The 141,133-nt window shown below is 36.0% G+C and overlaps 5 protein-coding genes across 13 annotated transcripts in view; 2 read left to right on the forward strand and 3 right to left on the reverse strand.

Annotated features, from left to right (window-relative positions):
- LOC110440519 (pleckstrin homology domain-containing family G member 5-like) overlaps window positions 1-8,010 on the forward strand; it is a 172,046-nt gene extending 164,036 nt beyond the window's left edge. For all 7 annotated transcript variants that reach the window (XM_021483649.1, XM_021483648.1, XM_021483650.1 and 4 more), the window contains 3 exons: window positions 828-940; window positions 1,253-2,217; window positions 3,056-8,010. In XM_021483649.1, the coding sequence (XP_021339324.1) occupies window positions 828-940; window positions 1,253-2,217; window positions 3,056-3,065 (1,088 nt within the window). In that variant the 3' untranslated portion in view covers window positions 3,066-8,010. The remainder of the gene's footprint in view (window positions 1-827; window positions 941-1,252; window positions 2,218-3,055) is intronic.
- Window positions 8,011-13,346: 5,336 nt separating this feature from the next.
- LOC110440537 lies at window positions 13,347-24,336 on the reverse strand. The gene is made up of 7 exons (XM_021483674.1): window positions 24,326-24,336; window positions 20,275-20,461; window positions 17,845-17,988; window positions 16,253-16,418; window positions 15,821-16,069; window positions 14,863-14,954; window positions 13,347-13,718 (listed from the first exon to the last, which is right to left on the reverse strand). Exons 2-7 carry the CDS (start codon window positions 20,459-20,461, stop codon window positions 13,648-13,650), a joined length of 909 nt encoding a protein of 302 aa, XP_021339349.1. The 5' UTR covers window positions 24,326-24,336; the 3' UTR covers window positions 13,347-13,647.
- Window positions 24,337-30,346: 6,010 nt separating this feature from the next.
- Window positions 30,347-35,167, reverse strand: LOC110440486. 2 transcript variants are annotated; one of them, XM_021483596.1, is made up of 4 exons: window positions 35,075-35,167; window positions 32,946-34,172; window positions 32,517-32,654; window positions 30,347-32,049 (listed from the first exon to the last, which is right to left on the reverse strand). In XM_021483596.1, the coding sequence occupies exons 2-4, from the start codon at window positions 34,131-34,133 to the stop codon at window positions 31,849-31,851; spliced, it is 1,527 nt and encodes a 508-aa protein (XP_021339271.1). In that variant the 5' UTR covers window positions 34,134-34,172; window positions 35,075-35,167; the 3' UTR covers window positions 30,347-31,848. The 2 variants fall into 2 exon arrangements, with proteins under 2 accessions (XP_021339271.1, XP_021339269.1); XM_021483594.1 differs by having other exon boundaries at window positions 35,050-35,148.
- Window position 35,168: 1 nt separating this feature from the next.
- On the forward strand, window positions 35,169-42,786 carry LOC110440487 (succinate dehydrogenase [ubiquinone] iron-sulfur subunit, mitochondrial-like). Its single transcript, XM_021483597.1, has 9 exons — window positions 35,169-35,275; window positions 37,328-37,405; window positions 37,725-37,783; window positions 38,197-38,340; window positions 39,358-39,436; window positions 40,195-40,323; window positions 40,739-40,848; window positions 41,608-41,722; window positions 42,217-42,786. The coding sequence occupies exons 1-9, from the start codon at window positions 35,213-35,215 to the stop codon at window positions 42,283-42,285; spliced, it is 846 nt and encodes a 281-aa protein (XP_021339272.1). The 5' UTR covers window positions 35,169-35,212; the 3' UTR covers window positions 42,286-42,786.
- Window positions 42,787-51,296: 8,510 nt separating this feature from the next.
- Window positions 51,297-121,302, reverse strand: LOC110440457 (high affinity cGMP-specific 3',5'-cyclic phosphodiesterase 9A-like). Of its 2 annotated transcripts, none has more exons than XM_021483557.1 (13): window positions 120,876-121,302; window positions 96,459-96,608; window positions 93,328-93,391; window positions 86,368-86,470; window positions 83,892-84,034; window positions 71,664-71,805; window positions 69,216-69,311; window positions 68,317-68,439; window positions 67,183-67,343; window positions 66,500-66,608; window positions 60,128-60,232; window positions 54,574-54,720; window positions 51,297-53,559 (listed from the first exon to the last, which is right to left on the reverse strand). In XM_021483557.1, the coding sequence occupies exons 1-13, from the start codon at window positions 120,961-120,963 to the stop codon at window positions 53,407-53,409; spliced, it is 1,584 nt and encodes a 527-aa protein (XP_021339232.1). In that variant the 5' UTR covers window positions 120,964-121,302; the 3' UTR covers window positions 51,297-53,406. The 2 variants fall into 2 exon arrangements, with proteins under 2 accessions (XP_021339232.1, XP_021339233.1); XM_021483558.1 differs by having other exon boundaries at window positions 93,328-93,379; window positions 120,876-121,301.
- Window positions 121,303-141,133: the final 19,831 nt, after the last annotated feature.

Below are 141,133 nucleotides of genomic sequence, written 5' to 3' on the forward strand. Positions count from 1 at the left end.
TGGGTATATTTTGACAACTTTCTGTAGGAAATTATTTTTACTTGGTGAGAATTATCCTTGGAGGTAGATGGTTTCAAATTGTAAAATTGAGATTCCTACCCCGACCCCTGGGGCCAGGGCGGGGCCCCAAAGGGAAAATTAATCAATATTTCAAAAATCTTCTTCTCCAGACTCAGAGGTACTACAGTGATTTTCTTTACGTGGAAAGAAAGATCATCAGGGGCTTTATTTAAATTGAAAATATCAGGACCCCGAGCTATCCGTTCTCCCTTGGGGAGGGGTTAACGTTTAATATAGTTTATATAGGGAAATAACACTTTTCGGTATATATTTTATCCATTTTCAGCAGAAAATTGCTCAAACTTAGTCAGAATCATCTTGGGTAAATGAGAGTTTTACTTTGTAAAATTAGGATTCCTGCCCCATCCCCAGGGGCTAGGGCGGGGCCCCAAAGGGAACATTTACCAATATTTTCAAATTCTTATCCATTGATGACATGACAAGTATTGTATTTCACTTAGTTTACATGCTGATTTCCACATCACATCTTAACAATAAAATAAAGCTACCAGTATCTATGATATAACTCAGGTGACCGCTAAGGCCCTTGGGCCTCTTGTTATTATTTTACATGATTTATGTGAGTTACAAGAAAGTCAAGTTGAGCAGAAAATCTGTGTTTGAGCATGAGAACGGTTTCATGAATACAGGCCCTGAATCTGTACATGTCGTGAGTTTCCCCAATGTTTAACTTAATGTGTTGTATTTTACACATTCAGAGTTTTCTCATGGTTTTAACTTTATCTGTTGTTTTTTGTACACAAAAGGGAGTTTTCTGATGATTTACCTGAACGAGTACCACGTACCTGTGTCAGCATTTACATTCCACGGCGATCAAGCTGCTGTCAGAGTGTGGCTGGAACATATACGAAAAGCCCAGGTCAGGGGAGACAACCCTACTTTTTCTTAATCTTAACCTCCATTGATATGTGTTGTGAACTGTACTATCAACTGAAATAAATCTGTTAATGTGAAAAATAGTTTTTGATTTGTATAAATGTACCGGTACTTATAATTTTATCAGTAAAATTATTTTTGAAGTAGAAATTTTAAGGGATTTTGACGAATTTCCCTCGGCTCATTTCAAAACATATATTTATAAACTTATCACATCTAGATTATGTGACATCATTTCAAACTTTCAAATTGATTACTTGAATAAGAAATAATTACCTGTATTTTGTGTTCACAGGCACTATATCGTGAAATTCGTAACCCGACACAGGGTTCCAATAGTTACTCTTACCTGTCTGGGGAACTGGTGGAGGAGCAAGTGATCAATGTAACGCCCATCTCACCCCTCCCCTTGGACCAACCTGATGTCGTCATGTCGCGCTCGGCTGGCAATGATCCTGCAGGTCAACACTTCCTGTTTCCTAACAATGCCGCTGGTCAATCTAGCCCTGGGCGCATATCACCTATGAGCAACGAACCGCAATCTCCCACACCTTATGTCAGTCATCCACGCCCCGCAAAGTCTCACAGTTACCATGGTGATGAACAGCATCACAAACATGTGCAATCCTCAAACTCTGTGCCAAGTTTCGTTGACAGTATACCTGACGATGACCGATTACATATTCCGCACTCGACAGGGTCATCTGCCAATAGCGATTCTTCCCTACCAGATATTGTCGACGAGAATCAAAAGGTGAAACTTAGTCAACGAAGGTCATCACGCAATGGAAGTCGCTACATCACTGCAGATCATATACAGGACTTGAATAAAGACGATAAAGATACCAGCATTCATAAACGTCTCTCATGGAACTACGGTACTTCAGACAATGATGAGAGACAAGGTGTTCTGAAAACCAAAACTCAAAGTTCGGACTCTCTCAGGAGTATACATAGCTCTAGTGGTGTAAGTTCGACAGGATCTCTACACCTCAGTCCGGAGGAGATGGAGTATAGTTCCAATAACCACGGTGATATTTGTACAATTCATGAGTGTAGGCATGACGATTGTGATGTTAATGAATTGCACCGGAATTCTGAGCAAAACGACATATCCACGTTGTTTCAGGCCATGTCGACGAGCGAAATCAATCAGGGTATTGTGTCTGTAGACCTGCCTTCTTTCGAGAAAAAACTCACGCATGCGCAACTGATGAAAATGAAGAAACAACTCCTTCTTTCTTCCAATGTAGAGGCCAGGTAAGTTGTACAAAAACAGTATGTCGTCAAACTAACACAGGTCTTTGTCTTCTACAGTTTTGTGGTGGCAAACACCTGCAGTCTTTTGTCTATAACAGTTGATTAAGGTCAAACTTCCACACTTTTGTATCCCAAACAGTGTCATGTAGTCAGACTTTCTGCGCTCTCGTGTCTCAAACAATATTTTTGGGTCAAACTTTGGCACTTTTGTCTTAAACAATTTCATAGGATCAAACTTCCACACTTTGTGTATCTAGTAGTTTATTCAGGTTTGATTAGTAGCGGTATCAAATAAAGTAAAACACTAATGGTCAGATGATGCAGCGGGTTACACACATGTCTTTTACTAAGGGGGCCTGGCGTTGATTCCCTGATTGGATGTGAAAAAGTATGGGGTCACCTGCCCGGCCTCGTGTTTATTTTTAAGTCCTTACACTTAAATCTTCATCTCTTGTCAAGAGCCTGTGATCTCTGTTAGAGTCAAGGGTATATGTGCTACCTTACACAAAATACCTGTGATTTGTGTTAGAGTTAAGGTTATGTACTACCTCACACATTCCATTGATTTTTGTTAGAGTCAAGGGTAAATGCTAGCTACCTTACACATTATACCTGTGATTTTTGTCAGAGTTAAGGGTAATTGCTAGCTACCTTACACATTATACCTGTGATTTTGCTGCACTTGTCATCTCAATGGACTTGTATTCACTAGGATATTATCAATAAATTATCAAATTCTCATTTTGAAACTCTTATGGAAATACAATAGGTCGCACTAATTAAGTCAGCTGTTTATCTCTAAACGATGTCTAATACTTTGTACCGTTTTCTATTTCAGTGAAGTATGATTGCAATATGGAGAACCTGTCAACGCCGTCTGTGATTAATTCCTCAATTCCTGTGCTTTCCTTTTTGGTTTGGTGAACGAGTGCTTTACACATTGTGATGTACCAAAGGTTGTGAATGGCTGCATTATTATTCTTGGTAATGAAACAAAGGGTGTGATTGGTCAAAATGTTTGAGAACACAATCACATGTCAAACTGACATAAGGAAGAGTATGATCGGCTGAAGAGTTGAGCCGTATTAATTCAGCCCGTGTCGTTCACAGCTTAAAGTGGCTGGATTACACTTTGTGATACGAAAAACGGAAATCCGTCCCCAAATATCTGGCAGGATCCTGGGACAACCGGACAGGAAGTGTATGGATTAGGGAGGTCCGAATTACTGGCATGTGATTATATAATGTACCAAAGGATCTGATTGGCTGTATGCTTTACCCTAAGGAGATAGGGTGTTGAATGTGATTTCCTATACATGACAATTATGTAAACCCAAATGTGATTGGATGTCTTGTGTACAGCAAGATGTTATGTGACTTGTGATTGGTTGATGAGATGTTAGTGATGTTTGGAAGGTTCTGAAGACTGTGTGGAAGTAAAAAAAGTCGACATTCCATTTGTGGGGATCAGGTGTCCAGAGTATATGTTGATATCAGGCCCGTGGATAAAAGGCTGTAAAGATCTGAAAGTGAACTATAAAGTCAAATTCCATATGGTGAACACCTGGCTATCATGTTGTTTACCTGTGTCACACCCGAGTTAACCTGTATCACATGCAATTTGCAATATGACACCTGTGTTTGTACCTATTGTGGCTTAACTATCATAAAGTCACATCCTCTGTTGGCCTATATCAAGTGCTGAATCAAGGGTCTATACTCAATTTTTTGTACCAATATATGTTAATAAAGGTACAATTTCCCACATTTCTGTTAAATCCGGCAATGTATGGAGGCTATGCTGATATTATGAATCTTCTGGTGGCTACCCGGATCGTTCCATAAATTAAGGGGACATAACTCAAATAGTTTCTGATGGTTCTTCTGATCTGGATGCTACTTTGACGTTTCCATTAATCAAGGAAGATTTTTATCAGAGGACATAACTCTGATATTTCCCTGTTATTCAGAGGGGAAATAACTCTGTGATGTTTATAAAACCAGATGGTTTACCTTTGTTATTCTCATATCAATATACGCGAGTCTTTCACGCACGCCCCCAGATGGTACGTAATGTCCATGACTCGATCACATGGTGACGTAGATTGTTCACTCTTGTTGGGCTGAAAATACCTCCGTACCTCATATGTCTCACCACTGTTATCTACTCTGTGATTGGTTGGTTATATTTATCCATTATCTTATAGGTGTAAATTTTGTACTTTCTCTAAACAAATTAATAACTTACCCGAGTACCCGGATGTAACATTGTTAGTTATGTAAAATGTATATGCAGATCTACTTATTATAACGTAAGCACTTTGTAGATCTGTAATTATATACACTGGTACCACGATGTGGATCTATACGTCTCAGTAGTTAAACAATACATAATAATTAAGGATGTGTGCTATACTTAAGATTAAGGGTGTATGCTACCTAATACATATTTTACCTGTGATGAGTTCATCTTATCTCCCTTTGAAAAACCAATAGATCCTCAGAATTATTTCCCTGTTATCAGTGAACAGTTACATGCATTTATGTGTACATTTAAGAAACAGTAAAACGTAAAACTCTTTATTTCATCTGGTCGGACTTTCATGATATTTTCAGTGGAACTAATTCAGGGAAGTTCAATTTATTTATTTTCCAATTACCGGTACACTGTCAATAGTCATAAATAACTGTCATAAGTATGTGAAACAAATTTGTTAATCTCTTTTTCAAACTCTTAATCAATGAATGTAACAAAAATTAAACCACAGTTTTTCATAAGAAAATATATTACCACTTTCTAAATGGAGAGCTCTTTTGTAAAGAAGTTACATATTGTCATCACTGTCAGGTGGTATACATCCTTAAACTTGCCAATACAATGTGTAACATATTAGGTCTAACCTGACTGCAGATTTTTGAAAAAAATGAATTCAGATTGTCATTTAAGGATTCTTACATATGAACTGGTCACACACAGCATTTGCATTCATTTCACTCCAGAATAAAATGTTTACGATCGATTCAAATTATTTCAATCTGAAGTTATTGGAAAAAAAAAATTATGACAAGGATTCACTGAATTTAATGAACTTTTTACATGTCTCCCAGAATGTATGAGTACTGGTAACTGAATTATATCACTCCAGTATAAGATATTGAAGTTTCTGTTTGAACTTAATGGCAAAATCACAACCAAGAGATGCTTAACATATTAAACTGTTTACATGTCTCTGAATTTCTCGGTAACGGAATCTCTTGGAAGTGACCTGGTGTGCGTAATCTGTCTCAGTGTTGGAGTTGACCACCATTCTTACCACCACGATGTTGTCTGGGAGCCCATTATAACATACGGTACATTGCATGGTAATTGTCTCCGATATCGTAGATTTAAACTCATAATTAAAAGATTTCACAATGCTTTTTCTCTGAATTGTGTATGACAGGAAATGAACGGTGAATTTATATTAACCAGTAGTGTATTTGGGTTAGAAGCATGGAATTCTGAGTCGCTGGTACCGTGAGTGATTATAAATATTCAACTAAGTCGAATTTTGCATAAAATCACTAATCCAAAATCTGATTGTATCAACGAAATGGTCTGTATCAGACGGATAGTGATGTCAGATTGTCATAGAAAGTGTAGATCAACTCATGCAGTACCATAAAACCTTGTTATACTGCCACTATTTGCCTAGAGAAATATGGCATTATTTTTGGCAATGAATTAAGGCAAAGTTATAAAGGCATTCTTAGAGAGGAAAAAAAGAGAAAAAATGGCATTATAAAGAGTTTGATGATAACCTTATAAAGGCATTCTTAGGGGAAAAGAAAAATGGCACTATGAAGGTGTTTCGCAATATTTTGAAACTTAGAAAGGCATTCTGAAGAAAAACGAGACAGAAAAATGGCACTTTAAAGGGGTTTGGCGATAATTGAGGGAAATGAATAAAGAAAATCTTCAGAAATAAAAGAGTGGAAAAATGGATCCTGAAATATCTTGGCAGTAACAAGCAAGGTCACAAATGGAACAACGGGCATTATAACAAGGTTTTACTGTATTTTCTGAAATGGAATATCTGTTAGACACCTGAAAGTAGAATTTTGTAAACCGAGGATACAGATTTTAACTGAATATCAGTAAGGTATTAAAACCTTGCGCAAAGTATATGTTACATTACAGTAGTGTTAATATAAAACACAAGTGCTTTCAGGATTTGTATAGATCTGACGAATTTGTAGCGTATCGTCTTCCTCGTCGTACATAACGCAGGAACAAAGATCTGATTTATATAAGATGGTGTATGATCTGATGTTTTATTCCAATCAAACAGATTTGGTGAAGTTAGGAGGCGGACAACAAAGAGCCGATTGCAGACCAGAAATTGTATCTGTGATATCAACTCATGTTATATCGATATTAACTTCAGGGCAATGAATATATCAATTGATATAGATACAGGCCACAGTTCTGTTTTTAGATTGATTAACCAACCCTGCCAGGGGTTTTAACAAAAACGAATGGAAGTTTGTATTTTCAAGATCTGCATGTTTTTTTCTCTCACAAAATGTTTTGTTTGCAGAACTCCCTCATTTGTCTTCATTAAAATTGTTGTTTTTACCTCCTGTTAATTGTCTTAAAAATTCTTTAATAACTGAACCAGAAAATTCAAATAGAAAGGTATTTTTCCTCCCTCCAACTTTTTTCCACCTTTTCTTCCTATACATCTAGTATCCCTCTATTAGAAAAAATATTTAAAAGTGGGCCTTATTTTCTAATTACACATATCAACTTGTTGTATGCAAATTATAATTTTAAAATTTGTTAAACTGTCAAATGTGAACATTTGTTATTTCTGCATGTGGATCAGATCAAGCCATGCAACAACTACCTATTTATGAAGAAACTAAATGCAATTTTAAATTTCCATCAAGATCTGGATTGCTCTTTTGCGTATGTCTACCTTTTTCACTTAGCAAAATGCTGGGACTATGCAAATGGTCAAAATAATATCTTGATTTGGTTTAAATATTTTTCAATTTATTTTTGGATAAAAATATAATTTCAAAAGATTTATCATCACAATTATTTATATATATATTACCACAGAATTAGATTATCGAAGTCCCTGATATTACCAATACTTCTAATTATTTGTTTCAATATTACCAAATGAAAATGCCTCTTCACCTCAATAACTTGCTAAAAAGATTGTTTTTTTCAAATGCCTCTTTGTTCACTAAATGCGAATCTCGCATTCTAATCTGGTAAGGTAATTGCATTCCTGGGTTCGGTCACACATGCAGACAGAATTTAGACTTTTCCTGGGTATATCTTGGAACCTTGTTAATCTGGACACTGTTAATCTTGAAAATTCACCTTCCGGTCTTCAAGGATTCAACAATGTTTGTTTCATTATTCGGAATTTTTATATTCTGATAAAAAAAGTGTTCAGACTAGCAGTTTCCACTGTATACAGGGAGGACTTCACCCTTTCACCCCTATGTAACTTTAGTAGACTTGACCATGCATTGATATGGATGAGTCCATTATTGCGTACAGTGGTGAAAGACGGCGAATCTTTACACCACATTTATAGTCTCACACCTTAACCCTACTCGCGTGTTTCATACGTTTATATGATACCTTTATTTTTCTATAAGTCATTTGTATATATATAATATATATTGTGATTATAAATATTATGATAACTTACTGCATTAATTATGATATTATATATTGTCAGATTGTTCATTGAAAATATTGCAAAATTAAACACCAGGTGTATTATGATATCCTGAATATGACGTCTCTGTGTTTTCTCTTAATATCAACCACATATTACACCGAATCCTAGACGTCCAAGTTTCCATACAAAAAACTTGCATGTTTTTTTTCACATTTTTTTAAAGACGTTTTTTTTTTATAGAATTCTCAAAGACAAAACTAGCAACACATATAACACAGAAAGCAAAATGCTTACCTGGTTGAAACATAAGTCCAATGGCGAAAGTCTTTTTTAAAATATTCAAATGACTTTTGAAAAGTATAAACGAAACATCTTGTACTGGAAGTCTGGGTACAGAAATTACCAAATACTGAAACCGAAGTACCCCTATTACACCTGACAGGCCATACCTAATTACCGCACGGGAGTTGAGAAAGATGTTGGCTGGTTGCAAAGGCCTTATAACCACAGATAATAAATTGTGAACCGCTTTGAGACGACTTACGAAATAGGTTGTGATAAAGCGGTATATAAGAACCTCGAATTATTATTGTTATTATTGAATTAAATAAACAAAACTTATTATAAGTAACTGGCCAAAGCTAAGGTAGCGTGAAGCGATGTAGGTATACGTACGAACTACATGTAGGTTGAGATAAAGCTGTATATAAGAACCTTGAATTATTTAAGCACACATACAAGCTGAACTACATGTAGGTTGTGATAAAGCTGTATATAAGAACCTTGAATTATTTAAGCACTGTGTGCACATACAAGCTGAATGTTTCAAGCACACAGCAGCATTTTTTGAAATCACAATGAGAATACTTTAAACAAGGAAAATTTGCCTTTCTCTCCCTCCCCGATAGGGGCGAATTTAAAATGACAGGTAATATAAGTACGAAATATACAATATATAGCTATTAAATATATGGGCAAAATTTACACAGGGAGAATATGGATTTTAACGATAAAGGGCAAATATTTGAGCAAGAGTTTCCTGGTATACCCCACCATTGGGTGTTCTGGTAGCACAGTGGATAGCACACTTGTCTTTCACCAAGGCGGCCTGGGTTCAATTCCCCTATCGCATGTGAAAAGGTATGATCTCACCTGCCCAACCACGTAGGTTTTCTCCGGGTACTCCGATTTCCTTTCACATAAGACCCCCAGCGCACTAACCTCCGGGCCAACAAGAGTGATTAATATAAGTTGAAATTACTTGTTTCATAGTGTAAAATGAATTTTATTTTCATAGTTGGAGGGTCATTTGTCTGACTTCAAAAACACTGACATAGTAGAGTATGGCTTCGAAAAATTCTGAAATTCTGAAAAAATACCAAAGTGAGGAATGCTAAATCCATTACATATTTCACATTTGAATTTTCGCAGAAAATTAGACACACTGGAGTAAAACTGGACCCATTACATATTTCACAGATGAATTTATGTTGAAAATTATAAAGACAGAAATGAGAAATGCTTAATCCACCCAGAGACGTATAATGTATTATACGTCTCTAATCCACCACCTACCCAGTATTTCCGAGATTAATGCCTCCAAAAAGTTAGAGACTGCAATGACAAAATACTGGATTCAACACATATCCCATGAAAACCAAAGACTGCAATGAGGAATGCCCGATACGCCACATACTTCAGCGATTCCTGGATGTTCAAAGTTTCAGAAGTCATGCCAGGATTAAAGTTTATGTATCAATCCCAAGGGAAAGTCATGACTTATGCATCACTTTGACACAACTAAATCATTCGTCAAATGTTTCTGTGATTCAAATTTGAGAGCCCTATGGATAGTTTTCCGCAAAAAGGCAACAGAAACATAAAGGAAGGGAGATAACTCACTTTCGTTATATGAATTGTAAGCCATATTTTACATATATATATATATATATAATTCAACCATTGCCAATAGGTTGTAGTGATTTGGTTTGTTTGTGAATTACGTCGTATTAACAGCTATGGTCATTTAAGAACAGTGCCAGGTTTTGGTGGTGGAGGAAATCTGGAGTTCCCAGAGAAAAACCATCCACCTATAATGGCCAGTACCTGGCGACTGCCCCACGTAGGTCTCAAACCCGCGGCCCAGTGATGGAGGGCTAGTGGTAGCAGAACGACAGATGTCTAAACCACTTGGCCACCGCGGCCCCTATTTTGTAGTGAATATTTTATAGATTTACATGGAACATGTTTCCATTCATAAAAGAAATTATACATCTTTCATTTGGATAACATTTGTTTTTGGTGCATTTCAGATATTAATTGGGATATATTATGTTGCAAACTGAAACTAAACTAGCTGTTCCAAGACACCAGCCAGAGCCAATTCTGGAAGCATACATAAATCTCTAGTATTAAAATTATGCTCGACAATCAAATATGTTGTTGAAGGGTGGGTATCACCATTGTTTCTATCCTGGGATCCAGGAACTAAAGATCCTATAGAAACAGATTGACGACGGACAAAACATTATGACATAAGCTCACCTTGGTCCTTGGGATCAAGAGAGCTTAAACATAAAACACAATTCCACTTTACAAAGATAAATTTATTCATCAACTCTTGGAATGTACATGTATAGCATCTTGGAATGTTAAGTTACACAACAATAAAAATTATTTATCACAGTTTTACAGATCAACCAACTTTATGTACAGTTTTTGATATTTATTTTAAAGGGGTTATTTAATGTTTTCCCATTGAATACCATATATATATTTAACTTGAATGGCAGAATATACCGATATTTTCACTCGTGCAAAATATCAATGTTCTGCCATACTTGTGAAATATATTTGGTATTCAATGAGAAAACATTAAATAACTCCTTTAAAATAAATATCAAAAACTGTCACAAGTCCTTACACAATATCTTCGAGCCCAAGGCTTGTGGAGTAGTTCAACCTGTCCTTTTATGAGCATATTACAAATATTACTGTGCATGCAAGTCAACAAAGTACAAACTTACCAAATAACATCATGTTTTCCCATTGAATACCATATATATTTAACTTGAATGGCAGAATATACTGATATTTTCACTCGTGCAAAATATCAATGTTCTGCCATACTTGTGAAATATTTGGTATTCAATGGGAAAACATTAAATAACCTCTTTATAATGAATATCAAAAACTGTCACAAGTCCTTACACAATATCTTCTAGCCCTATGCATGCTTGTTACAAATATAACTGTGCATGCAAGTCAACAAAGTACAAACTTACAAAATAACATCATTAATATCATATACAATATGATATAGCACCTTGTGAAGCGAGAATAAGGCACGCTTTGGTGCTTTGATACAACATTAACATATAAAGTTTATTTATTTCTGATCACAACCAATGAATTTACTTGAGGATTTCACATGAGCCGTCCTGTTAAGCTTCGTTGTATTTTTTTGCCACCTGATTAACACTTCCACCTATTATGTGCATACCTTCATGTGTGTTTGTGGTGTCCCACTAAAATAATACACTACAAAAAAATAAAAATTGAATCTTATTTTTTCCCGTAAATAATACTACTAATATTCTTTTCATAAATCACATATTTTTAAGTGGAATTTTTCGCTATTTCTAAGTCTAATCTGTTCCTTAAGAAAATATTGAAAGTTACAACCAAAAAACTAAAGTGAACATAAAGCACCTGTACATAAACACAAGCACAGGATTCAACACCTGTACATAAACACAGACACAGGATTCAACACCTGTACATAAACACAAGCACAGGATGCAACACCTGTACATAAACAATAAACACAAGTACAGGATTCAACACCTGTACATAAACACAAGCACAGGATTCAACACCTGTACATAAACACAAGCACAGGATTCAACACACATAAACACAAGCACAGGATTCAACACCTGTACATAAACACAAGCACAGGATTCGGAAAAAGATGATATCACCATGCAAACAATAGATAGAGAATAATTTATTCTGTTTATTACATACTTGCTAATAAAAACTAATATTTTAGGATTTATTTTCATTTTTGAAATATTGAAAAATGATTTTTTTTCCAAATGGGGTGTGATATGGGTTTTGCGGGCTGATATGGGTTTTGGGGTGTGATACGGCGGGGGCTGATACGGGTTTTGGGGTGTGATACGGCGAGGGCCAATATGGGTTAGAGCAATTGTGTCGTATCGCATATACAAAAAACCCGTATTTATTAGTAAGTATGTAATAAAGTGTAATAAATAAGTATGCTATTCTTATTACTTCAAATCCAATATTTATAGATTTTAAATGATTTGTTTTAATATTTCATCATTTAAGAATCACGTTGGGTCTAATGTACAGGATTTCAATGGTGTTCGACGTTTAACATTCGTGAGTCAAAGTCCCATTGTTTCGAATATTTCCTGATGGAGCTATCTGCACACTATATAATAGTATAACTTACTAAAATTTGTTGTGCATTTATATAAATAACAATTTGATAAATGAGTAAAACACCTATCACAGTTTTACAGTTCAACAAACATTAACATCACATTGTTAAAATTTTCACTTTAAACATTAAATCTCATAAATATATATTTACATCAGCTCTATATCCTTCAGTTGCAATGCAAGGCATTGTTATGAGACTATAACAACATTTGCTATTGTAACGTCATCAATCTCTATTGTGATGTCATCAATTTCATTGTTGTCGAGACTTAAATTTGCTGTTCAAGAACTGTTCAAAATAACTAGATAAAGCATAATTACCCTAAAATGTAAATATGAATAATAAATGTGTTAGCAAATATTGTTATGGTCCTATAACACACATTTCTATTGGTGACAAAGTTCCATAAAGCCCTGCAAGGCTTTATTATGTTTGTCATCAATAGCAATGTGTGTTATAGGACCATAGCGACATTTGCTTAAACGTTCATTGCTTAAATGAGCAAAAACTCTTGTGACGTAACACATGGTTTACTTATGACGTCATAGATTAACCTTGTTTAATGAGTCTTGTCACTTCACTTCAAATAACATGGAGAATGCCCCTGTGTCAAACGCTCAAATGACTATGGTTTATTATTGGCGTCAATTTAATTAAAATAGGGCTGTTCCTCCAATGTTGTTTAAAGGACTAGCATATACAAAACGCAGTAAATAAATAAATAGTCTAAGAACAAATAAATAACATCAAACAATAGTTCTATGAAAAATGTAAATATAAGGATTGAACGGCATATTCTTGAGGAAAAAAAACAAATATCAAACATACAATGCTCATACCCTAATTAACATTTAAAACCCAGCCCCAATGCTTTGATTAATAGAAAATAATGGCACATTATTGTAAAAATTTGTTTTCTTTGGTGGAGAGGGGAGGGAGCCTGTTTTTTTATTTTTTGGGGGGGGGGGGGGGGGGCCTTTTTTTTTTTTTTTTGGGGGGGGGGGGGGTCCCATTGAGATATGAAAAAACACCAACATCACCAATGGGATTTAAGTAAAATGAGAAATGAGAAAAATCAATTATATGTACATCACTAATTTGTTCATATACATGCAGTAGCTTTAAATCCATATTGTTAATTAAGGTATTTCAAGTCAATTACAATTACATTCAAAACATATGCAATTTACACAAAATAATGCTTGTTGCTTATAACTCCTAGGTGAGCGTGGTCCAGGGTTATACCGCACCATTGGAAAAGCTACTTTGCTAAGGGCTCATTATCTCACTGGTTGGGGTCGCTGTGTACTCTCCGCATGGACATTTTCCTAAGATCTTGCCTGGAAAATAGCAAACGCTTTAAATTATTTAGACTAAATATTTGTTAAAACTGCATATGGTAGCCATATAATTTATATAGATCTCAGACAGATTTTGGCACCCACCATTGTACCATCACCATAGCAACATGTACATGTATAGCTTCTATGTAAGATTGGTCTTTTTTCTTTTCTCTTACATTCTCTGTTGGTCGAGTCATGTAAACAGTAAATGCACCTTGGGGTATTACTTAGCCAGAGTTTCCTCTGGCCCTGACACCAGACTTAGATAGTTTGACAGATAGATGTTTCCAACACCAGACATCTATCTGTCAAAATGTCTAAGTCTGGTGTCGGGGCCAGAAGAAACTTGGGCTAGGTATTACTTTGATCAAAGCTTCATACTGCTGTGTTTGACATTGTTTTCTCAAAGTGAGGAAGACGTGAGGACCTATTCACTAGCACAATACTCAATGTGAAAGATCTGTCTAGTATTGTCAAAATGCAATATGGCTGCCTATAGTGACCATTTTGTTTTCTGATCAACCTCAAAATAAAATATACACAATTACGGACTAATGAAAATCAATATATGGAATAGTTAATTAATGGCTGTCTGGTGGCCATCCTGTCTTCCAATCAGTCGCAAAATGAAACATAGAAAATGAGGTACCAATGGGAACCTACACATGTGCAATTTGAGAATAACTCTCTATTACTTTCTGAAAAATAGCACTAACAGATCTTAAATCTCAAAATTCAAGTTGACTACCTGTTGGTTTTCTGATCAGGTCAAAACTTGAAACGTATTCCCCCCCCACCCACCTCCGCCCAAACTTTGTTTGCAGAGGGTTTAATTAAATGCATAACTAATGACCATGGGAAACCTTTGTGTGAAATTCAACAACCAACACTCCAGTAATATCTGAGAAATAGTGCTAATTAGTACAAACTTAAACTCAAAATTAAAGATGGCCACCTGTCGGCCATCTTGTTTTTTTATCAGTCACAAAATCTACAATGCGTAACTAGACACCATGGAGAATCTTAGTATGAAATTTGAGAAAGATCCCTTCCAAGAAAGCACTTGTTAAGGACGGACATAGGATAGATAGACAGACCATTGATGTGTAGTTGGTTAAGTATCATTATCACATTTACTTACCTATAAATTCTTTTATTTCTTTTTTGTAAATAAATCCTACAACTGCAGAACCTGCTACTAGGAAAAGTGCAAAAACCACTCCTATGGTTTTCCTGAAATTACAAACAAATAGATGATACTTAAGTTTTTTTGTACTGCAAGTATGGAATAAACATTAACATGGATTAATTTCTTTTTAAATTGTTTAACTAAAATGAATATGATACAGAAAATGTTCATGTAAAAAAAATCTTATTTTACCTGTTAAATGAATTTATTTATTTTCTTATCATGTATATATCCACGGAGCAAACTTGTTCCCCAATATCTTATCACTACAAGAATTTTTACATACAGCAAAATTAAATCTCCCGCGAATATTACCAACTATATGGTAATGCTCTCTCTAACTTTGTTGCAGGGAACTTAACAAATACATGTCGGTACTGTAACCGTGTGTAATAATCTGTAAACGTATTTACCAGTACAGTTTAACTTCAATAAATCGAACTTCGAAGATTTGAATATCTCAATGTGTTCAAATTACACGGTCCAAAAACTACTGATGTTCCATTTATGAATCAAACTTTCTTAGTCAAATTTCTCGCTGTTTTGAACCATAATCAAGGCCAGATCGTTAGGAAAACAATGAACATTATAACTAATAAATCAAAGTAAAACGATAACTGTATGAAAACATTGGAAAGTTAACTACTGAACATGCAAAATTCAGTGCAATAATTAATCAAACATATTTTGTGAATTTCATAAAATCCAATATTGATAGATTTCAAACTTAATTCTTTGTAACTATCACATTCCATTTTATATAGATTTCAAAGATGTTCGAAGTTCACCATTTCTTAAACAAAGTCTCAATGTTTTGAATTTTCTCGGTGGTCTTGGGGAAGTTTGAAACATCGAAGTTTAACTGTATATGCATTTTTCTGTGACAAGATATTAAGAGAAAAATACTCACCAACTAACTCTATCTTCAGATTCTGGTGAAGCATTGTTTCCCCGTACAGGGTCAGGTTGAGCTGTTGGTGAACTGTGAGGCTTTCCGTCAGTGGTAATGGTCTTGGAATTCTGGGATGTCGATGGCTGAATAGTTGGTGGATCTGAGGTCCGACTACTTGTCTGATCTGTAGGTGATGGATCTTTGGTAGAAATGCTTGGAGTTGAACTGATCGTTGTGTGTTTGGTTGGTTGAATTTGGCTAGACTCCCTGAAACAATATACAATCTCTATAAGTAAACATTCTGTGTCTCAGCTAAACTGTTACCTCTGATCTCTAGCAATGAACTAACAGCAGTCCTAGTGAACAAGTTTATAACTTCATATTCATTGATGATAGTTATACATCAATTCTGTTACATTTGAACCTGATTATGATGACTAAGTGACTTACGGGACACAAGAACAGTCGTGCTGAAGCTTTTGTCCTGGCTCACAGCTAACTGGAGGTGGTTTACAGTTGCAGGGTTCTCCACACCAGTTATTTTTTGCATCACATTCACAGGGCATTCGAACTGTACCATGATTACAGAAGTTTTCCTTAGTGGAACTTATGGCATCTGCAAAATACAAATAAGATATAAGGTTAAATTTGTTTTTCAAATTGATTTTCTCAACAGTTATGTAGAATGTAAATTTAGGAGGCACGGTAGTCTAGTGGTAGGACGCCGGGCTCGTGACCGAAGGGTTGCGTGTTAGAGTCACGGCACGGCACTGTGTTGTATCTTTGAGCAAGATACTTTACTTCCCTTGTTCCAGTCTACTTAGCTGTAAATGAGTATGTGGTTGGGCAGTACTAGAATTGTTGAATGCTAGCTGTTAGCGCCGGAATGGCAGCTCCAGCTGTATACTCCCCAGGGAGTTGAGAAAGGTATTGACTGGTTGCAAAGGCCCTATAACCACGGATAATAATTTGTGAACCGCTTTGAAACAACCTACGAACTAGGTTGTGATAAAGCGGTATGTAAGAACCTCAAATTATTATTATTATTATTATTAATGTCTATTTGTCAAATTTGATATTAAGCATAAGGTTTATTTGAAATCTTATCAAACAATACTTAAAAGATAGTCATTGCTAGGTGTGCAAAATGTGCATGACTGTTTTTCAAAACATGCTTTGTTCCCTAGATATTTTGTTTTTTACGTAATGCTGTGATGCTGCAATCTTTAAAAGATTTGACCCCTGTGACCTTACATACTCACAATAAAAATCAAGGTAATCTATTTAAATATATTTATAGCCTTTCATCTTAACCATCTATAGGTCAAATATCATAAGTTGTATGTTATGAAAACCTTTGATAGCCCTCCATCAACTCACAGATAGCTACTGGTCAAATATCATGACCCTAGGTCTTCTTTAACTAAGTCAATTAAAATACTTTTAAATACTTGACCCCATGGGACTATGAATATAGGTCATCCATTTAAGTAAGTTTGACAGCCCTCTACCCCAGTCGCATGCTAGTTACATACAGCATTATGACTCAAGGCCTTCTAGAATTTTAGATGTCGGTTGAAGCTTTTGATATATCTAACCCCTGCGACCTTGAATGAGGGTCAGGATCATATATTTATACATCCTTCATATCTCTTTAACCCAGCTATATACTATATACATATCATGACCCTAGGCCTTCAACAACTTGAAAAGAAGCTGTTTAAATCTTTTTGAAACGTGAGAAGACATTTAAAATTGTCAATATAATTGTTAAAATTGTTAATTCATTTGAACCTTTTAATGAAGGTCAAGGTTATTATTTGACAAACGTTGACAGCGCTCAATCCTAGCAACATGTACATACTAGTGAAATACCATGATATTAGATCGTCTCAAGACAGACACAAGTAGAGGAGGAGGAGGAGGAGGATACAGTTTGACTTTCATTTCACCATTTACCCCTGAAATTTTATAATGAACTATTCCAACCTTTGAATTGGAAGAGTTCAAATGTGTCCTCGGGGTTGAATGAGTTAACTTACATGCATAGTCGGAGCAATTCTTCTCCTTAAAACATGACAGTACATCCCGGCCAGAGGTTGTATTATCCAGCATTTCGAAGCCTTTCGGACAATCTTCACAGGTGTCCATAGTGTAGTTTTCCACACATGGCTTGACCTGTGTCCCTGAAAAAATGTAAATTACGTAATTATATTGTGTACATTTATGGTACAAGTCCCAAGGCGCTTTATCAAAATTGTGAATTTAATTATGAGAGTCACTTATTCACCCTTGTCGTGATAAATATGCCCTCATTAATATTATGCAAGGTGAAAAAAGCGAAAAAAATAAACTGCGACGATAATTTTCAAGTAGACAGCATATTACATTTATATATTTTTTTAACTGTTTTTGTTTTAGCAGCTATATATGGTTTGCCCTTTGTCTGAACCGGACTCGGCTGTCAAATCAAATTTTAGATTAGCTTACCAAAGATTTCAGTCCAATAACAAGAAAGGCTGCAACGATACACATACCTCGACAATGATACGTATCTCTGTGCGATGCTTAATGTACGATGCTCAATACAATATGATACGTATCTCCGTAGGATGTCTAATACAATATGATACGTATCTCCGTAGGATGCCTAATACAATATGATACGTATCTCCGTACGATGCCTAATACAATATGATACGTATCTCTGTACGATGCTTAATACAATATGATACGTATCTCCGTGCGATGCTTAGTGTACGATGCTTAATACAATATGATACGTATCTCTGAGCGATGCTTAATGTACGATGCTTAATACAATATGATACGTATCTCCGTGCGATGCTTAGTTTACGATGCTTAATACAATATGATACGTATCTCCGTACGATGCTAATACAATATGATACGTATCTCTGTACGATGCTTAATACAATATGATACGTATCTCTGTACGAAGCTTAATACAATATGATACGTATCTCTGTACGATGCTTAATACAATATGATACGTATCTCTGTACGAGGCTTAATACAATATGATACGTATCTCTGTACGATGCTTAATACAATATGATACGTATCTCCGTGCGATGCTTAATGTACGATGCTTAATACAATATGATACATATCTCCGTACGATGCTTAATACAATATGATACGTATCTCTGTACGATGCTTAATGTAGGATGCTGAATACAATATGATACGTATATCTGTACGATGCTTAGTACAAGATGATACGTATCTCTGTACTATGCTTAGTACAATATGATACGTATCTCCGTGCGAAGCTTAATACAATATGATATGTATCTCTATACGATGCTTAATACAATATGATACATATCTCCGTACGATGCTTAGTACAATATGATACGTATCTATGTACGATGCTTAATACATTATTATTCATATCTCCGTACGATGCTTAGTACAATATGATACGCATCTCTGTACGATGCTTAATACAACATGATACATATCTCCGTACGATGCTTAGTACAATATGATACGCATCTCTGTACGATGCTTAATACAATATGATTCGTATCTCTGTACGATGCTTGGTACAATATGATACGTATCTCTGTACGAGGCTTAATACAATATGATACATACCTCCGTACGATGCTTAATACAATATGATGCGTATCTCTGTACGATGCTTAGTACAAGATGATACGTATCTCTGTACCATGCTTAGTGTACGATGCTTAATACAATATGATACGTATCTCTGTACGATGCTTAATACAATATGATATGTATCTCCCTACGATGCTTAATACAATATGATACGTATCTCCGTACGATGCTTAGTACAATATGATACGTATCTCTGTACGATGCTTAATACAATATGATACGTATCTCTGTACGATGCTTAATACAATATGATACGTATCTCTGTACGATGCTTAATACAATATGATACGTATCTCTGTACGAAGCTTAATACAATATGATACGTATCACAATACAAATATAGGCTTAAAAGGTCAATTTCATACAAAACAATTTTATATGATAAGAATGACAAGAAAGTATCGTGATACGATGTATCGTTGCAGCCCTAGTAGCAAGTGCAATCTACAATCTAAATCTCTCTGTTAACCAAACAAATATTATGGTGTATGTGACACGGTTTTGACAGAATACACTGTATATATGTTGTATGTGACATGGTTTTGACAGAATACACTGTATATATGTTGTATGTGACACGGTTTTGACAGAAAACACTGTATATATGTTGTATGTGACACGGTATTGACAGAATACACTGTATTGACAGAATACACTGTATATATGTTGATCACTCTAAAAGGGTTCAAGGGTCAAAAAACCATATTTGCATTATATGTACCAATTTCATTTTGTCAAATCACAACAACAAATTATAATTGTATTACATCTGGTGTAACTGTAAAGTTCAGGGGCCTCCTCAAGTTCCATTAAATCCTTACCTGCCAAACAAGTCGTAATTCCACACACTGTTACAACCCCAGTAAAGTAGTTGAGGCGGTTGATGTAACCTTTATCCGCATGCTTGGCCGTGGTGTCTCCTGGACGACCTAATACTACTCCATCCGTTGTAGCTATGGCCAGCAATAACAATGAAATGGTTAGCTTTGTCGCCATTAAAATTTCCATCTGAAATTAAAAGTAACATTAAGTATATATATCAGTTTTAAATTTGAAGTGGATCAAATTGCTATAATGACTATATTCCTTATTGAAAGAAATGCATATTTATTCAGCAGTATCTTTATCTATTTTATATACCGGTGTAGCATGGTATTGTGAAGCATGGTGAAAGGAACCGCGGTTCATATTACCATTAAGGTAATATAATTACATTTGCATGGCATTGTCACTATATAGCCTCTTTGAGGGCTGTGTCGTTGATGGGACTTTAATTACCATGCCGCACGAGACACAATTCTTAGCGTATTAATTACAACACTGACTGACCGGAACTACAATATCCAATGTAAATAAACATGACGGCTGCTGAAATATCGCTGGGCATTGTGAGATTTGATAATGTCCTTGTAAATTGATCTCCAAAATTGTCTCCCATGTCATACAACACCTAACATTATACTGGTGGGACCAAATCAAATATTCACCTCACTACATATCTCATATCCTAATATTTAACCATCCCATATAATGGAATGACCTATGAAATATACTGTTAGTGTACGTATTTAATCGTGATTCTAATTTAAGCGCTTTCCGCGTTTTAAATCTTTCGCTAAATAATGAGTGTGCTAGCGCTAATTGAAATTCCTAAATATAATTTACAATCCTTCCACAGACAGCTCTGATTATTTGCATTCATATGAATGTGCAGAAAATTTGTTGTGGGCTCATCATAAATTTCCTCAAAATATCAAATGGTGGAAGTAGATTTATTATCCAGTTTAGAGAATATTAATAAAAAAAAATGACCATGGAAAACGTGATACAGTTTGATAGAAATGTTGTTTTTGGCTGAAAATTAAAGGTGACATTTGATTTTTTTTTATCACAGGAATTTTTATTAACATGCACAGGCTTATTTATATTACAAACAAAATCAGATTACCTGTATGCATGTATCTCCTAAGGTATCCCTTTTAACGAGAACAATTGTAAGAAAAAGCTTCAAAAATACAAAAGTATCAAGAATGTCGGAAAAAAAGGTTGAGCTCATTACACATTTTACACAACGTAAATGATTCTGACACCAGACTGGACAGATAGTTGTTTTCCCCACACCAGGCTTCTACTATCTGTTAAAATGTCGAAGTTTGGTGTCAGGATCAGAGGAAACTCAGGTTATTAAAAGAGTGAAATCTTATGTTCACTGAAATGTATGTGATCATGGGTGTAATAGAATGAATAAATAAATAAATTTGTAGTTGTTATTTATTCATTTATATGACTGCATGTATTAAATTGAGATACATGTTATATAAACAATAAGGGTATTACTATGGTAAAACATTTAATTTTATGACATGCATCTCAAATTACAGTCAGAATTTCAAACACCTGTGATTACAGCACGAAATTAGATTAGAGGTCCAGCGAGTACGGGTGCAGTATTGTTGTTTAAAATATAATGCGAATTTCTCAATTATCAGTCAGAATTTCAAACACCTGTAACTATGTATACACTGTATGTAGTACCTACCTTCCTGGTGACCTGCAGTATGCTAAATTAAATGAAGAACTGTCTGAAATAATTCAAGTTCACTTGCCTGCGTTAAAGTAGGAAACCACCTTCTCTAAAAATATCAACAGCACTCCTTAGCTATTTTTAGCACCAACTGTTCATGTAGCTAGGTGCACCCACAGGGACCTGAGAATTTGTTACAGCTAAATTTGGACCTTAACTAAGGTGTTTAGAGTAATTTTAGACGTTTGGGGGGTTCAGATAAACTTTCAGTAAAATTGCCAACCCCCAATGATCAAATATAGCTCCTATATATATATATATATATATATATATATGATCATTTGCATTCATGATTGTGTAGAAAATTTGTTGGGGGTTCATTATAAATTTCCTCAAAATATCAAATGGTGGAAGTAGATTTATTATCGAGTTTAGAGAATATTAATAAAAAAAATGACCATGGAAAATGTGATACAGTTTGATAGAAATGTTGTTTTTGGCTGAAAATTAAAGGTGACATTTGATTTTTTTTTATCACAGGAATTTTTATTAACATGCACAGGCTTATTTATATTACAAACAAAATCAGATTACCTGTATGCATGTATCTCCTAAGGTATCCCTTTTAACGAGAACAATTGTAAGAAAAAGCTTCAAAAATACAAAAGTATCAAGAATGTCGGAAAAAAAGGTTGAGCTCATAACACATTTTACACAACGTAAATGATCCTGACACCAGACTGGACAGATAGTTGTTTTCCCCACACCAGGCTTCTACTATCTGTTAAAATGTCGAAGTTTGGTGTCAGGATCAGAGGAAACTCAGGTTATTAAAAGAGTGAAATCTTATGTTCACTGAAATGTATGTGATCACGGGTGAAATAGAATAAATAAATAAATAAATTTGTAGTTGTTATTTATTCATTTATATGACTGCATGTATATATAAATAAATTGAGATACATGTTATATAAACAATATGGTATAAAACACTTAATTTTATGACATGCATCTCAAATTACAGTCAGAATTTCAAACATCTGTGATTACAGCACGAAATTAGATTAGAGGTCCAGCGAGTACGGGTGCAGTATTGTTGTTTAAAATATAATGCGAATTTCTCAATTATCAGTCAGAATTTCAAACACCTGTAACTATGTATACACTGTATGCAGTACCTACCTTCCTGGTGACCTGCAGTATGCTAAATTAAATGAAGAACTGTCTGAAATAATTCAAGTTCACTTGCCTGCGTTAAAGTAGGAAACCACCTTCTCTAAAAATATCAACAGCACTCCTTAGCTATTTTTAGCACCAACTGTACATGTAGCTAGGTGCACCCACAGGGACCTGAGAATTTGTTACAGCTAAATTTGGACCTTAACTAAGGTGTTTAGAGTAATTTTAGACGTTTGGGGGGTTCAGATAAACTTTCAGTAAAATTGCCAACCCCCAATGATCAAATATAGCTCCTATATATATATATATATATATATATATATGATCATTTGCATTCATGATTGTGTAGAAAATTTGTTGGAGGTTCATTATAAATTTCCTCAAAATATCAAATGGTGGAAGTAGATTTGTTATCAAGTTTTAAGAATATTGATTTGAAAATGACCATGAAAAACGTGATACAGTCTTGATAGAAATGTTGTTTTTGGCTGAAAATTAAAGGTGACATTTGATTTTTTTTTTATCACAGGAATTTTTATTAACATGCACAGGCTTATTTATATTACAAACAAAATCAGATTACCTGTATGCATGTATCTCCTAAGGTATCCCTTTTAACGAGAACAATTGTAAGAAAAAGCTTCAAAAATACAAAAGTATCAAGAATGTCGGAAAAAAAGGTTGAGCTCATAACACATTTTACACAACGTAAATGATCCTGACACCAGACTGGACAGATAGTTGTTTTCCCCACACCAGGCTTCTACTATCTGTTAAAATGTCGAAGTTTGGTGTCAGGATCAGAGGAAACTCAGGTTATTAAAAGAGTGAAATCTTATGTTCACTGAAATGTATGTGATCACGGGTGAAATAGAATAAATAAAAAAAAAAAATTGTAGTTGTTATTTATTCATTTATATGACTGCATGTATATATAAATAAATTGAGATACATGTTATATAAACAATATGGTAAAACACTTAATTTTATGACATACATCTCAAATTACAGTCAGAATTTCAAACACCTGTGATTACAGCACGAAATTAGATTAGAGGTCCAGCGAGTACGGGTGCAGTATTGTTGTTTAAAATATAATGCTAATTTCTCAATTATCAGTCAGAATTTCAAACACCTGTAACTATGTATACACTGTATGTAGAACCTACCTTCCTGGTGACCTGCAGTATGCTAAATTAAATGAAGAACTGTCTGAAATAATTCAAGTTCACTTGCCTGCGTTAAAGTAGGAAACCACCTTCTCTAAAAATATCAACAGCACTCCTTAGCTATTTTTAGCACCAACTGTACATGTAGCTAGGTGCACCCACAGGGACCTGAGAATTTGTTACAGCTAAATTTGGACCTAAACTAAGGTGTTTAGAGTAATTTTAGACGTCTGGGGGGTTCAGATCAACTTTTAGTAAAAATGCCAACCCCCAATGATCAAATATAGCTCCTATATATATATATATATGATCATTTGCATTCATATGATTGTGTAGAAAATTTGTTGGGGGCTCATTATAAATTTCCTCAAAATATAAACTGGTGGAAGTAGATTTGTTATCGAGTTTTAAGAATATTGATTTGAAAATGACCATGAAAAACGTGATACAGTTTGACAGAAATATTGTTTTTGGCTGAAAGTTAAGTGACATTTGAAATGTTTAACACAGGAATGTTTGTACACATACAGGCTTATAAATATCACAAACAATAAAAAGTCAGATTACCTGTATGCATGTTAATCTCCTGAGGTATCCCTTTTAACGAGAACAATTGTAAGAAAAAGCTTCAAAAATCCAAAAGGATCCAGAAGGTCGGAAAAAAAGGTTGAGCTCATAACACATTTTACACAACGTAAATGATCGAGTCTGGATGACATTTAAAATAGTAGCCCGAGTTTCCTCAGGCCCTGACACCAGACTTCGACATTTGGACAGATAGATGTCTGCCCACACCAGACATCTATCTGTTAAAATGTCTTAGTCTGGTGTCAGGGCCAGAGGAAACTCGGTTTATTAGTAAAAGAGTGAAATCTTACGTTCACTGAAATGTATGTGTTCATGGGTGTTATAAAATAAATAAATAAATAAATAGATAAATTTTTAGTTGTTATTTAATTATTTATTTATTTACATGACTGTAAATAAATTGAGATACATGTTATATAAAAAAAGGGTATTACTATGGTAAAACACTTATTTTTATCAGAGACGTATAATACATGTATTATACGTCTCTGTTTTTATGACATGCATCTCAATTTACAGTCAGGATGTCAAACACCTGTGATTAGTTACAGCACGGACTGAGATTAGAAGACCGTGGTTAATTACAGCGAGTATGGGTGCAGTCTTGTTGTTTAAAATATAATGTTAATTTCTCGATTAACTGCCAGAACTTCTAACATTTATACATTGTTTTTAGAACCTACCTTCTTTGGTACTTCAGTATGCTAAATTAAATGAAAAACTCACTAAATAGGCCTGGGCGAAAGGAAACTAGGAACCACAGTAGTGCAGCTTGCTAGTTAGCTACGTACTACGTAAATCTATTTTTAGTAAAGGGTATTTCCTTTCACCACGAGATATATTTTTAGCACCAACTGCAGGTGCGCCTATATCTATTAATTTAAATCATTTAAAGCATTACTCTCAAAAGAATATAATTATCCGACTTATTGTAAGTAAAATACTACTCTTTATCAGCAAGGATCTGGTATCACGAACTTTTGATCTAATAATTAGGCCTAACCAGAGACGTATCCTTTGAGGTCCTAGTATACATAGTGCAATTGGGAATCATGCATGTTTCATTTGCCTCAGAAATTAAGTCTGAATAGCCGGAGACGAAACTGTATTTAACACGTCCAAACACTGTGTTATATACGTCTCTGGCCTAACATTCCGTGGTTAAAACTGCGCGTAACAGTAGGCAAAATCATAGCAAAATAGAAAAATGGCCGACCAGCGGCCTCTTATGTTATAACGTGCACCTGTAATCATAGTTGTACAAATAGGACTTACCATCAGTGTTTCTTGTCTCTGTATCTAAGTTGATAATAAGTTGTTTTCAATTCTGAAGATAGCACTCGGGGAGCTTGTACCGTATTCGGAAATAAAAAGTAAATTTATTTACTTAAACCGCTAATCAATGACACACTGGTCGCCGAGAAACCGAACTGTTCACTGATAAATCTAGGTAGGTATATAAAGGACAGCCCGTCCTTTATATACCTAGCTGTGTTGGATGACGCAATATATATAGGCCGCCTAGATCTCGATTTTTCTAGAAGGTACCCGAATGAGCTGAATTACAGACGTTTCGACCCAAACCCGTTACGCCCCAGACCATTTCGACCTACTTATTTTCACATCGCCCCAATTTTCAGCTCATTTCGCCCCAAATATGACAACCATATCGCCCCAAAATTTATTTTTTGAATAACCAGATACCATTTTGAATAACAATTTTATTACTGAAATGGGGAATAAAGTGAAATTAAAACACATAAAATTGTTACTAAAAAAACGGTAAACGGAACAGTACATATAACAAACATTATAAGCACCGGCAAATTTTAGACCAAAAGTACAATTTACTAACAACACATGACTTGACTATTAAATAGATGTACATTTAAATATAATTATAATAAAATTTAACAGTAAAATATAATCCATTGAAACACCTGCTCGGATAGTTATATTTGAACGGTAGATAATCATGCTGACCATATCACTTTTGATTTTTATCATAGAATTAGATAGCAATCTAATTCCGTGATTTCATTGAGGAAAAAAAGTCTTTAAGAACAAATTAATTCAACAGAATGCCGTACAACTTACTTGATGAGGGAATGCGATAATCCATAATTTTCTTAAATATGAATATTGATGGAATGGAAATCAAATATGCAGTTGATTCAGGAATAATTCAATAGATCATAATTAACACACAATGGTCATGAGTTACTTGCAGGTAAAATTAATCCAATAGACATTAATTTCCTGATGTTTCACGAATATGTAGTTGTTATTTCCTGGAAGCAAGATATAGCTGTAACAAATTACCAGGTCCCTGTGCTAGAGGCCTAAGCAGCCCCCAGACCATCGCCTGAAAGTTTGAGTCAATACATCAATACTCAACACATCAAATTAAAGGTGACCAGCTACGCCCCTCCTGTGCACTGAATGAAGGTTAATCAGTAACAAGAGGCCCAGAGGGCCTGTGTTGCTCACCTTGATATTTAAGCAGTCATAGCAAAATATTAAATAAATGTTATACTGTACTACAAATATTGGCTCTGTCTCTTGGCAACACCCTTACCTTCTCCTGGTCCCATTGGGATGGGGGCATGGTTTCTACAACATTGAATCATGTTGGGCCAAGGATACTCTATTCCAAATAAGATTAGGATAAAGCTATATAGCATAAAGAAGGTAAAGGTCATTTTCATTCGCAAACTATGTTGGGCTCCATCTAATGAAGCTACTTGTTAAATATCACGACTCCAAGCCTTTCATTTCTGCTATATTTGACCCCTGTGACCTTGAACGTAGGTTGAGTTAATTTTCATTAGCAAACTTTGTCATGCTCCATCTGTGTCAGTTACCAGCCAAATATTATAATTCTATACCTTTAAGGCTCACACAAATAAATAATTTACTATATGTTATAACTAAGCTTTTGAGCTAATAGCTTTAATATTTGAAGTTCAACACTAGTGACAGCTGTCTAGATTCAAAGATACATACCTGACAAAGGCTTCAAAAGGCATTGTTGGTGATTTTAGTGGCATATAAGAGCACTATAGGTGTCTGATTTTGTCAACCGGAAATTTACAAGCCAAACCGACGAAGTGGGACGGGAACACCACCTGACATTTGACCCCATATCAATCCGCCATCACATTTTAAAATCTACTAAAACTATATTCCCCCACATAGGTTGTAGCAAGGATCCTCCGTCAATCCCCACTGATGCAGGTTAACAGGAGATGGTAGCGTGCACGTGTCATACATGGATCGTAGCAGGAATGATATCCAGAAGGTCTCCATCCTCCATATTTCTGCCGTCCATCTGGTCCACGTTTCCTGTTTGCCGAGTTCCACAGATTTCCCTCTCCTCTTTTCCTCCTCAATCTTTCTGATTTCTTTCTGCACCATTTGCCATCTTTCATGAGTGTTTGCTTTCTCCCACTGCTGGAAATGAGAGAAACCAACCCCTTGTCTTCTGACGCAGGTGTTCCCGATGATATCTTTCCACTCTAGCATATTCTCTGCTTCACCATGAAGTCCTGGCTGATTACTTTCTCCCTATTCTTGTCTGTATCCCTGCCTTGCTGATTCTATACCTTTCAGTCCTTTGTCCCAGTATTTGAGACTTTTGACCCCTGTAACCTTGAAAGAAGTTCAAGGTCATTTTCGTTCCCAAACTTCGTTAGGTTCTTACCAATAAAGCTATCACCCAAATATCATGACTCTAGGCCTGTCCATTCTTCAGAAGTTGTTCAAAGGAAAAATTGACAGACGACGACTGATGGATGACAGTCGCCGCACCATGGCATAGCTCACTAGCCCTTCGGGCAGATGAGCTAACAAATCAACATTGTTACAGTGTAAGATTGGTAAAATTGGATGGAAATGGCTGAACATTTCATATTCTTCAGGAAAGGGATATTAACTAACTAGTTCTTGCTTACCAAACGTTGCATTCAAAGAGGGGACACCAGTGTGTTTGCATATTTTGTATTAGCTGTCCAATCATCTGTGTTTACCAGAAGTTTACCTGCCCTTCCCCCATTTCCTCATGATGTAACATGCACAACTAAACCTGGTGAAATCTGGAGAGACCCTCTCATATCTCATCTGATTAAAAGATTTTGAAGATGTATGAAGTTCAGTGTCTTGTCTTTAAAAGTCTGTGTTTTTAACAATCCGTATCAAATCCATATATTAAATATATATACATACATGTTTAGTCAATGACTTTCAATCCATTAGTACTAATATTAACTCATTCACCCCTGAAATTTCATAATGGACTATTCCAGCCTTTGAATTGGAAGAGTTCAAATGTGTCATCAGGGGTGAATGAGTTAAAACCCGGTCTCCTCTGATGATGCAATATATATCAAAAATGTCTCGTCGTCAGAAGCTATGTTATCACAGCTATCCTTCCATGTGCCTGATATTTGGTCACTAACACTTCAGCATTGACCTTTTATTGACATATATATCAATTATCCTCTTTCAGACTGGAGGCAAACATTTGTAAGAATGTGTGCGTTTCAACTTTGCAACGCTAACACCAGGATATTTCTATGTCAGAAGATAGACATCCAAAGGGAGATAACTCTATACACAGCTGCATGCTAGTATGACAATTCAATAAGAGGATGCATTAATTGATAATTGTAGGACAAGTTAGCTAAATAATTTTGGCGAATGTGTTAGCTGCTTGATAGAAATGTGGAAACTTTGCCAAAACGCAAACCTAACTTGATTAAATTTCGTTTTAGCCCGCAATCAGAAGGGCCTTCTCTGGGGAAAGGTACCTTAATTATAGGATGGACTTGCTGGCAGCACCACTGGGAATGTAATGATGGACATCCAAGGTTCCAAGGTACAATTTGCCTTGGGCAAAGATGAAATAGCACATGTGTCACATGATTTTGTCTTGTGATAATTAGTAGTTATCATATACTGCTCTATGACATCAAAAGTGTTAAACTTACAGAAAATTGTTATTTCATGAGAATAGAACACCATGAACAGAACAGCATATAAAGACAGATATACAGTGTGTAGACTACCAGTTTGAGGTGAGATTTAAAAAAAAAAAAGGTTCAACGAGAAATTAAACAGAGAAGTCCAAGGCGTGTGCCTTGAGGATAATCAGGATATGGATTAATCCGGGATATGGCCTATGTACGACTAGCAGTATCACACATGCCAAACAGCCAAAATCACATACAAGTATATGATAATATATGGATATGTTATATCCCACATGGTCTTTCATACAAAGGTGGAGAAAAAAAATGAACTTTCTAGAAGAATGTATCGCGTCAATGTGTTGCAGTAGGGGACATATATAATTTGTCTCTATTGCTGCAGTGTGTTTGTTTTACTTGTTTTTCAAGCTCAAAATAAAACTATAAAAACAAAGTACAAATATAATTTTAATAATATCATTTAAACACAATCACAAGTATGGATGCATTTTAAATATTTTCTTCCTCTGTCTACTCATAACTTAAGTTGTTAGCCTACTTTAAATACATACAGTTATAAAATGGATACATATAAATTTAACTATTTAGAGAAGACCTGATCTTCAAATTCTGACAAGCTGAATTAAAGTTAATGAAAATATCAAAGGACATTACCGGTATAAACATTACAGTGTGGCTTGAGAAATAGATGAAGAAGGTCTGGGCAAGACGACTTTCAATGATCAGTTAGCACAATTGGTTATAACAACCGTACAGCGATTGAAGGGCCCGGATTCATTCCTTTCTGGTGCCATTAAATCTCTTACTCTAAGAACAATATTAGTTAACTGGTACACAGTTCATACAGGCCTTGGAAAAGCCTAATAACAAAGGTTTGGCCTTGAAAAGCCCCAAAATTGATGGGAGACCCTAAAAGCCCCAAAAATTGATGGGAGACTCTAAAAGCCCAAAATTGATGGGAGACCCTAAAAGCTCCAAAATTTAACAAAAGATGTCTAGAATGGGTTGAAATGAGGCACATGTGACAAAATGGTCATTAAAGTATGATTGTATCATTGTCATAAAAATGAATTCAAAATATACAACAAATATTATTTTTGTTATGACTCAATTTATAGTATATATGTAGTACTACTGACCTGTGTTAAATTATAGGGTTGTCTGGTATTTATATGGTGAGTTTAGAAAGATTCAGGTTACACATCTAGATCTCTGTATTTTGAGAATTTGCAAATCGCTGGAGATTTTAGTCTTTGATTTTGCTGGAAAAGGTCTGTAAAAGACCCAATATAACATTGATTTTCAAAGTAAAATTCCGGTAGAAGCCTGTTGTAATGCTGTTTATTTTTTTATAAGTCTAACAAGGTATTAATTACCTTTTAGAAATTATCAATTGTCGAGCTGGGAAAACAATTTTCAGTTCCTAGTTGTAGTTTTTGGTAGTGGCACAGGGATCCGTAACATACTAGTAAGCAGATTTGTTATGTCAATATACATGTTAACGTCATTCAAATCGCTGTAAGGTGTTCAAAACTATTTTAACAGGTTGCCAAAAATGAACTGATTTGGACAAAATACAGACCAATCACCAACCACAAAAACACTGAAACGATATCAGTGGCCCCATAAACGAAGACAAAAGTTAAAACTAACAATTTGTTTAGATTACATATATCCATGCACCTAAATGACATTTGTGTGATTCAGTGTTTCACGATCTGGAAACCTAGTTTTCTAAACAGATGAAGCACTATCAGATATGCCCAAGAGTGATGTAAGTCATTAACTCATTCACCCCTCAAATTTCATAGTGAACTATTCCAACCTTTGAATTGGAAGATTTCAAATGTGTTTTCAGGGGTGAATGAGTCAACAGTTTCTTATAGGTCGTTGACATCTGAGCTAGCCTGGAAACAAACAACAGATCTACAATACATTTTATAATAACTATTTGCTGCTTCCTCTGAAGTTACTTGTTCCTTCCCAAACCCTATTGTGTCTATACAAGTCAAAAGCACTGCGCTGTGATGCTGTGGATAGAGATTCAGTCGGCGTGGACAATCCAGGGACAGACAACTCTGGATATTCCTTTTGGAGGTCGGGTGTGAAGAGTTCCATCAAATCTGGTTCCTTCCTGTCCTTGTATACCTAGAACAAATAGATATTTATTTATTTTTTTAATAAAAGGGAATTTTATTTATATTCTTCGTTTATCTAAACTTTTGCCAAAGAAACATTTCGATAGAAACTGAAAACTAGTGTAAGTATAATTGAAACTGCAATTGATATATCTTCTTTTCTAACATAATAACGTGGTCTTCAACAAAACATTTCTACATCTGCTTAATTATAATTACCCATCATATTAATATATATGAACTTGTGCATGAATAAACCACAATTTTTATGAGTTATCGCCCTTGATCGTATTATCTTACATGTTCGAATGCATATCCTCCTTCATATCAGAACATAAATCATAATTTCATGCAGTTCAAATTGACATTTTTTATATTTATCTATTTCTTATAAATATCACTTGCTGAGACTTTTTCTTCTTGGACCTAGCTGGGTACCATTCCAAAAATATCCTGATAAATGTCGCCCATGTTTACCTGTGACTTGACAACTTGACTTGATTTCACCCTGCTGGTTTTTTCCTTCTCCACCTGGGAGCGTAAGTTGTCTACGGGAATATGTAGTGATACAAGGCCTGCAAACTCCTCATCAGCTTGGTTTACGCGGGATGCAGCCTATGAAATAAATAATTACATTTAAATATTTCATGTACAGATTTAATTTGGATATTAAATTCAGACAGCATTGAAAAATGCATCCCCATTTGGTATTTATATGTATTTCAAAAATGCTATTATCTTATAATTATCAAGACATGTTTAGAAATTTCATCTGATAATAAAATAATAAAATATAATACTAAAGAATCATTTTGAAAGTATATAACATAATGTGTCATATGCAAAATAAGTGTGAATGAAAGACCTGTACAATGAACCTGTATATCTTTTGGATATGATTCTCACCTTTTCCCTGATTTCTGTCTGTTTTTTGTTTGATGTCTGGAGTTTACGTTCGAGTGCCTTTTCCACATCGACTTCACAACCTCTGATATGTTCCAGTTCTGTTTTCATCCTAAGAGTACTGTTATACTCTGGCCTCGTAAAAACATGTTCATATTCTAAAGCTGTCTCACCTTCTTCAGAAAACGGAAACTTGTAGTCATTCGAGAACTGATCCTTCGACTCTCGTGTGACCCTCACTTTCCTCTTCGGCACTGTTGCGATATGTTTAACTTCTGGAGCTATGACAGTCTGCTTTAAATTTTGGCCAGTGTTGGCTGCTGTTCGTTTTGAAGTTTCACTTAAAACATTTTTTGAATTCTTTTTTGACGGTTTGGTTGTTTTTACAACAATTTCTTTCCCGATATCATTTTCTGATTTTGGCAACACTGTTGGTAAGACCGAATAGTATGTTTCAGCACTTTTATCGATTTGCACTTTGTCCGTGTTCGTTTGATATGGTAAAGGTACGTAAACAGTCTGTTGATCCTCCTGTCGGATGGCGTATTGTCTAGGTTTGTTGGAAGATACTGTAGATGTTTTTTCAGGAACTTCTGAAATTCCATCAACATACTCTTCACTTCCCCCATAAGCAGATGGTTTGTATGTTTTGCCAGATCCACTAGATTTTCCTACACTATCATTCAAATTTTCTTTATCTGAATCATTAAGACTGTTTTCTAATTCAAATCGGACCCTGTGCTGATTTTTGGCTTTCAAATAATCTTCGTTGTCTTGTTTTAAATTACTCTTCTGAACACCACCTGAAGGTTTTTCTGGAGTTATACACAAGTCTGGGTCTGGGCCAATCAATTGTTCTGGCATATGTTGCTTTGGAATGGGGTACATGGGCTTGTTGTGTCTTTGTTTTTGATTGGACAAACTTTTGTCTGGTGAGATACAGAGAGCAGGATCTGGACCAATCAAATTCCTAATTTCATTCCATGGTGCAGGTGCTTGACAGAGAGGGATGGACTCTTCAGAGCTCTGTGATGTGTCCCAACCTGGGGGAGGAAACCTTGTGTGCATTTTGTCTTCCAAATATAAGACTTCATATCTCGATACTGCTCCATGTGATTTTTCCACCTTCTGTACAAGAGGGTATTTGTGAGCAAGTGGCTCAGTAGGCTGACAAGCAAAATGAGTGGCCATGATTGGTTGATAGATTTTCCTATTTGTCCAGTGTATTATCTGTGCAAATATGTAAGAAATATTTGTTAAGTTGCAATAGAATGCAATATCTTTTTATCAATTTAAAGCATCAATTCAAATACACGTAACTAGGATGTTCAAAATAACTTCGCATCATACCAACAGTGGAATTTTGTTTAATCAACTCTGCATGAATTGATGAGGTACGTACTATATTGTCCCATACCACACGGACAACAGAATTAATGAGATTTTTGTTGCGAGAAAATTAAATGATTTTTCTCAATATTCTCAAACGTCTGTGTCTAAGATAATAAATTCTGTTTTGTATTTTTGACCAGATCGTTCACATCTTTTTATTAATCATTTATTCAGTCGTGCACAGGGTTTTGTTACAAATGTCTAAAATAGTCATATGCTACATGTATACTGAAAACATACACATATATATATATGTGTATGTGTGCTGTGACCCATATCAGTATAGCATATGCCTATTTCAGACATTTGTAAAGTACCCCTGTGAGTCGTGTTCAGGAAGGTACACATTTTCAGTTCATTTAAAATTAAAATAACTATAACTTCATAAGGTCTGTAACTGCCTAAGGGAGGCAATCCAATTCAAAACTAGCTTTTCATCAAAAAAAAAGATATAGTAAGGCTAGCCCTGAGTTCAAACAGCATACTGCATCATTCATCAATAAGAAAAAGATGCATACAAATACGAAAGAACTGCCAACTTTATATACGTAAGTTAATATTAAATATCTTTCAAAACTGACCGAAAGCTATTTTCAGTTTTGCAAGTTCCAACATGAAACTATTCGGACACTTATAAATTTGCAAACTACATGGTATCAGTTCTTTTCAAAAAATCGAATGGAAAATGTTTTGCTACAGTCAGATAAGTAGTTACCTTTTCACATAATTACGATGTAAACCTGCGTAGCTTAGCTGCATAAATATCTCAATCTCTTCAGATCACGGTTCCACCGCCATTGCGAAGTAAACACAGGAAGTTGGCTGTCGTGACAGGAAATATACCTGACGCATGTGCAAAACTTACATAAATACTGAAAATGGCCACTGCAGCCGTAACGAAACTAGCTCCGGCTAGAAGAGCCTTGGTTCAACTATGTCAGGTAAATTCACAGCAATATTTTAGTGGTCGGTCGGTTGAAAAAACATCATTATCTGTTGGTTATTTTGTCAAAAGCAAATAACAAGTCGATAGATAGATCAAGAACATTTTATTTTGACCTTGGTCAGCAAACTTTCCTAGGCAGTACTGTACAGTAATGCCAGTACTCTACTGTATAGGCCTATGCATCACTCGAGTTCACAGAATCTTGTTGTAAGATAGATGTCTTCGATAATTTTTATGACGATGTTATATGTTATAAAATGATTTGAAACGCATTTAACCTATAAACCAGTGAGAAATAGTACATAAAAATTACTGAAATCATTATCATATCTTTAGTTATGAAAGCCTTTCACGAAGTTACGAAACGCTTTTTGGCAGCATCTGCTGTTTCGTAACAATTTTTTATTAGGTCTTAACTTTGTGACAGAGGTAATTTAAGCATTATCACTAAGGGTCGAGCCTAACTATATATAAATGCTAGAAAGACAAACAGGTTGTGCAAATTAAACCCCATTTAAGGTATTTCATAACAGCGTCATGTAAGTGTATATATATGTTGTAATGGGCTTAAACTTTCCTCAAAATGACTAAAGTATGGAAGTCGCTTCATATACACATGTCAAGAATAATGTCAATAATTACCTTTGCAGAAATGATTTGTCGAAAATATTGTTGTTTTTGTCTTAAAAGTAACTTTTGTAGCGGAATTTGAATGGAATTTTAATCAAGCAAAGTTTTCCACACTGAATGACACCATTTTGTTGGTTATGCAAATTACATGGGAATGATGTCTAATCAACAAAATGTTGCAGTCCTGAAGTACACCAACATATATATCCCGTCTCCTGCATGCATATACACAGTCACAAGCATACACTAGTAACACACATGGAGGCATATCCTTAAATGACCTTATATTATACAGTAATAGAATGGGTATGACGGAAATAGCACATTTATGGTCCCCCGAGGTGAAAAACTATTTCCCGAGGAGGCAAAGCCGTCGAGGGGAATAGTTTTTCACCAAGGGTGACTATAAATGTGCTATTTCCCGAATTACCCATTCTATAACTGTTTTATTATAACGAAACAAATTAGTAAAGGCAATTTAACAAATGAATTCATTTATCCATTTTCTTTTACAATTTCAAAGAGAAAAAAAATAGAATTGGGAGTACTGTATGCATCGTTGTTGATGTTATCTTCATTTCTAGCATTCAAGAAGTGTTTTTGTACAGCTTTTGTACTTAAGCTATGTTAATGTCCAAAATCTGCTGTAACTCCTCTTTACAACAACAAAACAGCCTTCATCGATGGCAATTTCCGCTGTTGTCATTTGGTTCTGAAAATGTGACAACATGAGCGACACAGAGAAGACCCGCCTACCAATGTTTTCATTGGTTGAAATCTTATAAGCTCCGCCTACAAATATTCATGAGGGAGTAGTCCTCTTTCTGGCAAGGAGTAGTCCTTTATTGCAGGGAGTAGTCCTAATTTGGGGAGGGAGTAGCTCTCGGATAGAGAGATTTAAGTGATTTAAGGAAAATATGATATTATATCGTATTGTTTTTATATAGGGAAAACTCAGTAGAGGTATAATAATAGCTGTTAATAGGATGTTAAACAAAACTAGACTAAACTAAACCAAATCCTGAAATCTGCTAAATAAGAATAACATATTCTGTTTTTGGTCTGGATCAGTAGAGTTTGTCTTCTAACTAGGTTGAAGGCACCCAGCACAGTATTCCACCTGGTCACATTATACTGACATTGGGTAATTATATCAACCAATTATTGCCATCACTCTATTAGCGCTGAACAGCAGGGAATAAGAATATCAACTACACAAATCATCTTTAAGGTCTTTGGTATGTCATGGCCTGTGGACAGAACCTATTGTCTACCCCACTGGCACTTGGAAAAAACACTCCAAACTAAGGCCAAAAGTGATGTATTTGTGTTAAAGAAGAAACTTCTCATGTTTGAGTTTGTGACCACGTAATTGCTTTAAACTTTGACAAGCACTTCATTGTTTTTACTTTTACAGACTAGATGTGCACAAACAGCAGCTGCTACAGCTACTCAAGAGCAACCTAGGTACAAGAAATTCAAAATATACAGATGGGTATGTATACAAACACTTTCACAATTCTCAAAAGTAAAGGTATCACCATGGCCAGTATCAAATGAAAAAAACCTAAACTAGTTTGAAATTTCATTTTGTAAGATTTTCTAAAGAAAATTGTCCTTCATGTCAGAATATTCAGTAATTTTTTACATATTTTTGTAGTCTCTTTCTCAAGCAAGTCCTGGACATCATTGCAGAACAGTGTTCTTAAAAAATTGACAATTCACACAGGGAAAGAATGAGTTAAAACTGCAGTTCCATAAATCACTGAATATGTCATTTGTTCGTGGCCTGAATGTAGAGATTTGTATTGCAGGACCCCGACAAGACTGGGGATAAACCCTCTCTACAAGAGTATGACGTAGACCTTAACAAGTAAGTGATCACATACATCAAAGGTGAACAGACCTTTGGCTTTCCAGCATAGAAAATGTTGTGTCATGTTGTAATGATAGTGACCTTTTAAATGTGTTCTTTTTTAACAATTCTCTTCATATTCATAATAGCTTATTAGAAAATATGGGTCTTTGAAAAAGCCTTCAGACATAGACATTTGACAGCAGAAGACAGTTACAAAGTCAGTGGAGATTGGCACAAAAATTACTGTTCATTTGTAGCTGTGAGCTAGTCACTTAAAAATGACACATTTACATGAGAAACTGTGTTAATTATAAACCACTGAGTTAATTGGGAAACTCTTAACATTTTCATAATTTTGTTGTATTTAAATCTTCAAGAACATAAGCAGAAAATGGTAAAGTTTTAACATGTGTGCAAATTTGTTTTAGATGTGGTCCAATGGTGCTTGATGCTTTGATTAAAATCAAGAACGAGATTGACCCGACTTTGACCTTCAGAAGGTCATGTAGGGAAGGTATCTGCGGTTCATGCTCAATGAACATCGGAGGAGTCAACACTCTAGCTTGCCTATGGTGAGTTAACTTATGGCATATTTAATTTATTCCTTATGAATAATTTGTCCTACAATGGATGCCCCACTGGTGTTAAGAGATGGTAATATTTGTTTGCACTCTGTACACGCTTTTCTCTCCCATTTGACAGTGATATCCACACTGCCGGATTCCCCTGTCATAACAATTTTATGACATCACCTCAACAGTGCATGTCATTAATTGCAGATCACTGAAGATAACGCCTATTAGCCTGTAATTATAAAATCAAAATTTGTATTTTAAGAAGTACCACTTGTATTTGATGTGGGAGAAAGTAATCATTCCCTGCTTTAGGAGTAAAGCAGGAAAATCTTAACCATTGGGGTAAGATTCTTTAGAGTCTGGCCTTCGGCAAAGCCTCAGGCTAGACATTTAAGAATCCTACCCCTTTTTGTTGAGATTTTTGTTCTGTCTTGCTCCCAAGGTGGGGAAAGATTATATTAATCTTGTATACTCTGTCAACTATAATTGCCAAATTAAGCATGAGTACCTTTTGGGATTGTGGAGTGTTATTTACTACTTTATACAGAGTTATGGTCCTTTTCTCACTGTAAATCACTTTGTTCAGGAAATATTGTCTATACTCTGTAAGCTAGAATTTCCGAACTTTGTGTGTGATTACTTTTGAGAGGGCATACTTCCACACCATGAAAGCAGTTTCATGCCCCTATTGAGAGATGAATTTTATATGTTTTTTTTAAACCAAATTTTGTCCATAGGGATTGCTCATAATATTGTGCACTAAAACAATAAATCTTTTGTAAATTTAATTTCCTTCCATATGTATTGGTATACTTTTGTATAATGTTCTAATAAGAATATTGATGACATATTAAAGGTATGAAAAATTTGAAAGGACTGCAAGACAAGTCATCATAATAATTTCCTTCTTGAAATTTGGGAAACATCTTTTAAAATTTCTGTTTCTAACGTTGTTTCTGTTTGTTCTGTTGTAGTAAAATTGATGTTTCTAACGTTGTTTCTGTTCTGTTGTAGTAAAATCAATGCCAACACAAGTAAAGCCCTGAAGGTGTATCCCCTGCCACATATGTACGTGGTGAAGGATCTGGTACCAGTAAGTTACACTCAATGTCATGTTTAAAACCTCATCTCTGTAACAAAGCAGGATTCTTTGTTTAATACTCAATATAAGGACCCCATTCAGGCACTGCTACAGGCAAAATACTGCAATCTGATTAAAATCATCTGTTAGGCTACGTTAACTTTGTACTTGTGTAACAGATGAATTTAATCAGGTTGAAAATACTGGAAAATTCCTCTGTAGTCTTTGAACTTACAGTAATATAAAGTGTCCTTAGTTTCATTTGTATTATAATTTCCTGAGCCAGGGTACTACTATTGACAAGGTATTTATGGGTTAGAGCAACATTTTATTAAACAGAAGTCCAGGGCCTGTCTTCCTGAAACCATTCTTGTGCTCAAAAATCAATTTCTGTGCTCAAGCCCAATTTCTTGCTCCGAATTAAAAACTTTCCTTTTTTCAACATGCTTGGACCAATTTGGGAGAGAATTCAAGAAATATTCTGTTTTAAATGTTCATACTTGACTATCTGACCTTGTCACTTAATTTAAATGAGTTACAATTAAGTTGGTTAGAGAACAAAACGTATGCTTGAGCATGAGAATGTTTTCAAGAATACGGGCCCAGGGTATGATGGGCGACAGCCCCATTTCAATTAAAAAACAATTTGCATCGGATAGAAAAGTCAACAAGTACGTACATATCACTGGATATAGTTCCAGGTTTAATGCTATTTGAAATGATGAATTTCTTTTTTGCTTTGAAAAATAAAATATTGATTATGATTGCAGGACATGAGCAATTTCTACGCCCAATACAGGGCTATTGAGCCATACCTAAAACAGAAGGATATAGAGTCTGACGAGAGTAAGATTGGAATGGAACAGAATCTACAGTCCGTCAAAGACAGAGCCAAGCTGGTCAGTATGCACGTTGACTGTCAGACGTCAAATTTTGTCAATATAAAGTACAAATTCTGACCATTTTAATCAGACTTTCATCCCTATGATGTTCTTTATTCAATCGAGTATTCTTGATTTACTTTAAAAAAACAAATTGTACACATTTACTGGATCAAGATGTCATTTGATGTGACAGCCCAGATAGTTTGAAAAAAGGTGTTGGCAGTTGTGGTCTAGATATATCATGGCGCTATTTAGTATTACTAGATTTGATGACATCAACAAAAGAATAAATATTTAATTTTACGATGTTGACGTACATAACCATGCTTATTAAGCATTGCTAGAATCAAGGACATCAACATAAATGATATCATAATGTAGTTTTACCTTAAAGTAGGATGTTTTAAAACCATATGATATTTTTGTCCAGGACGGCCTGTATGAGTGTATTCTGTGTGCCTGCTGCAGTACCTCTTGTCCGAGCTACTGGTGGAACTCGGATAAGTACCTAGGACCTGCTGTACTGATGCAGGCATACAGGTACGTTGTTTAACGTCTTATTCCTCAGTGTATTCATACATATATACAGTCACCATGGTGTTCATCCGTCTGTCTGTCTATCTGTCCACATTTAAGTTATTGGGGAATATCTCAGAATCCAGGAATTCTAAAATTCAAGAAGTCTAAAAATATTTGTAATACACATGGTGAAATCAGTTTATATGTAGATGTGCAATAGGGGCTTAATAAATTTCAAAGATCAGGGTCATTGTTACAAAAAATATGTACCTGGGATATACTATCATAGACACGGTATTACATATACACTTTCGGACTCCACAGTGTTCATTTTGGTGGCAATGGAATTAACTGGATAATCCTATGTGACTATTATCAAGATCCTTAATAGAGAATGACTGTTTGTCAAAATCAAGGTCATCATCTATCACTTCTGATTGGCTGAAACAAATATGGCCATACTATTTCTTATATGGTTTTTTTACTCAAATTTGTTTATGCTTGGTGGTGGTAATTTGTACGGATAGCCTAAGTGAATACGAACATATCATTTCAATCCCATTATCCAAGATGTCTGCCATGGCTCCTGATTGGCAGATACCTTTTCAGGCTCTAACATTTGTTCTTACTTGTCAGATTACATATCGACAATGAATCAATCTGTTCAGATAGTTCTTGGAAAGGGTACATAACCATTTTAAAGAGTTTTCAGTACATTACCGTATTCTCAAAACTTAATTAAAAAGTCGACCAATAGCTTGATATACTCTGGTGTTCCAGGTGGATGATTGACTCCCGTGATGAGTTCCAACAGGAGCGCCTACAGATGATGGAGGATTCCTTCTCTGTGTATCGCTGTCACACCATAATGAATTGTACAAAGACTTGTCCTAAGGTAAATTCATTGCGATACATAAAATTGTACTTAAGATCTTATCTAATGGCCTTCTAATTAGTTCATTTTAATGGTGTTGTTCTAGATTTGAAACCGGTAAAACATTTTGAGAGCAAAAATATTTTATTTGATATACTACATGTAATGGCTTTTCGCTGTATGCAAATAGATAACTATATAAATATAAAGACTGATATTTGTTGCAATAAAAAATATCCCCCTCCTCCCCACCAAGAGATTTGAACTAGTTTTTTTATGAAACATGTTATACCAATATATAAATCTCTCAGTTTTAAACCAAAAAAAATTCTCTGATAGAATAAAATCCGAAAATTGAATTCAATGATCTGTGGTTCTTTTTGTAATTTTTCATATAATGTTCTAATGTTAATCAGTAAAGCTAAGATATTAATTAGAATAAGAAATGTACAAAAAATAACCAAAGAATTGCTGATTGATGAATAGAGAGATTATTTGTGATTTGTATTTGACAGGGTCTCAACCCAGGCTTGGCTATTGGTGAGATCAAGAAGTTGTTGGCACAGTACAACAACAAAGCGTAGACTGATTTCTGTGGATGCTGTGTGTATTGGGACAAGCTGGATCTATTGTGCACCAAAAACACCTTTAGGCTTATGGCTGTGTTGAAAGTATCTGGTGTTGTCATATTGACTTCTGAGTTATCAGACTTACAGAATACCAGCCTCTTGCTTTGTATCGTTGTCTGGTCTACATGGAACAAAAGTTTATTTCGGTAGATAATGTAAATAATGTTATGGAAAAAGAAAAATCCAAATAATCATATTTTTAAAACAAAGTTTTCGAAATCTGAAAAGAGAATGACATGATGCACCTATGTGAATAACAGCGTAAGGGAGATAACTTCAAAAATAGTTGTATCAGAATAAGATCACTATATTCAATTTGAACTTTTTCTGCAAATAAAAAACTGCAAATGTACATTGTTTTAGAAATATTGCTTCTTGTAAATTCGTATTTATTTATACACTGTCTTTTTATCATTATTTCAAAGAGAATTCTTTATATAAAATTGTGAATGTTAATGAACAGAGTTGAATTATTTTTTCCCATTGTTGTAAGTCACTTCATATTTAAAGCATACTTCCTTTTTTGATTGTCCTTCTGTCAACATATTTGCAACGATTTGAATTTGTGAAAGAAACATCTATAGTTTCCTAGGTTCCTCGGTTATTTGTGTTTGAAGAAATGGCGCCAACATCAGTTGTAGGTTTGTGGGTTGATCAGTGGGGCACTTTGCTTTAGGTTTAAAACATGATAAAATTGGCCTGGTGAACATAAACTTTAAAAAACATCCACTTAATAAGTGATTATGAAAATGTTGTAATCATATCCCCCTTCTATCTATACAAATAAATATTTGCGATATTTGAATTTGTTGTTGACTCTCCTCAAAATTAAATCAAAATTATATATTTTGCAATACACAAAAGTGATCAACAGTACTTCATGGACTTGACAAGTACAACCGCCTCCATTCCTTCACTGCATATATACTCATCCCTTCTTCTCATCTTCCTATCTGTTCTTTGTCAGCTGGATAAACAAATTACTCAGCAGTGAAGCCGATGTAATCCACTCAATAACATTTGACAATTTTACCTGTGGTGAACAATTTTAAATTCAAAATACCAGTCCACAGACAGATTTTTAAAAAACTCCACTATTTACCCAATCTTTATTTTCATAACTTTTTACTAGCACTGCCTGGCATACAATCTTCTAGCCATAGGTATATTAAAGGGTGTATAGAATCTTGCACCCCTGATTTTGTACGCAACATGACTGTTTCAAAAAGGTCTTAATAGTTTTACCTCTACTGACATACCAAGTTTGCATCTGTGGTTTGTCAATCTTTTGTCCTGCTAAATTCTGAATGGCCAAGGGAACTTGACGTCTAATGGGAAGGTATGGTTCCCCTGTTCCCCTGGAGGAGAAATGCATGGCCCACTTAGGAGAGTGAGCTTTTTAAGGCTTCTACAGTTCAGCTGATTGAACTTTACCAAATTGAGTACGGAGTATCACTGGGCTGCAAGAATCAACAGAGCTCGAAGTGAGCAGGTCAAATGCATATAATTTTGGCAACAAAGTTCTTTTAAAAACAAGAATGAACACCTCATCATCTTTAACATGTTTATTCAATAGTTTTTATTATAAATATGATAAACTTTTAGAGAGAAGAAAATAGAAATCTCACAGAGAAACAATAATAATCAGATATATCAGGAGGAATCAAATATCTACTTAAATCGTAATGTAATTGAGTAGTTAATTTATCATGACTTCACATATATTAAATACAACATGCTTGCACATGCATAACATAGCATGAGATCTCCCTTTGTCAACAGTATTCCATGTGTCTTTATAAGTAAATATTTGATGAAGACTTTGCACCAAATCAAAAATTTATGTAGGATGGTAAATTGTTGTAACACAGTGTATGAAGTATCATAATGCGTGGGTAACACAGTGTACGTGGTATTGTAATGCAACGTCAATCAATGTATGAAGCATTGTAATGCGTCCGTAACACAGCACATGTAGTATGTATTGTAATGCATCACTATTCTACAGCCATTTTGAAAGGGAAAAAAATCACTGAATACATTATAGACAAAAAAAATCCTTTCAAAATGGCTGCAGAATAACTGTGTCATTATGTTGGCATGTACATAAATACCTTATAATACGGTAAATGTGAGAAAAAAATCCATTTTGAATGTAGGAGATTGCACTAAAAACAAATTCCATAAACTGTATCAGAAATACATAGAAAAATGAACCCTTACAAAAGCACCTTTTACAACATCATGCTCCTTCACATTGTATAACACATTAATGTATAAATTCTACAAAGCTTTTTCATGACTTCACTTGTCATAATAGATAAGAGCCTTCGAAAATTCAGCATACAAACACATATACTTACAATGTAACACACCTTTCTGATAGGTTACAACTGTATGCCAGGAAAATTTTGCCCATCACTTGTAAAAATAATATTGGCAACTTGTTAACTGTGCTGTTCTTTAATGCGTATATTGTGAAGTTCAACTGTGGCGAAAAAAATTAATTATACACTGAGGCAATCCTTAAGGAACCTAGTACCTGTACATACAACAATGAGTAAAATTATCCGTATTATCCTCAGCGCCATGTCATGCTCTAGAAATGTCAGTAAAGCTAGAGTATTGTGATTTATTATCATTGAGGAATATTTTCATACAAATCACATGAGCAAAATTCCCTCAGTACCTATATAGCTACAATGTCAAATCAGCAGCGAGGGAACGGGCACAAAACATAACAAAGTGTATATGTCGAAGATGTTATTCGGTTTCAAAATATTCAAAAGCATAAGATGCTAACAAAAATCCAAAATGTATTGAGGAGGTAGGGTTATATATTTTCAGTATTAGTAGCATACAACTGTGATGTCAAAATGTTTAATCAATCAGTATTTGTAATAGGTGAAGCACATTTTAAGGCAGTAAAGAGACATAACTCTGTATATTCAGGGACAAAATGCCCAGATTTCAGAGTGTGGAATACACCATTTGGTAACTGTATATGAGATATGCTTTGGACAATATGATGCAGTTACCCAAGGGCTACAACTCCGTATAAGTGGGGATTACAGGCAGACTATGATACACACTATAACCACTATCGTGTTTTGTGTACATGTATTACCAGTACATCTTTGAGTATGTGAACGATCGATGTATTAAAGCACAAAGCTTGAACTGACTGACTGTCTTATTATCTTGTATTCAGAACCACAATTAGTATAAAACACAACAAACGAATGAACAAATTTCAGGATGCAACATACGGCCACCAAAAAGATGTATTTGCGTACAATATTTGTATGTCATGGACAATACGATACATAGGGGCTATAACCATATACAGATGGGCATAAGACCCATTTCACTATTTGACAGTATTTGATAAGCTAACTGCTGCTACCCAGTGATAACATACCAAATTCAGTAAATACACTAGTGTACAGAGAAGTATCCTGGATAATGTGATGCACAGTTTGGTGGACTTAAATGATGGAAGGAGTGCAAACATTTTCCCCCTCTTCTAGTACGAGTTAAGGACTAATAATCACCAGTGGAGGACTAATAATCACCAGAGTTCTACTGAAGCAATTAAAGTCATTGAGTCTCAAAAGTATATTGAATCAGTACAATGCTCATTTTGAACAGCTTTTCACACTGATATATACATGACAGAAACTGGATGAAGATGGAGAAACCAAGACGGGTTGTCAGCGACTTAAACAAATCATTGATCGATATCAAAGAGGAAAAGATTGATGTACAATTTTCTGCAAACCTCAACAGAATCTTGATGAAGATGGAAAAACCAAGACGGGTCGTCAGCGACTTAAACAAATCATTGATCAATATCAAAGAGTAAAAGATTGATGTACAACAGTCTGCAAACCTCAACAGAATCTGGATGAAGATGGAGAAACCAAGACGGGTCGTCAGCGACTAAAACAAATCATTGATCAATATCAAAAATTAAAGATTGAGGTACAACTGTCTGCAAACCTCAACAGAAACTGGATGAAGATGGGGAAACCAAGACGGGTCGTCAGCAACTAAAACGAATCATTGATCAATGTCAAAGAGTAAAAGATTGATGTACAACTGTCTGCAAACCTCAACAGAATCTGGATGAAGATGGAGAAACCAAGACGGGTCGTCAGCGACTAAAACGAATCATTGATCAATATCAAAAAGTAAAAGATTGAGGTACAACTGTCTGCAAACCTCAACAGAAACTGGATGAAGATGGGGAAACCAAGACGGGTCGTCAGCAACTAAAACGAATCATTGATCAATATCAAAGAGTAAAAGACTGATGTACAATCATCTGCAAATACTCAGCAACAACTCGATGATAGACCCATGGCAGCAATACCAACTATGCATACATCTGTGTCGTCAGTTTGGGAAAAGATAAGTAGCTGGAAAGACACATTTCAATATAAAAGTGATGCTGGAAATATAATAACTTCGCAACAAACAAATTTAACTTTACCGTAAAGTGGTTTTTATATCTCATTTACAATAACATGTTTGTACAGGTAAACTGATGACAGACAAGTGGCCTGTTAGACAAGATGTCTAAATCATCAAATATATGTGTAGAAAAATATTGCAAGAGAACAATGTAAAAAGAGAAATCTTACATCTTATCATGTCTAGAAACAAGAGGCCCATGGGCCTTAACGGTCACCTGAGTCTACAGTATTTATTTTTGTTGTTGAAATATGTACCAATTTGAGTAAAAAATAGTATAATGTTAACTTAACTTTGTCAGGACCATGAGCTGATCATTCCTAGACCAATTTTAAGTGAGATCGGCCTATTAGAACTTAGTAGCAAAATAGCGGCCATGGCAGCCAAATTGTATTTCTGATTGACCCGAAAAATAACAACACTTTGTCAGGACCATGAGGCGATCATTCCTACCAACTTTCAGTTCAATCGGTCCAGCAGAACTTGACTTTAAGTTTGAAATAGGTTTTCAAAATGGCGGCCGTGGCGGCCATATTGGATTTCTGATCGACCCGAAAAATAACAACACTTTGTCAGGACCATGAGGCGATCATTCCTACCAACTTTCAGTTCAATCGGTCCAGCAGAACTTGACTTTAAGTTTGAAATAGGTTTTCAAAATGGCGGCCGTGGCGGCCATATTGGATTTCTGATCGACCCGAAAAATAACAACACTTTGTCAGGACCATGAGGCGATCATTCCTACCAACTTTCAGTTCAATCGGTCCAGCAGAACTTGACTTTAAGTTTGAAATAGGTTTTCAAAATGGCGGCCGTGGCGGCCATATTGGATTTCTGATCGACCCGAAAAATAACAACACTTTGTCAGGACCATGAGGCGATCATTCCTACCAACTTTCAGTTCAATCGGCCCAGCAGAACTTGACTTTAAGTTTGAAATTGGTTTTCAAAATGGCGGCCGTGGCGGCCATATTGGATTTCTGATCGACCCGAAAAATAACAACACTTTGTCAGGACCATGAGGCGATCATTCCTTCCAACTTTTAGTTCAATCGGCCCAGCAGAACTTGACTTTAAGTTTGAAATGTAAAATGTTTACGGACGACGGACGACGGACGACGACGGACGAAAACGGATAGCAATAGGTCACTTGAGCTAAAGCTCAGGTGACCTAAAAATACATGAAAAAAGAATGATCAATACATTGTATAACTGTCTTCTCTTCAGATTCGAATAACGTAAACAAATCTGTTGTCACATATATCAATGAAAATGTCTCCACTTTTAACCCACTTTTCCGTCCTATGTTACTTAGTACATGTAGACTCTACCATGCATTGATATGGATGAGTCAATTATGGTCTACAGTGGTGAAAGGGTTAAAACTAAAGATTGCACTTATACATGTATTGTTGCTAAAATGTTGTATCCTATCCAATTTAAATAATCAAGGAATTCAATACCCTTCTTGTGATACTTTTTAAATTCTGACATACATTCTCCTTCACGATTTTCCTATTGTGATAAAGGGAGGTAATAAGAATTTTGCAGTACATCAATTATATATCAAGGGGAGACAATTAAGTGCCTAGTATACCTACATGAAATACATATGAATTATTGCCTCAATGAACATGTCATCTTTAAAATGTATTAAACTATAAATCATTTTGGAAACTTTTCTATAAAATGGTCGTAATCCCCAGGGGCAGTTGTCTCCCCTTCTCCCCTGCAATCAGTTGTGCCATTAAGAAAGGCATCAGTAGCTGGTGAATGGTGAGTGGAACGCCTATATTAAGGATCCCTGTCCCACTACACTTCCGTTTTCCCTATAAACAGTAACCTCCCCTTAATTTCCGTTGGATTATTACTAGCACAGTTGGACTACGGCACTTCTGTTGACCAGGTAGCTCAATCGGTTATACCAATGGTATATTGATCTGAAGTCCAGTATTTGAATAAAGGTTTGGCCCTGCAGAATGTTTTACACTCTGAATGCATTTGTTGATTAAACTTTTGTTTTTATCTTCGTTGTGTTTTCACATAAGTCCTGTAGGGTGTTATTTTCTTTTCAAAAATGATTTATCCAAGCTAAAGTCATGCCAGAAATTCAAGTTTCCATTGTGTAGTTTCATTTTCTGCAGTGGCACAGGGATCTTTTAGATGTTTTTTTCTTACTAACATACCTTGTATTAAGACAAGTTTTCCACCTAAGAAGAGACATAAAGGTTTCTATCCTAACTTCTAAGTTGAAATCCTCCTTAATTAACTAAATGTACTACTGAATGTATTGCATTGGGCACTAAATCAGCAGATAATGTTTCATGACAGCTTATTTTCATTCAGTATACATGCACCCGGTATTTGCTACAGCTACAGATTGTTGGTGGGAGTTGTCTCACATACAAAATAAAGTGCATGGAAGGGGGGAACAATTTTTACGATAAGCATTCAGGTTACATATCTAAAATCACTTGGGGCACCCTTATGACAGCAAGTGCCCACATTACTTCTAATCAGAATATTACTAGTGTAAGTCCGTCTGTGACAAAGGTCTTCAGATGACTAAAAAAACATTTTTCTAATAATTGTATGAAATAATTTTTCCAGAAATATCAATAAGGTCAATCTATCAACATATGAATTGTAAGGTTTTAAAATAATATCAAATTCACTACATTATTTCTTAATGCAGTTTCTGAGTACAACTTTCATACACACATCTAGAATTTAATGCTGTATTTAATGTTTAATATGAAACAATATGTCATGATGGCATTTATTTTCCTAAATATGACAAGCAAAATGAACAGGTGACATCCCTGTGGTGAAAAGAAATCTACATTTCCGTAGCAGTATTGCGAGGTATTTGATTTTACCATACATATGTAATTGTCAGAAAAAAAATAGAAGAATACCATAAACCGGGAAACTTTCGCTCAGTCAAGTATTCGCCCTAAAACCCATATTCGCCCAGTGTAAATTTCGCCCTTCACATGTAATTACTATATACTGTATGCTGTGTAATAATACTAGCTGTCATGATTCGCCCTCATAGCAGAGAGCGAATAAGGCGAAAAGTTGAACTGCACCAAACATTACCCAGTATACAGTAAAATTCTTAGTGCTTGTTCTGGTCCACTTAAAATGGATTGTATACATACCAGATGTGTCTATCATAAATAATTGTCACGCATGTCACGCTTTCAGGTATACATATTAAAAACCATGCCATAACACATATTCTGTGTTAAATTGAAGCATCTCGTTCATAAAAATACGTCGCCACAAGAATAATTCATTAGCAGTTAAAACGTTCGTCTTCACAACCTAGTAACATAGAACAAGCATGACGCAATGAATTGAAAATGGAGGTAATAGAAACAACACATTGTGTATATAACAAGCATTCTATTAAAATTTGTCAAATTAATGTTAGCGGGAAAATGCATGTTCATCAGCAACAAAATATAAAACATGGATAACCAAAAGATTTTCACATACATGTACTGTGGATTGGCCCATGCATTTGAAATCAATAACTTCTAAATTCCTTTCAATCAAGTTATGGTAGTTTAAATTACACTCTGCAAATTGTCCATGAAACATCTGTATGAACTACTGTGCACATCATACAAAAACCCCAGACATTTGTGAACAAAAAAAATAATGATGCATTATATTTCCTTTTGACCATGTTTTGTAATACTAAATTTTGTTTTAATATTTTATTTTAAACAGTCGTGACCTGCATATTATTTCTGACCCAACTTAAATGAAAACCATTGACTTATCCTCCGATAGGCCCTACACATAATATCCGACTCAAATCAGGGGTGGGCGTATTACAGGACAATGAAATTCTACTGAATTGCTATAGATATAAGTGGGCTTATTCACAGACATGGGTTTATTGCTGGGTCAATTCAGTGCTAAGTTAATCCTCCTCACTGCTGTGGAAGCTAGAGAACTCTCTAATGTGACATAGCAATGTCATAAGTGTCTATGAGTAAAACATCATAATTACCAGTGCAAAACTTGGACAGCAGGGGCTTAAATTGAGCCGAGTCATTATACTTCATCAGAAAATAACATAAATATTTAACATGATATTTACATTGTCTACAAATTGTCATATTCATTGTATATTAAAATCATATCAACTGCATGCACACTCTGTTTTAGTAAAAATACACCTTCAGTCACTGAAGTCACATGTTATTTAACATGCAGTATTCTGATTGTGAAGCCACATCTCATGTTTCTGTAGCTCTACTCATCCTGCAATAAGCCCAGGTGGTAAAGGTGTAAACTTTGACTTGAGTTACAGGATGGGATAACTTTATGACAATAAAATAGCGTTAAATTTTGTAAACAATTCTACTGAACTGTATCTGACATGGGTGGGCTTATTACCAGGCATGGGCTTATTGTAGAATAGATACAGTAGTGTTAACCTAGCTCTGTAATTTGGAGATACTTTATCTATGTTGTTTAAAAAATTTGTCCTTTTTTTTTTTTTACAAAACTGACAAAAAATGCTGACGAACAGCAATAATTTGCTTGCTGTAAGATTCCTTTACCATTTGATTAACACCTGCAAGAAAACAGCACATTTAGAATGATTTTGACTACTTCAGAGAACGCCAGTGTGTTACCATTGGACCAGCCATGAAAACACACATATCAATACTAAATCGAGCCACTGGGAACTAATCCCATCTCACATTTTATAGATATATACATGTATATATATACCCTATAACTGACGGGGTGAAAATATCTACATAAACAAGAATACAATAACAAAGTTGGTATACTCCATTTCCCTCCATTTTCTACTAAACAACATACGATTGTCCACAGAATCGACCTCCCATAACCTTTATAGGACTCGTAATATCTAAACGATGCTTGTAAAACATGCCTGACCTCATCAACAGTTTTTATAGCAATTTCATTATCCTATATGGCAAAGAAGGCTAAATCTTCCTACACAACTCAGAACATATAAATTCAATTCTTGTTATAAAAACGGAGCAATGTCCAACACTAGCTTTCCTAACAGATTTTATCCCCTTTTAGTCATGATTGATGATATATTGCAATACAGCATGTTCAATGAATTTATTGTGATGCATATCCTAATATATGGTCATAAGAAAAAGGTGCTCAATTTAGAAAGAAAAGGTTGTCAGAATAAAAACTTAATCATATATAATATGGATCACAAAAAGTTAAGATTTTTTGTCAAAACAACCATCCATTATGAAATTTACACCGATTCCCCGCACTAGTAATAGCCTGTTTCATGGTTATCGGCATATCTGTTAGGATGTGTAGTAACTTGCAAAGTGAAAATACCAAGCAGATACATAAAAAATATTGTGATACAGCGATATTTCCTCTCTCGTTTTGTGATACGATATGCCTGTGCATTGCAATATACCGGTTTTCCAATATATTGTCACAGCCCTATTCGGCACCGAAGATAACCCTCGTCTTTATATGTTGGTGAGGCAAAATTCAGTATTGGTCCAGAAAGTGTGACTTCCACATCAAATTTTCAGAATGTGTTTTTGTGTGTTATATTAAGCATTTTGTGAAGGTTCAATGCAATGAGACTGTTATTAAGTTTATCTAGATATCTTTACTGTTTTTTTTTTTTTTTTTTACTTTTTCTACTCTACTACAAAGGCCAGGCATATTTTGCTAGCACCATAAATAAACATCAGTCAATCAGTTGTGTGTTCTTCCCTGTTTTTTTAACCTGTAACATACTGCTAATCCCAAGCATGACATCATTATCCTTACCGTCTATAAAGGCAAATGGAGGCATTCCAACAACTAGGTTTTATCAATAAAATACAAAGTATAAATTTCAATAAGAAACTACAGATCTAACATGACTGGAGTCAGTTTCCAATATAAAAATAGCTCAATGAAGATTTTACATTAAAAAGCCATATATCCCACAGTTCCTGAAACAGGTAGATCCACAGTTGAGTATATATACAATATGTCATATCTTATCACTGTTCCGTACACGAACCAAACAAGTGTCCGCCTACGAGGAGCTCCATACATTTTCACATCATTTACAAAAAGTTTTATTCACAGATAAATAAGAAAATATTGTGCTACTATGAATATCACTAAGAATTCAAATGCAAGTAAAAAAAGACAATTCTTTTTTACATGAAATTGAAAAATTGTCACAGCAGGCTTTCATGTCCAAGGACGATTGAAAAGCTGAGGTCAACAACTCGTCGAAAATCTTGCACATCTCAGTTCCTGAGACAAGTCCGTATCACATAATCATCAATTATCATAAACAATGTTTTTCTTCTTACGTAGTAGCCTCGAAGACATCAAATATGGACTCCGCTACTTTGACAGATCCATATTTAAATCTGAAGTTATCAGCTTTTGTATCATAAAAGAATATCACGTATAGTAATCTTTCTGTTCCCTTTATTCTAAAATGGAATCCACCAAAACAAAGGGGAGATTGCACCATTATACAAAGAAGGGGTGTCAGTCTGCATGTTACACCCCTAAGAGATAACTTGTCCACTACGAGTCACTGTGGGAGGAGTGTTATGCCGAGACCTTGTTCTGACTGGGCTGTGTGATGCCGTTCTGTTTGGACATGTCCCCAACACTTTCCCGTTTCTTTTTCTCTTCCTCTAATGCCCTGTGCATTTCTGTGTAGTAATCGAGTGCAGTCCGTACTGGCTTGATAATATCCTCCTAAAACAGACATTGTCATTATCAAACTGGTAACATCATCACCGATTCTCTTACACCGACTCCAGTGCCGACCGTACCAATTATATGGTACAAGTCTATAAACATACATGGTCAAAGTTAAACAGGTAACTTTGCCACCATATCCTGTACCATATTACACCGACTCCAGTGCCCACCGTACCAATTAGATGGTACAAGTCTATAAACATACATGGTCAAAGTTAAACAGGTAACGTTGCCACCATATCCTGTACCATATTACACCGACTCCAGTGCCGACCGTACCAATTAGATGGTACAAGTCTATAAACATACATGGTCAAAGTTAAACAGGTAACTTTGCCACCATATCCTGTACCATATTACACAGTCTCCAGTGCCGACCATACCAGCTAGATGATACGAGACTTCAAATACGTTTTCAAAATGAAAATTGGTAACATAGTCACCACTCTTGCACTGAACTCGGAGCCAAATTGGACAGTAGTCTACAAACTTTCGTTGTCAAGGTTTAAGGACCCCTGTCCCACAAGGGGCAAAACAATGAATAATTTCAATTTACTTTTTCCTACACAGAGTAAATTCTCCCCTTAATGTTATTTTGCATATAAATGAAGTGTGACTGAGCCAGAGTACTACTCTATACCAGGATATTTTCGCGCAGTCAAACTTGACAAAAAAAGTGTCCTTCTAGAGTTGAGAGGGTCCTGGGTTCGATTCCCAGTCTGGCCGTTGCATTTCTCTTTCTCCTGTTACAGGTCCATTATGATCACGAGGCAATACATGTACCCTTAAATCCTAAATGGGTCACTAGGATTTCTGTCTATGATAAAATCAGAACGGAATTGAGTGAATTTTTTGCATATTTTGCATGCTTTTAATTATCCAAGGTTCCTCCACTTCGTTGTGTATTAATCACTTACCTCCTAATAATTACTCCCAGAAAGGGTCTGTAACACACAACACATCAACACTTTAGTGTAATCATCAGAATCCTATTTCGATAAAGCTTACCTCTATGACAGGGAATAACTCCCCTAGAGATTCAAACAGAGGCAGCAGAGCGTACTTGATGAACCCTATCTGTGAAGAGGACTTGTTCACTTTCTCTCTATCCATGAATGGAGCGACTGGTAGGCCTTCAAGCTTTTCAACATCACTCTGTAAAACAAAACAGCCAACAATGTAACAATCAGATTGAACATTCTAGAATATCAATATCATCATATTACGAAAAGCATATGGGTTTAACATCCTCGTAAATCAAGGGTCATAAAAAAACGTTGGCTACAATGAGGATATTAAACCCTGAACAACAAACTACAGACCAAATATGATGATCCTAGGCCTTATGGTTCTTTAGAAGAAATCATTTAAATGAAAAGAATAATTGATGAAGGACAGACAGACCATGGTATATTTTCACAATTCTGTATCAAATAACTTAATACATGAATTTTGATACTTCGTTCTGATTAAACTATTAACAATAACAATTAAGAAATATAAACTTTCAATAGATTTTATAATAGAGTTAAATTACACACATTTTTCCATGATAAATATAAAAATATCTACAGATGATAACAACAAATTGCTTTGTATTACCAGATGCATAAATATTGCCTGAACGTTATATCATGATCCACATGTAATGTTACATGAAGGCTGTGTATGATGGACAGACAGACCATGGTATATAATGTTACATGAAGGCTGTGTATGATGGACAGACAGACCATGGTATGTAGTGTTACATGAAGGCTGTGTATGATGGACAGACAGACCATGGTATGTAGTGTTACATGAAGGCTGTGTATGATGGACAGACAGACCATGGTATGTAGTGTTACATGAAGGCTGTGTATGATGGACAGACAGACCATGGTATGTAGTGTTACATGAAGGCTGTGTATGATGGACAGACAGACCATGGTATGTAGTGTTACATGAAGGCTGTGTATGATGGACAGACAGACCATGGTATGTAGTGTTACATGAAGGCTGTGTATGATGGACAGACAGACCATGGTATGTAGTGTTACATGAAGGCTGTGTATGATGGACAGACAGACCATGGTATGTAGTGTTACATGAAGGCTGTGTATGATGGACAGACAGACCATGGTATGTAGTGTTACATGAAGGCTGTGTATGATGGACAGACAGACCATGGTATGTAGTGTTACATGAAGGCTGTGTATGATGGACAGACAGACCATGGTATGTAGTGTTACATGAAGGCTGTGTATGATGGACAGACAGACCATGGTATGTAGTGTTACATGAAGGCTGTGTATGATGGACAGACAGACCATGGTATGTAGTGTTACATGAAGGCTGTGTATGATGGACAGACAGACCATGGTATGTAGTGTTACATGAAGGCTGTGTATGATGGACAGACAGACCATGGTATGTAGTGTTACATGAAGGCTGTGTATGACGGACAGACAGACCATGGTATATAATGTTACATGAAGGCTGTGTATCTGGGATCATAGTGTATACCAGAATACTTTTCGCCCATTCAAACTTTCGCCTTTTGCCCATGAAATAAAGTTTCGCCCAGTGTTGATTTTGCCCTACATTGTTTATTACCGGGGTACTAGGTTTATTGTGATGTATACTTGTAATGATAAATTCACCCTCAATAGGGAGGGCAAAAAGGTGAAAATTAAACTGCAGGGAACATTTCACAGTATACTGAGTAGCTAGCTAGTCCATGACCATATTGTGCATATATGAAATAGAACTGATCCTGGTGGCTGCGAAGTTACTGAGCTACAGACGTTAATGAAACTATTCACTTTATTTTACTGAAACTACGAAATTTACTGAAATAAGCTTTTTGGAAACGTCATACTTTACTGAAAATCCATTCTTTATTTTACTGAAAATAAAAATTGTACTGCATTCAGATATTTTACTGAATTGTTAGATTTAACTGAAACCACAAAAGTTTCTGAAATCAGCGTTTTGGAAACGTAATACTAAAAATCTATTCTTTATTTTACTGAAAATACAAATTGTACTGCATTTAGACATTTTACTGATTTGATAGATTTTACTGAAACCACAAAATTTTCTGAAATCAGCTTTTTGGAAACTTCATAATTTACTGAAAATCTATACTTTATTTTATTGAAACTACAGATTTTACTGCATCTGTTTATTTTATTGAATCGATAGATTCACATTTTACTGAAACTGCAGTATGATACTTTGGGATCTATTTCAATAACAAGAGGCCCATGGGCCTTAACGGTCACCTGACATATTTATACAGAGAGTTGATTTTGTTTTTAACATGAACAGAAATATTATTCAAAGTTACAAAAAACAATAAAACCACCTTACTCAATATCTAGCATACAGATTTCAGACTAAAAAGGATTTGAAACTAGCGCCTCTTATTCTTAACAAGGAAAATGAAGAAATTTTAGCACACTGACTCCTTTGAGCCCCACTCTACAGCCCTTGGGGGTAGGGCTGGCTCAAAATTTTCAAAGTATCAAAATGTCAATTCAAGGTTATAATTCCAATCAAGTTATTAACATGTAATATTCAAAGTATCATTTGCCATTATAAACCATAATAAATTTTTCCCCCCCCCCTCCTTCCCCAGGGGGGAAATGTGAGACCCCAGGGGCATAAACCTTAAGACCCTTCCATCTATGAAGAGTATTTGATTCTACCATATCTGGTTCTTGAGAAGAAGATTGTTGAAATTTCAGTAAATTCGACCCTTTTTGACCCCACCCATCAGCCCCTGGGGGTCAGTCAGGGCTGATATGTGCTTATTACCAAACTGCTACCTAATACAGATAATGCTAACCCAAATTAAATTACTGCCAAAGGAAATTAAACAAACGTTGGTATAAAATGAGATTTCCCTATATAAACTATAGTAAAGTTTACACCCTCCCCAGGGGGAAATGTGAGAACCCAGGGTCAAGAAATTTACAATTTTGGTAAAGCACTTGAAGACCCTTCCATCTATGAAGAGTCTTTGATTCTACACTATGTGGGTCTTGAGAAGAAGATTTTTGAAATTTTAGTCAATATGACCCTTATTGGCCCCGCCCCTCAGGCCCCTGGGGGATTAGGACTAAACCTGCTACCATTTTTGTTGACCTTTGTCCATTGAAGGTCCCAGCGAAATTTCATTGAATTTGGCTCAGGGGTTTTGGAGAAAAATTTTTTTGATTTTTTTTGCAATTTGCCCCTTTTTGGCCCCGCCCCTCAGGCCCCTGGGGGCTTAGGGCTAAACCTGCTACCATTTTTGTTGACCTTTGTCCATGGAAGGTCCCTGCAAAATTTCATTGAAATTGGTTCAGTGGTTTTGGAGAAGAATTTTTTTGATTTTTTTTGCAATTAGCCCCTTTTTGGCCCCGCCCCTCAGGCCCCTGGGGGCTTAGGACTAACCCTGCTACCATTTTTGTTGACCTTTGTCCATTGAAGGTCCCAGCGAAATTTCATTGAATTTGGCTCAGGGGTTTTGGAGAAAAATTTTTTTGATTTTTTTTGCAATTAGCCCCTTTTTGGCCCCGCCCCTCAGGCCCCTGGGGGCTTAGGGCTAAACCGGCAACTATTTTTGTTGACCTTTGTCCATGGAAGGTCCCAGCGAAATTTCATTGAATTTGGCTCAGGGGTTTTGGAGAAAAATTTTTTTGATTTTTTTTGCAATTAGCCCCTTTTTGGCCCCGCCCCTCAGGCCCCTGGGGGCTTAGGGCTAAACCTGCTACCATTTTTGTTGACCTTTGTCCATTGAAGGTCCCAGCGAAATTTCATTGAAATTGGTTCAGTGGTTTTGGAGAAGAATTTTTTTGAATTTTTTTGCAATTTGACCCTTTTTGGCCCCGCCCCTCAGGCCCCTGGGGGATTAGGACTAAACCTGCTACCATTTTTGTTGACCTTTGTCCATGGAATGTCCCAGCGAAATTTCATTGAAATTGGTTCAGTGGTTTTGGAGAAGAATTTTTTTGATTTTTTTTGCAATTTGAGCCTTTTTGGCCCCGCCCCTCAGGCCCCTGGGGGCTTAGGGCTAAACCTGCTACCATTTTTGTTGACCTTTGTCCATGGAATGTCCCAGCGAAATTTCATTGAATTTGGCTCAGGGGTTTTGGAGAAGAATTTTTTTGATTTTTTTTGCAATTTGTCCCTTTTTGTCCCCGCCCCTCAGGCCCCTGGGGGCTTAGGGCTAAACCTGCTACCATTTTTGTTGACCTTTGTCCATGGAATGTCCCAGCGAAATTTCATTGAATTTGGCTCAGGGGTTTTGGAGAAAAATTTTTTTGATTTTTTTTGCAATTAGCCCCTTTTTGGCCCCGCCCCTCAGGCCCCTGGGGGATTAGGACTAAACCTGCTACCATTTTTGTTGACCTTTGTCCATTGAAGGTCCCAGCGAAATTTCATTGAATTTGGCTCAGGGGTTTTGGAGAAGAATTTTTTTGAATTTTTTTGCAATTTGACCCTTTTTGGCCCCGCCCCTCAGGCCCCTGGGGGCTTAGGACTAAACCTGCTACCATTTTTGTTGACCTTTGTCCATGGAAGGTCCCAGCGAAATTTCATTGAAATTGGTTCAGGGGTTTTGGAGAAGAATTTTTTTGATTTTTTTTGCAATTTGACCCTTTTTGGCCCCGCCCCTCAGGCCCCTGGGGGCTTAGGACTAAACCGGCAACTATTTTTGTTGACCTTTGTCCATGGAAGGTCCCTGCAAAATTTCATTGAAATTGGTTCAGGGGTTTTGGAGAAGAAGTCGAAAATGTAAATTGTTTACGGACGCACGACGGACGACGGACGACGACGGACAAAAGGCGATCGCAATAGGTCACTTGAGACTTTGTCTCAGGTGACCTAAAAATGAATTTACTGAAACCACTTTTCTCGAAACTTTAGTCTCTATGAAAACACAAGACTTTATATATATTACTAAAACAAGAAATGTTACTGCAACACTTAACTTTTTTAATAGCTGTTTGACTTGCAACTCAAGAAAATTTAATACCTGGAGTTGCAAAATTAGCTTTTCAGAGGAAATCGGAAGCTGTATTTCTGCTGGAAATCATTAGACTCAAATAACTTAGGAATCTAAGAGTATTTTAATATCTACAATTTCAAAGTAAGGTTTTCAGAGGAAATCGGAGCTGTATTTCTGCTGGAAATCATTAGAATCAAACAATTCAGGAATCTTAAGTATTCTAATTTCTGGAGTTTCAAAATTAGGTTTTCAGAGGAACTTTCATTTGAATTTATCAGTCACTTAAACAATTTAGGAATCTTAAACTATCTGCAATAGCTTTTACTTTAACTTAATGCATTACTTACACTAGGTTACAGTAAATACCGATGGTAATATGCTTTACTGAAACTATACACGTTACTGAAATTAATATGATAGCATCAACTTAATTGATAGCACTTGCTATGCCACTCAAAATTTTCATTTGACTTTCCCTTTGTTGATAATAAGCCACTGAGAAATTTCACTTGGCGCTCCCTGTGTTGGTGCAAAATTGAAGATGGAGAGACAGGAAGCTTTATGTTTATAGATATTTTGTTTTACCTGGTTGAAGAATTCCTGCAGTAGGCATTCTAGCCAGGGCTCGGCCACATCCATGGGGCGACATTCATTAGAAATGTCGGCTACTTTTATCAGTATCATTAAGAGCTGACAAAAACAAAAGAAAGTAGGGAGAAACAAATGAGACAGGGGTGCACAAACAGAGAGATATACCTTCACTAGCCAGCAATACATAATGCACCAATCTGTTGGACACAGTGAAAATTCAGTCAAAATCTGTCCCGTCCTACAGGAGGAGGAGTATTATTCAGTATTCTAGGTACAGTCAAACTTGGTTTCTATCTTGACAATTTATATATTATATATTTTCTTGATTTTTTTCCACAGATTTTAGTGAAACAAGATTAGTATGTCACAGAAAACAAGAATATATTTTTAAATGCAATTCACTCCCTTGATATATCCAGAGAGCAGTTTTGACCAATAATTATAGACTAGTATATTTATATTTTTCACTTCTGAATAAATTCTTCATTATGTCCAACAGGTCTGGCTAAATATCAACAAAACATTTGCAGGGAATTGAAAGGTGCATCATTAACTCATTCACCCCTGAAGACACAATTGAACTCTTCCATTTCAAAGGTTGGAATAGTTCATTATGAAATTTTAGGCGTGAATGGGTGAATGAATTGACTAAGTGTTACAACAAAGAGTAAGTGGTTTGTACTGGTTACAATACTAAATGCATGCAAACTGGATGGACATATACAACACCAGAATGGTTCATCTTATATCAAAGCTCCCCGTCCCACCACAGGCAAAACACCAAGGACTGTATTCATAAAACTGCTCTCATGCTCAAGCATGGATTCAGTACTCAAACTTACTCCTTTTTACTCGCCGAAATCATGTCAAACGATCAAAAAGTCAAATGTAAAGTCTCGTTTTTCCAAAGTATTGACAAAATAAAGATTTTTTTTATCAATTTATAACGGGAACAAGAAATTCGGCTTGAGCACAAAATCCATGCTTGAGCATGAGAACGGTTTAATGAATACGGGTCCAGGGCCAGTATTCATGAAAGTTTGCATGCTCAAGCATGAATTCTGTGCTCAAACCAACCTCCTTGCAATGTGACATAGTGAAAAAATAAAGTGTGAACATTTTAAACTGTGATCAGGATGAGGTTTCCTCAAAATTCTTACTTATCATTCATAAAATGTATTTCTTAATTTATTTATCACCCGAACAAGAAATTTGGCTTGAGAACAAAACGTGAGTTTGAGCTTGAGACAGGTTTCATGAATATGGGCCCGGAATTTCACTGTAGTTAGTGGAACGGTGATCCTTAAAACTGAAATGTGATATCAAACCTCATCAGTTTAATGAGATTTTCAGTAAAATTTCATTTGCAATCATTTGTAGAAATACAAGTATTTTTGTGTGAATTGTATTTATTCTCAAATAAGCCCGAGAGGGGCCAACACATGATTTCTGATTCAAAATAGGTAGGTAGGCTTATTGTAGTATAAAGCATTTGTTGGCATTTGTCTGAACTACAATAGAGATTGGATGGGCTTATTAGCAGGCATGGGCTTCCATAGAAATGTATCCTTTGTTTTCAATTATACATGTAATAGTTATGTAAATACCACTTATTCATGTTTTACCTTCATATGTCACAAAGCTAAGAACCTGTTATACTCATTAACACTTATCAAGTTAAACTGGACAGGGGTGTCTTACTTTATAGATTATAATTACATGTTTGGTAAGTCAAATGTAAACATTCAGTTTTCTGAAAATTTAATCATTCCAAATGAGATGTATATTAACACTGATTATCACGTTTAACGGGACAGATGTATCAAACTGCAATAGGGCAATGATATGCTAGACAAGAACATTTTGTCTTTCCAAATGAGATACACATTATCAATTAATAGTATATCATTAACCTATTTAAGTTTGAAACACCTGTCCAGTTAAACTTGATAATCAGCATTAATAATCACGTTTTATCAAATTTCAAAAGGTTACCTCTATTGATATATGCTAGGTAAGTCAAATAATTGAATTCATGTTTAGAAAATCATTTCTTTAATATTTGAGTATTAAAATCATGATGATTACCTGAAGACTATGATTTGAAACATATGTACAATACACAGTGGCTATAAACCCATGCCAGGTTAAGCCCACCCATCTATATTGCATCTCAGTAGAAATACCAACAAGTGTTATTTCCCTGTCCTGATATATAAAGCCCCCATCCCCTCCTACTTTTAGTCAAGAACTTATGTGTTTGGCCCTATGCTGAATATTACAGTACTTTAATTTCAGTTTGAATAATTGCATACATAGCTTCACTGTACTAAATCCATGATTCAAGACAGTATCTAATTTAGGATTGGTACTCATGTATCTAATTTAGGATTGGTACTCAAATGATGATCACCTAAAGCTTTTTCTGCGGAATAATATAAGGGTAAGAAAATGTAAAGTGATGTTAAGAAACCACAACATATATGGACCGTTCATGACCAAATATAATATGAACTTGCAGAAAGATTTATGTAGCACAACCATTAAGTGTTTATTTGCGACATTTCGATGACTGGTATGGTACGTACCCTGTCTCCTTCATCAGACAAATGATCACTGAAGTGTATGTACCCATAAGTGCAAACTATGTATGATTTGGTAATATAAGCTTGACGAAGGTGGGACTAAAAAAACCATATATTCACTTAGTTGTTTTGTAAGAACAGATGTTTTAGTTAAGTCAACATCACATCAATTATATATTACCGACCCATATATATCTTACATCTTTAACCCTTTTACCCCTATGTAACTTTAGTAGACTCCACCATGCATTGATATGGATGAATCCATTATGGTCTACAGTGGTGAAAGGGTTAATTTGTTTTTATATACTTCACAGGTCATTTGTCTGATGAAGGTGATAGAGTACATATCATATCAGTCATTGAAAGGTCACACATAAAAAAACGGTCACCTGAGTCTACAGTATTTTTTTTTTTGTTGAAATATGTACCAATTTGAGTAAAAAATAGTATAATGTTAACTTAACTTTGTCAGGACCATGAGCTGATCATTCCTAGACCAATTTTAAGTGAGATCGGCCTATTAGAATTTAGTTGCAAAATAGCCGCCATGGCAGCCAAATTGTATTTCTGATTGACCCGAAAAATAACAACACTTTGTCAGGACCATGAGGCTATCATTCCTACCAACTTTCAGGTCAATCAGCCCAGCAGAACTTGACTTTAAGTTTGAAATGTAAAGTGTTAACGGACGATGGATGACGGACGACGACGGACGAAAACGGATAGTAATAGGTCACTTGAGCTAAAGCTCAGGTGACCTAAAAATAGATCACTTCATAAATAGCTAAATGGAGTGATTTAAGTCTTGAACCATTTCTTATAATACTACATTAAAAGGGAGGGAAAGAGATAAATAGACGGGTAGTGTCTTGTAGAGCAGTGCATCGTCCTGACAGCTGCTAATAAAAAATATAAATCAAGTACAAGCAGCTAAACTGAGAAACTGAAATACAAAATCAAACCAAAACAGTGATGTTTAAGCTGGAGACATTTGCTCTAAAGTAGAACTATCCCATCAAGGTGACCTTTAGGTGTTAATTTACAAGAATATATTTTGATACTGATAAAAAACATGTAGAAGTATTTTCTCATTTAACCCTACATATTTAAACTAGTCTTGCCCAATCACTTAAACTTCACTGTCTTGGTTTGGAGGGTAGTGGGAGTACACAAAAATGACTAACATAATCAAGCAGGTCTCGAAGTGACACGAAAATCATTGCCGAATCGGAAATGAAAACTGGCAACGGAACAACAGCAAGAAACAGAGAGGTGCCTTTGATCTCTTCGGAAGGTCTCTGACCTGATTGAAAAACTCCATTAGAAGGCAATCAAGCCAAGGTTCGGCCACGTCCATGGGTCGCGCTTCGTTAGAAATGTCGGACACCTTCATCATAATTATCATCATCTAGAGAAGGAAGAAGCCCAAAGGCACACACACATATATATGGTCAAATGGCAATAAAACATTACATGATATTATGTAACCTACAAAACCTCTCCTGGCCGATTTTAGATTCAAAATGTCATAACTGCACTTCAAAATGTTACCATATCTCCACGAATAAGCTGTTTTACACAGTACCAAACATATTATTTGAAAAAAGATTTGATGTAATGCATGACATGGTAATGCAAGTTTGACATTAAAACAAGAGGCCCATGGGCCTAAACGGTCACCTGAGTCTACAGTATTTATTTTTGTTGTTGAAATATGTACCAATTTGAGTAAAAAATAGTATAATGTTAACTTAACTTTGTCAGGACCATGAGCTGATCATTCCTTAACCAATTTTGAGTGAGATCGGCATATTAGAACTTAGTAGCAAAATAGCGGCCATGGCAGCCAAATTGTATTTCTGATTGACCCGAAAAATAACAACACTTTGTCAGGACCATGAGGCGATCATTCCTACCAACTTTCAGTTCAATCGGCCCAGCAGAACTTGACTTTAAGTTTGAAATGTAAAATGTTAACGGACGACGGACGACGGACGACGGACGACGGACGACGACGGACGAAAACGGATAGCAATAGGTCACTTGAGCTAAAGCTCAGGTGACCTAAAAAACCTGTGATGTCGCGCAGCACAAAGTTATTTCACAATGTGAAATTATCAAAGAAATAAATAATGGGCTGGGAGTGGTGAAACCATAGTATTATAGGATGAACAGTTCGATCAAATATTGTTTCTGTTTTACAGAGCACAATTGGCCGTGTAATATTTCTGGTAATAGATGGAAAAATCAATAAATCATGAATTATTCATTTATATTTAATGATCACATTTTACAGGCAGTGAAGCACAAACAAACAGCATTATTTGCAAAAAGCATTCAAACATCAAAATGTCAAAACATGTATTACACAAACAAAAATCTCTTTAAAATTTACCTTTATATTTGTAAAGCATAAACAGATATCATTGGAAATCATCAGATAGATACAATATAATTCCACTGAGTAACATGTACACCAAAAAAGAATTAAATATGTTATTGATCCAATACAACTAGCTGGTACAAAGTTGATAAAACCTAAACACAGAAATAAAAGGAAAAGTATGTTTGAACATCAACATTCCTCCTTACTTCACATGTACATTCTTTCTATTGCTAGAATAGCCCCCCTTGGGGGTAAGACAGAAAAATCTCAACTCTCGGGGTAAGATTCTTAAATGTGGAGCTCAAGGCTTTAACAGAAAAATCTCAACCCTCAGGGTAAAATTCTTAACATCTAGAACAAGGCCTTGCAGAAGGCCAGACATTTATGAATCTTAGCCCGAGGGTTGAGATTTTTCTGTCTTACTCCTAATTTGGTTGAATGATTATTTTTCTCCCAAATCAAATACAAGTGGTAGTGTCATAAAACGCAAAGGTTGATTTCATAATTTCAAGCAGATCAAAGTTATATTCTGTGATCTGCAATTATTGACGTGACATCATTGCATTGTTGATGTGACGTCATGTAATTGTCAGAAAATGGTTTCATCAGTTTGAAACCTAAGTCAAATATCAAAACAAAAAAAATAAAACTATACATAAAACAAGAGGCCCATGGGCCTTAACGGTCACCTGAGTCCTACAGTATTTATTTTTGTTGTTGAAATATGTACTAATTTGAGTAAAAAATAGTTAAGTATAATGTTAACTTAACTTTGTCAGGACCATGAGCTGATCATTCCTAGACCGATTTTCAGTGAGATCGGCCTATTAGAACTTGTTTTTAAGTTTGAAATATTACAATTTACAAAATAGCGGCCATGGCAGCCAAATTGTATTTCTGATTGACCCGAAAAATAACAACACTTTGTCAGGACCATGATTCGATCATTCCTACAAAGTTTCAGTTCAATCGGCCAAGTAGAACTTTACTTTAAGTTTGAAATAGTTTTTCAAAATGGCGGCCGTGGCGGCCATATTGGATTTCTGATCGACCCGAAAAATAACAACACTTTGTCAGGACCATGAGCCGATCATTCCTACAACTTTCAGTTCAACTGGCCCACCAGAACTTGACTTTAAGTTTGAAATGTGAAATGTTAACGGACGACGGACGACGACGGACGAAAACGGATAGCAATAGGTCACTTGAGCTAAAGCTCAGGTGACCTAAAAATTGAGTACTGTTAATGGCTGGTGGTATTTATCTAAATTCTAGAACATAATCATGTTTTCAATTTTATTTCCCTATAATTCAAAACTAACTCTTTAAACAATTAACCCACAAGCCTGATAGCACTAATACTGTGACAAGCAGATTTCTATATATACATACCAACGACTTGTGTTCCTTGTTCTGGAAGTCAAACTTAGTCGTGTTATTTATTGCCCTGAAATTAATGAGTATCTCATTGTGCTTTGCCATATCTGTACCGAGGATACACCTAGAAATACAAAAGTGAAAAAAAATATGCAAATATATGTTTGTATTATAAAGCTAATGATAATTGTGGGTACAGTCTATCAAAAAACAACCACAAGTTTCCCGGTATACAGTATACAATCTTTAATTTATTTTAAAACATTTAAGAAATAAAATTTTTCAACTTCTATTAATCACTCTTGTTGGACTGGATGTTAGCACACTGGGGGTCTTATTGTGGGAGGAATCCGGAGTACCCGGAGAAAGCCTGCGTGGTTTGGCAGATGAGTAGAATAGAATAGAATAGAATTGGGGAATTCCGTCTTTTTCGTCTTGCAGAGTTATCTGCTCTTGTGAGCAGGTATTGATTGTTACGTCATTTGTTTGTGAGAGTAACGTCATAAATGTTTGAGAAAACAACGTAATTTTCTCACACAAACTAATGATGTAACAATCAATACCTGCTCACAAGAGCAGATAACTCTGAAATACGAAAAGACGGAATAGAACCCAAGCTGCATTGGTGAAAAGGCGAGTGCATTATCCACTGAGCCACCAGCCCTTGGATTAGAAACGTGCCTGGGGATAACACCCACCTGATCATGCCCTCGCGGACCTTTCTGAATTGTTCCTTTGGAAGATTGCGGAAGATATTGCAGTTATGTTTTTCCAGGATCTCAAATGCTACGGAACAGTGATGATTCTCGAGTGGAGATATGTCGTTGTATCGCAGGGCTAGCTCCGTTTTTGCATTTACCTTTCAGGAAAGAGCAATAATATTTTTTTTTTTAAAAGATTCAAAATAGGTTCACATCTTAGAAATGTTATAATGGGACTATCAGCCAATCAGATTGAAGGAGGCTGTAAAAGTTTACGGAAGGAATGATGCAGAATTTCCAGTAGAAGACTGTAATTGGCTCGTGTTTATGATTATTTGAGACCTGCATCAGATCTCTTAAAATATAGGGTATTGTCATTGTCAAAATATTTTTACAAACAACATTACAAATCGTATCATTTTAAAAACCATAGGAAAAGCCATATGAATAGTTTGAAAGGCTTCGATGAATTTCTGTTACAATCCCTGCATTTGGAAACAGCTAGTTCATGAACATCAAGAATCTAGATTCAATTATCATTTAAGGATCCCTGTCTACTGCCAAAAATTGTTAATAAGTATTGGAAACTGTTTTATCCAACATGACCATAGCTTTGATAAATCTTTTTTGTAAAGAAAATCATACCTTACAAGACTTTTATGAGAAATGATAAAGATCAAATAAAAATATTTTAATCAAAAACAGTGTTGCATATTATCGCTCTAACCAATTGAGCTACCTGGTCAACAGAAGTGCACTGGTCCAATTGTGCTACAGTTATATCCAAATAGAAATTAAAGTGAGGTTACTGTATATACCATAAACCCCAATACAGTGGGACAGGCATCCTTAAGGTTCTCTAAAACCTCATTAGATATCTCATCAGGGATATCATCATTTAACAAGCATAAGTATTGTTGGCCAAATCCATTTATCTCTACTGAAAGTATTTTTGGAGACTACTTTTCCACATTTAGACAGACCAAGAAGAAGAATTCCCACTATTATTGCACAGTGGGAGCCTAACATAGGGTGTACAATCACACTTGTTGATCTTCTCGATATTATCTGCAGGTTGAAGCTGCAGTTCTCTTTTTCTCCTAAAAGTGAGCTTGGAGTTATCTCCCCTACCTGGTACGCATTGTTGTAGCCCGGATGATCAAGGTCATGACAGATGGCGGAGGTGATGAGTATGAGTATGTCAAGGTCATCTAGCAGAGACGGAGTGTCAATAAGCCACGTCAGACCATACATCTAAAGCAAAGATAAAACTGGAACATTAAAATTCATCTACACAAGCTGATAATTAGAGTTATCGTCTCTGAATCTAGATTTCATTAGTCAGAAATGATTTATTTTATTATTTTGTTTTACTAAAGTGATACATTCTGTTTCCAGGCTAGGCAAAACAGGACTTAATCTATCAAACAGTGTAGGGATACTGTATACTTAGAAATTTTCGCCTTTTTTACCCTTCGAAATGAGGGCGATCTCTCATAACAGTGAATATAACTTAACAGCATACTTAATACTTATTACATTTATAAGGAGAAAGTAACATTGGGTGAACATGGATGTTACCAGTGAGGGACCAATATCTAACTAGGCAGAAGTTTCCCGGTATGCAGTACATATAACACTAAAATAGACATTTGTGGTCAAAATGTCATGGCCTTTTTTTGACATATTTTAGTAAAGAAGACACATTTTTTGGAAACCTGCACTTTTAAACCTGCATTCCCAGTTCTGATTGGTCAGCGATGCAGTACACACCATAACAACCAGCAGTGGAAACAAGGATGATTATGTTCAAGTTATCTCTACATATGCCTTAGTCTTACGGAAGGAGAGAAAGAATGTGTGAATGATTTTTACAAACGTTGTTTTATCAAGGGCCTAAGAATACCATCTGTACATATGTAACCATGAAACAGTGTTTGGTACATGTATTAAGACAATAAAGGGCCTTACCATCTGTGTGACCATAAAGCAGTGTTTGGTACATGTACTAGGACAAAAAAGGGACTTACCATCTGTGTGACCATAAAGCAGTGTTTAAAATTATGAAAAGGCACATTGTTGTAGTTTTTGTACACTTCATACAACCACTGGTGTAGCACCGGCATCTGAAAAATAAAAAAATAAAAATTACGCATTAACCCTTTTCTTCTCTTTAAAATATTATTTAGAGAGAAGACATGTGATAGAAATATTACAAGGTGGCTTTTAACGATCATTATCAAGAAATGAAGCCAAAAAAACCCAATTAAGATTTAAAGCAAGATTCTTTTCACGGTATGAGAATGATCTAACAGTCAGTCAGAAAAGTTTAGATTTAATGTGTGATATGTATAACAAGAATGTTTAATTATGCTCTGGTAATACACAGACTGGTCTAGTGGATTCCATGACAAAAGATATCTTTTCCCCCTAATAAATGCTCTGAAAATACACCTGCTCTTCTTCCTCACAGGATTTGAAAAAATTAAGCTGAAATTTAAAGAATATGCATTGTTCAATTTTTTTTATTGGTATCCAAATTTGATTTTACATGGATGTACATATTGTAAATTTTGACAAGTTTCACAAATTTGATCTGATTTCCAAGAAAAATGTTGATCAACATTTGAAATTTAGATTAAGTCAAAGACTGTGTGAAATTCATGATCCTGAGGTGAGGTGTAATGATCATAGCAATTTAGGCCGAGATACTTCCAATTAATGGCTATAAAATTAGATTCGCCAGAAACACTGTTAAAAAGTAATGCTATAAAACAGGTATCTGTTTCCATGGTAACATCATATTACCAGTTCCCTGTTCATTACTAATCTTCAAGAGACATTCATTTTTGCATTATTTCTAGGTTTTCTTCCTGCAAGTAAGGGGACAAATTAGTTGATCTGCTGTAGGGGACAAAATTGATCTGCTGTAAGGAACAAAATTGATCTGCTGTAAGGGGACAAAATTGATCTGCTGTAGGGGACAAAATTGATCTGCTGTAAGGGACAAAATTGATCTGCTGTGAGGGAACAAAATTGATCTGCTGTAAGGGGACAAAATTGATCTGCTGTAAGGGGACAAAATTGATCTGCTGTAGGGGACAAAATTGATCTGCTGTAAGGGACAAAATTGATCTGCTGTAAGGGAACAAAATTGATCTGCTGTAAGGGGACAAAATTGATCTGCTGTAAGGGGACAAAATTGATCTGCTGTAGGGGACAAAATTGATCTGCTGTAAGGGACAAAATTGATCTGCTGTAAGGGAACAAAATTGATCTGCTGTAAGGGGACAAAATTGATCTGCTGTAAGGGGACAAAATTGATCTGCTGTAGGGGACAAAATTGATCTGCTGTAAGGGACAAAATTGATCTGCTGTAAGGGGACAAAATTGATCTGCGGTAAGGGGACAACATTGATCTGCTGTAAGGGGACAACATTGATCTGCTGTCCCTGCTGCAATACTTGGGATCTGTTTCGTTTCTCACTTCCGTACCTTTTCCTTTTGGCAATGTCACCCTAGCTAGCTAGCACCTTTTTTAAATGACCTCAGCTGGTGCAGGGACATTAAACCCCAAACAAACAAATATTATCCTTGTAAGTTAAGGGTCCCTGTCCCGCTATACTGCCCCTTTTCCTACATAGAGTTACCTACCCTTAACTTCCGTTTGTGTATAACTGTAGCACATTTGGGCTTGTACAATATTGCCATCAAGGTAGCTCCAACAATTTCAGCAATGGTATGACAGTCTGAAGTCCAGGGTTCAAATCCCGATCTGGCCCCGTACAATATTTTACACTCAGAACACGTTTGTTGATTATATCTTTGGAGATCTCTTATTCACTGTTAAGCATATTGGTTCAGGATAAACAAGAAACAAAGGGAGACCCTCCACATTTAATGGTGTGTGCAAAATATATTTAACCCATTCAACATTTAATGGTGTGTGCAAAATATATTTAACCCATTCACCCCTTAAGTCACATTTGAACCTTGCCAAATCAAAAACTAGACAAGACCAGTTTGAATATGTAGGGGTGAATGAGTTAATACTGAAATAATTATCACTGATACTCAGGAGTCTACGGCTGTCAAATCAGTATTCTCTTTTATTCGAACCATTTTTACTTTGGATAGACTCACACCCTGACATTTAAGATAGCTGCATGCCAGATGTCATTACTCTAGGCATGGTGGTTCATCATTTGACATTTTTAACACATTTGACTCCTTTAACTGTGACCTTAAATAATGCATAATTTACACTGGGCGAGTATGGATTTTATTGGTGATGGGTAAATATTTGACTAAGTGAAGTCTTCCTGTATACATTTATATAACAGTCTTCCTGTATACATTTAAGTACTTTTAAGTGCCCCTTTCCGAATTTAATTGAATAGTTAGGTTGGACTTTCTACATAGGTATTTATGACTTTATTACAGTACATTTATGTAATACAGCTTCATTCATTTTTTACCTCTATGTTGAACTTAGAAATGAAGCCCAGATCTATGTACATTTGTCGCAGTAATATCAGCATTTCAGGGTCATCCCATTGCCAGTTGTCAAACGTTGGCTTTCTCAGATACCCTCGAACCTCGTCCGTCACTTGTACAAAACTGCAAAGAGAAAATCAATATTTGTCACAGCAAAGCGTGTTTACTGTCATACCAGCATGTATAATTTACAGTTCGACAACAAACAACAATATAGACGTCTGTGTACAGCATACATTTTCTGAAAATTAACGTTTGCAAATAACGTGATTTTTCCCCCTCAGTCATCCTATGTGAAAAGTTATTTGTATAATTTGTAGAGAGGTGAACGATTGTCCGAGATGCACTGTGGCGTATAATATGGAGGTGTTACGATTCACCAAAACATCTTGAGAGCTGATGAACTGTGGCGTATAATATAGAGGTGTTACGATTCACTGATTCATTGTTGAATGGTATCATATCTTGAGAACTGATGAACGGTGGCGTATAATATAGAGGTGTTATGATTCACCGATTCAATGTTGAATGGTATCATATCTTGAGAGCTGAGGAACTGTGGCGTATAATATAGAGGTGTTACAATTCACTGATTCATTGTTGAATGGTATCATATCTTGAGAAATGATGAACGGTGGCGTATAATATAGAGGTGTTATGATTCACCGATTCAATGTTGAATGGTATCATATCTTGAGAGCTGATGAACTGTGGCATATAATATAGAGGTATTACGATTCACTGATTCATTGTTGAATGGTATCATATCTTGAGAGCTGATGAACTGTGGCGTATAATATAGAGGGGTTACGATTCACTGATTCATTGTTGAATGGTATCATATCTTGAGAAGTGATGAACGGTGGCGTATAATATAGAGGTGTTATGATTCACCGATTCAATGTTGAATGGTATCATATCTTGAGAGCTGAGGAACTGTGGCGTATAATATAGAGGTGTTACAATTCACTGAGTCATTGTTGAATGGTATCATATCTTGAGAGCTGATGAACTGTGGCATATAATATAGAGGTATTACGATTCACTGATTCATTGCTGAATGGTATCATATCTTGAGAGCTGATGAACTGTGGCATATAATATAGAGGTATTACGATTCACTGATTCATTGTTGAATGGTATCATATCTTGAGAGCTGATGAACTGTGGCGTATAATATAGAGGTATTATGATTCACTGATTCATTGTTGAATCGTATCATATCTTGAGAGGTGATGAACTGTGGCATATAATATAGAGGTGTTACGATTCACCAATTCATTGCTGAATGCTATGATATCTTGAGTGCTGATGCACTGTGGCATTCCCCGATAGTATCATGATACCTTAAAAAAGTAAGTGTTATGCCGTCCTTTTAGAGTGGTTATATATGATAACCAATTGCACAAAGCTCATTCAGCACAACTAATTCTTCTTGTTCCTTTAGCTAAAAAAAAGATTATTTCATAAAAATAAGATATGTAATTTAGGAGATAGATCGTTTCAAACACAAATTAATTCAGCATGGAGTACAAACACAAAATATATGTACCGTACCGTGACCCATGTGTTATGATACATGTCATATAGTCGCAAGTCTTGTGATACAAAGCACTAGTATCATCTAATATTAGGATCAAGAAATTTGTCTCAACCTTCGCATTTGAAAAGCATCAACATTTAAAGAGAATGATCACTCAGTTGTCCTTGGTAATAACAATACTCAGTTGTCCTTGGTAATAACGATACTCAGTTGTCCTTGGTAATAACGATACTCAGTTGTCCTTGGTAATAACGATACTCAGTTGTCCTTGGTAATAACGATACTCAGTTGTCCTTGGTAATAACGATACTCAGTTGATCCCTGGTATCTAGTCAAAGACTCCTGACACACATGTGTATTACATACATACTGATGAATCACACATACTTTTTGAAAGTCATTTTCCATTTTAAGGATCCCATCCTATTGCAGACAGATTATTCTGGTTTCTTGACGGACAAATGTATATTTCACTCAGCAGTTCTATATTCTTCATATGTTTTTCTTGTGCAATGCACTCAAATGAAGATTATTTTCTGAACACAATGTGTCTATTTAAAGTAATAATGACCCAACCATTCACTAAATATTGCTCCCAAAAGCAATCCCAGTCTGACACAATTCCCCACAGACAATAACTTTTGATACAGCGGGGCCAAAAGAATCTAACCACACTGCAATTGCTACAACCTTGGTGACTTGGGCATTTGGCCTTTCTATCTCATTCCTGTGTGTATACGACAGCCAACTCTCCAGGGCCAGAAACAACTGTCAAACAAATGTTTGATCTTATACACCATTTCACAATGGGACGACGACAATGATATGGCGAAATCAGGAAAATTCCATTGCTATGCTATGGAAATTGCGATGCCTTTTGTGGATTTTTAGCTAATTCTGTGGATTGTTACACCGCTGGGTATGAAAGAATCTTATAGCCTTCCAAAGCTGTGATGTTCTTTTCTTATATAAGCAACATTAAATTGATTGTATTTGTTCATGAAATTCAACTTTGATCAGTAATGCAACGAAAAGATTACAGAAACTGTGAGCTGTTCAACTACATACAACTTCAATGTGCAGTAATCAAAGAAATCTTGTTGCTCTTTGAATCAACAATTATATACAATTTCCCCTTTTCTCATCAACATGTTCAGAGAAGCAGGATAGTACATATAGGATCTTAAATGAGTTTTCATTTCATATGAGCTTTTATGAAACGAGTCTTAGGAGTTTTTATTTCTGCGACCCTTGGCGAGCAAATGTTAAAACTTCGAGACGAGTTTCATAAAAGCTCATATGAAATGAAATCAAATTTAAGATATTCTTTATCACATAACTCAGAAAACTTACATTTTGACAGGTTTTAAAGCCAAAATGTAGAGGGCTTAATCAAACGGAGCCAGCCATTTTGTTGCGTCATTCACAATTTACGTCATTGTCCATATTATGACATCACAATCAATTTCTGACTGGCACAGCCAATGAAAAACGCTCCAGGGTATATTACACTAGTGACATATGTAAAAATATTACACGGGCGAATTCACTGGATAACAGGCTGATTATGTGATAAATCACATTGGTGCACCATAGGTTTGATTTGGTTTGGTTTTGGTTTGTTTATGTTTTACATCCTTTTGACAGCAATGGCCCTTTAAGGACATGCCAGGTTTTGATGGTGGAGTAAAACTGGAGAACCTGGAGAAAAAACACCAACCTGCGGAAAGTTCCTAGTGAACCTGTGACCCAGTGGTGGATCCTGGCGGCTACCCTATGAACACATATACATTGAGCCTGTGACCCAGTGGTGGGACCTGGCGACTACCCAATGCGCACATAGACATTGAACATGTGACCCAGTGGTGGATCCTGGGGGCTACCCTATGAACACATATACATTGAGCCTGTGACCCAGTGGTGGGTCCTGGCGACTACCCAATGTGCACATAGGCGTTGAACATGTGACCCAGTGGTGGGTCCTGGCGACTACCCAATGCGCACATAGGCATTGAACATGTGACCCAGTGGTGGAGTGCTAGTGGGCATAGATACAGACACCTTTAATATATAACCGCTCGGCCATCACAGCCCCCTTGCTCCATAAGTGCCTGACAGACTAACAACATCGTAACAATAGGTCTTACCCATACAGGATGGGGAAATAATTGTCTAATAACCCCCTGTGATTTCTACATAAATACAACACTGCTCAGCATTCAGATTATTGGAATCCATTTATATTGATCCGACACTTCAGTAAAAAAGGCTATCTCTCAAATGGCTGACCTCGGGGATAATTTCCCCCCTCCTACACTCGGCAGTTGACAGACACTGTATATTAATATGATGGGTTTCAGGTTGCCTTTATCATTGCAATAATACCCGGTTTTACTGCACACAAACCCTTGGGGAGGACAAACACAGCTGTTCAAGAATGGATAGCTTTCACATTAGCTATTATTTTTGCAGCTAGATAATGTAGTATGGTGTATAAAACCAACATTTAATATCGGGCATATTAAGCCAACTTGATAAGCCATCCCTGTTGTGATCAGATAAGCATACATCAGAATCTGTTGATCTGGTCAGATATCACAGCTAATTAATGGTCTCATCTCTGATTTTTCTACCTTCCTTCTAGAAGAACCTGTGTCTAATTTCACCAGAAAATGGGACAATATTTTAGACAACAGTTAAGATTATCAATGCATTTAACCCTTTCACCCCTAGGTAACTTGAGTAGACTCTACCATACATTCATCTGGATGAGTCCATAAGGGTCTACAGGGTGAAAGGGTTAATTCAATATATCTTTGGTAAAACTTTATTGATCTTACAATAATTATGAAAGAATTTTTCCGACTTACATTAATCACTTTTGTTGGACTGGATGGAAGCATGTTTAAGGGGGTCTTTATTATAATATAACTATCAGAGGTAACTGTAATACCTGGGGAAAACTTGTGTCACCCAATACCTTCTCACATCTGATTGGGGAATCGAACCCCCGGGCGCCTTGGTGGAGGGTGAGTGTGCTTTATCCACTGCACCACAAACTTTGCAGAATCGAGGGAACAACAGGCTTGCTGTTGTACCCCACTGTGACTAATGGCTGCCCCACTGGAATTTCAGTGTCCCAGATGACAAAACACATATTGTTCACTGTGACCATTTTTGACCTACCCGGGTATGTACCATTGTTCCATTTCAGAGGAAACATCATGATGGGTTCCACTTGCGGGGCAAAAAAATGCTTCTTAATTCCAAATACTTTGATTTCTTTTTTGTAAAGCTATACAATGTATTTGTACCCAATAAAAATTTACACAAAGTATGTTCATCTGCAATAGCATTAGAGAATTTGTGTTCAAAACTGCACAAGAGGTGCTGCTGATAGCTAGTCCTTATATATACATCCAGAAAATACTCGACATAAAGTTATTCACAAGTAGCCATGAGCTTGGACCAACACCAAAATATTTTCGATAGTTTCATCATCATCACATCATCATCATAACAACACCAAAATTTATAAACACATTAACAATTTTCAAAATCAAATCTTTAATTAAATGGCTTTATCTAAACTTAACGTGTCAAAATGACAGCAGTGATATTAACAATGTAGAATTGGATTAAATTTGCACGCTACACAACTGACAATATCACCGATGCTTTGTATGCCATCAAACTACGCCATTTTTGTTCCAAGCCTTGACATATATTTTACACTGAATCCACACAAATCTCCTATAATTCTATTTTTATACAGCTAAATCTGCTGAAATCAATTCCATGGCCTGAATAATCCAATCACAATAAGATTGTTTTGAAATGTTCAAGCTTGGAACTCGACAAAGCATTTCTACGATTTATTAGAAATGTCACAAGCTGATGAACCTTCACAAATTTAATCTGCGGCACTGTGAACCAAAAAATTGGATTTCACAAGTCACTTCTTCTAATTAATTCATGTTATAAAGTTTTCATTTAGTCCTTCAGAAAAAAAGTGTCTATTTTTGCAGAAACAATAATTACATGAGAAGAAGTCACATTTTGTACAAGAACGGCTGTGTACTGAATAGCCGATGATACTGTATACAGGGTATTCCACTGTATTTGTTAGTTTGTGTTTTACGTCCTATTAACAGCTATGATCATTAAAGGACATGCAAGGTTTTGGTGGCGGAGGAAAGCCGGGGTTCCCAGAGAAAAAACACAGATCTATGGCCAGTACCTGGCGACTGCCCCACGTAGGTCTCAAACTCACGACCCAGTGGTGGAATGCTAGCGCAGCCCCGTTGAATTCCATTGTAAACAGCTAAGCATGGCTACTGAACTACGTCCTGTTTACCAGCAGGTATTTGTCTCAGTGAAGAGTATATAAGATTTGGGGAAAACTCATGCATAACTGTCAACCATCCCTCATTAGGAGAAAGACTTCCTCATTTTGACCAAAATTTACCAATCATCCTCGAAACTCCCTCATTCAAGTCCAAACTCGCACAAACTCAAAATCTTTATCCTGTGTCTGAAACAAATGAATGGTTTTTGGAGCTTTTTTGATACATAAAAAGGGGGGGATAAATTGAGCAAAGTATTTTAAGTTGCATTTCATGCACTTTTGCCTTCATTTGTAATGTGGAATGAGAGAGATCACCCTCATTGGAGGTTACAGAGGTTGACACCTATGCTCATGGATTCTAAATAAAGTAACATGTATTTTTATTTTAAAGGGTTCAATAAGTACGTATAATTGCATGTTTTTTCGATTTATGTACAGGATTTCCAGCAGCCAGCACTATGTAAATCAGAGGAAGAGACAAGCATCATTTCTTTATAAGCACCAAGTTACATTTCCATAACAATTAAAACCTTGACAATCACGGGCCTGTCGAGTCTAACTATCATCGAAGATCGCTCTTTGATGTTCAATCAATATGAAACATACGTGTTACTTTTCTGTATACATGTATAATGAGACAAGATTGGAGGCTGCACAGCCGAAAGAATACAAGGCAGCAACACAATTTGTTCAGCGATGAACGGCTCAGATCACAATTTAATCGAAGCAAAGACTCCGCAGCCAGAAAGGAATCTAATTATAAAGAACTAGTGAATCTCACAACACCTTTAAATCTTAAACGTACATACTTCAGCAGTAATCTGAATTTATATAAATTGAGCTAGGCACGGATCTCAGTACAGCACTGATATCAGACACAGGTTTTATTATTTGTAATATAAACTAACATTAAAAGGAAATACTGACCCCCAACTTTAAACTTATGTGTATGTCATGTCTTATTACACCTTAAGACAATGTAAAAAGTAATACTATCAATAGGTAAGGATGACCATGACAACGTCGTGCTGGGTTGATCGGCTTTAATCAAGAATACGTTGACGTGTTGTAACACATTAATAGATGTGTCGTCATCAGGACTTTACCTATTGATAACTCTACTACTACAGCTGGATGCTTGTATTCCTTGTGGAATCTGTCTGCTGGGCATCACAGAACTCCACTGAACTGCTGGGCATCACAGAACTCCACTGAACTGATGGGCATCACAGAACTTCACTGAACTGATGGGCATCACAGAACTCCACTGAACTGATGGGCATCACAGAACTCCACTGAACTGATGGGCATCACAGAACTCCACTGAACTGCTCGGCATCACAGAACTCCACTGAACTGCTCGGCATCACAGAACTCCACTGAACTGCTGGGCATCACAGAACTCCACTGAACTGATGGGCATCACAGAACTCCACTGAACTGATGGGCATCACAGAACTCCACTGAACTGCTGGGCATCACAGAACTCCACTGAACTCTTTGTATGGGTGTTGGGTCTCCCACCCACCATATTTAATAAGTAATAAATACAATTGTGCACTTATCCATCTAATAATAATACAAGTTATAATAATTTGAGGTTCTTATATACAGCTTTATCACGACCTAGGTCATAGGTCGTCTCGAAGAGGTTCACAAATGGTTATCCATGGTTATTGGGTCTTTGCAACCAGCCAAAATCTTTCTCAACTCTCTGGGGAGCATACTACAGCCGGTGCTGCCATTAAGGCGCTCACAGCTAGCATTCAACAATTCAAGCACTGTCCAACCATGCACTCATTTACAGCTGAGTAGACTGGAACAAGCGGAGTAAAGTATCTTGTTCAAAGATACAACACAATGCCATGATGTGACTTGAACCCGCGACCCTTCAGTCAGGAGCCTGGCATCCTACCACTTATAAGACTACCATGCCTCCTTAAACCCAAGATTAATGTAACCAAGAATTCCATTACGAGGTTCAACGCCAAAGAGTAATGAGGCAGCCATTATGAGGGTGCACCCTGTTGTTGCTATGTAAAATGTAGATAAAAAACACCCAAGTAAATGACCGGACATGTTTGCACAGGTTGGTTTAATGTCTCTCAATATATTTGAGACATCCATATAACAGATTAGCGAGTTAATTTGATTAAAATTAAAAGAAACTAGAACTGTAAGCCAGAGGCTAACTAAATACTCCCAGCCCCCTTTGAAGAACAAGCCATTCAGATTGATATATCTCGTCTGTGCCCCACTTGACCATCAATGCACAAATCAGAGAAGCTAACTTTAACTCAAAAAATTAATGTTGATGGAGATGCTGACAAAGTCAATGGACCATGAAAGGAAAGCCTCATCCAGCATTTGATGCATGAGTTGAGATGTACTACCTAAGATGCATCTATGGTCTAAGTTTAATTGGTCTAGCACTATACTTTTAGTGAAACTAAGTTAAACGCAAAAACTTAATGTTGCCGCCGCCATCGCCTGAAAAGCTACACCTTAGTTTCACTTCTGCTTCTTTGTCGGAACTGTTTCATCAATTTTAGTTAAAGGATACAGCTTAGGGTTTAGTTTTGACAATTAACACTTAACTAAGTAATTATAAGTGGAAATCAGAAAGGGGCATAATTCCTATCAAAATATTGAATATCAAAAATAAATTGGCAAGTATACACAGCTATGTAGAGTACCGATTAGTCAAAAAGGGAAGGGGCCGGTACAACTTTGGACAAAATGTATAAAAGGATATCAGAGAAGGGAGATAACTCCCATAACATGATCAGATTGAAATATTAATCACAGGTTTACAACTTCATAGTATATTGACTACGTCAGTGAATGTTCCTCATGAAATCTGGCTGAAAATTGAAGAAATTACGAGGACAAAATTGTGTCTTCAGGCAGACAGATAGACGGATATACCCTATTCCAGTTGAAACAGAAATGTGTATAGATATGCCTTAACATGGCTATATTTCAGTGCCCGAGCTTAATCTTGATTGTACTCCCAGTTAAGTTTAAAGAAAATATATTATATGTACAACTTCAATGCAAATAGAACACTGACAGGCCAGCATTAGGATCTCGCCAACTGCCCATGGTCTTTGTTATCCAACAGTGACCTTGACTTTTTTAAAACCATAATGCACAACTAAATATCACAGTTTATCACCATGTTAAATATTAAAAAGTCTTTTGGATTCCTAATTACTTTTCAAATGTAAATTATTAATAGTTATATATCCATCTCCACTTACTACGTAATTCTAGAAAATGTAGATCCTAATTTTTATATTTTGAAAACAGAAGGTCAGGTGTTTCATATTTCTGCGTCAGTAATTAGTACCTCATAATTTAAATATTGAGATAATAATATGGTTTGACGTCACCAAACTCACTGAGTGTGAGTAACATTAACAATTAAGACTAAGTGTACATTTGATTACTGTATCATATATATATACTCAACAAAGGAATGGCAAATGTTAAAGTCTCCTTTTTGAAAACCAGTAAATCATTGTTTGTCAGGTGACATTTTAGTTGGTGAAGAAGAATGGGGCCAGTTTTGATGAAATCTGTCCTATTATTGAATTCAGTCATGTGTAACTGCCAAGGTTTTTGCCCCACTGAATGTGTTACTAGATCAAGTTAAATCAATCAGTATTTAGTTGAAGTAGTCCCTCACTAGAACATCACAAGGGTTTGGTTACAAAATCTTAAGTTAAACAAAGCTGAGACTGTCGAAAGAGGACAGAAAAAGAGCTAATGGACTGTTCCAAGTTGGACAGAAAGAGAGCTAATGGACTGTCCCAAGTCGGTCAGGAAGAGAGCTAATGGTCCGCTAAAAGTCGGTCAGAAAGAGAGCTAATGGACCATTCCATGTTGGACGGAATGAGAGTTAATTGACTGTTCCAAGTCGGTCAGAAAGAGAGCTAATGGACCTTTCCAAGCTGGTCGGAAAGAGAGCTAATGAACTGTTCTAAGCTGGTCAAAAAGAGAGCTAATGGACTGTTCCAAGTTGGTCAGAGAGAGCTAATGGACTGTTCCAAGTTGGTCAGAAAGAGAGCTAATGGACTGTTCTAAGCTGGTCAGAAAAAGAGCTAATGGACTGTTCCAAGTTGGACAGAAAGAGAGCTAATGGACTGTTCTAAGCTGGTCAGAAAAAGAGCTAATGGACTGTTCCAAGTTGGACAAAAAGAGAGCTAATGGACTGTTCTAAGCTGGTCAGAAAAAGAGCTAATGGACTGTTCCAAGTTGGACAGAAAGAGAGCTAATGGACTGTTCTAAGCTGGTCAGAAAGATAGCTAATGGACTGTTCCAAGTTGGACAAAAAGAGAGCTAAAGGACTGTACCAAAATGGTCAGAAAGATAGCTAATGGACTGTTCCAAGTTGATCAGAGAGAGAGCTAATGGACTGTTCCAAGTTGGTCAAAAAGAGAGCTAATGGACTGTTCCAAATTTGTCAGAAAGTGAGCTAATGGACCGTTCCAAGTCGGTCAGAAAGAGAGCTAAAGGACTATTCCAAAATGGTCAGAAAGATAGCTAATGGACTGTTCCAAGCCGGTCAGAAAGAGAGCTAATGAACTGTTCCAAGTTGGTCAGAAAGATAGCTAAGGGACTGTTCCAAGCCGGTCAGAAAGAGAGCTAAAGGCCTATTCCAAAATGGTCAGAAAGATCGCTAATGGACTGTTCCAAGCCGGTCAGAAAGAGAGCTAATGGACCGTTCCAAGCTGGTCAGAAAGATAGCTAACGGACTGTTCCAAGCCGGTCAGAAAGAGAGCTAAAGGCCTATTCCAAAATGGTCAGAAAGATAGCTAAGGGACTGTTCCAAGCCGGTCAGAAAGAGAGCTAATGGACTGTTCCAAGCTGGTCAGAAAGAGATCTAATGGACTGTTCCAAGTTGGTCAGTTGACTGTCAATGTTTCAGTAGCTCTGTTATGACGATCCATTGTCTGGCACTGTACATTAGCACCAGCTGCAAAATCTCTAGATCTGTCAGCAAGAACATGTTTTGGGTGTCCTTGGGAAACTGAAACAAGCAAAGTCTGCCTGGTATTGTTTACAAAAACTCCCGGTAGCATTGATGCAGGCATGGAACAACATTCTGACCGACCCTTAGGTCTTTAATTAAATGCCACACATGGTCTTTGTGACAGCGCACCACTGCCATGATACAGGTCAATTGAGGATAAACCTGCAACTGGTTATTTGTCACTCTGTACCATGCATGTTATTAACCACTTGTAAAAGCAGGTAAGACCAATCATTTTAATCTGAATAAAGCAAATACGGTAAATGTTTGTTTATTGTGCACTCTGGTGTATAATGTTCAGGTTCTTTTTGGGTGAATTGTTTTCGGAAGATAAGAAAATGTTTATTTTTTTTAAACATTTAAATTTTTCTTTCCGAAAAAACCTATCAAGCTGGAGTAGTACTGAAGCACCAACCAGGTAGATCACCAATGAAGATAAAGTTAATAAACACATTCACAAGGTATTAAATTGTGTTGGGAAAACAGATAACAGAATCGTAAATTAGCCTAGGTGTTGACTGACACTTCAAGTACAAGATCTGTTGACACCTGGAATCGGCAGAACAGGTAATGGAATATTACGATGTAGTTTTTGCAGCGATAACTTTCAGAAAGGATTCAATTTTATTTACAGATAAAGCTTCCACCTTTTTATGAAATTCACATGTTGTTTTCTGAGCATCTGCAAATCTGACTGAATCTGACAGTGATATCAGAAGAGTGTGTATGCCTTAATGCATGCAGTCACTCAAACAGATACCGATGAGAACCGCCAACAGCTGAATTTGGGAATAAACACCAAGCACTTGTGACCACAGCTTTTCTTTGTTTCAAAAGAAAATATTGATATGTGTTTGATTGTTTTGTGTCATATATTTAATTTCGAAACTCTTAACTTGCATCATTGCCGGTTCAATTCGCATTTATATGACACTGTGAATTCCTGCTGGTGAATGTATCACGCCACCTTGACTCTGCAGTACACACTTCTGGTGAACGTCTTGATATTTCCCATGTTGTTTTGGCACATCCCAACTGCCAAGATTGAAACAGCATTTCAAATCTCAGAGTACTAATTACAATTCAATTTGTCGATATATTTTCCCAATCGCTGTATAAATCAATTCACACGGTGACGTCGAAGAGACCTGAAAGTTAGGCCTACTATAGTGGAGATTATTTACCTGATATCATCATGTACGTCATACGACTTTAACTTAGAACTTTTAGACGTGAGTGGACAGGTAACAAGGAGTAATTGTAAATGTACGTGTAATTACCTCATTTTCCTGAATTTTTCGAAGACTAATCTGGAGTGTTGTTCGGTCTTGCGATGGGATTGGCTCTTGTCCCAGAACGGTTTTAACGATGTTCCACAGGATATATCTTTCGTAAGTCCCAGCCAGCTCAAGTGATCCACACTCTAGAATGACAATAAACAAAAGTTTGGTATCAGGGCCGCTGTCGTTTATCGCAAGCCAAAAGGTGTGAACAGTTAGACCAGTGTATTTTGTTTATGAAATAATGTTGGACCTAGAAATCTGATGCTGCTTTCAGGCGAGCCTTTGACAAAGCCTTACGAGGCCTGCATAAACATTTGTAGGTCCACCAGGATTTATACCCGAAAATGTTACATTTACAAAAAGACAAACCAAACAGGCCCCTGTACAACATTTACCATCATATATTAGGCATTGCTACTCTACAACCCAACCACATTTAGATGGCATTCATATCAGTCATGAATGCCATAACCCGATTGTTGATGTCACCATTATAATGACATAATAATTGTAACGTTGGGTACCTCTGACCCTCCCTAGATAGATATTGGATGTTTGATTCATTAAACAAACACATACGATAAATACACTATTTGAACTAAATGCTGAATATTGATAAATTAATTTAATTCTCTATTAGATTAACATGTTCCAAAATTGGTAAATATGAGTATTGAACTGCTTTCAGTTGGCAGTTATTCACAGGCATTGACAGGATCGAGTTTGATGCCTGGATATTTCTATTTCCTCCAGAAAGGCTTTACGTAAGTCCCAGTAGAAACAATGCTAGGAATAAGTTTCCACTATCATCTTTTAGAAAATATATATACTTGTTAGAAGAATACACCAAATTGAAAATCTAAGCTTGGATAAGGAGTTTTAAGATACAGGATTACAGTATCCTGTTCAAGTTCACAACATCATAATTTTAGATTATCACTGTATTGTGAAAAGTTTGTGCATGGTGAGAAGAATTTTCTCATCGGCAGCATGTGGATAAAATTGAAAGGCCATCTCAGCGATGAGAAGATTGTTCGAACGACAAACCCTGAAAATACTGAATGATAAACAGTTTATCATCTATATACTACTACCTTATATATTTCTCCTTTAATAAAAAGTTAACTTAATACCATATCTTCCAAATGATTTCTAGGCTCAATGCTCTGTGACAAACATGATCAAGTAGAAGATTTCTACAGAGGTATACCATACCATAATACATATTCTGATTCATTGTTTGGGACAAAATAAGAGGTTGGTGATATGATGAGGCCTGACATTTTTTTTATCTGTTATTCAATATAAATATTGAAGATTTCAAATACATTTTGTGTCAATTTCAGCGGCAGATCCAGAGGGTTTCTTTGGACTTCAAGAACACCCCCACCCCATCCTGAGAATTTTCTTAAAAATCATGTTTTTCACTGTTTTCCTCAATTTCCCCCCCCCCCCCCCCCAAAAACCCCCCCCCCACGGGGGGCCCCCCCCCCCCCCCCCAAAAACCCCCCCCCCACGGGGGGCCCCCCCCCCCCCCCCCGGAAATTTTTTTAAAAAAACTTTTTTTCCCCTTTTTCCCCAATTTCCCCCCCCCCCCCCCCAAAAACCCCCCCCCCACGGGGGGCCCCCCCCCCCCCCCCCCCGGAAATTTTTTTAAAAAAACTTTTTTTCCCCTTTTTCCCCAATTTCCCCCCCCCCCCCCAATGGAAACCCCCATGGACATGTGGAACCCCACTACCCCCAGATAGGTCTCTGGATCTGCCACTGAATTTTCTTACATAAATCAATTTCACATTCGGATCATCAGACAACCCAGACTGAATTTCTCCATTAAAAAGGTATATTCAATTTTGGCATGATAGGTTGCGATGCAAACTAACAGTCAAGCTTCAATTTGTTCAATATCTTTTTACAAATTTTAGGTAATTATGTTTCCATTTTTCTAGATGTTTAATTAAAATTTACCGTATCATTAACCTTAGCTCTTTTTTCTGATCAAAAAGATAAATCTGTCATTTCTTATTTTTCTTACATAGCAGAAGTCATTAACTTTCCGTTTCTACCACACTCCGGAAATAAAAGGCATCAAAAATATCAAATAAAAAGGAATTTTATTTTATTTTCTTGCGTGCCATAAAGAATTTGATACTTTACATAATGTTAAGCATGCACAGACACGTACAATGTGATGGCGATGTTTTTGTCACGTATGAATAATAATGACGCAAACATTCAGACCTCAACCTTGAATTGCCTCTCAGGTGAGAAAAGTAACCATCAGGAAAAGGCTTCGCACACTGATACTTGACATAAATATGTGTCATTGAAATTTTAACTCTTTTCAACTCAATATACTTATAGAATTTATGGATATCAGGTATGACTGCAATTTTAACCGCAGTTTTTTCCGACAGATTGCGGCGAGTTATAACTTTAAGACAGACAACATTGATGGTAACTGCATCAATTATACCTCCAGCTTTTCCTTGAATTGTTCCACTTTTATTTTGAGGTCTTTGACTATAGCAGGTAACTCTCCGTTGTCCACGTACACCCGTGTTTCCAGCTGACCCAGTCTGTAACGAATCAACACACATTTTACTATAACACAGAACTGTACGGCATTTGGCTGTAATGTGACTTCAACTATATTAATATTACGACTTCACAAATCTAGCTTGGGAGATCACTAAACGCCGTCAATACCAGTCAGACATGCTGTTCTTTTAGCTGATTGCACATGTTTTAATAAACAAGCAAGTTTTGGTGAAAATTATATCTATACGTTACATGCAACAATCTAATAATAACACAGGCACAGAATGAATTTAAAAGGAGATTTTCCATTGTCAAACCGGTACTGTATACCAGGAAACTTTTGTCAAGTCAAACTTTTACCCTTTGCCCCTAAAATAAATTTCCACCCAGTGTTAATTTCGCCCAGCACATTTAATTACTAAGGATATTATGTTGTTTCTTTATATTCACTGTAATGATAATTTCGCCCTCATTATGGAGGGTGAAACGTAACTGCAGTATCGGATGCAATACTTTACAGATATTTTGACAAGTTTGTTCGTGCATTTGATCAAATGTCTGGTCACATTGCACTTCATGCCTGCATAACACTTTAATGCCTTATATGGTATAAAAAAAAATCATTTGGCACAGAATGGTTTCCAACTCACTGACTTGTTAGGCTTTGTGTTTTAAGGTTTCACATCCCAGAGCAGACAAAACAATATCGATTTCCATGGCAGTAATTTTTTCAAACCTAAATGATTTGGCCTGATTAGATAATTTTTTCTCATTATCAGAACAAGTTGATGTGTTTATATTTTCATTTGTTTACACCTTTATTATATTTTCATTAAAGTTCTATAAGGTATGGCTTTAGAAATGATTCAATAAAAATGTTTCCAACTCAATTTAGTTGCAGTTCTCGAACAGCGTGGTACAGGGATTCTTAAACTCGCTATATTGGCTGTGCTTCTAAGCTTCATTTCTATTAAAGTCACAAAGCCAGGGCAAGTGCATATTCTAGAGACCTTTTTTTTCTAGATTTGAGATGGTCATAATTTCCAACCTTTAATTGCCATACATAGCAAGGATGCAGCTGTGAGGCACGAACCAGTACACACTACTGTCATTCAATCTGTACTTCATTATTTGGTCTCCTACAGCTTTGAATTCCCAGCTGAGATTTATTGAATGCTGGAGAAGTGATGAAGAGGTAATTTGCAACACAGGGATACAATATTTACTTAAATGTCACCAGACTCTCTTAGCAATTTAAAAGCAAATTATTTTGAAATCTGAAATAATGGTGTGAAATTTCCCCGGTTGACTCGCAGGTACAAATTACTGAAATATTTTATCAATTTCTCAGCTTGTTATTTTTCGACTATGAGCTATATAACATGGTTTGTTGCATAATCCCCCAACAGTCTATATGAATTCACAACAAAAGCAAATTCAAGTTAAGCAGATTGAGATCACATTCTTAAAACAAAAACCAACATTTCTGATTTCTATTCGCATTGACATTGCCACTATGAAACCATCTAAGTTTGGATGGCATTCATATCCAGTGTGAATGCCATGGATCACATGCTGACATCATCATTATTATGACATCATAATGGTAACATTGGTTACCTCTGACCCTCCCCTGACGATGGCTGTTCCATCCATTAAACAATAAAGCATACACTTACTTGATCATTATGCTGAATTTGATGAATACACTTTATTGTATAATTTATGAATAGTTTTTTAAAAATTGTAAATGTAAGTATTAAACAGCTTTCAGTTGGCATTCATAATCAATATAAATGCCAACTGGAACGTGACATATTCCATAAAGCGTTATCATACCAGTTTATATCTGCGATCTAATAATATCTTATAAGTATATACACATATAAACCTTATTGGACCCCCGATTCTCGTGTATACTTTTCACCGTTAGTCTGTATACATAATAATGTAATCAATCACACATCAATATTACGTTCCAAGGAAACCAATGTTTACATGTGCTGTGGGTTTAAACACCATTGAATTTCCATTATAATTGATGATATTGTTAAACAGCGATTAAAGACTTACGTACTTCCACTCAATTTCAATGTACACCGGAATGACATACATTGTGGGCTTACCGAGCTGTATGGAGGGAATATCAACAAGATTTAAACAGGACCGACAGACAATGAATGTCTTAAGTCATATATCTAAACTACAACGAGTTTTATAGTATACTTATTATGTAGTCATATATGAAGAGTAATTATACATTCTGATATATATCACAGCTATTTCTGTTTCTGTATATTTAAATTCTAGGTAACTCTGTTGGTTCTGTCATAAATAAATGATATAGAGATTGTTTATAAAACAGTCGTATGCTCCAGATTTTGATGAAAATGGGGATAAACTCAAAGTCAAAGCAGAAATCAGTGAAGTCTCCGAACATAGGTCACAGTGACCTATATTTGATACACAGGTATACAACATGCGTAAGATGAGTTTGAGGGCTGTTGAATTTCTTGTACATATATTACAGAAATGGCGCTCAATACAAAGTCTAATCAAGATGTCATTCTGACGGACATAAAATGAAAAGACTAATGCCCCTCTGGCCACAATGACCACAAAGCATGAAAATAATTCTCAGACAGAATACTTAAGCTGTAATTAAACTCAGACGGTCAAAAAGTACACCTACTTTAGGGCTGCTAGGTATGTTTAGTCAAATTAAGCTCGTAAAATTGGTAAGATCACTGTGACCAAAAATTATCTGTCATGGCCTGATGGAAAGATTATGTAGTTGATAATGAGATGACTTACGCCAATGTCCATTGTGGTCAGTTATATCTCATTTTTACCTTACTCAACCCAACAGGTACACAATTTAAGTACTACCCTTTCCCCCCTCCAAGAATGATTTGTGCTCAATTCAATTGAAACTTTTCCTGTCATATAGTCAAGAAATAATCTTTTAAACAGTTACCCCCATTTTCCTCTATTCAAACTGCTCCAACCCTTGTCAGTATAGTGTGACCGGGCGGAATGCTATGCTGGGTGCCTTTGGCATGGTATTTCAGTGAGGTAGCACTATAAAATCGGCATCAGGTTCGCACTACCACAAGGAGGCAAATACACCTCCATAGGCCTCCAGCACACTAACACACATATACAACACATGGAGGCATGTCCTTAAATGACTATAGCTGCATGTTGGTAGGACGTTAAACCCTATACAACCAACCAATTTCCCCTATTAAGTCCCCCCTCCCCCCTCGCCCCTGGGGAAGCACACCTCTGCCTGGAGGAGGAGCACTACCTCATTTTTGCAAAGATGATCACTTGTAATGCTATATAACAAACTTAATTTGAAATTTGTCAAGCTACACCTCATCCCAGGTAAGCTAGCTGTTTAAAACTATCATTAGTCTAATACATAGTGTTCATTCATATGGAGACTAACTTGCTCATTTTGGGATCTAAAGAGGATCATTATCTCTATACCTGGTATCACAGCCCTTGATGAAATTTGACCTACTTTACGAGGCAATTAGTAACATGACTGCTTTGTTTATTTGAATTGACACAACATTTTTCTGGCTGCTTGTAAGATGCATGATGCGTGGTGTCAAACATTTCAGACACATTCAGACACAATAAACCGGTCTAATTTGACACCCATTATGACATATTGATTAGATTGTACATTTGTTTAAAATTGAAATTATCACAGGTTGAGAAGTTCACACGGAAAATCAATCATCATACAAAACCCAAAAGTGTTCTGTTTGACACTTATTGCTGATTTCTGAGCTGCTATATACTTTGAGCTTTTAACCATTCTCCCATAATTCAACATTCACCTAGTGTAAATTTCGTCCTTCACATAAAACTACTATGAATAGTATGTTGTTTACCTATCTTTGCTATAATGATAAATTTGCCCTTGATAGGAGGGCCAAAAAGGCGAAAGTAAACTGCGGCAAAACGTTCCTGGTTTACAGTTGTACTTAAGGGTCCTTGTCCCACTGAATGCAAAACAGTAGAGAGTTCTACTGAAGCTTTTCATGTATACAGCAACTTCCTCTTAATTAGATTTGTTTTGGATATAACTATCATGGGAGTATAAGGCCAGAGCAGGTGAGTACTGCTGATCAAGTGACTGGGTTAGTTAGAGCGTCTGTATTGTGATTAGATGTCTGGGGTTTGAATCCAGGTGCGTATTCATGAAACCATTCTCCTGCTCAAACACTATCAATTCAAATACTTAAAAATTCACAACTTGTCCATAATTTTAGAAGAATATTGAATAAACCAAAAGCTGAATCCTCTGTTTAATGTTTACATTTGAATTTGTATTGTGTTACGTGATTTTAACATGTTGTAAGAAAGTTGGCTTTAAATACCATTTTGCTACTGATTCTATTCATTAGGCTGCATATCATTAAATTTGTATAATTTATAATTTATTCAAATGTGGATCCATTTCACAGTTTACACAATTTCTTTTCTAGGTAAACCCCCCATACCCTAATCACCCTTCCTTCTTCCTTCTCCACCTTATCCTTCTTCAGTTCCCCAAAAACATGTATATATATATATATATGCACAATATTTTTACCAGATGTATTGAGGAGATGACTATGTTAAGTTGAAATAACTTGTTGTTTAATTCATTTGAATCTTTTTACAATAGAATATGTTTAAACTAACTTCTTTTCATAAATGATTTGTTCAAAGCTATTGTCATGCCAGTAAAAATTTCCTAATTCCTTGTTACACATTTTTGGCAGTTGTACAGGAATCCTTAAATCAAGTTTTCCTTGTTCAACATTGACAACACAAAGATCAGGTAAAACAGAATAAGATACAGGTATGGTGCCGCGCAAACACATCAATCAAATAAACATACAATAGTAATGGTACGTTAATTGCATGATAAATTCTAATTTCTAAACAACAATAAGGAATGTTCCTAATGACCTACACAGTGATTTATGTAACATTAGCATATACATGTATATATATGTTAAATATTATTTAGTAATCACATTAAATCTTTATATATATATGTTAAGAAACATGACTAGAAAACTATACATTATGCACAATTTATCGCTTTCACACGGTCTTGACATTCATTTTATCCTTTTAACGATAAAAGTTCAAAATCATACGATTCCCATTTGGGTTATGATTCATTTTATAACACTGAATAAATTCCTCAAGAATTTTGCACTCCTGCATGTGTACTGTACCGCTAATGTGAATATGTCAACCAAGCTCCAGGATATTAAACCCAAGTAAGAGGATATTGAATGCTATATATTGGGTGACAAATTTTCACATATTGATAGGAAGGTATGGTCTGGCTTCTACACATAATTTCGGAACAGATTGTCTCCTTGAATACCAATTTGTGTGCATATACCTCAATGTATATTTGAAGAAAAAAAAGTCTAGTTTGCTGCCAATTTTATTCAATGACCTTCAAGAACTTAAACTCTAATACCTGGTATTATAATTTCTTTTTTATTGATCTACCGTAATCGGAGCCATAAATTTGCACCAGGTGGACCTGCCTATTTTCAATATTACCAGGTTTACTTTGTCAATCCCTTGCCACCTCATCAAAACATTGAGATATTGGTATGCACATTAAGAGAGGGTTGACCATTAGGTATAAGTATGTTTAACTCATTCACCCCTGAAATTTCATAATTAACTATTCCAATCTTTGAACAGGAAGAGTTAAAATGTGTCTTCAGAAATGAGAGGTAGCATAATTGGTATATGCAGGAAAAGTCATTGAACAATTTGAGAATGATTGATGATAAATAGATAAGATAATTTTGCTCTACATGAACTCCCTAAAGAAGTTCTTTTATGTTTGAATATAAACATAAATATACATTGGAACCAGTCTTAATCATACCCTGAACAAGTGATTTATCTTTTGAAAACAAAAACATATGTCTCCACTTCTGGCATATTTTCTGCCTTCAGATAACAAATTTTACTGACAATTTTCCACGGTTTATTTGTGACCTTGAGGTAAAGATCACTGTGAACTTTATATATAGAGTGCATGCACACCTTCTGTGATGATGCAGGTGATCAAGTTTCATCATAATATCTTCAAATTCAGCAGGTTAAAATTTATAGTCAATACAAGATTTCTTAGAAAAAAATGCATTTATTTGACCTTTGCCCTAGAGCTGAAGGTCGAAGTGACTTTTTTACACAGTGCTGCCCAATTTTTGTGAGTTATGCAAGCATAACTCAAGTCATATCAAGACATCTTCAGCAGTTTGAAATTTACAGCCTATGCAACATTTCATTGCAATATTTGACCTTTGACCTAGAGGTCAAGGACAAAGTGGCCTCATGATGATCATTATAATGCATGCACAACTTCTGCAAGTGATGCAAGTGTAACTCAATTTTTATTAACTAAACACATTTGAACTCTTCTAATTCAAAGGTTGGAATTAGTTCGCTATGGCTCTTCAGGGTTGAATGAGTTAAGATATCTTCAGCAGTTTGAAATGTACTGTCCACACAAGGTTTCACAGGGCACTATTTGACCTTTGACCTAAAGGTGAAGGTCACAGTAATGTAATTGCAGTGCATTCAACTTGAACATATATGATTTTTTTATGTAAATTGAACTTGTTCTATTCCGAGGACCTGTTAATACTGGTGCCTACAGTGTTCCACAGGTCTTTCTGTACAGGTATGGTTACACTAGCTAGGTAGCAACTTTAAAATAGCCCTTTCACCCCTTTGTAACTTTAGCAGACTGTACTGTACATCGATGGGGAAGAGTCCATAATGGTCTGCAGGGGTGAAAGGGTAAAGCCTCTTGCACACAGATTTATCTTTTTGAGTGTTCTTTACTTACCTTGATTCTATCATGCTGATGTCCACACCTAAGTGGGAACCCTTTTGAGCTTCTGGAAAAAAAACTAAAGTAGAAAATGGCATCTTGTAAATTATGGTTTCGTAAATTATGGTTTCATTGCAAAATTAGTAACTAATTTTCAAAACGATCAGAAATATTTAGTACCTTGATACAAAAGAGGTTAAAATAGACATTCCTGAAGTTTTATTTAGGTTTGGTTTTATTTGTTTAAATAAACGTCCTATTAACAGCCTATAAAGGTCATTTTAGTTAGGTACTAACGATCCTATCTTGTTATATTGTATAGAATTCAGAAAGCGTGTCCCACTGCAGAGAAAAGGGAAGAGAACTGTAATACTTGTCTGGACGAGGAACAACCAATGACCAGGTATTTTAGTTGGTAAGAGTTACTGTCAGTTTTAACATTTTTTGGCTTATTTCATCTTTCCTTTTTTCATAAAAACTCCACAAAGGTACCAGTAGTTTTCAGAAATGATTTATTGAAGATATTGCCATGCAGGTAAGAATTTTAGAATTTGTATATATAGGGAAAGTTTTGCCCAGTTAAATTTTCGCCCTTCATCAGAATGATGCATATTCACCCAGTGTTAATTTCGCCCTTAACCAGAATGATCCATATTCACCCAGTGTTAAATTTGCCCTTAACCAGAATGATCCATATTCACCCAGTGTTAATTTCCCACTTTACCTGAATGATCCATATTCACCCAGTGTTAATTTTGCCCTTAACCAGAATGATCCATATTCACCCAGTGTTAAATTTGCCCTTAACCAGAAAGATCCATATTCACCCAGTGTTAATTTCCCACTTTACCTGAATGATCCATATTCACCCAGTGTTAAATTTTCCCTTAACCAGAATGATCCATATTCACCCAGTGTTAGTTTCGCCCTTCACCAGAATAATCCATATTCACCCAGTGTTAATTTCGCCCTTCCCTAGAATGATCCATATTCACCCAGTGTTAATTTCGCCCTTAACCAGATTGATCCATATTCACCCAGTGTTAATTTCGCCCTTAACCAGAATGATCCATATTCACCCAGTGTTAATTTCCCACTTTACCAGAATGATCCATATTCACCCAGTGTTAATTTCGCCCTTCACCAGAATGATCCATATTCACCCAGTGTTAATTTCGCCCTTAACCAGAATGATCCATATTCACCCAGTGTTAATTTCGCCCTTCACCAGAATGATCCATACTCACCCAGTGTTAATTTCGCCCTTAACCAGAATGATCCATATTCACCCAGTGTTAATTTCACACTTTACCAGAATGATCCATATTCACCCAGTGTTAATTTAGCCCTTAACCAGAATGATCCATATTCACCCAGTGTTAAGTTCGCCCTTAACCAGAATGATCCATATTCACCCAGTGTTAGTTTCGCCCTTCACCAGAATGATCCATATTCACCCAGTGTTAGTTTCACCCTTCCCCAGAATGATCCATATTCACCCAGTGTTAATTTAGCCCTTAACCAGAATGATCCATATTCACCCAGTGTTAATTTCACCTTTCACCAGAATGATCCATATTCACCCAGTGTTAGTTTCACCCTTCACCAGAATGATCCATATTCACCCAGTGTTAATTTCACCTTTCACCAGAATGATCCATATTCACCCAGTGTTAATTTCGCCCTTCCCTAGAATGATCCATATTCACCCAGTGTTAATTTCGCCCTTCACCAGAATAATCCATATTCACCCAGTGTTAATTTCACCTTTCACCAGAATGATCCATATTCACCCGGTGTTAATTTCGCCCTTCACATTTAACTACTATGCACATAATGGTGTTAACTAATGTTCCCTGCAATGATAAATTTGCCCTCATTACTGCAGGCGAAAAAGACAAAATTTAACTGCAGTGAAAATTTCTCGGTATACAGTAGTTAAAGTATTTGGCAGTGGTACAAGGATTCTTAATTCTAAATGTCTATATATACAGGTATATCTGTGGTACAAGGATTCTTAATCCTAAATGTCTATATATACAGCTATATCTGTGGTACAGGGATCCTTAATTCTAAATGTCTATATATATACAGGTTTATCTGTGGTACAAGGATCCTTAATTCTAAATGTCTATATATACAGGTATATCTGTGGTACAAGGATCCTTAATTCTAAATGTCTATATATACAGGTATATCTGTGGTACAAGGATCCTTAATTCTAAATGTCTATATATACAGGTATATCTGTGGTACAAGGATCCTTAATTCTAAATGTCTATATATATACAAGTATATCTGTGGTACAAGGATTCTTAATTCTAAATGTCTATATATATACAGGTATATCTGTGGTACAAGGATCCTTAATTCTAAATGTCTATCTGTGGTACAAGGATCCTTAATTCTAAATGTCTATATATTCAGGTATATCTGTGGTACAAGGATCCTTAATTCTAAATGTATATATATAAAGGCATATCTGTGGTACAAGGATTCTTCATTCTCAATGTCTCAGACATATTTTCTCAATCGCTTGTAAAAATATTAAAGTATGCCTTCTTATAAACTGTTGTACGACGTTGTTAAACTTTTTGACAAATAGAAGTTTATCTTGGGGCATTAAATTCTAGCTTCAAGTTTTGTTTACACATGAGGTTGTTTGAGTGCGATCGAACAAAATTTCCCTAATATCATACATCCGTAACATGTCGTAAAATTCCCAATTCATTGTGTACGCGCAGCAAAATTCCCAATTCATTGTGTCCGCGCAGTAAAATTCCCAATTAAAAAAAGGCACCAGCCCTATAAAAAAAAAAAGTGAAAAAATCACTGTCTATATACAGGTCTATTTGTGGTACAGGGATCCTTAATTTTAAATGACTATATACATATATATATATATGTGTGTACGTACACTATGCGACCTTCACTGCCTAACATACTTTTTTATGCTAACCTCATTGCATTGTTTGATACAATCCTTCCAATGCATCTATCCTGAAAATCAATACCCTTGAATTTTAGTCAGGAAATGAGTTATCCAGTCTACCATTGTTTGTGATGCCTGTATAATGTTTATCAATACTGTGTCAAGTATTTGTATGAAAAGCAACCATACATGATTTCTGTATATACGTACTAACCATTACAATGCGTGGCGACCACCTCCAGCGTGTAGCGAGTGTCGGGAGTATTTTCGGTGAGTTTGGGAGAAATGTTGAGGAGATTTCCTTTTTTGTTGTACAGCTTCAGAATGTCCTCCGGGCCGGCTTCAGCTGCCGCTCGGAATGTCTCTGTAATAAGCGAAAGATACACCATAATGACAAGTGACAGACAAGTTACACCAAATTACACTTAATTGGTAAGCTTTGTCAAACACAGACGGTAGATGGACCCAGGGGGACTATCTTGCCAATTAAATCCCTCACACTCTTGAAGGATCTGTAAACATTGCAGCCTAACAAGAATACAAAAACAGTAACTTTGATATAAATAAACAGTAATTACACGTAACGATCGTAGATTACACAACTGTGTTCTAACATTTATCCACATTTCATCATTAGTTCACTTTGGTATGCAACTTTTTGGATGGATTTTTCAATATGAAGTAAGCCTCCCGCTTCCAGCATGCTGAAGGAATATTTTGACATCAGCAAAAAAATAATATTTCAACAGTTTCTATTTTTCTCTGTCCCCTATTTCATATTATAACTTTTTCATGTTTGGCTTGATGAATACAGGTAGGTGGAATGCTGTAAAAGTTTCCTCATTAATCTCTGCTTATATTATGTTTCAATTTAATAGGCATGCATATAATCAATCAACGAGCATGTGTTTACTTAATGGATCCAGTGTTCATATTAAGTTCCATACTTTTTCATAAATTACTTTAAGGCCCATAAATAGTTATTATGATATTCATAAACTGTGTTTACTGTGAAATCAGACATTTTCATGGTTTTCCCAACAACACACCATTCCGTAGGAATATGAATTCGACAAAACACCATTTTGTGGGTACATTTATTTGCCAATCACAAGTACGACCCATTCAAATGGAGAATTGCTTTATGTCAAACTTGTAATTACTTCCTGTACCTGATATCAATAAAATTAAAAAAAACACGAAAATGAGCGATTTCATAGTAATATATAGGAGTGTTTTTAGTTATTTATGGTAAATACAACTACATATGTGTACACTGTCCAACTTGCTACATTATATCCTACAATGAATCCAGGGGGCCAACACATATCTCTGACTCAAAGCTTTTGTGGCAGCCATATAGCTCATCACAGGACAATGAAATCGCATAAATGTTAGAATTTCTTCTGTACATCAATTATGGGAGGGCTTATTACCAGGCATAGGCTTATTGACAAATAAATATGGATATTACAATTTGTTCAAATTTAAGCCAATTTATGCCATATTAGCAGAGCTATAGACAACAAGGGTAGCCTGAGTGAAATCTCCAAATGGACTAGTAGTGCTAAAATATTGCTTACCTTATTGAATAATATTTGGTTAGTGGGATTCACAAGTGGACAAATAGAAATTCGAAACTACCACCCAAGTTGACTAGTGGTACTCAAAAAAATAATTTCTAGCCCTGTTATATAGTTAAGTACATGTACTCAGTGGTGGTGTTTTTTTTAGTTTTTTTTTTTATCTCAGTTGAACAGGCAACAGGCAGCTGGATCAAATGAAGAAAGGTGACTGGGGGAGACATTGCTAAATAGAAAGAATGAGTAGAAGAACCAAAGAGACAGAGATTGATGTTAACCTCTCCATTGTCGCCTTAGCAGAAAGACACAGGAAAACTCAATTCTACATGGTATCCACATTGGTCGCCTCTTATGATAGTGTGCGCTGGGATATACATTACAAGATGGTGTTGTAGTGACGGATAGTCATAAAGTACTGACAAAACAGTGAAATGCTGTTACATTTGCCTCTAAAGAGATATTCATTTGGTTCATGTGAAAGCAATATAATATATATAAATAATTCCAAAGAAAACTGCAATGTGTGTGCCACTTTTTAGGTCTGTACGAAGATAAGATACCTCTCTGTATTACACCGAAGCTAACATTTCTTGGGGGGATTTTGAACAGCTTAGAGCTGTCAGACACAAACTGTAAACATGCAGCTTCTAATCCTACCAGAGTTCAGTAGCAGGACCCAATTTACAGAACGGATGATGAGCCAGTCAGCAACAGACAGACTTAATTTACACATCCAGCATCCCAAACGGACAGCCTGCTGTTCCCCACTTATATTACTGCAGGCTAAGTTTAATTACGCTGTTATTGAATACTATTGAAATACCACCTGGATCTTCTCAAAATGGCAAATTGTCTACAGCAAAGATGCTGGTTATACACATAAAATCTGTGCTGTAGCACGAGGCTCTGATACACAAGCCAGTGTATACTGGAAAACACCTTGTCAATAGACTTGGAGTACAAGGTTCCTGGTTTTCCAGCGTAACCAGTCCCTAAATTCCAGGCATTCTACATTGTAGTACTTAAAGGTCAACAGTTTATTTCCCATTTTTCTCTACAGTGTGCGATAACTTTTTTGTAAAGGATTTAATTTGGTTTATTTCCTGGATTTAGAAATTCACAATAACACAATTACAGTGTGTACAAAGGAGATTGTTTTCTCTCACCATCCTTCCTTCTACTGAAAGTTACAATCAATCAGCATGGTAAGTTAAATCCTTTCACCACTGTAGACCATAATGGACTCGTCCAGAACAAAGTAAGATTGAGTCTACTAAAGTTATATAGGGGTGCACAAAAATAGAATTATTCCAGTAAAAAGACAAGGTCAATATGTATAGAGTGAAAACAGACTTCAAAGTTTCACCAAGACTAACAATAATTGGGATGCAAACAGATTTATTGAGAGCATTTCATTAAGACTGGCGTTATTCTGGAGTAAATGAAACAACAGTTTGATTACTGTAGTGAAACCAGACTGTGTTGATGGTCGGCGACCAGGTAGCTCAATTCGGGTAGAGCGTCTGTCTAAAGTTCAGAGGGTCCCTGTTTTGAACCTCGGTCTGGCCGTGCATTTTTCCATCTGCTGTTAGAGTGGTGCCTGAACATGTGACCAACCCTTGTTTTAAGTACTGGGTGTGAATCCCAGTCTGGACGTGTATTTTTTCCATTTCCTTTTACATTACTATAACAAAACAGTGAATGCTTCTACTGTAAGGGTTGGATGTCGTTTGGTCAGCCATGACAGAATGCTGGTTAAGCCAGGGTTTAAGACATGAAGTCATCATATCAAGCACTGTTAGCTTTCACTGTAGATTTATAAGCAAGGAATTGGGGTTTGTTTTTGTGACATGTATTCAGCTTTTTGTTTCAGCAATGGAGTATAAGTCAGTTCTGGTGAAAACACCACCTATGAATATAAAACGGCTTTGTGTTTATTTCATGGACGATGAAACTCTTATACAATGTATAGTAACAACAACAGTGTATGTTTGTTTTGTGTTTTAGGTTTTATCAACAGCTATGGTCATTTAATTAGGATTATACCAGGTTTTGGTGGTGAAGGAAAATCGGAGCACCTAGAGAAAAACCACCAACCTGCAGCTAGCTAGTACCTTGCGACTGCACCATGTTAGGCCTCAAACCTGTATAGTGAAGGGCTAGTGAACAACTCAGGGACCTGTTTTTGTTATATGTTCCCTATATAATTAATATGCTTTCAATTGTGATAAACTGAACATTCCTGACCTGGATTGAACATTCCTGACCTGGATCTGATAAGTTTTATCAAAACAACTTTTTTTTTTATTGATTTTGAAGATTATGGACTAGAATAACATTTACTGAAAATTAAGCATATATATATACATGTATGAACTGTGACTTGAGGTTATAATGCACTATTGCAGGTCAGTGACCTATGTCTATTGTTATACAGCATTTGATATATAGCCCCATATCTAGCTAGAATAATCCACTCTATGGCACTATAGTACAGAGTTAATGAATACACTATCAATACAAAGGAGTTTGAAGGTGCTTCCTTAATTATGAGGTGTCTACTACTATTCCTATGCCACCTAGCTAATACCTCCACATGTGTGAGCCAGCAAGTGTGTTGGATATGTTTGTGTTATATGTTTTGCAGTGTGACCTTGCTTCCAATGATTTTTTTTTCCAGCACAGACATGATCACTGTAGAAATCAGTCCAGACCATTTTATACTCCACATCAGTTGTTGGGAGTTGTGTGGGCCGAGGGGGCAGGGGGAAAACCCTTATGTCTGGAAATTCCATGCAAAAATGATGACTTCAGTGACTGAACTCCTGCCATCAGTGATGAAGGCAGAAGCGTTCATGACTAATGGCTTAAACTGCCCAAGAGACTAATGGCAAATGTTATGTTGGTGCCTCATGCAGAGGTCAAATTTCATGAAAATATCTTTAAAATATGAGCCAGTTTTCTTACCCTAGGAAATTACCTGTGGATAAAATGGGAGATGAATCTGTATAAAGATGGAGAAACAATAACTGTCTTTGATAAAGGTTCACGTACATACATCAGTATTTGATCAATAAAATACAAAACTCAAAACCTAGCCTAAAGCCTATGGTTGGATAATAGTGCGTAAATGTCCTACACAAAACCTGTTTAGCAACATCAAGACTTATCTAACTGACAAAATATACATGTATATATTCATTTCGAATGTGTAACAGTGACACCTTCCATGAATTTATACATGTTTAATGAGCTTTTATTCCAATGGGTTTTCAGTTGAAACTTTCACAGTATATTGTAACGTTCATGCAATAAATAATGTAGCTTCATGCAGGCCTTTGCCAGTTCTCTCATTTATTAACGTACATCTTTGCTGTTGATTATATTTTATAAACACGATCTCTGATCGATGTAACACAAATAATTGTCTGACATGAATATCACTCCCACAGCCTATGGTAGAGAACCAGCAGTGATAGTGATGGTGTAATAGACGTGAAGAAAATTTCTTAATATACCTACATTTGTTTATGCAAATGACTGAATCATCTGAATTGAGGGAAATAATTTAGAAGCAAAGAGTTAATTTTCTCTTATCCTGGACAGGTGCATATCCACAATTTACCTGGTGTGAGATATCCTTGAATTGTCTCACCCTAGGGTTGCATTGGGATGGGGGGATTCCCCTGTCAATACACTTGACATTACGTCAACTATGCATCGAGTCTAGATCTGTTACATCAATGTTGGATCATTCATATGACAGGGTAAACAGGGTAAGCGAAAAAGAATAATTCACCCCCTTGAGGCAAAATAGGAGAATCTCAACCCTCGGGATAGGTTCTTAATTTGCCAAACACTCAGCAAAGCCTCATATTTGGCAATTTAAAAATCATTCCCTCTGGTTGAGATTCTCCTATCTCACTCACAAGAGGGTGAGCATGCAACTCTATTAATCTCCATTATTAGAGTCGGTTTTTATTTTGTTTTAAGTTCTATTTACAGCTCATTTAAAGACGTGCCTCCATGTGTGTTGTGTATGTGTACATGTGTGTACATTTTGTATGTGTGTCAGAGGCACAGAAAGATCGTCGAATTGCATGGTACGCCATCTTGAAGAGACAGGATTTTTCTTCCGGATCCATTTGTACACAGAATATAAATATATAACTGTAGCACAGTTGAGCAAGGAAAATCCAGATCCGTTTGTATACAGAATATAAATATAGAATTATAGCACAGTTGAGCAAGGACACTTCTGTTGGAAAAATAGCTCAATCAACTTAAGTACTTAACTAATTCACCACCCCTACATATCTAAGCCCACTCTTTGATTTGGTAAGGTTCAAATGTGACTTTTGGGGTGAACGGGTACTCTAGCTCCTTAAATATGTCCTCTATAGTTATTAGAAATATGATACTTGCATTCTTTGATCACCAATGTAACAAGAATTGTTTAGGATAATGATACCATATGATGTACTCTTCATATATACCATATACAACTTTAATTAAAAGCTGTCTTTATCCAGCAATAACCCCATGTCTGTTAATAAGCCCGCCCATGTATTTTGCAGTTCAACGTGTCAATATCAGCAGGCTCTAGCTATAGGAGACTATACTGTATACACAGAAATTTAATTTTCTCCCAGTAAAACTTTCCCCTTCACATTTAATTATTATGAATATAATGCTGTTTACTAATGTTCAATTTGCATTCATTACGGAGGGCAAAAAAGGCAAAAATTAAACTGCAGCGAGAATTTCCTGATAAACATGACATAAAGGGAATTTAGAGAAGCTGTAAAGATACCATGCAGCATGCAAATAATAAGCTGATACAAAACAAGAGGCCCAGGGGGCCTGTATCACTCACCAGTTTCTTTTGTTACATGAAACTTACATATAGGTAACTTCAGACCAAATTTGGCAACAAAAACACAAGACATTTTAATATCTCTTAAACACTTCTTAAGATATTGTTGTTTGAAATTTCAGATTTTAATTTTAAAGTTTTTAACCCACGTTGACCTACCCAAGTATCATGACTCTAGACCAAATGCTTCTTAGGATGTCATTGATTAAAGGTTTTAACATATTTGACCCCTGTGACCTTGAAATTAGGTCAAGGTCCTTTTAATGGGGAAACTTTATAGCACTCCATCCCATGTACCCTGGGCCTTATGGAACTTGAAAAGAAGATTGTTTAAGCTTTTAACTTGTGTTGACCTTTGGCCCCTCACTTGCACTTTAAGTTGACATTTGACTTCATTACTGTAATTAAGAACAAATTTGCACTGCTGGTCTTCATAACATACCCTAGTATCATGACTCTAGTCCAAATGGTTCTTAGGATATTGTTATTTGAAGTTTTTAACATATTTGACCCGTGTGACCTTGAAACTAGGTCAAGGTCATTTTAATGAGGATATTTTATAGCACGCCATCCCAGGTACCTATATCGCTACTGGCCAAATATCATGACCCTGGGCCTTATGGAACTTGAAAAGAAGATTGTTAAAGCGTTTAACCAATGTTAACGTTTGACCCCCAACTAACACTTAAAGTTAACCTTTGACCTCATTTCTGTAATTAAGAGAAAGATTCTCACTGCTAGTCTACATAACATACGCAAGTATCATGACTCTTGTCCAAATGGTTCTTAGGATATTGTTGTTTTACGTTTTTAACATATTTGACCCCTGTGACCTTGAAAGTACGTCAAGGTCCTTTTAATGACAAAACTGTATAGCACTCCACCCCAGGTACCTACTGGCCAAATATCATGACCCTAAGTCCTCCAGTTCTTCAGGAGAGATCGTTCAAAAGGAATAGTTGACGGAGGGCCGACGGCCGACGGAGTACGGCATAATCTACTGAGTGTTTTCCCTATAGAAGTCAAATCAAGATCACATTAAATGTTTTGATTTGCATTATGATTTGTTTCTTATTTTAAAACAAGAGGCCCAATGGGCCTGCATCGCTCACCTGGTATTAATCTCACACTTGTAATCTTAAAAGTGGACTAAAATACAGCTACAGGCAGAATATCAGTGTTTGATTCATAAGAACATATTAAAAGATTTAAACAAATGACCCCTGTGAGGTTGAATGTCCAACAAGGACATTAGGTTGAAAGTGGGTCAAGGTCATTCATTTGAACAAACTTGGTAGCCTTTCATCCCAGCATGCTACAGGCCCAATATCAGTACCCTGGGCCTTTTTGTTATTGAGAAGAAGTGGTTTGAAGATTAAAAGACATTTGGCCCCTGTGACCTTAAAAGTGGGTCAAGGTCATTCATTTGAACAAACTTGGCAGCCCTTCATCCCAGCATGCTACATGCCCAATATCAGTACCCTGGGCCTTTTGGTTATTGAGAAGTTGTTCGAAGATTTTAAGACATTTGACCCCTGTGACCTTGAAAGTGGATCAAGGTCATTCATTTGAACAAACTTGGTAGCCCTTTATCCAAGCATGCTACTGGCCAAATATCATAACCCCATGCCTCTAAGTTATTCAGAAGAAGTTGTTTAAAGATTTTTAACGATTTGACTCCTGTGACCTTGAATATATGTCAAGGTCATTCATTTGAACAAACTTGGTAGCCCTTCATCCTTAGCGTGATACTGGCCAAATATCATTATCCTAGGCCTCTTAGTTATTGAGAAGATGTTGTTTAAAGATTCTTCAAGACAATTGACCCCTGTGACCTTGAAAATGGGTGAAGGTCATTCATTTGAACAAACTCTGTAGCCCTTCATCCCAGCATGCTAATGGCCAAATATCATCACCCTGGGCATTTTGGTTATTCAGAAGAAGTTTTTTAAAGTTTTTAACATATTGACCCCTGTGACCTTAAAAATAGGTGAAGGTCATTCATTCGAACAAACTCAGTAGCCCTTCATCCCAGCATGCTACTGGCCAAATATCATCATCCTAAGCCTTTTGGTTATTGAGAAGAAGTTGTTTAAAGTAAAAAATTGACGCTGGATGGACACCTGAAGGGCCAGGTGAGCTAAAAAAGGTATCTGTCTTTACATATATTTCTGAAAGAACAAATTGACTAATCAGAGTTAATTTGGGAAGGGCCTAAATGGCACAGATCTAATAATACATAACATTGAAATGTAGAATATTGTCATAATGCACATTGCCTACTTGATACTCCCAAAAGAACCACTCGCTCTTCAATCCATGTTTGACACTAAAAAGTGCACTTCCGGAGAAAAAGTGGTCACATGCAGGAAGTCACATAATTTATTTTTGATATATACTATATAGATAAACTATAAATAAAATAATTTAAATGAAATCACCTGGAGTTTATTAGCCTTCATATACATTTTTCCCAGTAATGGAATTGGTACAGATATTAAGCTAAAGACAGGTCTTAAATTTATTACAAGGGCTATATATATATATGCATCCCATTTCTTTTTCATCCTTAAATAAACTAGGGTGTAAAATAAGGTGACAATATGATATGCCCCGGCCCAGACAAAGTGACGCATGATGAACAAAGGGCCATAACTCTGTATATCATGAAGTGGAAGACTTGATTTCTGTACAACACGCAGCCAATTACACTTAAGAGGTACTCACGTACAAAATTTGGCAATTGTAGGTGACAGAGTATACAATGTAGGTGACAGAGTATACAATGTATGCCCTTGACAATGTCATGTAGGTGACAGAGTATACATTGTAGGTGAAAGAGTATACAATGTAGGTGACACAGTATACAATGTAGGTGACACAGTATACAATGAAGGTGACATAGTATACAATGTAGGTGACAGAGTATACAATGTAGGTGACAGAGTATACAATGTAGGTGACAGAGAATACAATGTAGATGACATAGCATACAATGTAGGTGACAGAGTAAACATTGTAGGTGACAGATTATACAATGTAGGTGACAGAGTATACAATGTAGGTGACAGAGTATACATTGTAGGTGATAGAGTATACATTGTAGGTGACAGAGAATACAATGTAGATGACATAGCATACAATGTAGGTGTCAGAGTAAACATTGTAGGTCAGATTATACAATGTAGGTGATAGAGTATACATTGTAGGGGACAGAGAATACAATGTAGATGACATAGTATACAATGTAGGTGACAGAGCATACAATGTAGATGACAGAATATACAATGTAGGTGACAGAGGATACAATGTAGGTGACACAGTATATAATGTAGGTGACACAGTATATAATGTAGGTGACACAGTATACATTGTAGGTGACATAGTAGACAATGTATGTGACAGAGTATACAATGTAAGTGACAGAATATACAATGTAGGTGACAGATTATACAATTAAGGTGACAGAGTAGACAATATAGGTGACACAGTATACAATGTTACAATTTAGGTGACAGAGTATACAATGAAGGTGACAGAGTATACAATGTAGATAACAGAGTATACAATGTAGGACAGTATACAATGTAGGTGACAAAGTATACAATATGTAGGTGACAGAGTATACTTTGTAGGTGACAGAGTAGACATTGTAGGTGACAGAGAATACAATGTATGTGACAGAGAATACAATGTATGTGACAGAGAATACAATGTAGATGACATAGTATACAATGTAGGTGACAAAGTATACAATGTTACAATGTAGGTGACAGAGCATACAATGTAGATGACAGAATATACAATGTAGGTGACAGTATACAATGTAGGTGATACAGTATACAAGGTTACAATGCAGGTGACAGAGTATACAATGTTGGTGACAGAGTATACAATGAAGGTGACATAGTATACAATCTAGGTGACAGAGTATACATTGTAGGTTATAGAGTATACATTGTAGGCGATAGAGTAGACAATGTAGGTGACAGAGCATACAATGTAGGTGACAGAATACAATGTAGATGACAGAGGAAACATTATAGGTGACAGATTATACAATGTATGTGACAGTATACAATGTAGGTGCCACAGTATACAATGTAGGTGACACAGTATATAATGTAGGTGACACAGTATACACTGTTACAATGTAGGTGACAGAGTCTACAATGTAGATGACAGAGCATACAATGTAGGTGACAGAGCATACAATGTAGATGACAGAGCATACAATGTAGGTGACAGAGTCTACAATGTAGATGACAGAGTATACGTTGTGGGTGACAGAGTAGACAATGTAGGTCACAGAGTATACAATGTAGATGTCAGAGTATACATTGTAGGTTATAGAGTATACATTGTAGGCGACAGAGAATACAATGTAGATGACAGAGCATACAATGTAGGTGACAGATTATACATTGTAGGTGACAGAGGAGACAATGTAGGTGACACAGTAACAATGTAGGTGACAGAGTAGACATTGTAGGTGACAGAGTCGACAATGTAGGTGACAGAGCATACAATGTAGATGACAGAGTATACAATGTATATGACAGAGGATAAATTGTAGGTGACAGAGTAGACATTGTAGGTGACAGAGTATACAATGTAGGTGACAGAGTATACAATGTATGTGACAGAGTATACATTGTATGTGACAGAGTATACAATGTAGATGACAGAGTATACAATGTAGGTGACATAGTATACATTGTATGTGACAGAGTATACAATGTATGCCCTTGACAATGTCACCCTGGTTAAAAACTAGCTGGTTCCAACCGACTCGGCTAGGGAGAATTTCTCTTTAGCACATTCGGTAGAGCGTAAGACCAGTAAACCAGGGTCCCGGGTTCCACTCCTGGTGGAGGCATTGAACAAATAATGACCTCTGTTACAACAACATACCACACAGATGGGTGAACAAATTGACTAACGGACAGGAGTTGAGAACTCATATAGTCCCCACAAGTATTATCTGTTGTTGTTGAGGGTAGGGTTTGTCTAACAATCATTTCATTTTGATCAGTGCTATCACCCAAACGTTTGCTAAATAGAAAATATTGTTGACCTTAATATAATTATTGTACTTACTTTGAGTCACTTTACATGCATACACACCTAGATGACAACAGTAAAGTGTTAAGCTGTCTCTTTGACTATGTTATTATATATTCATGGCTATTGTAAGGTTCATTTTGAAATTCACTGCAAAGAAATACGGGACTTGTGAACATGTCATTATAATTTAATGCATTGAAATTTACAATACAAACCACAATGAAGGTACCTCTATATATTCAGGTTCTTTTGGACCTAATTATTCTATTTTTTAGCAGGCCTATTCCTGGGAACTCCAAGGACCATTTCGCAATGGATACACTTAACCTTGTACGTACATGTCATTGACTCATTGTACATGTCCCTGTGATCAGTTAACCATTTCACCCCTATGTAACTTTTGTAAACTCTACCATGCATCGATCTGGTTGCGTCCATTTTGGTCTACAGTGGTGAAAGGATTAAGTGTGAAGAAAGCCGATATCCACACTTACTACACACAGATATTTATATAAGACGTTCAAAGCAAATTAAATCAGTCCCTTATTTATTAAACAGTTGGAAGTCCTCAATTTGTTCATGTTGATCAATTATAAGCAATTGATGAACAGCCACTCTAAAACTTCAACCAAAGGTGAGAAACATGACCGTCAATAAGTTTCAAATCTTTCTGTGATGCATCTTATATTCAGGTCATTTCTAGCACACTTTAACTGGGTTGATTGCCAGCAACCAGGTAGCTCAACTGATTAGAGCTTATAGGTGTAGAGTTTGCAGGTCATGGATTCGAATCCTAGACATTAACTTTTTCCTTTCCTGTAACATGTCATCCAATTAAATACACCCATGAAAGGTGAAATGGGGTCTTTTGTGTCTTCGGAGTCGGAAACATAGTTAAAGGAGGGAGGAAATTTAAGTAGCAGAAGTGGAATTGGTTGATCACTGGTAACTATATAAATACATGAAGCTTAATTGGTTAGAGTGTCTATACAGAATTATATCGAGGTCTCGGGTTGGAATCACAGTCTAGCATTTTTTCTCTTCCTGTTACATAATGCACTAATATGAAGTATTATTTTTTTATTTTCCCATTATTAATTAAATGGATTTTTTTCCACTTGTACTGAACAATTATACATTTTAATGTTTAGTTTCTTTTCATGAACTAATACTGTTTCCCACAATGGACAATTGTTAATCATTTAAAAAATATTCCTGACACTATCAGAAAAGATTACTCAATACTGTTCAAGTAAAGAGAGCACCTGCAACCTAATGTCTAGTATCAAATATATTATACCATACAATGATTGAGGAAGAACTTTCAATCTCGTCCAATATACAAGACAGCAGGGAGGATGTATCCGAAATTAACTTATACAGAAAAAAAAATCATCCAGTCAAATGTCCGCCTTTCAACGATAAAATCTGTTGTTGCCCAATATTAAATTTACCCCTAACATTTACTTACGAAGTGGATTATGTTGTTTACAAATGTTCACTCATTAATATTACAGTGAGCAAAAAAGGCGAAAATTAAATTGCGGCAAAAATTCCACAGTATACAGTAACTTGACAGCAGGGAAGGGTCGTGCATCAGTACTGAAAATCTGGTCATAAGTACCTGAAGAATTGAAGTCGGTTGTAAAACTGCTTCATTCAGGACGGAGTAATCTGCTTTCAGATCAATACTGTACATTTCGTTATTCTGATTCATATTTGAAATCTGATTAAGATAATGATTGTGTTAATATGGAGACAGCTAAATAAGAGAGATGTTGCGATCGTCACACAAACGAGGTCAAATTCCCAAATCGACATGTCAATTAAATAATATGTATAATTTTCCCTCACGTATGTCAATGGTTATGCTCCATTAAATTAGTACAGATCATAAATTACAATCCATTATCGGTTAGATTTATCAATTACAACATTTAGTGATCACAGAATAACAACAGAGGACATGCGTCCGTGGTGGCCAAGTGGTATAAGGCGTCTGACATTCTGCTACCACTAGCCCTCCACCACTGGGTTGCGGCTTCGAAACCTACGTTGGGCAGTCACCAGGTACTGGCTGTCGGTCCGTGAGAATATACTCATATATTATCTGTTGCTACAAATATTCGCTGTAATGATAAATTGGCCCTCATTACGTAGGGCGAAAAACACCATAATTAAACTGCAGCAAAATTTATTGGAATACAGTATACATGTGTACAAACACTGATATCCTGCAATAAGCCTAAGGGGCCAGCACAAAGTCTCCGAGTTGATGGATAAGCTTATCACAGGAAAATGTAAATGTGATAGTACTACTGTTGGCATTTCCTATTGAAATTCAATATATATCCGTGGGCTTATTACCAGGCATGGGCTTATTGCTTGATAAATATGGATATATATAGAAATAAAGAAAATTTTACATACATTCAGCTAAATTTTCTGCAGTTTTCCTTGAAGGGTGGGCATTTTGAACAAATATCTATAGGGTCATTTTTGGGATTCACAAAGGAGGACTCAGAGTCCAGGCTTTGAAGTGAAGTTAATTTTTAACCCCAAGACTGGCCTGATTTAAAAAAAAAAATGTTTTCTAATCTTTCCAATTCAAGTTCTTTCAATACAAGAACACTTCCAACATAACAGAATTAGTAAATGAGGAAAGCCTTTGAGATTAGAAGAAGCGTTCCTTGATCAAGGTATACATAGGTATATGTGATATATTTTTATTTTTCAATGGCACAACATTTTACATGGAAGAATGAAAGTCTCATTATATGGTCTTTTCTCCGATTCCTTTAATCATGTAAAATGCCAATCAATGTGATCCTTTTGATCAACTAGACACTGAAAGGGAGTATTAAATTCCCTAGAAACAGTTACATTATAACTGTTCCATTTCAAATTGTCTTTGTTTCCCTGCAGTCATTAATCCAAACCTTGAGGTATATATACAATGTATATCAGACATGCAGAGTCTAAGTTGAAAGCATGTCGGTGGTACTGCAATCTGTAGAATTATGACCTTTTCATTTTTATATAATTGTACATGTAATTAACTTGTCCCTTTAAACGTGACTTGTATATTCCGTGACTTGTATATTCCGTTATAGAGTGAAGTATCAAGTTCTCCTTGTTCCATTTAAATTACAATACAACCGAACCTGTCATACAAATTATGTATATGTACCACGCATACCCCTTATACATTTACATGTAGTACCCTTGACAGGTTCTCTCAACTTTTGTAAAACATCATTATCACTGTAGAAGTCATTTTTGTACAAGCAATTTAAGGTCAAAATTCACTGCATAACATAGGAGTTTTATGTCACCTATACTATACCCATGATACATGTGTTTTACAAAAGATCAGTAGGATCCACATTACAATCATAAATCTTTCATTTTCTAATAAGTTCTCTGGGTAAGTTGGATTGTTAATTTTCTCTTATTTTCACTGATCCCTTGGATTGATAGCCATATCAACAGTAAATGGGCTTTGTGGTAACTTTTGAACGAAACTTCATATATACTACACCATCTCAATTATCTTACCCTGGACAGGTTTAGCCACACTTTTCCTGGTGTGAGATCTAGATATCCTGTAACTCATTCACCCCTGAAGACTCATTTGAACTCCTCCAATTCAAAAGTCGGAATAGTTTATTATGAAATTTCCGGGGTGAATGAGTTAATTGTCTCACCCACCCTAGGATTGAGATGTGGGGTGGGGGATTTCCCAGTCAAAACAATTGTCTGACTATATAGCTATGTCATATGCAGTTCAACAATGGATTGAGCATTGCATTATGTATATGACAGGGTCAGCAGGAGGGTAAGGGAAAACCAATCATTCACACCTTTGAGGTGAAATGGGGAATCTCAACCTTCGGGTAAAGATTCTGAAGTAGCCAAAACAAGCTTCAAATTTGTGTTTGTGAATTAGGAACTTTAACACTTTTTCTTGAAGCTCAAAATGAAACAATACAATACCAGACTATGAAGCAGGAATGGCCAACGTACAATGGTACGTATACCTGAATGACAATCGAGAAAGATCAGTATATATATTGAGGTTGTCAAATACAGGTAAGTTCCAACTAAATAGTACTTCTGTCTGGAATTTCTAAATCATGATTGAACGATGCAATGTCATTCAAGAATAAATGAGTTATTTTCTCTATATATTAATTACCAAACAAACACTTTTTCTTCTCTAATGAAAAAGCAAACGTTTTTGTGTAGCAACTACGGAATAGGGCATACACAAACCCGATTGAACACCACGAATGTCAATATATGTTCACTCAAGTCAATAGGCTATTAATCCCACAGTGTATATTTGCTCTGTAGATCCAAACGAAGAATGGGCCAGGTTCGGGACCGTTCAAAGTCGCACAGCATTATGCGACATCGGCCACGAGCCGAGTCGAGGTAAACACGAAGGTTGACCTTTCTAATAACATTGTGTGCCATCATCCTTCTGGGACCGACAAAAAATCAATGCAATTAGATACAAGAGTTAGGGCGATAGATGGCAAGCCTGGCCTTAATCAGACAGTTCATCTCTTAATCTCTATATCCAGATTCAATATCACAACTAACGATTTTTTTGTCAATACAATTTCTTTGTTCCACCATTGTTAACGTTGCTTAATTATTGTTAACCCAAACGGTGACCGTACATTATTGGCTTAATCCAAAGCTATATATCCATGGGATTTATAAGGATGTTAATCTGGCCATGGTACATATTTGACCATTCATTAATTATTCAAGATCTTATTAATATGGAACTGACCATATATACAATGTAGATTAAACTCAACAGTGACCATACATTATTGGCTATCCATGGGATTCATAAAGATGTTTACCTGGTTCATATTTGACCATTTATTAATTTCAGTTTTAATTAATGTATGTGCACCTGAACATATTAATTTAAGGACTACATTATGTATAAATATCTATATAGCTACCCGAGTTAGGTTTTGATAACTCAAACAGTAAACCATATACTAATTGGCTTTCCATGGAATTCAGAAAGATGTTTACCTGCTGGTGCATATTTGAATCTTTATTAATTTGAGTTATAATTAATATGAACCTGACCATATACATTTGGACTACTTAATGTAACTATCTGTATGTAACCCCGGTTATTTTATATAACTCCCAACAGTGACCATGCATGCATCATTAAATGGTTATTTACTTAATGGGATAAAACATTTGTTTACATAATCATTTTGTACATGTACTTGGTAAATGTTTAACTGATACTGTTATATTCGAGTTATAATTGATTCAATTTTCTGAATAACTTTAGGTGTATTTCAATGAAATGCCGGTGAAAGTTTGGTGAATGAATTCAAATGGAATACCTTTGGGGATGAATTGGATATACATGCAAGCTAAAATCAGATGGACAGAGAAAAAAAGTGGAAATGGATGCCAGCAAATTAAAGCAACTATTTGATTTAGTGTTAACTGTTTGTCAATTAAGGCTCGTTGCTAGCTACATCTAACACCAATAGCTAGGTCAGCAAGCCCCCCTCCCCCCACCACCATGTGACTGTACCCCCCTCCTAGGTCTATTTTTAGTAACAATGGCCTTGACCTTAGAAACCTTTTAAACCCCTATTGCGCATCTACTTATCACTAGTGTATCATCATGTCAAATTTTAAAAAGATCAGACTTCTTGGATAATCTCCAGAAACAAAAGTGTGGACAGACGTACGTACGGACGGATACTGGGATTAACTCTAGATCTATGGCCCCCTTATCTTTATTGCGGTGCCCTTATTATCACAACTATATCATGCATGTGTTGTGTTTTAATTAGATCTAAGGAGATATTCATATTTTGTGTTTCACCTCCTGTGATATCCTACTAGTGTTACTGAATTTACAGGTAATTACATCTACTAGGGATGGCCCCAAAGTAAATGACTTGCATTGTCAATGGGCCATTATAAAACAATACAAAAACCAAATCTACTAGCTCTAGGGATATCCTTGTTTTGTGTCAGCCATGTAATGCGTTACATCTATCACTATAACCATGTGTTGTGTGAAGTCTACCGGGCTATGATTAGTCTGGCGATGATATTTTCTCAATCGTAATGTAAACACTGACAGACTGAAAACATGGCTACCCATGTATATATGAATTTCAGGTTTATATTAGCTAATAACATGAAACATAAACCACCTCACGTTGCAGAAGGACATTGATGTTTTGGCAAGATAGAAGACTTGAATGGTTCTTCATCGGTTACGTAAAAATCCAGACGTCATCTGTCTAAACTTTCAATCAACAACATATGAAATGTGAAAGGAAAAAATAAAAAATGACGTCAATCTGTTTTTTGTGTGGGTTTTTTGGTTGAAAGTAAAGATTGTATCAGAATTCCTATACCAGTTTTACCAAAATGTAAATAAAAATTCCCACATGTACACATTTCGAGGCATTGGCAATTTAACAACCCCTATACTTTATAAAATGGCCACCACACATATTTCACAAACTGAAAAAAATCTCTTTCAGAAAATTGCTGTACAATTAATTAGTGCATTTTTATATAGGCTTCAAATACAAGCAAAATAATTGCTTCAATTTCATTAACATTCTTTAGTTAATGATTTCAATATGTAAGTTTTGGTGTTGATTTGTGAATGAGTATCCCTCACTAACATTCTATATTTGATAATTTCATTATGTTAGTTTTGGTGTTGATTTGTGAATATTTGATAATTTCGTTATGTTAGTTTTGGTGTTGATTTGTGAATGAGTATCCCTCACTAACTTTCTATATTTGATAATTTCAGTATGTTAGTTTTGGTGTTGCTTTGTGAATATTTGATAATTCCGTTATGTTAGTTTTGGTGTTGCTTTGTGAATATTTGATAATTTCGTTATATTAGTTTTGTTGTTGATTTGTGAATGTGTATCCCTCACTAACATTCTATATTCGATAAATTCAATATGTTAGTTTTGGTGTGAATGAGTATCCATCACTAACATTCTATATTTGATAATTTCAATATGTTAGTTTTGGTGTTGATTTGTGATGAGTATCACTCACTAACATTCTATATTTGATAATTTCGTTATGTTAGTTTTGGTGTTGATTTGTGATGAGTATCCCTCACTAACATTCTATATTTGATAATTTCAATATGTTAGTTTTGGTGTGAATGAGTATCCATCACTAACATTCTATATTTGATAATTTCGTTATATTAGTTTTGGTGTTGATTTGTGAATGTGTATCCCTCACTAACATTCTATATTTGATAATTTCAATAAGTTAGTTTTGGTGTTGATTTGTGATGAGTATCCCTCACTAACATTCTATATTTGATAATTTCAATATGCTAGTTTTGGTGTCGATTTGTGAATGAGTATCACTCACTAACATTCTATATTTGATAATTTCAATATGTTAGTTTTGGTGTCGATTTGTGAATGAGTATCAATTAATCAACAAGAGGCCTTATTGGCCTGCATTGCACACCTGTTATTTCAAAGGTTGTAATAGTTTATTATTATTAAATTTCAGGGGTGAATGAGTTAAAAAATAACTGTCATATATTGACATGTCTGTACGTAAGCTAGATGATATGTATGCAACAATCAGATGTTTACCAGCCCTAGCTATAGGTGAGAGTTGTGAGTTAACGTTATTAGAGGGGGTCGACATGGATTACTGACCTTTAAATCTTTCAAACATAACAGTATATAATTCATGTGTAACACCTTCTCAAATATTGTTACAGCTATATGAACTAGCAAACAAACAAAGAGTGAAGTTAAAGAATAGCTGTAATAGTCAAGCACTTTCAATGAATGTATCAAATACATATATATATGTACATCATAAATTAGTAAACAGGTATGCAGTTACTACTTTTCCGTGTGGTTCAAATTGATACAACTTAAACTTCTTTTTTTTTGCGAAAAATATAATACCTGCAAAAATATTTGTCATTGATGAAAATAAATATAGGATTCTAATGAATATTTCCCCTAGCTATCATCTATTTTGTACGACATGTTATATATATATATTAATTGAAATGTGTACATTAATTATATATATATGGACATGTATAGCTTTTGAACTCGGGAAATTCTTGAATCATTATGCATTTCGCATGATATACTTTATTTGAACTGTACATGTAAATTCATAAAGCTTTTTTTTCATGCATTTTATTTGCAACTGATCAATTTACTAATAATTTTACAGATTATGTAAATTCTTTTTGAAAATAGTCATTTATTTAGGTAAAAGGCCATGGATAACAGCTGAGTCATGAACCAGTACAAAGGGAACACACCATTAAAATTTGGTATGGTAAAAATTCGTTTAAATATCTCCGACAAGAACTGTCATCATGGGAAAGCCTGTCTCCTGTAAATACGTTTATGAGATACCTTTAGACTATATCTAACACCTGGCACAGGTAAATAAACATTACTCCTAATCTCCTTCGATGGTGACGTGTTTCGATAAAGAGCTTCCCAATCTCTATAAGCTTAAAAATTGTCTGTCATGGCACTAGAACCATCACGGAGGAATTTGCGGTATATAGCCAGCTAGTACACTGTATCTACAAATCTATATTCTATCATCTCTTTAATAGGTAGCTTTAAGAATGTGCCGAGGTCACATATGCTATAAGGAAAATAATAAGGTTTCACAATAAAGGCTTCAGTCACAGTCAATGTCTTTGCATGGCTATATAACAAATTAATATTATCGGTGACGTACATATTGTAATTAAATCTCTCACAAATTTTCGGAGAACACCTGACCACCACTATAGTACTTCTGGGCATTCAAAATCCAGAAAGACACACCCTGTAAAAGTGTTTCATGTTTATATGTATGCTTCTTTGTAATAGCTACCGGTATAAATACGTCTTTGCTTGTTTGGATTCTTTGAGCTTTACGTCCTGTTTATGTCCTATAATATAACAGCTAGGGTCGTTGCAGGACATGCCAGGTTTCGATGGGGGAGGAAAGCTGGTGTACCTGGAGAAAAACCACCAACCTGCAGCTTTTAGTACCTGGTGACTGAAACGTTAACCAATTACAAGATTTAAGTAGCATAGCTAGGCCTTAGCTTAAACCTGTGACCCAGTGATGGAGGACTCGAGTGATGGTAGGCTGTCAGATGCCTTAACCACTCTGCCAATAGGTACATTGTAATTTGGTTTTTTTTGCTTGTAAAATGGATGATTTAAACAGAACATTTAGAGTTTGCTGATCCCTGTTTACATGATTAACTCATTCACTCCTGAAGATACATTTGAACTCTTCCAATTCAAGGGTTGGAATAGTTTGTTATGAAATTTCAGGGGTGAAAACTGGTGATGCGTAACGGCTCAAAATTCATGCGTAACGGTACTGTAGCGCTAAAACAGGGAGAACACTGGGTGAATGATTTCAATAATTTCTTAAATATATCCAACCGTTAGCTGTACTGTACAGTACTCTATTATTTGGGCCAGAAATTAATTGAATCAAACAATGTTCAGCACTTAATATACATGTATAGAGATTATTTATTTTTGATTAAATGCTACTATAGAATTCTGCTAGTTCTTTAGATTTTCAAAATAATTAGAAACATTTCTCAAATTAACAAATGACAGGAAATTAAAAAGTTGAATCTTTACCATGGTTACATATATATCATCAAATATCAGTCACATAAAACATTTTAAAGTAATTAAATGAACAAAAAAAAGAATTATTCCAATTGAAATGAAACTTTCTAATTATACATGTATATCATGCGCAAGTTTATTGCTGTGAAATGCACAGACTGAACCTTAATTATAGCCAAATGTAAAATTCAAAGGAAACATGTCACTGTATTATGAATCGAAGGACATCATATTAGATTTATGCTTTTTACAGTTAAACACAACCTTACAATTGTATACATTGTCCATATATCAGTCCATATTTTCATCAAACGTCAATGTCATATCTCACAGCATTGAACATATTGAAACAGTGCATCTCTCATTATCAACTGTATTTTAGTTCCGACATGATTTGAAATATATGAATTTGCTATTTTACAATGCAGACAGTTAGTAAATGCAAAATCATGTCAAATTGTCACAATGAGCAAGTTTTTTTTGTTTTTATCTACATCGAAGCTTACAGTACTGAGCTTGCCTAGCTAGCTACAAGCGAAGCAGTCCAGCACACCTGGCTCCGAGCTCGATCTGACACCTTAATTACACACTGGTCAACTGAAGCTCGTAAATTGATATTAGCGCTAAAAATAATGAATGTCATAAAGGGATGTCAAAGAGTTATTATCTAACTCTGACTCATTGTGACAATTTGACATGATTTTGCATTTGCAATCAACAGGACAATCAAGATATTGAAAAACTGCAGATGGAAGCTGGCCGGAATGTTACAGGAGCAACAAAATCTGAATCAACTAATTCTATAACTTGGAAAACTGGATGGGAATCTTTACCATATAGACGTTATAAACATAGGATGATAGCATTGTACAATATGTATCATAAGCATGCCCTTGCGTATCTACAGAACATACTACCCCCAAGTATTGGTGCCTCTCAAGGTTATAGACTAAGGTCAAATTCAAATATGCATCTCCCATCCAGTAAAACTAATACCTACCAGTCTTCATTCCTACCTACAGCCATACGAGAATGGAACGCAATTCCTGATGAAACCAGAAATTCACCGTCTAAACCTTTTTTTGTAAGATATTTAAACCGGAATAAATTCAAAAAGCCGTCCTAATATTTCAATGGCCATCGTAAGGCCCATGTACTCCATACAAGACGAAGTCTTGTGTGTAGCTCTTTAAAATATGATCTGTGCAAAAACCATGTTGCTGAGTCAAACCTATGTCAATGCGGTAGTATTGAGACGGCATCTCATTTCTTATTAGAATGTACAAACTATAGACAACATAGACTTACTACAATATTTGAGCTAAATATAAACATAAATATTGATATATTGCTTCAAGGTGACCCAAATTTGTCTCAAATAGAAAATATTGAAATTTTTAATCAAGTTCAGAGGTAAACATTAATGGCATCAGGCAGATTCTAGGTGTTGTTGAATCTCATCACTCTCTCAAATTTCTAAATCTCTATCTTCTATCTCTCTTAAAAATGTAACTCTTTATTTCTCATTTCTTTCTTTCTTATTAATTAGATTAAAATGTATGTTATATATGTTAAACAATTATGGTCAGTCAGAGAATATAAATGTTTGTTAAATGTTACCTGAAGGAGATGGCCTAATATAAGATTTTATATCTTGTCGCCAGATCCTTTCAATTGATGTGATTATATTGTATTGTAAATTAATTTAAGTAATAAATATTGTTTAAACCGACTCTCCACGTAATTAGATTAGTGTTAAGCTGTAATTAAATACATAATAATTAAGACTTCCAGTGACGGCACAGTATTGAACATTAGAGTGTGTGCATGTTAGGTCACAGGGGCTGTACATGTGCCTACAGCTTTCAACGTATCATCATCCTAGTTTTTCTACTGTAATAAATTATAATACTACATTCATATTCACACACAGTTATACCTGGTGAATATGAAAATTGAGTAGCGATTTTTAATGGCTATACTCATTGAGGATTTTTTTTACAATTGTTGCATTTGGGTGTTTGTCAGAACAAACCTCGGTTTAAGTTTGAGGTCTAGAGCAAATGACAAAAGTACTACACAAATATTCCCCCACATTTATACCTTGTGAATGAAATTGAGCAGTGTTTTGGAGTGCCTATACTCATTGAGGAAAATTTTACATTTGTTGCATTTGGGTGTTTGTCAGAGAAAACCCAGGTTTGATTTGTATGGCAACTGTATATGCATGCATGCATATGAGGTCTAGACCATATGACATTTGAATAGTGTTGGAAATCGCTTCATGATCAATCACAGCTTTTTCTCAAACAATCGATCATTAATCGTTGATCATGAATTGATTGCTCATTAAATGAAATGAAAACAAACAGAGAAACATTAATTTATCCAAATGGGTAAAATGTGGTGAATAATTATATTTTACCTATATATATACACGTGTAGGCAGAAGTGTTGGTTGAATAATGAATACAGTTTGTGGTAAAACAGTAAGTTTAAACTCAAAATAACATCACATTACTCCACTACATTATCATAAACAGTGATGTAACCCTTTGAATGTAATGTAAATGAACATTGTTGTAAACGGATAACTTGTCATGGCCAGGTAAGTTTATATACAACATTTTACAACGTTGTTCAAAACAAATCCAGTGTGCAACATGAACACTTTACAACTTTTTATAATTTCATTGTTTTTTATATCTGTGCAACAATGTACATTATTGTATGTATATATATTCCAACTGCACAACCTTTCTATGCAAATGTGTAATTTTATTGCAAAAAATGATTACTTATACAGGTATATATGGTGATAGTCTATTTTACCACGGACTTAGTATAATTCCGTGATTTTACCTATAGTTTTATAAATTTGACCTTCTTATTTAAGTGTAATTATTGTCTATTCATTATAAATTTTGTGTGAGAAGGGGGTGGGGGAAGGGTGTTGGATAGTATACAATGTATGTCATTTTGGTAACAATGAAGTAAAAACATTTTAATTATAAACATAATATGCAAATCACTTCCACGTAGAACAAAACAGTCTATGTTTATACATTATATACAGCAGAATTTACCCTTTATAACAACTTTTTATAATACACATACATCATAACTTCAACGTGTATACACTGCTTCTGTGTACATGTGGTGTGTACGTAGCTCCGGTACCCCTCCCCACTTCCTCCCCTTGGAGCTTCACGCACCTGCTGTGTACAATCGCTAATACCGCTGCTACTGTATTAGAATTCGTCATAATTACACCATATCCCTCCATATCCCCCAAGATCAGTCAGATTTATTACACGGTGTGCCACTAATCGTCGAGTTAGCTACTATATAGTAAGGGAGATAAACTTGAGATCGTTCACGCTTTATTATTCGACGATATGAATGACAGCTCTTACCTTTCAAATCGTCCCGACTGTCATCGCTTCGGAATTCAGCCTGTTCCTTATTACCGTCGACGATGAAATAGACGACTTTCGTCGCCATTATGACTGTGTTACACTAGCCTGCTCTCACTTGATTCGATTCTGTCCCATTTAAAGTTGATATGGAGTACAAACTTCTGCTAAAATCCGACACTCTTCTCCACGCTGTACACACGAAATGTGTATATATATACAATATACTTTCTATGCGAGAAAACACTGCTGTCTGCTAGAGAGACCCGTAAGGGGGAAGCACGTTCTGTAGTCACACACTGTTGGGCATGCTTTGCCTACTTCCGAAGAAACGTTTGTACAACGCACGAAACTCCAATTATATGGTTAAATAGCGAAACGTATCATAAATTACTCCACGTCATTGAACGAGTAACAAGACTGGATCACAGCGTGCTTGCTCGAGGCCGTTCGGATTCGAAACACTGTCACGTGACACCTGTAGAGGCGATGTCACACTTAAGTGTACTTTCGATCAATTAATCCATGTGATAAATTGAAGACAGGTGTTTTTCTAGATACCATCATTACTGTATATTCATAAGTAATTGTTACGTATTCACAGCAGTGGAAGGCGTGTCCGGTAGTGACGAATCACAGCGAAGTTGTGACTGAGTCTGACTTTATGACAATTGTAGAGAACCATAGCATCGAGTACAATGAATACGATAACAACGGTAAAATACGCTACCCTTATATGCGTAAATGGTCAAGTTGGATCTATTAAATAAAAGTAAACACATGACATTATAATCCATCTGAAGATAATAGAATTTCTTCACAAATCATCGCCATCATTTGATATAAAAATTAAATACACAGTGGCGGATCCAGAGATCTATCTGGGGGGTTTCCATGTGGGGAAAAATTGAGGAAAATGGTGAAAATACATGATTTTTAAAGAAAATCCCCTCTGGATCCGCCGATATAAGATCGATGCTAATAAGTTATATCAACCTCATGGTTTAATATTTTATGTACATCGTGTAATGCGTTTGCTATTAGTATTTCCAATGCAAAAATTAACGGTGTCGTCGCCGAAGAAGAAAAACATGTATTTACATGTAGATATCTCGTAAATCTATTGTTAATTATTACTATAGACACGGAATTAGATCTAAGTCCGTGCTATAGGTAAAACGATAATATACGTAACAGCTGCCATCGTGAAAATACGTATCTGTTAGTTAAGAGGAATTGCATATTTTTAAAGCTTCATAAATTTGCAGAATAAAATAAATAAATATATAATTAGAACTCGGTGTTATATGTAACTTTCAACTGAAAATGAACTATTTACATAAATTGAAAGACAATTTGCCGCCCTGTGTCAGACGGTGGATGTATTCTATTTAGAATTTTTGTTTGAAGGTTCCGTATAGTATTTTAATTTACCGAGAAAATTACATTTCGAAAATGTGAGATGGGCCCAAAACCAGACCATAAGAAATTCCGACCCCAGCAAAACAATGCTGACTTTCTTTCTCCTTCTATTTCGATGAAAGTCAGCACAAACCTATCATCCAGCACTGTTTATGGTATTTATTTTACATTATTGTCCGTTTCTTAGAATTTTAACTGGGATAAATTAATTGGTCAGTCAAAACATGTTTTACGGTCCAATTAACACTGTTCTCTATAGGGAATGACGTCAAAAGAAAGTCCGAACCGGATATCATAAATTGATATTTAAATTAATTAAGTCAAAGAGACTAGGAGCAAGTTCTTACCAATGACAAAGCCCTCTCCCGGCATAATACACAATAAGTTTGATAACACGCGCTGGCAACATTTTAAATATATTTCAATAAGACGGATTGTTATAAAAGTGAATTAGTATAGAATCCAATGTTACTTGAAAACGATACTGTATACATGATAAAGTAAACATGGTGAGCCCTATGAAGGGTGAAAGCTGCTAGTTTTGTAGTCAGTCGTTAAATATTATTTTTTTGCTTACCTACTTCACATGGACATTTAATATCTTTTATTAATATACACTATACATGAATATACATATATAATAAAACGATATTCATACGACCAGTGGATGATAGACGTTTTATTACTTTCGTTTGCAGGTATTAGTAAAAACACAAAAATGAATAGCACATCAAAATGTAAAGACGGTAAACTTTGAGAGGAGAATGCATAAGTTTTACCGAAACAATTCCACAACATCCATTCTCCCATTTTCGAGTTCAGTACCCAAACTATTGGGTCACTAGATTCCTGTCTCCGATGACAAATGAAATTAAAATGCAAAATTACGTAGAATAATTGAAGAAAGAATATGACACATAACTTAGGGTGTGTCAGAATGGGCACACATATATAATGAACAGGATATCGGATAATTCGTGCCTCTGTGATGTCAAACATCACGTAAACTGCCTTCTTTGAAAAGTTATTGTCCTATATAATTCTCACAGGATTGCAGACAAATTGAATAACGCGCGTTAGCGCATTATGATTAATTTGTCTTCAATCCTGTGCGAATTATAGGATAACAGCTATTAATTAATACTTATATATTTCCGTTTTTAATTCAAGTTTTTCTTATATTTCCAACCTGTTATCGCATTTCAAAGTCAAATTTCGCGCTGTCTGTCAATGGGACCTGTTCTAGTGACGTCACGAGTACACGCGACCGTTCCCGGCAAAAAATATAGTTCGTGGATATAAACACAAAATCATCAATTTAATTTCAACAATTTAATCAATATATTCCACCGTAATTGTTGCGAGTTACATTGATTTTTTAAATCTGGTAGCTCGGATGGGTTACCACGAGGAGTACGTATTGTTACATTTTTTGTGACGTCAATAACACACTTAATTAATGTAGGGACGTCGGTCAAAACGACGTTATTTAGTCACGACGCCACGAACATTTTCTTCATATCACTACACCAAATGGAAGGATGTGATAATTATGATCTGATATCTTTCTATTTTGTTTGGTAAGGTAGTATAGTGGCAATGCAGAGCAAATGGGAATACTACAGTTTAGCTCATCAAACATAACCTGCATTTCACCATTCATATACCTTTTAACAAAGTAAACAACATCTTCCTCAGATGCGAAAAAGGGTCACCTGGGTTATTAATAATCATTTTACTCGACATTATATCACTATACTCATCAACAGATTAATTTAATCTATTGTTTAATTTGATTAAATGATTAATTTAATTACCGAGTTAATTTCAGAGACAGTGCTTCGTATAAGTTGATCAACGTGTGCCCAAAGGGGGATTTTGCCAAATATCACACGAAACTGTTTTTTATTTGGTTAGTAATTGAGAGAAACAGAAGGGAAAATGTTCTTGTTTCGCCATATCTGTAATGTTTATAAAGAAGTGTTAAGATTATTTAAAAAATGTAATTTTAAAATACTTTAATAATGTAATGTTAAATTTAACAATTCGTCTCGAAGTCAGTATACTTTTATTCATCAGACCAAATCGCTGAGGACGTCACTTTACCTCTTGTCGCCTCTTCAGATAGATACTCTACAGCACATACTATTAAAAACCTCGGCCAATATTTGGTTGTTTAAGTGTCTTCCTGTCTACATATATGTAGAATGTTAAAACGAATTAAAGGTACACACAACTTAAGGGACTATGTCAACAACCAAAGTTTACAAGACGACCCTCTTCTGTTCACCGACGAACATTTATGTATTTGTAAATATTACCCAAGCTAACAACTTGGTGGTTTAATGGCGTCATATTATACTAATAAAGTTGAGATACCATTTGAAATGCACGGACGCGTTGGATTTTAATGCCTAAAATCACGTGCTATTCACGTGATTGCGATATTCCAGACTTAATGTCATGTGTAAGTACAAGTTTATACTTTATTGGCTAGTCTAGTTTATAGCAGCTAAAGAGTCATTGTGTCGATGTTTGAGAACATAACATGTTGTAATATCTTCTTTACTGCACTGCTAAATGAAGGATAGTCACTTTACTCATTCCCCTTCATATGCAAGTAACAGGAGAATCCCGAACACCCAGGAAAGGTTTTCTTTGATGTTGGGGGTGGGGGTGGAGGGATGGGGGTTCTATCTTCGTTAAGGACGTTAACGCCATCGTCCCCGCTCCGTGGGAATCTCTTTATGAATACACAAGGATCATTTGCAACGCCAATTTGAATCACCACCAAAACAGTCGGTTTGCGTGAACGGCCTTTTAATCTGAAGACATATACGTTCGATTCAATAAGAATATGATTCAATATCAATATCATGGGCAAAGGGCCGAAAAGCTCTGTTGGTAGCTCGTCAACCAAATGACCGCAAGGTCAAGAGCTAGGAACCCGCAGACGGCGCGATCGACGGGGTCGTCTCCTTCGTGAGCAAGACTCTTTATCATTACCGCTCGGCTCCACTTACCGTGTGGAGTTTGATATAGTCGGGTTTGGAATTCCGGTTTCTTTTGGTTTGGTTTAATTAACAGCTAAGGTCATTTAAGGACGTGCCTCCTTGTGTGTAGTGTATGCGTGCTTGCGTGTGTGTATGCAGGAGACATGGTATGTTGGTGTATTTGTCTCCTTGTGATACCGTGGATCTGATGCCGACTTGATAGTTCTATATCACTGAAATACCATGCCGAAGGCACTCAGCACAGCAATCCGCCCGGTCACATTATACTGACAACGAGTGAACCAGCTGTTGCAATTCCCTTAAATGCTGAAGGTTAAGCAGGGAATAGCAACTACCATTTTCAGGGACTTTTGTATGTCCGGGCCTGGGGAGAGAGCCCATTGTCTTCCTTACCTGGGCGAACGCTCAACATTCAAGCCAAAAGTGAGGTGTTTCCGAGCAATGCGCTAGGAAATAAAAGGTAGTTAGAAGGAGAACTAGTAGATACAGATCCCAAATATTGTAATGTGTGCAGCAGATTTATTTTGTGCCGCTTCTGTGTCCACAAAAAGAGGACACCAAAGCAAATCCCCAATTCTGCATTCCGGTTTCTGTATTGTAGAGTTCAAGTAACATTAGGCTATAAACTGGGCCGTTGGAAATACTGACCAAAAACACACGAACACCCACTCTTACACAAATTGAGGTACTAAGGTGGATGGCCTAGAAAGATATTCTGTAGTAAAGCTGTTCTTGTACTCGCCTGAATGGTCAATCGAGTGGCACAATGAATAGCGCATTCGCCTTTCACCAAGACAGTCGGGTTTCGATTCCCCTTGAATAAATACTGGGCCACCGGTGTCCTCAGAAGTTAACTGATTGAACAAAAATCTATGGATAAAATATTTCGAAACATGTAAAAATATACAACCAAACAGGAATTGTGACATTATAAAACCATTTTCAACATTACAAAATTTATTCCTTAACTAGTCTTTGCTGTTAACCGTACCAGAATCATTCCCAGGTACAAGATTAAGGCCAAACTCGGGTACTGATAGACCAACAACAGTAAACTATTTACTGCATCATATTGCAGTTTCCTTTATTTGCAAACATCTATAGAACAAAAGAATGAAACAACAATGTCTAAAGTGTTCCGAAACATGTAGGTACATTGTATATATCCAAAAGGGAAAGGTATTTATAAAATCTTTTTTAAATATTGCAAAAAACACAAATTTCGGTTACAACATATCGTTGTATTCTTAAACTAGTGCTTCATATATAAAGTGCCAGATATAATCCCAGTCTCATATTAAAGGCCAACATCGGGGATTGATAGTTTAAAAGCAGACTCAACCACCATGTAACGTAAAACGATTGTCAGAACTAAAAAGGATGTAAACACCTATTGAAACTTAAGTTTGCCGATGCTGACAGCCAAAAAAATAGGAAACATTTTATTGCATCAAATGGTCATTTATTTCGTTTAGGACTCACCAGCGGTTCTACTGCTTGTGTAATATGTTCCGAAACGAGAAAATGGAAAAGATGCATACAAAACTCTTTACGACATTACAAATTTACAACTGATGTCTACAACCAGAACGATTACCAGCCCCTTAGATTTTATATAGAATTTCTCAACTGCATTTTACTATGTACTACCTCATCTCCCCCAGTTTAGAACTTAAATCAGAAATCGTAGTGATCAAAATCATAAGAGTTAAAAAAATATCTAAATAATTCAATATTCTAGAGACTGGAGCCATTCGTAAACTAGTAATTCATATAAACCGCGCCAGAGATAATCGCAACTATCAGGTTAAAAGTCAGCCTCGGAGACTGACAGTTCAACAGCTGAGTCAACAGCCCACGTAAAACAACTGCTAGAATTACAGCCTCGGGGACTGACAGTTCAACAGCTGAGTCAACAGCCATCGTAAAATGACTACTAGAATTACAGCCTCAGGTACTGACAGTTCAACAGCTGAGTCAACAGCCAACGTAAAACAACTGCTAGAATTACAGCCTCGGGGACTGACAGTTCAACAGCTGAGTCAACAGCCATCGTAAAATGACTGCTAGAATTACAGCCTCAGGTACTGACAGTTCAACAGCTGAGTCAACAACCCACGTAAAACAACAGCTAGAGTTACAGCCTCGGAGACTGACAGTTCAACAGCTGAGTCAACAGCCCACGTAAAACAACAGCTAGAATTACAGCCTCGGGGACTGACAGTGCAACAGCTGAGTTAACAGCCAACGTAAAACAACTGCTAGAATTACAGCCTCGGGGACTGACAGTTCAACAGCTGAGTCAACAGCCATCGAAAAATGACTGCTAGAATTACAGCCTCAGGTACTGACAGCTCAACAGCTGAGTCAACAGCCAACGTAAAACGACTGCTAGAATTACAGCCTCGGGGACTAACAGTTCAACAGGTTAGTCAACAGCCAACGTAAAACAACTGCTAGAATTACAGCCTCGGGACTGACATGTCAACAGCTGAGTCAACAGCAAACGTAAAACAACTGCTAGAATTACAGTCCGGGGACTGACAGTTCAACTGGTTAGTCAACAGCCAACGTAAAACAATTGCTAGAAGTACAGCCTCGGGGACTGACAGTTCAACAGGTGAGTCAACAGCCAACGTTAAACAACTGCTAGAATTACAGCCTCGGGGACTGACAGTTCAACATGTTAGTCAACAGCCAATGTAAAACAACTGCTAGAATTACAGCCTCGGGGACTGAAAGTTCAACAGCTGAATCAACAGTCAACGTAAAACAACTGCTAGAATTACAGCCTCGGGGACTGACAGTTCAACATGTTAGTCAACAGCCATCGTAAAACAACAGCTAGAATAACAGCCTCGGGGACTGACAGTTCAACATGTTAGTCAACAGCCAACGTAAAACAACAGCTAGAGTTACAGCCTCGTAAATATCAGTTCAACAGGTGAGTCAACAGCCAACGCAAAACAACTGCCAGAATTACAGCCTCGGGGACTGACAGTTCAACAGCTGAGTCAACAGCCATCGTAAAACATCTGCTAGAATTACAGCCTCGGAGACTGACAGTTCAACAGGTGAGTCAACAGCCAACGTAAAACAACAGCTAGAGTTACAGCCTCGGGGACTGACAGTTCAACAGGTGAGTCAACAGCCAACGTAAAACAACTGCTAGAACTACAAATGAAGGAAACACCTGTTGAAACATTTAGCGACATTACAAATTGTCCTACTTTGATGTTTACTATAGGTCACAGGGACCTGATAATTTGTTGAAAAGGCTCCCAAATAAATGATGATATATACGGTCTTGGCATTTCTACCGGAAGTTGACCTAAACCCCTAAACAGTGTACACAATTACTCAGAACATCTAAGTTTAGGTCCAAAATAGCTGTAAAAAAATCAGGTCTCTGTATAGGCATAGTGGTGGCATCAACAGGTACATCCTGTATCCATAGTGCATACTGACCAACTGGATTAAAGCTAGGACTTGATCCTATAAATTATAGTTAGGACTCCGATCATTTTACAGCTACGTAATTTTATTATTTTGATCTTTGATTTATGGTTCAACCATTAAACCGAAAACATGCTGTATATATGTAGTTAGGGCCGTACTATAAAACTATGCTGTCAAAAGTATACACATCATATTTAAACATATTAAAACTTAGCAAACACATAAAATAGACTCTTACACGACCAGTATTCAATTATATTAGAAATCACTCTAAGAGTTTTTGATTTTAGTGAGCATCTCGCGATAGCAATCATGACGAGGTACAAAGTTATATGAAATGGAAACGAATGTAAGATTCTGTTTATCGCATAGTTATGCAAACAAATATGCAAATAGTGAAATATTGATTTCGTTTTTACAACAAATCTTGGTCGTGTTATAAACTAAACATTGAATTTGATGAGATAAATAGGATATGCATCTCACCTGAGTCTCACTGAAATTAGACATTTTTCGCTTTTTTGATAAATCCTTTATGAAATGAAATTTCGTATAAATAGATTTTGTATATACGTAATTGGTGAACACGTAATTGCCTCTATCACATTTTGTTATCGATACAATATACCAAAAACCATCCTCGATATCCAGGGGTTACGCTCAATTTCGCTCTCTACACCCCTGGGATATGTCATAGCAAAATCGATCCCACGAAGATAGCTGTTTGATTGGTCTCGGGTAAAAAGAACTGACCAATCGATCGCTAGGCTGATACCTGTCCTTTGAAGATTACAAAGGAGAGACGCCCGACTTCAAAGCCTGTCAACTTTTACCGTTACGTGACCGCGATATTCTTTTTTGATGTATATCAAAGGATCGAACTAGTCTTCTCGTCTCATCAACAAGGTGGCGCACACCGAGCCTTCACTTTTGCTATGAACTATTCCAGGGTTGCAGAGAGCGAACGTGAGCGTAATCCCTGGATATCGAGGATGACCAAAAACTAATTATACAGCATCACACAGCTGTCTAGGGCTCATCGGTGATCCAAAGGGGCCGAATAGGTGGACATCAAAATTGGTCTAAACTACTGTTGTAATTACAGCAGAGGTGCGTAAAACTTCTAAATTATACACATTTGAAAAATTAGAGGAATATTGGTTAATTTAAAGTAATGGACGAATAAAGTGTTTATGTTAGTGGTAAGATAATTATAATGGAATAGCTATGTGATCAACAAAAAATAAAAAGCAAAATAACAAATTTAATAAATAAAACAATTATTAACTATATTAACTATTGGAAGTACCTCATTGCCCTATATGTACAGTAGTAGACCTTTTCGTGACTCATATAACGAATGAGCTAACTTTTACTTTATACATAGCAATGCTTGACATAGGTACCAGTCGGTCTTGAAACGTTGCGACATGATTAATCAATCAATCAACTTTATTGCATTTTTACATCCAATTTACAAGGATCGAGCAGCACACATCAAACAAACATTGATACTGTATAATGGACAGCAAAAACTACATACTTATGCATTCTGCAAGCCTGCCTTCCTCAGTTCAAATGACTTTTTAATAAAGAGGCTTATTTCCTGCAAAAGCTGTGGGTCATTAGATGACAATAACAATATCAAATTTTGTAGATCAGGCGATGATGGGTTAATTTTATTTTTTTGGAGAAACGTAGTCCTGATATTTATATTTATTTTGCATTTAAATATAAAATTTACTTCATCTTCTACAGTATTGCAGAATTTACATAGTCGGGATTGTCGAGGATTCTTTTCAGATCCACCAGCCTCAATTTCTAAATTGTGGTTGCTTAGTCTCAGCTTTGCCATCAGTTTTCTATATTCAAAGTTGGGTAACGATAGGTAGTGTTCCTCTGCATACTTTTAAAACGTACATTGCTTGTGTATAAAGTAAAAATATTACATATTTCCAAACTGACGAATCTTATTGAGGAGTTTTGGAAGATATTTCGATATTTCGATGTTGCTAATGTCTGTTAATGTTAAGGTGAAAGTTCCTTCCCGAGGAAGTTTATCGCAGCTTTCAAGCATGTCTCGCTACAGGTGTCCGTAAAACTAATAAAGATGTACCTGTAATTAAATCAGTGTGATATTTACGTCATCATATTTCATAAACGGATGTCATCGTGTAGATCACGGCTCTCGCAAGCTGTGCCTGACTCTCACATAGGAAATACGTCAATGTGTGACGTACTTCTTACAACTGTCATAAAAAAACGTTTTTATTTCTAGTATTTGGTTTAAACTGATAAATGAGGTGTGCGATGTCAGTCGGCAATTTCGTAACGTCATGCCTCCTCAGAGGCATTATCACATGTTCAGGTATTATGTCACCCCTTGGCCACCGATCATCCCCCCTGGCCACCGATCGCACGATCCTCAATATTTTATTAGTTAAGTGTAGGCATAACTTATCGTAAAGCTTTTTTCTCTCTACAAAACACAACACAATGAAAATAACAGAACGTTGGAAAAAACACTGTAACTGAAGCTTTAAAACTCGCTAGGAATGCCAAACTTCGAGTTGAGGAAACCTGGATAAAAATATCTGATTGTGAAGGAATTGCTCAGAAATTCAATGATGATCACTCAAGTGGTATTGAAGGATTTAAAAACAAACTAAAATATGTGCTCCAAACAACGAAAGACTGTGTCAACGACTTTACTACAATTAACGACTGCCTTGAGTCGACATCCCGATCTGTTGAACAGAACAAACATACATTGGTTACGTTACAGAAGCAAATGAATGACGTCAAGCGACAAGTAAAGCAGGGGAAAGAAGAACACTCCGAACAGCCCTCGACTTCTGTGAAGAAAGGACAACGCGGATCCTCCAAAACTGCTACACCACCATCTTCTCCACGTCATTCGCCGACAACATCACCTATTAGTCTACCCAAAGGCACTCAATGTTAAACTCCAGAACTTGCACGCGATGTAACAAAGGATCAAACCTCCGTTCAGACTACCTTTGACCACTTCGTTCAAACAGAAAAGGGTTCAGTTAATAGGCATTCGATGGGGCCCATAGTTGCGATCCCGGTCCATTTTCCTTCTTCCGTGTGCGACTCTGATGATTTGAAAAAAAGCTGAGAAACGTAACTCATCACCAGTAATTTCCTCTGGCTCACGGTTTGTTGGATTCATTCCTAGAAAGAAAAGGAGAGTCAGACGGTATTACATTCACGGAATTGACAAAAAAGTGTCATCCGAGAATGCTTTGTGCGATTACCTGTATGAGAACTCCACCACTTACACTTATTTAAGATACTTCGCTCGGTCGTGGAAACGCACTGCATCGGCTCAACTGAATGTAGCGGACGATGAAGCCATTACAAAATGTATCGAAGATCCCACGTTTTGGCCAAAAGGTGTCCACGTTCGAGAGTGGTTGCCCAGAACTGTCTTCCAGAACCAACATGATGACGCCGAACAACTTCGAACAAACTTCATGTGTTGGAACATAGAAGGTATTATGGCCGGTATGCCCTACCTTCTAGATTGCTTGCATAAATATGACGTTGATGTATGTGGTATCTCTGAGCATTGGGTCAGGGAATGCAATATTTCGTTTTTTGAATCTTTTAAAAACACTGGTTACTCGTGTTTCGCTAAACATGTCAACGAAATTGATCCTTTTCGCTATAGATGCAACATTAGAGGTGGTGTTTGTATGTTATTCAAAGAGAATTTGAGAGTACAAGAAATTATTGTCGATAGTCCAAGAATCTTAGGTCTTGAAGTTCAAATGCTAAATAATGAGTACCTTTACGTTTTCTCCGTTTATATGCCTGCGACCTCCAGGTCGATTGATGTTTTGTTAGATCAAATAGATATTTTAGAATCTGTGGTTTCTGTATATTCCGAGAAGGGGAAAGTTGTTATACTCGGAGATATGAACGTGCAAATCCAAGGTAGTCGGTGTCGATTTGCTGGTAACGACAGATCTTTAAGAGTTCAAGCTTTTTTGAATAGTACAAATATGGAATCTGTAAATGTGACGGACAAATGCAAAGGTCCAATGTATACGTATTATCCAACAACGGGATATTTCACTACTATCGACCATATTATTATTGACTCAAGTTGTTTCGATTTGGTTAAACACTGTGAAGTTTTAGATGATCATGAGTTAAATGTTTCTGAACACAATCCTGTAATTTGCATGATGAATATTCCTAAACAATTTTGCAAAGTTTTAAGTCCTGAATGGGTCAGATTTAATTGGAGAAAAGCTGAAATGAATGGGTCTATTGACCTTTATAGATATCATGTAAATTGTCTCCTCAACAATGTTGAGATACCTGATGATGTTGTACATACTAATGATATTGATATATTTTACAACAAAATCAAATGCTGTTTAATTGAGGCGTCAGACAAGTCATTTCAAAGAAGTTCTTTTAAGAAGTATTTGAAACCATATTGGAGCAAGGAATTATCTGAATTGCACAATGAAATGGTTTCCAAGAGGTCGTTTTGGAATGCGTCTGGCAGACAAAGAGGGAAAAATAATTTGTTCATTGAATACAAGGCTTTGAAAACAAAATTCAGACGATGTCTTCGTCATGCTTTTAATATATATATGAAAGAACAATTCGCCGAAATAGATAAATCTGGAGACGTTGACCAAAATCTCTTCTGGAAACTATTTAAAAATCGTTCTAACAATGCTGGTTGTTGCCAAACAGAAATGAAGTACAATGGCACCACACTACGTGAACCCGAACAAATTGTAGATGCTTGGGGTCATCATTTTAGTAAGTTGTTCAATAATGAAACGCTTGAGTCGTTTGATAAAAACTTTTTTCAAGATGTATTACTTAAGGTAAATGAAATTCAAAATAAGTCTAATCAAGAGAAAGATATATTTCTGTCAGAATTGTTTACCACGGACGACATGCGGGTAGTATGTAAGAAACTTAAGAATGGCAAAGCTGGTGGGTATGATAGCCTGGTCTATGAACACATTAAGTATGGAGGTGATAGATTACTAAGCCTCATTATCAAATTGTTCAACCTCATTGTAAAATATGAGCATATACCTGAAGACTGGAAAAAAGGAACAATTTTTACTTTGTACAAGGGCAATGGAAAACCCAAAGACGACCCAAACAGTTATAGGGGTATAACTCTTATACCCGTCTTTTTTAAAATATTCGAGTCAATTTTGTCTCTCAGAATGGATTCTTTACTAGATTCAGAAACGTTTCCAAACAGACAGCAGTCGGCTTATATGAAACATTTATGTAGTCTATGCACTTCCTTTAATTTACAGGAATGCGTGAGATACAACCTAGAAAATGACTCTGATTCTTTTGTTGCATTTTTAGATAGCAAGAAAGCTTTTGATACTGTTTGGCACGAAGGGTTACTTCTCAAACTGTACAAAATAGGATTTAAGGGCAAAATTTTGACTATATTAAAAAATATGTATACCGGTTTTGTAAGTCATGTCGCCTTTAAGGGTCACCAGTCATCACCTGTCCTCATGAAGAGAGGGATCTTACAAGGGGGGTCATTATCTGCAAAAATGTACCTGGTTTTTATTAACGATTTACTAAATGATGTCGAATCGTCAGGTAAAGGAGCTTTTGTTATTGATACCAGGGTTAATATTCCCACACAAGCAGATGACATATGTTTGATCAGTAACACAAGTATTGGTTTACAAGATATGGTTACAATTTGCGAAAACTATAGTCGTAAATGGAGATTTTCATTCTCTGTTAGTAAAAGTAAAATAGTTGTTTTTACAAAAGGTAGAAGACAAGTCTTGGTAAAAGATGTGAGTTTGTATGGTAAAGCATTACCAGTTGTTGAAAACATTACGCACGTCGGTGTTGTTTTGAATTTTAAATTGTGTACGTCGGACAGAACTGAGTCTGCATGCAAGAAACTAAAAAGTGGAACCATGGCTCTTATTTGATCTGGTGCTCATCCTAGGACCCTTAATCCTCTAACAGTTGCAAAGCTGATTAAGGCTAAAGTTTTCCCGTCTGCCCTGTACGGGTGTGAACTATGGCAACTGTCTAGAACAGAACTAATCAAATTAGAGCGCGCTCAAAAATCTTAGGTCGTAAAATCCATTCAAGGGTTAAACATTAGAACTAGAACTGATATGGCCAACTCCTTAATTGGATGGACCTCATAGAAGGTTACATTGATATAAGAAAACTTTTATTTCTCGGTCGTCTTTGTAGACTGGACAGTAAATACTTAACACATACTATATTTCTCAAACGCCTATTCATGCATATTTTGAAGGAGTCCTGTCAAACTGGTTTTATTCCTGATATTGTGAGAATACTTCGCAAGTATGATTTGTTTAATTATCTGTTGCAGTATATATCAGATACAGTTTTTCCAAGTAGTTCATCATGGAAGTCAATTTCCTATAAAGCAGTTTATAATTGGGAAGAATTAATGATGTACGATAGAATGAACAACGATTCAGATTTCACAAGATTTTTGCTCATTCATGATGTAATTTCTCCACATATTTTATGGACAGTAGCATTAAAATTCCCTGAACATCTAAGCAAGATAAGCAATATAGTTCGATTATGTGTGAATTTTAGATCAACAAATATTATTGAATTATGCCATTTTTGTGGTATTTTACATAATGACTGTATAACACATATAGTAATCCATTGTACAAAAACTGAAAGTCTTAGAGACGATCGATGGTGTCTTATAAGTACAGCTTTTGATATAGAACTTGGCGTGTTCTTACCTTCTTTGTCTGATTATGATTTAATTCATGTATTGTTAGGGGGTAGCCTTCCCCACATACTAAGTTCAACTGATTATGTAACCTTTGTACTGCATAATGCTATTTTTATTGACAAAATGTTGCTGTTGTATCAGCGTTAATAATGATATAACACGTACAAACGTACGTACAATAGCAATGTCTACCTAATTACTGATTTTTTTTCTCTCTTATTTTGTGTGTGTTTATGTGTGAGTAAGCCTGAGAAGACCTTGTTGGTAGGGCTTTCCCCAACCTCAGGATTCCCAGGCATTCTAATTATTTTGTATGATTTGCTGTTAACGAGACCATTCTTTCTGTATTTACTAAACTAACTCAAGATTCATTAACTTCTCTCTTCATCTCTGTAGTTAACTGATGTATTTATGTGCATGTTAGTATCAATTAATAATATTTTGATTTGTATTTTGACAACACTGTATATTTTTGTAACTCTTCAATTTGGAGGATATAAAGAAATAATAATAATCGTGTAGATCACGGCTCTCGCAAGCTGTGCCTGACTCTCACATAGGAAATACGTCAATGTGTGACGTACTTCTAACAACTGTCATAAAAAACCGTTTTTATTTCTAGTATTTGGTTTAAACTGATAAATGAGGTGTGCGATGTCAGTCGGCAATTTCGTAACGTCATGCCTCCTCAGAGGCATTATCACATGTTCAGGTATTATGTCACCCCCTGGCCACCGATCATCCCCCCTGGCCACCGATCATCCCCCCTGGCCACCGATCGGGCGATCCTCAATATTTTATTAGTTAAGTGTAGGCATAACTTATCGTAAAGTTTTTTTCTCTCAACAAAACAGCAGTGGCATGGCATTGCTGTATATATAGTATATTGTAGGGATGCAACGATATATAGTACCATATTGTATCGTGATACTCTTATGTATCGTTTCGAATCGTATTGTTTGCCTGTATCGCGAAACACTAAGGGAACTGTAATTATCAATAACGGGTTTTTTCATTGATCTCTAGGAGTTTACTTAGATTTTGGAATCCTTTATTAAAGGTGTGACCCTCGGTGCAAAAGTACTAAAAGTTGACCTTTTAAGCCGATACGTGTATCGTGATACGTATCGTATCGTTAGGTATGTAAATCGTTGCAGCCTTTGTATACCGCGAAAAATTGACAAAAATGAGTGGAGATCTTGACAGACCGCTAGACGAATGTGGTTTTCAAGAAGTTTTCCTGATTTTGGCAACGCTTATTTGCCCTTGAGACTTAATTATGTTGACGGATTTTTGATCATTTAGGTCAAATAAATGATGTGTAACCTTTCCTTAAGACAAATCTTGTAGATTTCTCGTTAGAAATACCAAGTTAATTTGTTTTCAATGTAAAGAATTGATGTCTGCGTTATCTCCATAAAATGAAAGTGAAATAGAAATGATAAAAAAAATGCAAAGAGAAATTCCAATTTTAAAGTTTATATTTATTAAATATATAAATTTTTAATGCATTCATTCTGTTTTTCAATTCTTATCGTCTAAAATTAATTGCTATAAAGACCAGGCAATCAGAACAGCGGATTTTAACGAAAGAAAGAGCCCATGATTTAATGAACATGTGTATAAAGGTTACCATAGAGACGAAATGCTAAGCGACCGAAAACAATCTCCGACTGAAAAAAATGTACACATGCAGTTCAAAGACGCATTGCGACAAGATACCACTACTGGTATTTTTTAATTAAGGATCCCCGTACCACTCCAAAAAAATGTAACTAAGTATTGGAAACTGCTACTTTCGGAAAGACTATAGCTTTGATAAATCATATCTGAAAAGGAAACCACCCCTTGCGAGACTTTTATGAGTAATGATAAAGATGAAATCAGCAAAATATTGTATATACAATAATAATTAGAAAAGAGTACGGACAAGAATATCCGGAAGTTTATTTTTGTATCAAATATGTGAATATATACTTATTTGTTAATATATATGTATGATGAATACTGATACTTTATCAAATATTTTGAACAGTATGTACATTATTTAAAGGCGACTCTAGACGCCCATGTATATGGTATGTGTATATATATATGTTTATGTCATAACATTTTGGATATTATTTTTTTTTTTTTTTTTTTTTTTTTTTTTAAAAAATTTTTTTTTTTTTTTTTTTTTTTTTTTTTTTTTTTTTATAATAGTGAGTGCACCGCTGGGCTGGTCCGGCGTCGAACCAAGAATTTCAGACTGCTTAGCTATCGCTCTTCCCAAATGAGCTCCAATAATAACTGTTCTACAGTTACATCTAAACGGAAGTGAAGGAGAGGTGACTGCATATAAAAAAAAAACAACAGTGCAGTGGGACACGGATCCTTAAGATAAACCCCATGTAATTTATTTTATACACACATCGTTATGTCAGTTTAGTCTAGTTCGATTAGTTTTAATTAATTAAATAATTGTTTAAAATGTGGATTTAGAACGGGAGGTTTAAAAATTGATGCGCGAAGAAAAAATCCCATCTCTATAGACTACCACACATAAGCTTCTGTTCAACCCACGCCCNGGATCTTACATGAGTTTCCATGTCATATGAGATTTACGAAACGAGTCTAAGCATTTTTGCATTTTTCATTTAGCGCGCCTCTGGCTCATAAAGTTATAAGACTTTTTATTATCATATACATTGTATATGAGTTACTGTTCTTTCATTCGTTAAAACAAACGTCCGTCATTTCATCAGCGCTTATTTTGTTGACATGACTGAAGCACTACTATCAAAATGTAGGTCAGAAATGTCTGCGCTGTAACAAATAGCTACAAATAATTTTTGAAAAATCACTCAAACAATATGGATAAATATTAATAATATTAATCCAATTTTTTCAATGCTATTTACAAATATGGAGCTTCAGCTGAAATTTGGAGACAATTCTTAACAAAACATAGCAACAAGTTCACACGGTTCCCGCTGCGTCACATCGCGCGACATTTCAAAGCGTCACACACTACGCGGTTTGAGGTGTCAACAGCTTCACTGAGACTGACTACTAATATCCGATTCCATAATCCTACGTCGTTACACTGGTTCGGGAATTAATGTGGGAGATTGTTGATAAATGTTAATGCTGTAATGTCCACCGTAAATTAACTACGCGACGTGGTGCTATCGTGGAAAGTGTGACGCCGTCAACTAATCAAAATCGCTCCAGATCATATACGATGAGGTAATATGCAAAAGTATGAAATGGGTGTATTCACTGCATAACAGGGGAGTTATATAATAATATGAAGTTCAAACAATGTACAATAGGTCATTGGGCTAGCAGGCAGATATATTAGACCTGACGTTCACCAGACTGGTTGTTTTGTAGACTCTTCATGGTTTTTTTTTTTTTTTTTTTTTTTTTTTTTCCGGTTTTTTTTNTATTTCGGAACGGATTGATGTTATTCATCCTTAGATACTCTTAGTGGGTAGAATCAACGCCGCGTTCTTGCCCTTCCATTGTACAAGATGTGTTATCCTTGGCAGACTCGCTGTGAGTTAGCTCATTGCTTATCTAATAACACATGGGCAGCCTTTTTATTTACTTTACACATATTTATTGCCAATAAAATTGAACAAGGGATTGGGCACAAGTTAATACAACTTATCACAGCCTTTTTATTGCTATACGTTGTAGCTGAAGCTGAAATATAAGCTGCTTTGCCAATTTCAGGACACATCACATGCCACCCCCGTCCACATCTTAGAATGAAAAAGGCGTTCCCTTATTTGTCTCAGTAGGAAAGACACTTCATCCAAGTGTAGTCGAGTTAACACGCTACAATCTTGACCACGTTCGACTTTAAAGTGGTCAATTTTAATGTCCCCACTACGAAGTCCGATCGCAAGAATGTTTTGCCTTTCGTTCATCTATCTCAACTCTTGTTTAAACTATTTGTCGTAAATGGCTGAATGTATATTGACAAATTTTAACTACAAAATACTGCAAACAAAATTAAATTTTCGAGGTCAGAGGTTTGAAGGTCGTATAGACCGTATCAAAGTGTGATTATTTTGTATGAGTTTGATTGAATATTGACCATATTAACATCGCATATGAGGTCCTAAATCTATTAAGCATTCAGAGGTCAGAGGTCATGACACTTCGAAGAACATGTTTAATAAATCATACACCACCAGCAAATAAAAATTAGTTTAAAAAGTTGATTGAACGACATTTGTTCGAAGGGAGCTCGCGATTATCCTCTCCTTCCGGTGGTACACCACTGGTCATAATAAATATTGTTAAAACTCTCATTGTTTTGGTCATAATTGGGTTAAGGTCAATTGTCTTCACGAAAACATAACGAAGTAGTGTCGAAACCAAATCCTTAGGGGAGTCACTATTCTACGACTGCAATTAACATATACGGCTATAGGGAGTAAATATGTACTGGTCCCTGTCCCACTCTTTGGTTCTTCGTATATAGAGTAGCCTCCCACAGATGTCCTTTTGGATATATAACTGTAGCACAATTAGGCCAGACCACTTCCGTTGACAAGGTAGCTCAATCTGTTTAAGCGATAGTATAACAATATCAAGTCCAGAACTTGGTTCTCGGTCTAGTCCCGCTGAATATATATGCAAGACCATCCGCACACTCTTGAATATATTCTTCCGCGCAATAAACTCGTTCTTTCTGATTCGTTAGAAAAACACAAGTGTGTGGTCTTGCTTTAATCACATACCTTCCGTATTTGGTAGAGATCGATACAAAGATTTTATAAACTTTGATATTTTTTGCAAATACCGGAAATTTTTCAGTTCGCCATGACAAGGGGATTCCCATAAAAGTAGTTCCAGCTAGTAGGTAAATACAACATTCCGTATTGCACATGTGCAATACATTATGGTGTATTTCATGGTCTGAACATTGCTTGTATTACTAAAACAAGATTCAACAGGTATGTGATAAATTTTATTTATTTAATCTTTGTTATTTTTTTCAGCTATGGTTTTCTTTTCAGAAAGAATTTATCAAAGCTATATATATATGACCATGGCTCAGGATCAAGTTTCAATGGTAAAAACTAACCCAGCAACAAGTTTCTATAGGTACAATTGGATCGCGTTTCAATTTTCAACAAGAGTCACTTTTCAACCTTAGGCTGGGATCGCTCTCAGACATGGCAGTTTGAGGATAAAGTTCCAGTTGTGTTTTTGTCCGATACCTTAGCCGTGATTAAGCTGAAGAATTTGATACGAACCATCAGTATTCCTGTCTCTCTAGTACATGTATACTTGCCTTCGTAAATAACGACCCACAGCATGTGGCTACGGTAACTCCATGATATACAGCCTCATCATGGTAAGTCATGTAGGCTATAAGGTAAAGGTCTAAAACCTACAGCTGTTTATCTACTGATTTGCTGCAGGTCAAAATTCTAAAATAAACTACTGGCTGTTTCTGAGAGCCATGTCTAACCTGAGAATTATCTACGTTTACCAGCCGTTGTTTATCTTTGCCTTTCACCAAGGCGGCCGTGGTTCGATATCCCGATCGGACGTGAAAAGGTCCCCCCACCCCCACCCCC

This window comes from Mizuhopecten yessoensis, unplaced genomic scaffold (genome assembly GCF_002113885.1).
Source record: "Mizuhopecten yessoensis strain PY_sf001 unplaced genomic scaffold, ASM211388v2 scaffold11183, whole genome shotgun sequence".
Lineage (NCBI taxonomy): Eukaryota > Metazoa > Mollusca > Bivalvia > Pectinida > Pectinidae > Mizuhopecten > Mizuhopecten yessoensis.

Bases quoted from the DNA above. Each gene is read 5' to 3' on its own strand.
- LOC110440537 (XM_021483674.1), bottom strand. From the start codon at position 20,461: ATGGAAATTTTAATGGCGACAAAGCTAACCATTTCATTGTTATTGCTG. The intron at 16,419-17,844 runs GTAAGTTAACTC...TGTATTTTGCAG, and splicing joins GAATTGCTCCGACTATGCAT to ATGCCATAAGTTCCACTAAG. The intron at 14,955-15,820 runs GTGAGTATTTTT...TTGTAATTTCAG, and splicing joins TCTGAAGATAGAGTTAGTTG to GAAAACCATAGGAGTGGTTT.
- LOC110440486 (XM_021483596.1), bottom strand. From the start codon at position 34,133: ATGGCCACTCATTTTGCTTGTCAGCCTACTGAGCCACTTGCTCACAAA. The intron at 32,655-32,945 runs GTGAGAATCATA...TTTATTTCATAG, and splicing joins AGACAGAAATCAGGGAAAAG to GCTGCATCCCGCGTAAACCA. The intron at 32,050-32,516 runs GTAAACATGGGC...TATTTGTTCTAG, and splicing joins GTCAAGTTGTCAAGTCACAG to GTATACAAGGACAGGAAGGA.
- LOC110440487 (XM_021483597.1), top strand. From the start codon at position 35,213: ATGGCCACTGCAGCCGTAACGAAACTAGCTCCGGCTAGAAGAGCCTTG. The intron at 35,276-37,327 runs GTAAATTCACAG...TTACTTTTACAG, and splicing joins CCTTGGTTCAACTATGTCAG to ACTAGATGTGCACAAACAGC. The intron at 39,437-40,194 runs GTAAGTTACACT...TTATGATTGCAG, and splicing joins TGGTGAAGGATCTGGTACCA to GACATGAGCAATTTCTACGC.
- LOC110440457 (XM_021483557.1), bottom strand. From the start codon at position 120,963: ATGGCGACGAAAGTCGTCTATTTCATCGTCGACGGTAATAAGGAACAG. The intron at 96,609-120,875 runs GTAAGAGCTGTC...CGCTTATTACAG, and splicing joins CAGTCGGGACGATTTGAAAG to AGACATTCCGAGCGGCAGCT. The intron at 53,560-54,573 runs GTAAGCTTTATC...TGTCTGTTTTAG, and splicing joins AGTTATTCCCTGTCATAGAG to GAGGATATTATCAAGCCAGT.